This window comes from Athene noctua, unplaced genomic scaffold (genome assembly GCF_965140245.1).
Source record: "Athene noctua unplaced genomic scaffold, bAthNoc1.hap1.1 HAP1_HAP1_scaffold_252, whole genome shotgun sequence".
Lineage (NCBI taxonomy): Eukaryota > Metazoa > Chordata > Aves > Strigiformes > Strigidae > Athene > Athene noctua.
The window spans coordinates 19,256-156,262 of record NW_027437717.1 but is presented as its reverse complement, the minus strand read 5'-3'; the positions used below and the strand labels follow the sequence as shown (position 1 = coordinate 156,262).

At 50.7% G+C, this 137,007-nt stretch overlaps 1 protein-coding gene across 1 annotated transcript; it reads right to left on the bottom strand.

Moving 5' to 3' along the window:
• Positions 1-25,657: 25,657 nt before the first annotated feature.
• On the bottom strand, positions 25,658-121,981 carry LOC141955455 (hydrocephalus-inducing protein homolog). The gene is given in 50 exon segments (XM_074895223.1): positions 25,658-25,803; positions 26,024-26,208; positions 26,388-26,602; positions 27,009-27,212; positions 27,688-28,302; positions 29,053-29,212; positions 30,188-30,329; positions 30,808-30,991; positions 31,287-31,435; positions 31,882-32,097; positions 33,223-33,396; positions 34,022-34,189; positions 34,853-34,875; positions 34,877-35,027; positions 35,190-35,358; positions 35,577-35,816; positions 36,900-37,049; positions 37,442-37,633; positions 37,746-37,873; positions 38,699-38,835; positions 39,838-39,971; positions 40,635-40,765; positions 41,274-41,451; positions 43,135-43,272; positions 44,124-44,333; positions 45,027-45,143; positions 47,033-47,225; positions 48,666-48,979; positions 49,825-49,968; positions 51,698-51,841; positions 53,707-53,962; positions 56,097-56,335; positions 64,008-64,160; positions 66,417-66,581; positions 67,042-67,177; positions 68,415-68,515; positions 69,324-69,559; positions 71,511-71,578; positions 75,801-76,024; positions 77,986-78,104; positions 82,551-82,650; positions 87,112-87,283; positions 89,974-90,175; positions 99,211-99,335; positions 105,194-105,393; positions 110,621-110,755; positions 114,736-114,855; positions 115,771-115,896; positions 117,064-117,195; positions 121,844-121,981. Coding segments are annotated over 50 exon segments (8,598 nt in total).
• Positions 121,982-137,007: the final 15,026 nt, after the last annotated feature.

Sequence of the window (137,007 nt, the reverse complement as noted above, 5' to 3'; positions counted from 1 at the left end):
CTATTGTAATAATAAAGGGTCTTTGCTTTTGCACTTCATGGAGAGTCTGTGTTTCAGTTGCCACAGCTAGGAGAAGGGAGAAATGCATGTCCAGTCCCTGTTCCAATAAATAAACCACAATGAAGAAAATAAACCCGAAACCAGCATCTGGACGAGCAGCTAGATCGACTTTGCCCAAAACTTTGGATTGTAGAGCTTAGTTTTCTCAGGTGTTGGCTGCAGGGGTTGGGTAGGGGTCTCCTGATGGAGGCGGGAGCTGTGGGAAATTCAGGCCTGTTGGGATCCCACCATGTAGCAGCGGGTAGTGACGACAGGCAGGTGCCCTAAAGGGGGTGGATTTACGGAGGAGCTGGGGAGGGCCACAATAAGCTGAGAGGCTGGGAACCCCGTTTCTTCCTCCGGTTCTTACTGCTGGATGCGTGTCCCAGGTGGTGCGATGGGGAGATGATGTGCAGCCTCCTCCCCGTTCAAAGTTAAATGTGGTCCTGCAAATCCCAGGTGGATCCCTTCCCCAGTGAAGCAGAGAGCAGAAGGGAGCTTTCCTTGGGCTGCTTCTGCGTGGACCCTGATGCCCTTGGTGTAGTGTGAAACACTCACCCCGGTCCCTGGAGAGGAGCCAGGCGCCGAGCTGTTCAGCACTTTTAAAGCCGGCCTGCTCCTAGGGCAAGGCCAGGAACAAGCGTTTCCCACAGCTGAGAAGCTTTGCTGGTTGAGACAGGGATTGCCCAAGTGAGCTGGCAGACAGGGGGAGTGCTGCTTCCAAAATGCTCCCTTTGGAGCCGTGGGCCTGGCATCTGTTCATAAATCCAGCCTCCAGGCACTGCAAGGTGTACATCGCTTCCCCAAGGCGCTTGAAATGTATTGCCATCCATTTCTCTTCAAGCAGAACACACAATAGTGCCAGGTATAGGAAAAGTCTTCTGAGGTGACCCTACGTGCTTCCTTAGAAAAGATAAGTGTCTGTTCTGCGTAAGAGAAGTCTGTAGGTGGATTTACACATCAGTTTTCTAAAGCTCTTATGCAGGTTGAGTATCATGTTATACGACTATTTGTTGAATCTCCAGATTCAATGTTCCTGATGAGGTTGGTGTAGCAAAGTAGCATCTTTCCACCTCTTATTGAAAGAGCTTTTTTGTTTGAAGAGGAAGATATGTTGCCCAGACTGTTCTCTTCTACTCTGTGAACATCCGTTCCCCCAGACAAAGGTCATTTCAGGCTGAGGAGAGACAATTGATGGGAGCCAGTTTTAAGGTGGTGTTAGAACAGCTCAAACTGCGTATAGAAGCACAGAAAAATATTTAGGTTGAGCTGATTTCTGTATGAAGAATCTCCTAAAGGTCTATAAAGCAGGAAACAAAAATTCTTGTAATGCTCTTTGTCTGTTCCAGCCTCTGCCTGTGGCTGCTCTATAAATCCATGCATTGAAAACAATTAAGAAACACCCAAGCTCAGAGAATCGTGATATACAGAATCTACATGACGGCTCTCAGCCACTCTCGGGAATTAGTTTGTAGTGTCTGTGTTTAGAGAAGAGCTTGAATCGTTGATTTCAGAGAAGAGCTTGAATCGTTGATTTCAGAGAAGAGCTTGAATCGTTGATTTCACAGCAAACACAAGTCACATTCTGTATTTATTTTGGGATCTGCATATATAATTTGCATTAATGCAGTTCCCATTACTACCAAAACAGTAGTACTTAGATGGGATCAGAAAACTGCTTCATGAGCTAAATTTTGACTATTTGATAACAAACCTTCTTCCAAAGTGAGAAGAGTAAGCAAGCTAGATGAGTGAAAATCAAGAGAAAGAATTAGTTTAGATCAGACAACCAGCAGTATGAACTGAGGGGCAAGAGTAAAATCAAGTTTAGATCTAAAGGCAGGGAAGCAGGATCCACACTGCAGTTCTTCGCCGAAGTTGTCTGTCTGGTTTTGAGCTGGAAGTCTCCTCGCCCAGCAGGTTTGAACCACTGACGGAGACTCACACTGGAAGTTTTGCTCCACGTCTGCCCTGACGGCATCTTTGCCAGCTGCCCCAGTTCCCCGCTCTTACCGTGCCGTGCAACCCGCTGAGCTGTGATTAACCGCTCTGTCTGATGAGGGAGCACAGGCAGGCGGTGGGGGGGCGTCTGCCCACGAGTGGGGAGCGACGGCTTCACCGGGCAGCGCGGAGGGACGGGGAGGGGCTGCCTGTTGGTACCCTCAGGGTTGGCGATGCCGGGCATTGCTGTGCTCCGTTTCTCACCGTCATTCTGGGAGCACAGCTCCCGCCGCAGCGCTTGATGGCTGAAGATTATCGAAAATAAGAGGGGGCGGTTGGGTGCTGCAATCCGAGATCCACAGCAGAGAGCATGCCAGGCAGGAGCACAGCCTGTCCCGTCCCCAGGAGATGCAGAGGAGCGCCTGTCTCCCAGGCTGGGCACCTGCTTGTCGTCCTGGGTGTGCCCACGTGCCGCCGTCGGCTTCACTCTGAACTGGAGCCAGACCTTCTCTGTCAGTGCAGGCAACCTGCACGTCTCATTCCTTGGAAATATGGCCTCTGCTAGTGCTACCCCCTGTTTTGTGTCACAGCTGAGCAGTTAGAGCTTGGGGGAAATATCCAAGTTCAGTGCCCTCCTTAGACCCAAGGAGTTCAAATCCACCCCTCTCCTAAGAGTTCCTGAACCACAGACCCGCGGAGCATCCTCAGCTTCCTCCACTGACTGCAGACCTCATGGTACTGGAGAGTCGGAGACATGGGCAGAGGGAGAGCGTGTGGGAGCAGCTCCTGCCACCCAAGGAGCAGAGCAGTCCGTGTGGAGGAGAGGGCTGGGTCCTGTTCCTTGCTCCCGGGATTATATTCGCCTTTACCCAGTTACTGTTTGATGCAAAATAGCGACATAGCGCTGAGGGATCTGGGGTAGTTGAGATCTGTCAGTGCTAGGTTAACGGTTGGACTGGATGATCTTCAAGGGCTTTTCCAACCTAGCTGATTCTGTGAAAATATATAGTAAATCCACGTCAAGAGTCTCATGGATAGTCATAGTAAATGAGTAATAAGTCAAAGGCCAGGAACTAGAGCCCAAACCCAGCTGCGGGCATGACACTGTGGATCGAGTATGCTTCCCACTGGGAGACTTTGCCCTCAGAATGGGTAATTTTTAGGGGTATTAGCTGAAGAAAAGCCTGAAATGCTAAAGCAAGACTTCATCACTTCTTTGCAGCTGCTTTTTCTTACGTTTGTCAGTGCACGTGAGCAGCGTGGTTTTCTCTCCTAGTGTAGAAAACCCATCTTGCAGGAACAACCCCATATTAAATAGAAAAGAAGCGGCAGTAGTGATTCCTGGAAATATACGGCTTATGCTGGTAAAGACTGGAACTGGAGATGTAGCTGTGAGTTAAAGGTTTTAAGAGGAATTAAGATAAATCTCTTAAAAATACAGGTCCTTTCAATAGTGAGCATTACAAGTTACAATTACTTTGCCAGCTGCTTCTAATGGCTTTGCTGGAACATTTAGAGACCCCTGGGGTCTCTAAATAAAGCCATCTGCAGAGACAGCGTGCCACTTACTCCTCTGGTTGCTGCACTGGAGTGGAGAAGATAGATGTTCATATTTCAGTCTCTTTGCCATATGCCAGGATGCTTTTGAAGGCGAGGAAGCTCAACAAATTAAGCGCTTTATGTTTTTAGGACAAGCTGTCTGTGTCAGCACTGGTTCACTTACAGCTCTGTTTCAGTGCGTGACTCTCTGCAAAACCTAGCATCAAGACTGCCATGTAGGTCTGTCTGTATAGAAAGATGTTTGTGCACGAACAAGATGAGTAAGTTAAATTCTGTGTTTTCTGTACCTTGGTGGTTAGGAAACAATGGTGAAGTTGCAAATAAGGAAGACTTACACAAAAAAGATCAAATTTTAATAAGCTCGCATGCATCTTGAGTTTTGGGAATCCAGTTGTGCTGCTGCCGGCGCTGGGGCTGTCGGCTCCGACTGACCAACAGCCCGACCCCAGCGGACAGTGGAGGGGCCCTGGGCTGGGGGTTCTCTCCAGCATGGCCCCTCCTCTCCTGCCCTGGGGAGCCCAGCGCAGGACGGAGCGGAGGGAAGGACCCCCCCTCTCTCCACCTGCTGGCAATGCCTCTTGCCTTGGGCTTCCCCGCTGGCTCCAGCTGGACTTGGTGCCGCCACTCACCACCCCTGGGCTTGGCTCTTCAGGCACTTTCTACCCACCTCCCCCTCTCCTCAGCCAGCCCACGCTGCTTCAGCGTCTCCACAGGGCTGTTCTGGCAAACGCTGCGGAAAGCCTTCCTCACGGCGGGGTGGACAGTGGCCACCACACTCCTCTCGTCTCCCCAGCCGGTCATTTCACCACGGAAGGTTATTAGGTGGGGCGAGCAGGCTTTCTCCTGCTGGACCCCTGCTGACTCCTAGTGCCAATGACCATCGTTCCTCCGTGTTTCCAGGCCATGCTGTGGCATTCCCAGCACCTCCATGAACACAGGATCCCCTTTTCTTATCCGATATAATAATACGTTCAGGGTACCTGGTCCTATCTAAAACTGCTATGGAAATGCTTGTGTGCTCGGCCTTAACTCAGGCGTGTTTTTTTCCAAGCCTCTCCAAGAACGTGACTGTGAACATTATAGTAACTATTGAACAAGATGGGCGGGCTTTGTCCTCATCAGTCTGTACGAGAGGGGAGAAGCAGCTGTGGTAATTCCGCCCCTGCTTGCTGGGCCGCCTGGTGCTTGGTGTGATTCCAACCCCTCTCCTGGGCCACACACCAGTCGAGGGTGGTGTGGATTGTAAATGGCAGGGGACTAAAGCCTGCAGCTCATCGAGGATGAACTGGAGTTCACTGCCCATTGGCCAGGATCCTGCAGCCACTTGTCATGATGGTGCCGGGGACACACACACAGAATGTCAGAGGGGGGGGGCTTGGGAGGAACCAGGCACCTGGGGAGTCCCCAGCTGAAGTGCTAAGGCTTGGACAACCGGCCCAAGCCAGAGTCAACCTATAGATGAATCCTGTACATTTTATACCCGATAACCATTGCGCTAGTAGGTGTTGTACTCAGTTATAACAACGCACTTATGCTGATGTAAAAAGTGATAAAGCATGGAAGTACTGAAGCCTGAACAACAGGCCCCAAGCCGAAGCTGCTAACTTAGTGTGTAGTCATGAACACAGTATCTAAACTCGCTAGTGAGAGACGCAGCTTAGACAGAATATAGTCAGCAGTGAGGGGAGAATGTTTCTAATTTTCCTTTCTCAGCCTTCTGCAAGGCTGAGAACCCAGGTATCTGGCCTTGTAAAAACTCCCTTGGTTTCCCCCCCTGAGCCCTGGCCAGGCTTTGGGTGGAATCCAACAGGAGGATGAAACCAGAAATTTCCCGCTCAGAACAGAGGTGCCAGCTGTTCTGGCCTGTCGATCTCTGGTATCTAAGGCCGGGCCCGTTTGCAGCGACTCTGGCAGCCTCAGCTACGGGTGGAGGCACCGCGTAGGATTTCCCCCTTGCCGGGACAGGCTCTGCCAACCCTCGCTGTGACCGGGGCTGCCCAGCCACTGCGGGGCTGGGGGATGGGAACGTGTGCGAGGGGTGATGTGTTTTTCTTAATCTCCATTCTCTCTCTCATGTAGTAATGATTTAATGCATTACCCTGTTTTTTCCTGTTTGCTGCTTTAAGTGCACTATTCTGCTTTTTCTTACTGCGTGTTTTCTGTATTACACTGTTATCACTAGTAAAATACGCCTGCTTTTTTCACCCTGGTGTCGGAGTATAATTGGTATCCGTAATCAGCAGAACACCAGCCCCACTCTGAGGGGACCCAGGTGTCTGGGGGGGTATCCTGGTGTGTGTGGGGGTCACTGGAGTGGAGGTTGGTCACAGTGGTGGGGTATTTGAGGCTGTTGGGGTTGTGTGCCATCACCCCCATCTCAATGGAGCCTGACCATTTGTCCACCAGCTTGTCAATGCAGTCCCGGGGCAGGTCATGGGGGGGTGTAAGGGGACCCTCCCAAAACCCCCCAGGAGCCCCTGCTGGCTCCCAAGATCCGCACCCCCTGTGTGCTCTACAGCAACCCCATTATCCTGTGGGGCACCCAGTTGCCCCCAGGACAGCCAATATGTCCCCAGGGCACTCTCAGTGTCACCGAAGAGCCGGGATAGAAACTTATCGACACCAATGTGATGCAGATAAGCAGACACTTCTTTATTGACGGCCGGGTGCGCGGGTGAGTGCGCTCACCAACAACGCACACCAGTCACAAGAATCATACAGTTTATGTATTATTCACCCATACATATTCATTAAGTATTCATACATAAACACAAGAATTCCTGGAAATCATTATCATACTCCCCTCCTACTTCCGATTCTGCGCACTAAAGCTTAGAAATCTCTAGAAATGAGTCTGGGGTGTGATTTGGGTCGGTGGCCCGTGAGTCGGTGGTCGCGATCTCCCCCTGCCGGAATTACCCATTACCTAGTTTCACTGTTCCTTGGCAGAGATCTGTAAACTGTGACAGTTCATTCTCCCCAGTTCTCATTAATCTCGAGTTGTGGTACATCTGAGACATTATCCAATGTATTCTAGGTAATAAATTACTTCTGTGTCTAGACATCTCTAACGACTTCAAACAGAATTATTTTCAATTCTAAGTCTAATTCCCTAAGCAGTATCTAGGTGAACCTAGTAAATGATTACTGACCAATTCTTCGGCCTTGGTACAGGGCTATACAGAGGCGTTTGTAGTAGCATTGGTTGCTGGTTAGATGTGCAAAATGCAAGACAAATGTAAACATGTAACCCCACTAAAATATTTCTGTATTCATACTGGAATCAAACATTATTAGTTCTGATTGGTGGCAAATCAGTGACATCAGGTCCTCAGTGTTCTCCCCAAGCCCTGCCCCCAACCCTGGGTGCCTCCTAAGACCCCTATAATTCACGAAGACACCCCCAGAACCCCTGTGATACCCCTCAGGACATCTATGAAACACCAGGAGCACTCAGGACCCCCATCTGACCTCCCAGAACCACTCTAAGTTCCCCTCGGGAGCACATAACACCCCCAGGACCCTTCTAAGGCCCCCAGGACCCCCATAACACCCCCAGGATCCTTTCAAGGGCCCCCAGAACCCTTCTAAAGACCCTCCCAGCACCCCTTGACACCGTCTATGACCCGCCCAGGAACCCTGGGATGCTGCCGAAGACCCCCATAAGTGCCCACATGACCCCCCCCAAGCTTGGCTGTCTTGCGCCCATTGCTCAGCTTGGCAAGGGCCCCGCGCATCTCATGGAACAGCAGCGCCTCATTGGACAGCAGCGCCCCTGGACCCGCCCACGCCACTCCTGAATAGGCCACGCCCCCTCCTGGGCCACGCCCCCCGAAGGTGCCACACCCTCAAGAGAACTCCCTTTCTCGTCACTATGGCAAGGGAGAGTGGGGAAAGCCCCGCCCCGAGGTGGGACACACCCTGGAGAGGCCACACCCCTACAGGGGAAAGCTGCGCCCTCCTCAGAGGCCCCCTCAGCCACAGCTCAATAATAATGGGCGGGGCTCTGGGGATGGCCCCACCCACCAACAGGCCACACCCTCTGAGCCGCTCCACCCACTGGGGAGAGATCCCACAGCTGCAGGTGGAGACAGGCCACGCCCCAGCACAGCAGACCCCGCCCCGGGAAGGCTCCACCCAGGAGGCTTTAACCCATGAGGGGTTAAGGGAGAAATGGGGCAGAAATGGGGGGAACGGGGGTCCCGGGTCACTGGGGCTGTGGTCGAGCAAAGGCCGAGGGCAGCCATGGAGCCAGGGCCGGCAGGACCAGGACCCCATCACCGCGGAGGAGCTCACGGCCGGCCCCGCTCCCCCGCGTCCATGGCGTTGTGAGGGGGTGACATCATACTGGGGTGGTTCCAGAACCACCGGACAGGGTTTCCAGGGTGATGCTGGGGGGCCACAACAACGCTCCGCAGCACCACAGGGAGCAGCACCTGGCACTGCCTTGGGCTGCAGCAGGGGTGACAGCTCAGCGCCCGCCGGCTCTTCGTCCTCACGCCCGGAGAGGCAGGCGAGGGAGATGGCTTCCCCCAGCTTCAGCGATCGCTGCCTGCAGGGGAAGGGCTGTGACGTGGTCATCAGCGTGGACGGTGTCGAGTTTGAGGCTCACGAGACCATCCTATGTAGCTGCAGCGACTATTTCAGGTCGGTGCTGGACGCAGGAGGGGATGGGGACAGACGGCAGCTCCTGGCCTGGCTCACAGCGCCTGGGGGTATCTCCAGCGCTCCCACCAGCACTAAACTCTCACCCAGCAGTTCCCCTGGTCCTGGTCCCTCCCTGAGCACCAGAACTCACCCCCAGCCCAGCGCCTACCAGCAGCTCCGGGGCGGTGCCTGACGAGCCCCGAGGCAGTGCAGGGCTGGCAGTGTGGCTGGCCGGGCTCACCTGCCCTCGGTGCCAGGAGGTTTTCCTGCCCCACAGGACGTTACTCGCTGCTGCTCTTGCTGACGCGAGGGGACCCTCGCCCTGTCGCTCTCTGGCCGCAGCTCGAGGCTGTGGCTCCTTTTTACAGCCCCAGCTCCTCAAACGGGCACTAACCCACTGCCCGGCCTCCCGGCATGGCTACTGCGGGTGCCCACGCTGGTGCCCAGGGAAGGCAGCCCAGGGGATCAAGGGGTCTGGGCTTAACCCAGCAAAGCTGGTTTTCACCCCCCCTGCTGCTTTGGTTTTGCAGGGCTTTGTTCAGCAGCGGGTGGAACAGCGCCGAGAAGCCAGTATATAAAATCTCCGGCACTTCACCTGACATGATGAGCCTCATCATCAACTATGCCTACACCGGGACAGTGCCGGTCACGGTCGACAACGTGCAGAGTTTGCTCATCGCAGCAGACCAGTTCAATGTCATGGGCATCGTTGGGCTGTGCTGCGAGTTCCTCAAATCCCAGCTCTGCTTGGAAAACTGCATCGGCATCTGGAGGCTCACAGGGTATTACTTCTGTCCCGACCTGCGAGACGCAGCCGACGCGTTCATCCTCCGACACTTCGCAGAGGTGACCCGGGTGTCCACGGAGCTGCTCGACCTCTCCATCCCCGAGCTCAGTCTCCTCGTCGAGCAGGCCGAGCGCGGCGGGACACGAGACGACGCCGTCCGCGAGGCTGTCGACAGATGGGTCGCTCACAACCTGCCCAGACGCCAGCAGCACCACGCAGCCTGGCAGCAGCCACAGCGCGGCTACCCCGCGCGTGGGTGACGCAGCAGCAAGCCCAGACAACATCTTCCCTCCTGTTTCTTCTCTACTTTGATAAATTTCACCTCTTCGACCTACACTTAAACATGACATGATAAGTCCGTATGGTGGTTTCTGTTGTGTGGGTTTTTTTTCCCTTCTACAAATCAGCTAGAACACACCCCATGAGAGGAATAATTGCTTGGAGGTTTGGTAGGCTGTTCTTGTGTATGAAGCCAATTTGTGCCGTGACGAGCCGCCCCTTCCACTAACAGGTTACAGCCATTTCTCCAGGGGTGCCTCCGGTGGCAATCGCAGCAATCCTCACTGCACACAGCCTGCGCTTTCTCCTGAAAAGCCCGTGGAGTAACACAGGGAAAACACGATGATAGGGGCTTGAACGCTCCTCACTGGCTGAGAATCTGGTTGCAGTTTCAAGAGATCGCCTGTATTGCCTTTTTTCGGAGTATTTACAAACCCATGAATCTCCAGTGTCGCCGTCATTCCAACCCAGCGAGAGGCCCCACTGCCGGCCCTTGGAGAAAGCCAGAGCCGGGACCAAACCCAGCTCCAGTCAGCCCAGGAGATCACAACAGACCCAGATGCAGAATTACACGCAGACCTGGCAAACCCATCACTGCCCCTTCAGAGAACTGCAGGATGGTTTGTGTTGGAAGGGACCTTAAAGCCCATCCAGTCCCACACCCTGCCCCGGGCAGGGCCACCTTCCACTAGCCCAGGTTGCCCAAAGCCCCGTCCAACCTGGCCTTGAACCCTGCCAGGGAGGGGGCAGCCACAGCTGCTCTGGGCAGCCTGTGCCAGGGCCTCACCCCCCTCACAGGGGAGAATTTCTTCCTCAGATCTAATCTAAATCTCCCCCCTCTCAGTTTAAAACCATTACCCTTATCCTATCCCTACCCCCTGATCCAGAGTCCCTCCCCCCTTTCCTGCAGCCCCTTTCAGCCCTGGGAGGCCGCTCTACGGTCTCCCCGGAGCCTTCTCTTCTCCAGCTGAACCCCCCTTCTCTCAGCCTGTCCTCACAGGGGGGTGCTCCAGCCCCCCGAGCATCTTTGAGGCCTCCTCTGGACCTTCTTGAGCTGCGGGACCCCTTCTGGGGGCCCAGAGCTGGACACAGCACTGCAGGGGGGTCTCGCCAGAGCTGAGCAGGGGAGAGAATCCCCTCCCTTGACCTACTGGCAACAATTCTCTTGATGTAGCTCAGGACACAGTTGGCTTTCTGGGCTGCAAGTGCACCGTGCTGGCTCATAGTCACTGTCTATGACAAGCTCAGTTTCTTACATGAAATGTGTCTTTAAGTCATTTCATCTTTCTATAGTCATTTCCCCATAAAAAACCTTACTGTCCTTTATAAAGTGCTTTGAATTCTATGGATGAGAAGGACTGTATGAAAAGAGTCAGATTTTAATCACGATTGTTACTATTAACCTAACATGATGATTTGTCAAATTATGAGTTTATTATTAAAAAATAATATTTTGATAAATATTATGACATATTTATCAAAAGTAAGTAGTGATGCTGGCAGAAAAACCCTATATACTACTTTCTACAGTTGGTCATACTGACAAAAACAAGGCTTGTTTAATACAGAAATGTTCCTGATAAATTCTGGAACTTCCTGACAGAGCAAAAGCTGTGTATAATCCCTTCATGAGGAGCAGAAGAGCAACCCAGGACGGACTCTACCCAATTTAAAAGCTGATACGATTCAGGGGTCACCCATCACGAGCGTGGAAACACGTCCGACACGTTTTCCCTGCAGGAGCTCCATGAGCACAGACGGCACCAAGAACCTCTTCCACTGCTTTCAGCACGTGGAGAAAGAAACACCCAGATTCGGATAAACCCCATCAGCAGCCCGGCTGTTCAGGAAAAGCCCGGCGGCCAAACTCGGTGTCAAGAGAAACAACAGGCTGAGGCAGCCAGAGGGTGAGTGTGGACGTTAAAAACTGCTGCTATGAACCGCTCCGGTGTGAAATCCAGTCGATGGACAGCCTGGGACTGGTTTCATCATGCTGTGCTTGTGCCACGTCGAAGAAAGTAGCTGAGACTTGGTAAAACCAAGGGAGGAGGTGTTGCTGTCACAGTTAAGTTGCTGAATTTGGTAAGATACATGGACCTTCGGTCCCCTTAATACGTGAGCAGAGCAAATTTTTACCCTTACTGAATCAAACTGTACACACCACACTGCTTTATCCCTCGAGCTCAGTTTCTGACTAAGTCATGTTCACCACGAAGTGCAGCCCACTTTTTCATTCACATTTGCAGTGGGATATAGCAAATATGAATTCTGGCCACACTTGGTTGCCCTTTTCATGTCTAAAACCTCACTGAAATGCACAGCATGACTGCAAGGTGTTCTACTTTTAACAATGTATATTTTGTTGTACGAAAATTGAATCACGGAGGTAGACAATATTTGGGAAAAAAAATGGAGTACACGATCAGCGCTGTAGAAAAACATTCAGAAGAGCTGTAAAAGTCAAAAGCGACAACATCTTCCTCTTTCTGGTAAGGATATTTAATTATTAATCCACATAACAAATAACAAAAATAGTGAATGTTAAAGAACCTTCTGCTTTGGCAAACTTTAGTTTATACTTGGTTAAAATCCCTATTTCTCACTCCTGTAATATTTTCTTTGAGAGGTTTTCAAGCTACCTCATAACATGCCTGTGAAATACATCACTTCTCTCCCTTACAGATGAGAAAATCAAGCAAAGCGTAATTAATTCATCCTTCTAAAGCTGCAGTCATCCCTAACACAGAGATCAAAGATTCTGGGAGTGAGGGAGCGAAACAGAGAAGCGATGTTAACCCCGGTCTCCAAATCTCCTGGTGAATCAGGGATAAACCTCCTTGCAGGGTGCTAAGGAACCGATTTCAGATTAATCTCTCAAACACGGCCACCCCTCGCCAGGCTGCAGGCAGAAGGATGTGCCACCAAGACAGACGAGGCGCTGCCGTCCGACGGTGTCACTGGCCCTGCCACTTGCAATCCAAACAGTGACAAAATGGTACTGAACTGCTGACCTAAGTCTGCAGAGAGGGAACGGAGGTTGTATGAGGCAGAGCTGGGACTGAGAAAAAGATCGGATCACAGTGTGAAAAATCTGTTCCTTCCCAATTACTGAGCTTCTCCGATAAGCTGGAGGTTAAAAACAATCCTGCCAAATCACTGATGATTTCATCAAATATACAGAGAACTCGAGGCTGAAGTGTCTATTTTGCTTGACAAGCAAAGCAGACACACTGAGAGGGAGGGGGTAAAATACATTAACTACAGACTGAGTGAGAGGGCATCAGAAAACATTCTGATTTTTCAGAAAACCTTCTTTATGATCCCCAAAGTGTATGCAAGGCAGTTAGGGGGAATCTTTGGAATTATGGGGAATCTTTGGCCGGCTTCTCTTGCCAAAAACAACTGGAGGTTGACAAAAAGTCAGCCCTATGGTGGGCCTGCCCCATCAGCACACACACAAACGTTTATTACCCCAAGGAAACAAGTCCCCCGCCCTCAGAAACCTGAAGGATGTGGGTTTAGCAGCCACTACATCCAAAGGCTGTGGTTAGGAACTGTAAGCAAGGCATAGCCAAGACACCAACCAAATGCAATAAAATCACAGAGCAGTAAAAATTCAGCTTTGGTCTAGAAAAAAGCCCACCACTATTCTGCATGGTATCACTAAGGTTCAAAATAATGTTTGAAGGCTTCACCAGATGCCAGATTTCTTTATCATCACACACGATGTACAACACTTCCCATCTTAAAAGCCCACACCGACGTGAAGGGATGTTGCCTGCAGGAAATGCGACCAGGGACCCAGAACATTGCCTGCAGCGCCAAAAAGCAGCAGTAACACGGGATGGGAACAGCTGGCCCAGGAGCAGCCCTGAAGGAACATCAGAAGCTAGATGCACACCATGTCTCATTAAATGACAGCTAAGGTCCCCGGGGCGTCCGAGCCGGAGCAGAGCCTCCGAGGCACGAGCAGCCGCCCCTCCGCTCTGCCCAGCACCGAGGAGGCTGCTGGGCACTCGGCTCCACGGGGGCCAGCTCACGGGCTGATCCACCAGCAACCGAGAAAGTGCGATGGGCACTTAGGAGAAGTTTGGAGCCAACGGAGCCGTCCAGTCTTGGGAGGAGCTGGGGTCTGCATTTCTGCAGCAGAGGACCAAAGTGGCGGAACACAGCACAAAGCCAGGAAGCTGAGGAGCAGCAGCTCTGCTGAACGTCGGCCCTGAGCAAGGTGGGAAACAGCAGATTCCAACAGCAGCAGGGATGCTCCAGGTTAGAGCTCAGGGAAAACTGTCCAGTGTAAAGGCTGATAAAGCGCTGGCAGAGGGTGCTTACAGGAGAGGTGGGGACTTTTTAAGAAGATTGAACAAACACCTTGTAAGAAGAACACGAGCAGATCTGACCCTGCCTGAGGCCAGGAGGCCAGACGAGGCGAGAGCCCACGGCCCCGGCCGAGCCCACGGAGCTGCGTGTGGCAGCCCTGAGCCTCCCCACGGGGCCCTGCAGAGACACTGCACAAGGACAGAGCTCACCCCGCTGCCCTGGGACAGTACAGCAGACACACGCCCAGGAGACCGCCGCGTACAAGGACAAAATTCTACAGCCACTGAACAAATCTTAAAATTGAATGAATTGTTTGTCTCCCTCTCCCTTCAGAATTCCTACACACACACACACACACACAGAGTTTTAATATAACTCCAGGAATTTGAAATATGGGTAAAAATATCTTCTCACAGCTATTATCTCCATACTACAGGTTTGACAGTGAACTCTGTACAGTGCCTTAAAAGCCCAGAATAACTTGTCATCAGTTCCTTCCCCACCCTGCTCCTACTTCCTTATTTTCTTTCTTCTGCTTTTTTTTTTTTTTTTTTCCTACACTATGGAATTATCGCAAAAAGCAAGATGAACAAAGATGATTAGATGAAGGTCACAAGCTGAAGTATGCAAGATTTGGTATCAGCAGAGTTAAATACATCAGGGAGGAATGAGATATATTGACAGCTGAAAGGTTTGTTCATTTGCAAATTTTCTGCTAGATCCACTTTTGAGAAAGTCAGAATGTAATAAACAGTCATTCTCTGCAGGGTTATGGGTGAGAAAAAAGAAGAGTTCTAAGTAGTATTGATTTGGGGTGAAGTGGCAGAACGTGACAATCAATAGAGTTTAGTCAGATATAAAATAGGAATCACACCAGTCACGACAGGATTGTTACAGGAGTCAAAATCTGGTATTAGCTGGACCTGTACTGCAGTTTTGTGTTCTTAAATAATTAACCATCAAAACAGGAAGGCAACTTTAGCCGATCTGTATATCCCTAGTAATACAAATAGGTACCAAATACCGGGTACCAGTACTTCAGCTTCTTAGAAAGAACAGTGAGAGTCTAGACAGTCTGAAGTGCAAGTTTACCTAAGTGAAAACAGTCATCTGACAAAGAAATAACAAAACAGTCAGCAGCACAGTCCTTGGAATAGCTTCCTTTGTGGAAGCCCCAGCACTGTGTTCAGATATCTACCATACTTAGCCATGAAAGTACCAAAATACTCCATGTGTTACGTAGGCTATATTGAGTAAAACTAGTAGTAGAAATGTCACCTGAAAGCAGTTTCTAAGATTTTGTGTGATTTAGGAGCCCTGTGACAGAAAGAAAAAAAAAAAAAAAGAAAAAAAAAACAAAAGAAAAAGGTGTTAATTGCCAGAATTTGCTTTAAGATAATCTTGAAAATGCTGCAATATTTTAGGAAATGTTTATTACAGTTGAAAACTTGCTGAGGTTCCACATGCTCACTGAACTGTATCGGCATGCCACTCATCATGTCACGAATCAGACACGCAGCCACTGATACAGTTAACAAACAATCCATACTTCAAAGTGTCCCATGAGCAGGGGCAATTCAAAGGCGGCTGTGGAATTTATGTGCAAGTAGAAAGGCTCACGCTTCCCCCACCGCTAGAACACCACCAGCCCCGCGAACACAGCCGCTCCTGAGGGTGGGAAAGGCCAAGGAAACCCTTTAGATTACCACACAGCAATTTCTTCATCCATTTACCTCGAAGAACATACTACGAGGCGAGTTAGGCATTTTTGAAGGCCCCTCCGCTGTTACAGCACACATTCCTCATTCCCAAACATTCACCTCTCTCCCCGTTGTTTCTGCAATGTTTGCAGCTGAAGGATCAGAAAGCCAATCGGCCTGGTTCATTGTCAGTGCTGGAACAGCAGTGCCATTCCTTCTTATCCCCACATGTAGGTATTCGTTTGATCTTCGATGCTAGCAGCACCTGTCCTCTCATTTCAGGGCAGCATTACAACACGAGGAGAGGCTGCCATCCAACCAGAAACAGAGGGTGCAGTGACAAGACAGCACTAAGCAGACATATCTAAATCAACCCCCCAAACAAGGACATGCTTATAAGCACAACGCAGGGGCGTCCAGAATCTCTAGGCAGTTGCCTGAAATCTCTGCAGCAATTCCTGCAGTAATATGCCCAAAGTTTGCATGCAGAGCCACATAAATTCAGGGGGTTTGGCTTGCAAATGCTTCAGTGGGTACCAGGATGCTGCTGCACTGTTAGCTCAAGATGCTCTGTAGCTCATCGGTCTGCAGGGAGAGGCGCTCGGAAGACCTCGCGATGTGCGGGAAGAATAGGGAACCAATCAAACATGCCAAAGAAGAATGCTACCAAAACACAGCCATGCTTAAGGTGGATGCCTTTAAGGAGCATATATAAAGCAATTGCGCAGCTAATAAGTTGAACAAGTAGTCAACCCACATATTGGCGTCTGTGCTTTTGTTCCCGTGAAGGTTTTAACCTCCTGCAGGGGTTAGCGGTGATCTGAGCGCCACATGTCTGTGGATTGGCAGGTAGAAAAAGACAGCTGATGCCTTACCACAACAAATGGTGACCCCGACGTGATGGCAGTGGTGATTTCGGTGTGCGGACCGGTGGCGGTCGGCGGCACACGGCAGGAGGTGACGGAGCTCCACGCAGGACGGGAGACTCCACGGCGCGCCGTGGAGGCCACAATCAAGGTACTTAAAACATGGGGAATGCAATATAAGACTTCCATGAAGTCGAGCGCTTTAAGAGCTATGCTACAAAGATTATTAAAGCTCGGCATTTTGGCCGAGACGATGGATTGCATGAAGTCAGAGCTCTGGCCTCTGATAAAAGCTGATTTAACAGAGCAGGCAAAATTGGGAAATCCAGAGCACTTGGTGACTGGGGATAAGGCAAATGCATTGATGAAAGCCACCCAAGCCGAACAACATGCATCTAAGGATGCACACAGGGGACTGCAACGCTTCTCAGAGGAGACTACTCAGTCGGAGGAGTCCGTGGGGTCCAGCAGCGGTCGGGGTGCGCAGTATGGAGATGGCAACGGCGGCCCGGGGCCCCCCCGAGCCCCCTGCGCCGCGGAGCGGCCGCCTGTGGCTGAGCCCGGCACCGCGCGCTGGGCCCGCCCCCCCCCTCCTCGCGACAAAAGCAACGAGTTTTTCACAGAGAAGGTGCTGATGCTGTCATGCAGCACAGGCTTTATATGTTCTTAATGGAGTCTTCGTATTTGTAATGTTTGTCATTCTCTGTTGTGTCAGTAAGGAGTGTGAGGGACTTCCTGGTGTGGTTGTGTGATTGTTCTGCGTGTGTGAGACGCAGCCCAGCTGCAGCTGCGGAGTCATCGGTGCTGCTGTCTGTTCGGGCTCAGTGTTCTCAGTGTTACAGGTGAAATACCTCCTCTAGCAGGAGGCAGTCATTCTGTGTTGATTGTTGTCTTGAATTTAGGTGTGTGCTCTGCGGGGAGAGTGCACCTCTGAACCATCTGCCTAATGGAAATATTCTTGAAAGATCATCTACCACCTGACAGGGGTTGTTTTTTTTACCAGGGGTCGTAGATGCTGGTTATAAAGAGAAAAATCAAAACTATGGTCTGTACCCCTGTGCTCTGTAACAAAACGGTCAAAAATTGTTCAGCTTGTTAATTTTACTGTGGCTCCCCCTACTACTATGCTGAGAAGCCGCGATGACTCGGGATTTGGAACAGCAGGTACCCCTTAAATATTTCTGGACTCAGACAGTGACACAAGGTTGACTTCTGGTAAAATGTACTCTCGTTAAAGCTAAAAAATCTGTCGAGCTGACAGACATTTTAGATACTGGCGCAGATGTGACCGTAATATCTGTGAGCAGACTGGCTGTTGGCTCCGGTAACTCAAATGCTTTTCAGGGTTGGTGTCATGCTGTAACAATTCAAAGCAAGGATCTCATTCATGTAAGAGGCCCAGAAAGCTGGGTAGCAAATATTCATCCATTTATATTGGAAACCCCTATTACGTTTTGGGGTTGTGACTGTATGACTCAATGGGGAACTCCAACTGGATCAAATTTGTCTTAATCACCACTGCAGCACAACTCACCCTGAAACCCACCCTGACACTCACCTGGAAAATGGAATCACCGGTGTGGGTGGGTCAGTGGCCCTTGCCAAGGAAAAAGTCATGCCACCTTAATGACTTAATTCAGGGATGATTAAGTTTCTTATTTTAAAGAAAAGTGGTAAATAGTGACTTTTACATGATCTCCAGCATATTAATGATACCACACAGGATAAAAATACTTTACAACCATGAATGCCCTCCTCAACGATGATTACCTGAAACTGGCATCTTGTAGTAATTGATCTAAAGGATTGATTTCTTTTATCATTCCCTTGCATCCGAACGATGCACCTACAATTACCTTTTCTATTCCCACTATTGATGTTAGTGAACCTGCAAAACAATACCACTGCATTATTTTACCATAAGACATAAAAGTCCCACCAGGTCCCCCAAGCTGTTACATATCATTATATGGATGACATCCTTACAGCAGCAGTAACACAGGAGATCATGGAAAAGGCTCTGGCTTTAACCAAGCACTCACTATCTCAAATGGTGTTGCAAATAGCGCTTGAAAAGGTACAGATATCATCACCAGGCAGTACCTGGGCTGAAGGATTTGTGAACAGACTATTGTCCTGCAACAGCTTAAACTTAAAACTGATGTTAAGACTTTAAAAAAGACTTACAGAAACTGTTAGGAACCATAAATTGGATACAGCCGTGTGGGCCTAACTCATGATGATCTGCATAGCTTGTTTGATATTTTATGAAAAGATCCTTCACTGACATCACCCAGAGTACTTACAGAGAAAGCAAAACAAGATCTCCACCGTATAGCTAACGCCATCTCAAACAGACAAGCATCGCAGGTACACTGCATTCCCCCACGGGACAAGCCACCGTAGAAAGAGCACGCCAAACTTTGAAAGCACTTTTGCAAAAACAAAAAGGGAGAGAGATCTTGGCTCCAGGTCAGCCATATGCTCCGCTGTTTCAGTGGGATGAAAAACACATGCCTTTTTTCCACCAGAATGCCAGAGCAAAATCAAAACCAGTTTTCTTTGTCAAGGCATCAGGCTAAAGACATCACTGCAACTTGCCCTAAATACCAGACAGACTCCATCTCCTCAACAGGGAAGTGGTGTCGACCCTTGGGGACTCACCTCCTCAGAATTATGCCAATCTGATGTCACTCACTCCGCTGCATTTGAAATGTTAAAATATGTACATGTGTCTGCTGATGCCTGTTCTGGAGCACTGTTTGCATCCTGCCATACAGTGGGGGGTCAAGCACCTGACCAGCATTCCCCACTCACCGACCGGTCAGGCCATGGTGGAGCATACATCTAGCAAGCTAAAGAGTCTGTTACAACAACAACAAAAGGGGGAAGATGCAAGATACCAGATCAACAAGAGGTCCAGAGCAAGTCTCAAGTGTTAACAAAAAACTTAGAAAGTAGTAACTGAGGAGGACCATATCTTTTAATAACCTGGGGAAGAGGTTATGCTTGTGTCTCCACAGGTCTCAGTCTCCAATGGTCACCAGCAAGGTGTGTGCAACCACACCTGAGGGTGAGAGGCAGCCAGCACGCAGGATCCAGCTGTGGGTGCTGTGGGTGCCCCTGTGCAGACAGTTTGTGGTCTCTTCGACTGATCATTTAAGCAGAATGTCTGAGTAATGTTTGCTACTGCAACAGAACAAACTACACTACAGTTGCCAATTCTTTTAAGAGAAAATGCTAACAGTAATTGCAGCTCCTTAATGAAGTATCTAGGCTTACTAGTCACTACTGAAAGATGTAGTTTAGATGAAATGCAGTTATTAATAAGGATGAAATGCTGTAAGAATGTGTGTATTCAACTTTCTTTGTTCAGCAATATTAAGAATTAAGAGCTCAAGTGTTTAACCTTATTAGAAACTCCCTTGGTTTTCCTCCTGGAGTGCTGGCCAGGCTCTGGGTGGAACCCAACAGGAGGATGAAATCACATGTTTCTGCTCAAAGAAAACTGCCAGTTATTTGGCCTGTTGATTTAGAGGCCGGATCTGCTTGCAGCGACGTTGGATGCCTCACCTACAGATGGATGCATCATGTAGGGTTTCCAGTTTGTGAGGAAGGGCACTCTGAATTCTCGCTGCATCCAGGGTTCCCCAGCGATTGCAGATCTGAATGTTAGTACTTCTATTAAGTGTGCTATTCCGTACTTTCCTTACTGTTTATTTTGTAGTATTTAGTCATATCTCTTATTTACCAGTACTGAAATTAGCCTACTCTTTTAACTAGTAATTGTAACTGCTGTACTGTTTCAGCCTTCTGTGGAACTATTGTAAGTATGCTGTGTTTTTGAAGTTTGTCTAACCTTTAATTGATACAGCTCTCAAACAAGTCTTGCAGGTGCCGTTGCAAAAACCGAGAAAGGGGAGATCTGGGAGGCATCGGCCTTACACAGCCTCTGACAAACAGCTAAGCTTTGATGAAGAACAGGCCTCAGAAGATAGATAAGAAACTGCTGAGCTGTGCCAAGGTGGCAGGGAAAAATCAATCAGGACAGTAGGCATTTTGCCTGGGCTTAGCAACTGCTGCCGACCCATCTCAGACCTGTTTGATTGGAGTTAGAGCTGAGAGGCTCTCTTCCCCCAGTAGCTGGGAATAGCATGCGAGGTCAGGCCTGGGGATGTATATAGTTTGGTGGACAAAAAGCCTATCTGACACATGGTTGGTATCATCAGACAGTCTGGCTGGGATGGCAAACCCGTGCCTTTAGCCTGGGCTTGTCAAAATACCAACAAGGCCGCCTTTGTTACCACAGTCGCTGTTGTAGCGGACCTCATAGGACGCAACATGACCCTTCAACACTTTGGAAAGGAACCTGACACAATACTCATCCCCTGGAAGCAGCAAGTGTGGGACGACATGGTTACACGTTCGGAAGACTTACAACGTGCCATCTTTGACTTTCCAGGGTCCATGACAACTGGAAAGGGTCTACAATGGGTTTCACACTTGAAAACACTTCAGCTACAACTTACACTACCTCTAGTCATGTGCCCTCTTAACGGCACAACATACCTTACAGATGCCTCATCGCAATCACAAACAGCTGCAGTCGTATGGAAAGCTGAAGGACATTGGGAAAAGAGGTTGTGGACTCAGACTGACAGATCAGTACAATGGTTGGAAGCCAAAGCGGTCCAGACGGCACTCCAGCAGGAAACAGAGAATCCAATTAATATTGTTCCAGACTCTCTCTATGTGTATAAACTTGTAAACAAAATGGTAACCGTAGGATTTGTGCAGACGGAAGTATCGACTTTGCTTTATGACGCTCTACAACAACACGTAGGACAGGCCTTTCTTACACATGTGAACAGTCACCAATCCCTACTTGGTCCAATTACAGAAGGCAATCATAAGGCTGACCAGGCGGCACGGGGTGTATGGTCACTAGATGCTGCAAAGCATTTACACGCCTTTCTACACCTCGGAGCAAAAGCCTTAGCAAAAACATGTCATATTTCTCTGTCACAGGCAAAAAACATAGTGGCACTTTGTCCCTACTGTCAAAAGGGCCCACTGTGGGAAGCAGGGGTCAATCCAAGGGGTATCTCCCCCAATCAGATATGGCAAACTGACATAACAGAATTTGACCTATTAAAACCAAATAAATACCTCATAGTAACCATTCACACCTTGAGTTCTACAATATTAGCCACGATGGCTTGCAAACAAACAGCCAGACACATTATTGCTCATTGGGAAGGCATCATCGCCTTATTAGGGAAGCCACAAGAGATTAAAACAGATAACGGCCCTTGTTTCATCGCGAGACGTACAAAAGAATGGTGTGCATTATGGGACGTCAAGTTAGTACACGGCCTTCCTTACAGCAGTCAAGAGCAAGCAATAGTGGAACGTGCGCATCGCACCCTAAAATCCAAACTACAACAGCTTGGGGAGGGGGAAGGTCATAAGGGGACAATACCCATAGACCGGCAACAGACTTTATTGTCCCACGCCCTTTATGCTTTAAATCATTTTGTAGAGGCGACGAGTCCACACCTCCCCTGTGGAAACACTTTATGCCAACCCAGGAGACAAAAAATTATCCTTTGGTTCAGGTCAAGGAACCGGGAGCGATAGAGTGGGAATCAGGCTGGTCACTGAGAGTGTTTGGGCGTGGGTATGCAGCAGTGGAAAAAGATGGTTTAATTAAATGGATACCTGCCCGATGTATAAAACCTGAAATAACCATTTCTTCTTAAAGTTTTTGCAGATTTTCTGTGGCTTTTGGCTACTTGGATCTTCTGCTAGACGAACCATCTCGCCCAGACCCAACATATGGGCAAGCACTACAGAGAAGCATACAGCAGCTGTGGTTAATACAGAGAAAGAATGGAAGAAAAACCCAACACCAAAAAAACCAACACCAAAAAACCCACCCTTGCACATGAAGAAATAGAACAACAAGTCTTCAATTATTACAAATATAGCTATATAGCATGGGGAGGGGGAAGTGTAGGGAGAGGCGCTCGGAAGATCTCACGATGTACAGAAAGAATAGGGAAGTAAAGATCTCGCGATGTACGGGAAGGCATATATAAAGCAATTGTGCAGTTAATAAATCGAACAAGAAGCAACCACCATATTGGCATCTGTGCTTTTGTTCCCGCGAAGGTCATAATCTCCTGCATGGATTAGCTGTGATCTGAGCGCCACACCTCTGCGGATTGGCAGATAGAAAAAGACAGCTAATACCCCTACCTCAACACAGGACTACTGCAGCTGGAATATTTTTGGATTGCAGAGAGACAAAGCTCCTGCTTAAGGAAAAAGATTAAAAAAAAAAAAAAAAGAAAAAAAAAGGCAGGGTGTCATGGAATGCTGTTTTGACTGAATATCACCTAAGGTCCAAGCCCTCTACTCATGTTGTTGGATAAATGAGATTGTCTTTGTTATTTGATTTCTCTATCTCGATACTGAATTTCACACCTCCTATCTTATTTTATTGAATCTGACGGAGAACCAAAACTTGCTGGTTTTAACTTTGCTGGTATAGCTGCTGCTACGATTTGGGAATAATTTTTTGAGGGGTGATATTAATGCATATTAAAAGACAAACCTGTGCTGGATATTAGATGACTGAACTCCAGTAAGATTTAATTCCCATTTCTACCATTCTGTTACTTCTTATTAAACTTGAAATAGTTCTCAGATTTTATTTGCTATTGAGTCTACCAACAGGAGAGTACAATCAGTACTATAAAAGTGTGTTCTGGAATGTAAGCATTCAGTTTCTGCCCGAACTACCACGACAGGTGATTTACCATTCCACTGAGAACATTCTTGTCTCACTACAGACAGGGCAGTTTGCAGAAACCTAGGCAGGAACAAGGGAGGCACAATCTTTCGTGGCAATATCCTGGGCTTAATTTAAATTACTTCAGCAGATAATGGTCAGTGCTGGCAGTTTTTTCTCAACTAAGTAATCCGACATCACCTCCGTGAATGGGAGGAGTGGGGCGTAGCCAATGCACAGCAGCCCTTTCATTTACCGAGGTATGACTTTGTTTGCAGAGAATATGCCCTGGGGCGGTGGCAGGAGGGAGGAAGAGGAGCCACTTCTAGGAGCTTGGGTCTTCTGCTTTGATTAGGTCACAGCTACAAATAGATTTAGGACTCAGCCATGCTCAGCATTTTGCTCCTACTCGTACACAATGCTTTTAGAAATAAAAAATTAAAAAATGGAATGTGGAATTAAGGCGGTTGATTTAAATGACAGCAGAAACCAAAAAATTACAGATCTCATAGTCCAGCAGCTCCTTAAAGGAGTCTTAAACATCAAAAAGCAAGAAAAACCCTTGCGGGACAACATCCCACCCAAGAGGAGGAAGATGGTGGAGCAACGGGTGGGAAAACACTCCAAAACCCCGCGGGAGGCGAAGCCGGACAGGCACAGCGTGGCGGCAGGCAGCAGCAGGCAGCAGCAAGCGGAGAGCATCCGATGCCGACCACGTGCCCGGCAAGCGAGCCAGAACCTGAGGGACACCACGGACAGAGTGCCGCCGCCCCCCGACCCCTTCCGACAGGCGGGCAGAGAAGACGTGGAGCCGGATCCCCGCCGCACGCAGCCTGCGCCCGCCCGCCCCAGCCCCAGCCCTCTCCCATCTCTCTGTTTCTCACTTCATTAAAGGTTCGATGTGCGTTTCACAGCGCCTCTGCCTGGGCTCATCCCTGCAGCGGGAGGCGGGGGGCCAATGCAGCCCCTGACCCGTGTGTAGATCTGACCCTCCACCGCTTCACCCACTGCATGAGGAACCCCCCATGACTCTGGGTGGAGATGCTGAATCAGAACATTAGTTCCCAGACTCACAGTTAACGAACTAGAAAGAGCTCTCAAAAATCCATCTGCTCCCATGGAAGCAGGAAAATTCTTCTTTAGCTTTGAGAGCAGGACAAAACCTTCTGGGACTCGATACGCTCACGCTGCACAAACCCCCTGTTACACCAGTGTTACAAATCTCGACAAATTGAACACCATGTCCCGGGCCATTTCCAACCATTTAAAAACGCTACATCAAATCGCCATAGCTCCTGGGGGATTTTCACTTTCTGGCCTGTTTAGGTGGACACCATCCTTAAATTTTGCCCTGGTTTGAGCCCAGAGGGCAACTGCGCACCACGCAGCCGCTCACTCACCCCTTCCCCGCAGAGCTGGGAAGGAGAAATGAAGCAAAGAGCTCAGGAAGGGAGATAATGACAGAGAGGGGTGGCTCGAGCACCCATGAGTCAGGGCAAAAGACAGACTTGTTAGGGGAAGAAAACAGGAATAGCACCTGAATTCAAACACTAACAATGCTTAACAGACACAGTGGGACAGTGAAAAGCGTTATGTTACCACAGTTAAAAACCCCTCGCCCCACCCCCCCCTCCCTGGATAACGTCCTTGGCTCCATGCCATGCAGCTGCCGCCACAGCCCGATCAGTTTTTAACTGTTTCAGGAATTCCTGTACCAGTCGCCATGCAGTTGAAGATGACACAGCGATGGTGTTCTTCCTTACGGCCGCCTCGAATAAGGCGATCCCTGCCCCTTTCCATATTTCCAGATCAAGAGCAGACCGTGCATCAGCAGGGACCCCATTCCTTTTGCACCAGATAAGCAAAGTGCGCAGGGCTTTCCCCTCGTCAGAGGGAGGTGGCAGCAGAGGGCTCCACAATGGGAGGTGGAGGGGGCACTGCCTGAGGGGCTTTCTGCTCATTCCGTCTTTGTGGAGGAAACAACTCATCTTGTGCTTCCTCATCGGAGTCCTCACACAATCCCCTCGCCCTCAACCGCGTCTACGTTTGGGACGGGCTCCCCCCGCTAGGTCCATATCTTGACCTCTCGCCACCAGGACCCGGCCCGAGGACACCCCTGGATTATAAGGTGTTTCCCCTGAGCTTGCTTTCTCCACCTTAAAGTCTTTTAAAGTCTCTTTTAAAAACCTCCAGGTTGTAAGGAGGTTGGTTGCATTCTTATTACCGCGAGAGGCACACTCCAGCAGTTTCTGTCCCAGTTCTTCCCATTTGCTCACACTAAATGCAGTGGCAGTGCCAGCTTCATACCCTTGCGCTTTGATTCACGACAACATTTTTTGGAGCGCTACATCATCCAATTTGACTCCCCTGCGCTGAAGCACCAACTTCCACATTGTCAGAATCATACCCTCCTCCTTAGAGAGGATGGCACCCATCACTTTGTTCCCAGCCGCTCACCTGGACGGTGTCAAATTCCAAAAGGTTGTCGGGACTGTGCAGCTCTCCCCGCCGCTGCGCTTGGCTGGGCTCCATCTCCGCAGCTCTTCCTGCCGCCGTTATTTATTTCCTCGGTGTTGGGATCACATCGGGGTCACCATTTGTCGTTGTTGAGATGGACACGACAAACACTGAATTGTGCAAAATGGCTACTTTATTGTTCCAACAAGCCTTTTAATGACTTTATGCAGCGTTTGTGTCCATGTACGACTGGTTTTGGTGGAGACTAACAGTTCACGGCTGGATGCCCTCTTCTCTGTTGCAGCCTCGATGACCTTCCTCTCCTTGCGGTCAGGCAGTTCTGGTCTGGCAGTTCCTTGATCTTCTCAGCTCTTCTCGGGACTTTCACGTCTCTTAAGGGTACGTGGTTATCTGCTCAAAGTCAGTATCAAACTTACATTCTGATCCCTCAGACCAGCCCAGGTCTCCCATAGTACCAGTACTGGTTCCCAGCTCCAAGCACGGGAAGAGACACTGGGCGGCTCAGGCAGCATGCTCTGCCCGAGCCAGAAGGTCGCTGGGGCACAAGGGGCAGCCCTGGCTCTGAGTTCAGGGAGGAGCAGTGTGGGAGGCTCCCATGCCCCAGCCTTACCGTGGGGGTCCTGGCTGATGGTGGGATACAGGCAGGTACCCCTGCAGTGCACCTGGTACTGTCGGTTTGTCCCCAGCACCTCAAAATGCAGCGTCTGATCAAACTGCCCCGGCACCGTGGAGCTGAACTGGACCTTCAGTTCCACCTCGCCGTGGGCAGGCACTATCCACCGGCAGCTGCTCAGCCTGGCAATGAAAGAGGAGGCTTCAGACATTGCTAACGAGCAAACGAGAGAAGGAGGCGGCTCACGGACTCGCCATCCCGTGGAGGCCCCGGCAGAGGGTCCCTGCGGGGCTGGGGACGATGGACCCCGCTGGCAAGATGGACGTGAAGCAGAAGGATCACCTCCTCCCTCACGGCTCACCTGACGGATCTCCCCGGGGATGGGGCCGTGTCCATGTCGCTTTGGTGTGCCCCGGGGCGCTGCGTGGGTGCTCCCGTGCCCGGTGCCTGGAGACCTCTCCTGCCTGGAGACCTCGCCCGGCTGGAGCTCCGCTTCCTCCTCACAGCCTCCGGCCTGCCCGCGGCTTTCTCCTTCCCCGACTGGCCCCTGCTTGGCGTGACCTGCTCCTCTGACACCTTCACACCAAGGCAGAGAGGAAAGGGAGAGAGGTGAGACCTGCCCTGAGACACCCCCATCCCAGAGAGAAAGCTGCAGGTTTGTTAACAGACGGGAGAGAGAATAAACCACCAACCACCTCTGCCCATGGATTTGGTCTTCCTTATGGGACTTTGTTTTGCCTACAACACCCCTCCTTGCCCAGGACCCTCTCCTCAAGGGAAGTTGAAGGGTTTAGCTGATTTTTTTTTCCTCTCATCTTACAGAACTGCCCCATGTTTCAAGCAGAGCTGTCTCTTTCAGACAGACAGGAGGGATGCCTGCAGACATGGGGCCCTGTCATGTCTTCACTGCCCTTCCACAGTGATCCTTTTCCATTCCACCCGCCCCCCATGCCCCCACCCAGCCTGGACCCTGCCCTGGCACCTCCACTGCAGGCACATCCAAGAGACTTCTGGTGTTCTTCTTTTCTTCTTCTGCAGTGGCACCTTCAGGCACGACAAAGGCGAAGTGCTCGAGGGCTTCTCCTGCTGCAGGGACCATCCGCTTCTCCGGGTAGCGGATCACGGAGTAGAAAGCCGTAGGTGGAATGGGAGGCCCCGAGGGACCCAGTCCCAAGTCATCCAGGATCTAAAGCATAAGAGAAAACCCTGTTTATGCTCCCGTCGCCTTCATCCTCACACTCCCTGAAAGACACTGAGCTTTTGGCAATGTTTTTTTTTATGTAGATGGAGTACAGTGATTTTTTATGCCCAGCAGGGTGGGCAGGCTCCAGAGCAGTGCCAGGACCTACAAGTGGGACCTAGAGAGAAATCTGAGTGACTCGGCTGAAGGAAACAATGACCAGGAGCTGCCCTGCCCTGGGACCATTTTAAGTGATTTCCAGACTGGGAAACTCTCTGAACAGAGAGGATGAGAGCCCCCCGCTCTTCTGCCCGACCTGAGGGATGGCAAGAACTTCCCCAGCCACGTGGCTGCTGTGAAGCCATCGTGGAACATCATCAGTGGCCTGGACAAGGCTCTGTGCTGTTGTCACCTGGCGGGACACAATGCACCAGGGCCTAGACCATGGCAGGCTCAGCATCTGAGCCTCACAGGGCTTTACCTGCTCTGCCGCTGGCAGCTTGCCACTCTCCAGGATCGCCCTCGTCACATCTGCAGAGCTCAGCACCTGGATGTCCAGGCAGGGCACCCCAACGTCCTGGCCTCTGGATGACCCTTCTGCACCTTCCCCTTCCAGCCCAGATAACTTGGAGTCCTCAAGAGCCTTCAGTTTTTCCAGACGCTCCTTCTCCAGCCTCTCCTGGTGCTCCTTCTCTCTGTCCTTTCGGCTCCTGCAACGGCGCTGGCCTTGGACTTGCTGCTGTACCACCTCCTGGTTCAGAGGGGACAGCAGGATACCCTGAGCCCTGTCCCAGGATGACAAAATATGTGTGACATCCTTCTGCGATGCCTCGTAGATCTTGAACCTCAGGGCCAAGTTCTCGCTGTCACTCTGCGCCTCGGTTTTAGTTTCTCCCTGTTCCGGGTCCGCAGGTTGTACAACCTCTGCTGAGCAGACATCTGCCAGGGGAGCCTCGCTCTGCTTTTTCTTATCTTCCTTGTCACTTGCAAGAGAGTCCGGGTGCTCCTTTGCAGATCCCTTCCTCTCTCCCCCCTCGGTGACTTCGGACAGGTTGCCAAGGGATGCTCTGGTGTTTCTGGTGGATGCGTTCGTATTCTGGGCAGGAGGAGCAGGAAAAAGCGGTGAGCATTTCCAAGCACCAACTCAAATGCTGTAGGACAGCGGCGATCTTTGCAATAGCACCCCATGTCTCATCTGAGGCTTGTGCTAGGTGCTCTACAAATCCCAATTCAGAGCGCAGCTGGTACCCAGTTGAGCTCAACTGAAACTAAACTCCCCAGCGTCAGACTGATGACGAGTCCTGCAAACCAGCTGAGAAACAGAACAGCTTCCCCGACCCAAACTTAAGACACCTCCTTACTCCTGTGCAGTCCTCCGGGCACGTTTCTGGTGTGCTGAGCATCCATCCCTATGTCTGGCTGACACTTTGGGAAGTCTGGCTGCTAATGAATACCTAGAGGGCCTGGTGGTATCTCCTGCCAGACAGGTAGCAAAAGACACCACATCCCTGGCGGGTCAGGGCTCAGAGGTGTAAGTCACATGCAGAACGGGGAGAAATGCTGGACTAAAACTATCTAGGGCTCGGAGTTATGTGAAGCCATGACTCAAAGGCAGCATGACCCTAGAAGAGCAGCTCTACCCAACAAACCCAGCCAAAAATAGCCCTGGCGAAGCAGCAGCAGGATCAAACACTGGCTGCTGTTTCCCAGCACAGCCCCGTGTGTTACCGACGGCCAGGTGCTCATCCCCAGCACTGCGGGTGGCTGCTGGCTGCGCCAGGAATGGTTCGGCTCAGCAGGAGGGGCCCCAGGGCTTTTACTCATCTCTATAAACACAACCACCCACCTGCCCAACTCCAGGCTGGCTTTTCTTCCTTGCAGCATTATCTTTCCCAGGCTTTCTCTTGGCCCACTTAGATGACTTCTTCAGATCTTCTTCCTCCCTCAAGTGTTCTAGCTCCCACCGGTGCTTTTCCTCAAGCTCTTGAGCCAGCCGCTCCATCTCCCTTCAGCAAGACAAACAAAACATCCCCAAGAGTCACTGCCAGAAATCTGGGCTCGTTGCAATCCCAGCTGGTCCCACACTTCATTCACTGACCCTGAGGCCAGGCACAACCGTTAGACCAGCTCTGTGGACTTCCCTCAACCTGGGGAGGCTGGGACATCCAAAGTGAGGGAAGGCGGGAGGGGACCTCCAGGGCCAGCCAAATCTAGGCTTTGCTGTCACAAGGTCTAAATTGCATTACTTCTCCAGTAAGGTCCACCTGGACACCTCCAGCAATGCTGCCAAAGACTGGCTGATCCAGGGAAACAAACTTCAGCTGGGGCTGAAAGAAGTGCTGACACACAGGCTCGCTTTAAGCAAGTCCCTCCCCAAGTTTCAGGCAGGAGTTAAGAGAGCCATAAGCTTATCCTGTGTATCCTCCTGAACAGGGCTGCTTTGCGGGATCAGAGCTTCCCCCAGGCTCACCTGCTGCTGCAGCTGAAGCTGAGCCTAGGAGAAACCAGCTTTATGGCTGGTGTCACTCAGTAAAGGAAAACCCTGGGAGCTCAGCAGTGCAAGGGCCTCACCTACACCAGGACTGGGATCTAAACCAAGCCAGCACAGCTGTGCCTCACACCAACCCACACCACAACCCCTCTGGTTTGGAGAAGAAGGGCGATGAAGAAGATGAGAATGAACATCATTAACTAGAGACACCTGTAAGCACAGTGGCAAGGCAAGCACAGAGCCCAGCTCCCTGCAGCCTGTGTCCAAGCCGAAGGGCTCACCACTAAAGCGGAGAGAGGATGTTCTCATCTCACCGGAGGAAGGTGCCTCCTCTGCTGGGAACCAGGGAGGTGGAACTGGCAGTCCTTGTGCTGCTGGTAATTAATGCTTTTGGCCTTGGTAACCCCTCTGAGCTCAACCAAGGTCTCCGGAGCAGGGAAACCCTTTGGGGACGCTATCCTGGGGAGGCACCCATAGAAGGCTTACAGACCTCTTCTTCCTCTCACGCTTGACTTGCAGTATACTGTTATCAAACTGAATTTTCTCCTCCTCGGTGAGGGCATCATACTCGTCCTCGTCCATCTCCCAGAGGCGGGCTTTCTCCCTCCTGGCAGCTTCTTCCCGCTCCCGTCCTTCAGCACAGACCAGAGGAGAAACCGTCAGTGCCTGCAAGCAGAGCTTGCTGCTCTGGGTGAGCTGCCAGGATTCACAACTCTGTCCCGACCCAGCCTATCATCCTGCCAGGAGATACTGGCGAGCTCACATCCCCGCTTCAAAATTCAGACAAGCCCCCAAACTATCGCTGCTCAGTGAGTTCCCGTGCCTTGCCTGGCTCACACGCCCCAGCGCCGTGGACGGCTGGCCGGTGGTTAGTTATTGAGCCACAGCAGCTTACACTTGTGCCCAAGCTTTAATGTTAGAGACTGAGGTCAGCCTCAGCATTGCTGTATTTTAAGCAACTGTGAGCTGAGTGCTGGCTACACCGAGGCAGAAGGTGGAAGGATTAATAAAAACCCCTCTTACAAGTTCTGCTGGTAACCCAGATACACACGGGTAAGGTTGAAGGCTTGAGAGAGAACATGTCAGAGTTACGGAGACGAAGAGTCTCACCTTCCTGCTCTTTTGCGGCCATCTCCCTGGCTTTCCAAGAAGCATAATCCTGGAACAGGTTCACAAAATAGATGTAAGGCCGATTTCTGACAGCTTTGAGCAGGCAGAGGAGAGCAGACGCCGTGTTGCGTGCAAAGAGGGTCTCCAGGCCATCAAACACCACTCCCTGGTAGCAGTCGCTCAGCTGCAGATAAAGCCAAAAAGGAAGAGAAAGTCAGCTGTCGCACGCATTGGGCTCTCAGCCAGTCACTAAAGCCTGTCGTCAGAGATCACCAGCCATCCCAGTTCCAAGTGCAGCAGCTCAGACAAGCTCTGATCTTCCCCCGCGCTCTGCCAGCTCATGGCATCTGCAGCTTCACCCACGGATCCCTGCACGCAGCCCAGGACTCCTCCAAGAGCAGGCACAGCCCTCCTCCTCCTCTCTGAATTGTACCTCGCTGCCTGTCTCTCCCTAGCAAGAACACCCCCACCCCACGTACCTGCAGCCTGTCAGAGAGGATGGCCACCAGCAGGTCCTCAGGCAGCACGCAGCTCCTAAAGCCCAGCTCTTCTGATGTGCTGCTACCGATGCTCAGCGATCGCTGCGCAGGAAAGCAGGGACGGGGAGAGAGGTGAGAACTTGATGAGCCTTGCAATGTTGAACGCCACCAGAAAAATCAACCGCTTTGGAAACCCCCAAACAATTCCAACTGCTGGGCTTGGAGCTGGGGTTTCTCACTAGCAGGAGACTAGAACAAAACTGCAGGCCAGCAGCTCCGGGGGAGCACGCTGGAGGGTGCGTGCGTGGCCAGCAGAGACCCAAGCTCGCAAGCCCCCAGCGCAGCATCCAGCAGCTTTGCCCATGGCTGCAGCCACATTAGCCAGGACTGCACTTTGCCAACAAACGGCTGAGATGCCGTAGAGTGTTTCTGCCAGGGTTTCATTCCCAGCCCGAGCCATGCCCAGCCTGCCCAGCTGGCTCTCTGCACTACAGACCCCCGCACCAGGCTCTGGGTGACGCAGAGCCTCCACTGGAAGCGGCCCCTTCACTTCTCAGAGGCAACAGAAAGGTCCCAGGCATCAACCAGTGCAGGCCGTGCTTCACCTGGGAGCCTGTCAGATCCACCAGATGCTGCTTCTGGGATCGGGCTGTGGGGCCATCCCTCTTCTCACCTGCCGCAGCGCTCACCTGGCCTTGGGAGCTGACGGACTGCCGGCTGACTTTGTCCACAGAGCTGGACCGGCTCGTCTCTAGGCTGCGCTTGGCCTTGGCGTGGAACTGCTCGCCGAGGGGCTCATCTGCGTTGTGACCTGCGGAGGGGACAGACGCTCAGTGGGGAGCAAGCAGGCACCTTCCACCCCAACGGACACAGCCCTGAACCCTGGCAGGGACACGGCCCTCGTCCCCCAGCCTGCCGGGCACTAGCAGCACCCATCTCCAGAAGCAGCTCCTGCCCTGCTTCTCTTTTTAGCATGGTAAAGCACACCACCTGATACTGGATTTTAAAGCCAAAGAGTTTTTAAGGCACAGCTCCGCATCCCTCCTCACAAATGTGCACGCAGGTGACGCTGCACAGTAGCTCTCCTACGGATCAAGCCAAGGCTCCATCCTCCAGGAGCATCATTTCTGTACCTTGCGCCCATCCTGCACTCTCACGTGGAGACGGTAACATGCAGCCCTGCCCCAGCTGCATCCCCATCTCCACTGGAGCCAAATCCTCCGCATGGGCTAACCCCACCTGGGGCCCAGACCCTTCTTCCTTCCGCCAGCTCCCAACCCAACCAGGTTCAAAGCTGAGCAATGCAAAACTTCCCCCACCAGAACCAGGGTCTGGCCTCACCCTGCAGAGCTCGGGGCACCAACTGCCCAACCAGGTTTTCTAAAAGTCTCTGGTCTCAGGTGCAGAACAGCACCACATGCACGAGCTGTGTGACCTGACAGCGTGTATAGGGAAACCTCTGGAGAAAAAAAGTCTCATCTGAAACTCTGGGAGGTTATTCTTCCCTTCCTCTCATGTTTCTGAAGCCACACTCAAAGTCAGTTTTCTAGTGCTTCACGAGCAGCTTCAGAGGGCTTCTTCCTTGTTCAAGTGGGCATCAGTTCTGCCTGATGGCCACGAGGAGTCAGCTGGATTCAGCTTTGAGGAAATGTAAAAAAACCCTGAGAAAAATTCAGGTGTGCCTCACCACTCCTAGGAAAAGGAGTATGTGCTGAGAAGCCCAGAGGCAGTAAAAGTGCCCCTGTCTGAGCCCTTAAAACAGATTATTTTCTTTAATAACATGAATGTTTTATGAAATGGCTTTGCATTTCTGCACGCTGCACCCATGTTCCCTAAGAGACCCAAGGGCTGTCAGACTCCCTCTCTGGAGCAAGCAGAAGTGGACGGTCAGGGTGGGTTTCTGAAGCGCTGCTCTGGGTCCAGCGTGTCTCCTTACCGGCACCCTCTGCCTCCTTGCAGCTCTGCTCGATGGCAGCCCCGGTGCACAGCTCCTGGGCGCGCAGCCCTGCCGAGCTGCTCCTGTCCGAGATGGCTTCTGTCACCACGGCGTCGATGGACAAGCAGGCAGCGCCGTAGTATTTGGACAGGGCAACCGCTGCCGCTGTCTTTCCTTGAGAGAGAGGAAGACTGCTTGGTGACACTTGCACGTGAAGCGTTTTCAGGGACAGGCTCTAGAAAGTCCCCAGACAGGATTTCAAAGTTTCAAGGACAGTGGGAAATCAAGTGCCCCTTTAGGGGAGACCACGAGGGAGGGAGCTGAGCACGGCTGGAAGCGTTGTCCTCTAGAGCCAGGCGGATCACCTCCACCTCACACCCAGCTGAGCGCTTTGTCCCTCGTGGGGACCTCAACCCTGGGCCAGGACGTTGTTTCGAGCCCGGTCCCGCCACCCCTGCGCTGGCCGGCGCTGCCTCAGGCAACGTCTGGGCATGGGCTGGGGTTCAGTGTGGGCGAGGGACCGCGCCCATGAGGCAACCTGGGCACTAGGCACCGTGCTCCCACCAAGCAACGGGGACACGGCCACCCTGTGTGGGGGGAGGATAGCCTGGCTCTGTGGACACGGGGTGAGCCACAGCACTTGCCCCAGCTGGTGAAGGCCTGGGACCATTTCATGTACCAGCAGGGCTGTGGCTTACCTCGCTTCGCTTCAAGTGGTCAATCAAGCAGCACGGCCCACCAGGACGTGTCTCTCCTGCTCCCCCCGCCCTCCTTGCAGCCACGGGCTCGGCTCACCTACCTGTCAGGGGTGCCCCATGGACGATGAGGACGATCCCTCTGCGGTCTCGGGCCGCGCGCCCCTCTGCAGAGATATCGATGCCAAGGTGGCGGGCGATGGCCCTATGCACAGGGCTGTCGGTCACTTCTCCCGAGGCCGCCCTGCTGCTGGTGACGCTCTGCCCATGCTCTGCTGTGCGGAACCAGATAGAAAAGTCAGCCTCCTGCCTACCTATGACCCTGATCATCCTCCCCATCCCCTCAGATCCTGGGAGAGAAGACTCTGCTGAAACCAACACCACACCGAGGTCTCACCATGCCCCTCCTTTAGGCTTGTGCAGATCAGGGTCTGCCCTAGATGGTGGTCAAGGTGCCTCTTCAGAGTATAGGAAATGGGCTGGCAGAAAGAGGAAAGAACAAGCCTTTGGCAATACCTAACAGGACTGGGCCAAATGTCCTGTCACCTGTCAACGTGGTCCCAGGTCCTGCTGAGTAAGGGGCGGACAGGCAGAACCAGGCATTTTACACTGTCCCAAGGGAGAGGCTCCATTTGCACATTGAGCGATTATCCAAAAGCTGGATGCTTTAGGAATATTACTCCAGGAGATGTAGCTGGGCTCTGAATTCATCATAACACATTTGCAAAGAGCTCCCACCTTTGCCCTTAGGAGGTCACCAAAAGCCATCTCGGCTTGCAGTGTCACGCAGGACAGAGAGCGCGCTGCCCTGCCTAGGAAAGGGAACAGCATCACCCTGATCCCAGCAGCTCCTGGGGCAAAAAGGTGCTCATTTGGCAAAACTGGGGAGAACCTCTCTGGCCTCTCACTTGTCCCTGTCCCGTCTGCAACAATACCCATCCCCTGTCTTTTCTCAACACCTTCCCTCTCCTCTGTGTTCAGATTTAGAGTCCACCTCGTTGGACTGGCTTTCATCAAACACGGAGGAGAAAACGAATGAGCTCTGGGATGAGACAGCGTGAATGATCCCAGCAGAGGACTTTCTTCCTTGATCTGACAGAGACTGGACATCTTCAAAGTTTGCGTGTTACAAGGCACAGACTTTCACGCTGGAATTCCTCCACCAAGCTGGGGAATGGGTGGCTGCTGAAAGCCTGGGCTTCCCGTGGAGAGCTCAGGGTGTGCGGGCTGGACTCCCCGCTGTGTCCACACTCAGGACAGCCAATGCCAAACCCTCACCGTTGTCCTGGCCTGCTGGTTCCCCAGTCTTGGACTCCTCATCCTGCAGCCTCTTCTGCTCCTGATAGTACTCCAGCACCTCTGGGGGCAGCTTCTCACCCGGGGCACGTGGAGGCAGCAATAAGGTGTTACGGCAGTCATAATCTTTAAGCATCTGCAGGGCCTGTGCATGTAGGGAAGAGAAGACATATGCAGGACGTGTTTCTAACAACACGGACTATCCAGGCCCCTCCACAGTCTGCCAGCAGAGCTGGCTAACCCTGAAATGCCACCAGGCTTTGCCCTGGGAACTGTCTCCATCTCCCTGGCACGAACCCGGGAACGCTGGAGCACTGTGAAGCTACGGGAGCGTGCACATGGGGACCAGAGCTTCCCTCTCACCTGCTCCTCAGCAAGGTACTGCTGGTCGAACTCCAGCGAGTAAAACTCGATGGGGAACTCGCATGGGTTCTTCACCACCACCGTCCCCTCTGCTCCACGGCTGTGCGGCAGCAACGGTCCCAGCTCGAGCACTGGGGGGCTGAACTCCAGCTGTGGCTCCAGCCCACGCCCCGAGACCTGCAGCTGGAGGTTCTGGCTGCTCTGGCAAACAGTAATCTTCATCTCACTTCTGTAGGACTTCTGAAAAGAGAGAGGCACAGAAAGCTCCTCCATGAAGTCCCAAGTGACAGGGCCTCAAATTCAACTCTTTCCCCAGGGCAGGGGTGTCACCAGTACCTCTAAGGGAATGGAAAACAGATGTTTACTTCCAGCAGGGGCTACAGCATCTGCATGCTGGCTCTGAGGAACTGGGATGAATCCTAATGTGAAGTCTAACTGGCTATTTTGGTGTCAGATGAATCTAAAACGCACTATCAGATGTTTTCACCTAGTCACAAGGGAGTGTGATGCTCATGAGAAAGGTCCTGAGGGTTATGTTGCCCAGACACAGTCCTGGCACTGCTGCATCAGGCAAACATCAGCTCGATGAATGAGGCAGGTGAGCTCTCACTGGCTAGAAATAAGGGTCGACTTCTCTGCTCAGTGTTTGGCTCTGGTCAATGCCAGACACAAGATGGTTACACCTCTACAGCAATTAAAACATCCCTGGGACTGTTCCCAGGCACGGAAGCACCTGTGTCCATCCTGTTACCCACTGCCAGTTTCCAAGCCACGGTGGCCACAGGCAAACTGCCTTTGGGAACGCCCCGTCATTGCAGCTGACTCCCAGAGTGCCTGGGAACGCGCAGGCAGGCTGAGCCAGAGCCACAGGGACTGCTGGCAGCAACCACTCCAGGCGACTGTCCTGCCGTGCCCAGGAAGGTGCCCGGTGGCTGTTTTGCCTGCTGGTACCAGCAGCAGGACTTGCCTAGACTGGCCCTTGCAGGGTTATCCCCTGTGAGCGTGCCAGCTGCTCTGCACCAGGGCGCTGCAGCCTCAAACAGGCGCCTGCAAGGGGGAGACGAGGGCAAACAGGCAGATTTCCCCCCATGCACCAAGAGGCAGCCAGCCCAGCGTGCCCTGATGCTCTCTGAGCAAGCTCCCCAGGGGGATTTCAAAGCCCCTCTCAGAAGAGTGTGCTGCAGGGGAAACTGAGGCACAGTGGGTACAGGGCTTGCAGAAAGCTCTCTGTGGAGGCAGACGCCGTCTCCTCCTCCCCGTGCTGGGCTCTCGTTACCACACTGTCCTGCCAGACCTCCTGGGGGTGACACTCGCCCATCTTACCTCTTCGGTGGGCGAAAACCTCACTCGGACGTGGCATCGCTGTCCCGGAGCGAGGGTTCCAGCTGAGGGCAGCGCCTCGAAGACACACGGCTGGGCTTTCAACTTCTGGGGCACCTTCTGACGCAGCCCCGCTGGCCAATGCTTGTCCACCTGAGCCAGAAAACAATTGTGTGAGGTCTCCTCGGTCTGCGAGGACAGACCCTCGGTCCCCGCAGTGCTCTGAGACACCGTCACGGTGCTGAGGGCACCCACAGCCAAACCAGCCGAGGCCACCCCTGGCCTGAACTGGAGGGAAAACACGTCGGCAGGGCAGGCAGATGGGGAGGCACCGTCCTCAGAAGAGGAGGAGCAGGGGAAGGTGGCAGAGAAGTGAAGCACCAGCTAATGCCCAGGTCCAGGTGAGCCAGCCTTGCTCTGTACCTCCAAAGCTTCCTCAGACGAGCTGCAGCCCAAGTGCTCACGCAGCCACAGGGCAGAAAGGGCAAGAGAGGCAAAGAAAACCCAACCGAGAAGGTACGTGTTACACATGGTCTGTGCTTTACCTTCTTAACAGGCTCATTTATAGTGATGAGCCAGTTACAGGGGACCTGGACCTGATTGTGGAGCTGGATGGTTTCCTCCTGGCACTGCCCACACTGCAGAGTGGAGAACTCCAGCCTGTCCCTGGAGACGCAGACGGCTGGCATGGCCACGCTGGCACGGAGGCGGACGTGGAACGTGGGGCCTCCTGCTACCTAGGGAAGGACAGAGCATCCAGCTGAGAGCCACGGTGACATCTGCTGCTGTCCCCGACCTGCCCCGAGAGGTGCACGGGCACAGCGGGGCAAGGAAGCACGCCGCAGGTACCTTGATGGGCAGGAGCACGTCCACCTCTCCCAGCGGCAGGTTGGCACTCTGTGGGTCAAAGCACACTTCAAATGTCTTGCTCTCGCAGCAGGGCAGGTGCTTCACGTGGTCCAGCTCCACACTGAAACCTTGAACAGACGAAAATAAAGCAGCTGAGATACACAATCGACATGAACGTGTCACAAGCACGTTAAGGCCGTATGTCCTGGCTGGCAGCTCTGTGAAGTTCCCCTTTGTACCTGTGGAGAAGACTGCCACTCCTTCTCCCTTGTCACCGCACAAGGAGAAAGGGTTTTCACAGCCAGAATCCAAGACCCACATGGTAAAAAGGAAACATCTCAGTTGAGGAGCTCCAGCCATTCCTTCACTAGGGATCCCAGGGAAGGATGCACAGACCTCTCCAGAGGAGAATTTCCAACTAAGATTCCCCCATGCCATGGTGCTCTCTGAAAAACGATTTAGAGGAGGCACCTGATCACCCTTCAGACACGGCCAGGCACCATCACGGCCTGTTTCGGAAGCCTGTTTTGATACAACAGAGGACCTCACAGGCTGTCTCCTCACTAAAGGCTGAACAGAAGTGCTATGACATGATGAACTTTAAACAAAGCACTTCCAAACCACAAAGGGTCCATCTGTTTGCAACACAAGCTCACGGAGTGCCCATCAGACGATGCTCATGGTAGCCAAGAGCAGAAGATGCTGAGAGGTGACCAAGGTGATCAGCCCACCCAGCCCCTGCAGGGAAGCGTTAGGGCAGGCCCAGGCGGGCCGGGTCTCTGAGTGCTGCTGGCCTGGAGAACTCAGGCTCTAAAGCACCAGGCAGCGGGTCCCAAGGAGGAAAAAGTTATACATACAAGCACTCATAAAACCTCCCCATATCCAGTGGCTTAAGCTAAACTGTCAGAGACAGCTCCTTCGAGCCCACGTGAAGGCTCTCCAGCACTGGTTACCTGTGTCACGCAGGACCTGTCTGTCAGCGCAGAAGGACACAGGGAACTGCCCGGTGTTGGTGATCCTCACGACGTGCGTGGGGGTGTTACCGAGAATCACGTACCCAAAGTCCAGGAGGTACTCGGGCAGCTCAGCTCTGAAAGGAGGAGTAAGGACAATCCTTAAACCACAGCCTGGCTGCATTTCCAAGAGCATGAAAGATGCAAATAAAATATTTCTGGATTCACTGTTGTAAAAACTCAACTCAAGACCATGAAATCCAAGGCCTGACCACCTGGTAATAAGACTTTGGTAAGTCACGAGGAGCATAGGACCTAGGTTTTATCAGCTACCAGTGGGGCCTTAAAATAAAATTAGTTTAAAATGAATATCATTTATCACAGCTCCTCTGCTGCGGGAAGCCACTGTAGGTAAGTCCAGTGGACCTCCACCGGTCTCAGTGAAACTGCTATGCCCCATGTGCAGCCCCAGCCTGAAAGTGCTTCAGGACCTTGTCATGGGATTCGCCTGCACAGGAAATCTTCACTGCTCTGCAACCAGATCTGTCCCCAAAGCAGCACGGACAAATGCGGCAATCAACACCTGCAAGATTCACGGGAGGGGCCTTTCCCAGAGCAATCTCACTCGGGAAAGCACCTACGTGATCTGTTTTGCAGAGCATCTTCCCGAACTGGAGCCTACCGTGCCCGTGCCTCCTCATGGAGGAGCAGAGGGAAGATACCGAGGTAAGCCCTGCAGTCCCACCAGCATGCGAGCCACCGGATTTGTCAAGGGTGTGTCAGCCTCTGCGGTTCCCTACTCTTTTTGCTCAGTGTGGTCTGTTAGCCGGAACAAAGATTTGAGTTGCCTCTTTCAGATCTGGTCAGCAGGGACGGTGCTGGTGCTCTCTGGAAGGGCCTGATGCTCTGCACTTGCCCCCTCAGCCCTAAGAGCAGGACCCAGCGCCTGTGGGGAGCTGAGCACCTCCAAAGCTCAGGGTGGCTCTGTGGCAGTGAGCTGCTCACAGGGAGCACGGCAAAGCCACCAGGATCAGACCCTTTCTGGAGTCCCCACTACCCCCAGCTCTCAGGAGCAGGGGTGCACTGCTGGGTGCTACCCTCGGGGCACCTGGAGACAGGGTACGGGAGCCCCTACTAACTTGAGAAGCCTCTGACGAGCGCGCTGGTCAAAGGCAGTGGCCTCTGGGGGACCAGAGGTGAGAGCTTTCTGCTGCTCCAGGGCGTGTTCTTCCATCAGCAGCTGCTCCATCTGCATCTGCAGCCCAGGGTCCAGCTGAGGGAAGGAAAGGCAGCGGCTGGTTAGCAACGGTCCTTCCCAAGGCTCCCCCCTGCTCGTGTTGGAGGGGTGATGGGGTCCTTCTGTCTCGCTGCTCAGTGTCTGTGACACCTCCTGCTCTCTCAGTCAGGGCCTCATCTCAAGGGCAACGAACTCCAGCAACTTCGCCTGCCCAGTCACTGTTACAAAAGCTGATCTGGCCAGACAGACAAGCCAGGAACCTTACAGAGCTCCAAGTCTTTGCCTGCCCCCAGCCAGTGTCAAAGCAGCTCGGACAAGAGCTCTCTTGTAAAGGGAGTCATGATAAGGCTGCTGTCTCTGAGAGATCAGCACTGGCAGCACAGTCCCAGAGCACAGTCAGGCTGCTGCTATTAAGCTCTGTAAACCTGGCAGGGCTTGGGTTGTGAGCAGCAAATCCCCCAGTGATGACCTACATCCCATCACGAAGTGCCATAAATTTCATCACTTGAGCAGGGTCTTCAGGATCTCTCCCTGGGGCAGCCCCGGGGGCACTGCTGAGCTGTGCAGGATCATGGGCAGGTGTGGGCAGGGAGGTCCCAAGTGCCAGCAGGGCCCCGGGAAGCCTGCTGCGGGCTGCCAGGGACCCAGTGACACCGGGGGAGGGTGGCACGCGTCAAACGGGGCAGCAGCCATTCTCACCACGGCGTCCAAGGGATCTGGGGGTGGCTCCGCAGCCACAGCCGCCCCCAGAACTGCTGCTTCCTCTCTCTGGCCATCTTCCTCCATCTTTTCTATCACCTCCTTGAGGACCTTCTCATATTTTTCATTTCCTGAAGGAAGAAAACATCCACAAATAGAAGCGGGGCACAGAGCCATTCCCCTCAAAGCTGGGAAGCCCCACTCCCCTGACTCTGGCCTCTCCCAGAAACACCCTTCCCAAGCAATGTATGGAAAGTAGATGCTTCTCCTCTATCAACCCTGATGTTCATTCCCACCCATCTTCCTCCCCACATGGGAGCATCTCATCCCCTGCAATGTGCTGCAAATCCAACCCTGACAAAATCCCTGCCAGCCTGTGCTCAGCTTTCCAGAGCATTTCTGTCTAGCCATCACCTTCCCAGGACTCCGACCTGCTGGCAAGCTCTGCAGGATGGTTCCTGGGGCAAAGCCCACACGGGCTCATCTGCCAGAGCTTCAGGAAGCAACCGGGGTGTTGAGTGTTGGTCTGACAGCCCTGAAACCTCCAGGCTTGGTGGAGGCAGTTTGAGCTGCCCTACGGGCATCTGACATGGGGGAGAAACAGGGGCCCCTCCTGGGGAGCAGACAGGCCGTGCTCACCTTTGATGTTCCTGGGCAGGTCCAAGTAGATCCTGGGAAAGCTCCCCTCTCCCTTCAGGGAGATTTCTTCGGGCTCCAGGTGACCCACTTGGATCTGGAAAGTCCTGCGGAAGGCTCCAGGCACTCCTGGCAGGTAGTAGACTTTCAGGACTTGCTCCTTGCCAGGTCCAACGTAACCCTGCAGGGTGTGGGAGAAGAGGGAGGGAATGCACCAGAGAGGGTTTGGCGGAGGGACGGCTCAGACGACAGACATGCCGAGAAGAGAAGGCAGGTTCTCGTACATAACAAAGTATCAGACAGCATCGCCTTCTCGCTTTCATAGAATCACAGAAGCTGAGGTCTCCTACACCAGGTCCTTCGGAGGGCCCGTAGGGATGCATTCCCCCAGGACAGACCCACAGACCACCCCCTGCTCAGCATGAGCACAGCTCTGCCCCTAATGGTGTTTACCCTCTGCTAGCAAGAGCCAGACTGAAGAAATAAAAGATCTTTTAGCAGCCACTATACAAAATAAGGGAAGTGCCCACACTCTCATCATGGCCAGCAGCTCCTGCCACAGCACACCAGCGGTTCCCAGGCTGGTGTTGAAGGGCCTGACCCCTTACAATGATCCCAACCAAACACCTCCTGCCTGTGCGGTTACACCGGGGTGCGTGAGCCTATCCAGACTCACGGTGACCTGCAAACATGCATCTCCGGAAAGGCAGGAGCAGAGACTAGGATGACATCTAGGGAAGGTGTTGCCAGGCAGGGCACCTCCTCTCCGGGCTTCCAGAAAGGCTGCCCCAGCCCCAGGCTAGGCTCACGCCAGCCAGGCTGAGAGCAAATGCAAGCGGACAGCAACACAGCCCTGGGTGACGGGACACAGCCGCAGCTTCCCTCGGCTCGCCCTCTGCACGCTGGGCTGGACCCTCGGCTCCCCGCTCCCCTTCACGCTGCAGGGAGAAGCTGCTGAGCGGGACAGATCCTGCCACTTGGTGCCCTGAGCCCCTGGTGCAGCGCAGAACACAGCTGCAGCGAAAGCCAGCCCTGCCAAGCTGCCAGCGCCGGCGGGGCTGTTAAAGCGACCGACTGTGCGGGGACAAGCAGAGCTGGGTCTTGGGAAGCTGGCAGGAAGAGGGCGTCAGTGTGCCACCCCTTGTAGGAGACAGGCATGAGGAAATGTGAATGCCGTTTGGCTTCCTCTTCCCACTGCAAAAAGGGACTAGACAGGAATGCTGCTCCAGCCCAAAGACAGCCACGCAGGACTGAGAAGTTCGGACGGTGGGATGCTGCAAACTCCTCTCCTCGCTGTTCCAGCCCTGCTCCTGCCTGGCTCCCTCACTGCCCCACAGAGCTCCTGCAGAGCAGCAAAGATGGGGGAGTGGGGGACCGGCACAGGGGCTGCTACAATTCTGCCAAAGCAGCTTCATGCCCAAGTGAGAGAGGATTTAAGTCCCGCTCAGTGCTGGCAGGGGCCTGGCAGGGTGTGCTACAGGCAGGGACAAGGGCTAAGCCCTGTCCGATCACACAGCCTGGGCACGGTGACCCCCAGGAGAGCCGGCACAGCGCGGCCCCGGTGCCCGCACAGCCGGAGCGCTCAGCAGTTGGGGTCCCCAGAGCCACCGAAGCGCTGGTGCCTCCGGCCAGTGGCTGCTGTGTGACGGCAGGGTCACCCGCCGGCAAAGGCCGTGAAGGGGGGCCGTTAGGACCGTGCTTGCTGGACCACCCCTGCCCCCCAGCAGCAGATGCTTACAGCCCTGTCTCTCCTGTCTGCTTTTGTGGGTTGCTTTCTTTTTTTTAATTTTGTGTTTTTCCCCCACAACCCCCTCCTGGGCAGCCTGACCCACAGCCAGGGTCCAGGCGCCACCTCCGTACTCACCGTGCTGGGCAGGACCAGGGGCACGCCGGGCAGGGGGCTCTCTGCGGTCCCCACGCCGGGACTTAGCACCACGTAGTTGAAGCCCATCTTCCCTCTGTTCTGCAGGGTGACCTCTGCTTCGGTGACTTTGTTAAACAGCTGGAGAGAGGACAGAGGAGTGGCAAGATGAAGGCACAGGCCTGATACTGGGAACCTCCTTCTGCATTCACTGGGGTGTGAGCAAATGAACTCAACGCAGGAGAAAAGCAGAGGCAGAGGAGATACGGGCACTTGAGTCTCCCTGGTTAACCTGGGTAAGCCACCGCCACAGGGCACCCCTTAGCCCTACGCAGGAACAGACACTGATGGTGGCACGCAGAGGGGCAATGCCAACCACAGAGATCAGTCATAAGGAAAGCAAAGAGGAGACAAGCTCTCTGCACCTCATGGTGTGTCATCTCACACCCAGCTGGGACAAAGGAGGTGCCATCAAGACACTGCAGAAGAAAAAGCACCTGCAGTGACAGCAAAATGGGAGACAGGGCCAACAGCTGGAAATATCTGTGGGGTTTTTGACCGAAAGGAAGTGGGGATTATTCTAGGACATTCTCTCCAGCTACTGGGAAGCCCAAGTTAACTTCCTCCCTGGTTTATTTTGCTGATTAATCAAGAACATTAAAAGAGAGCACCTCCTGGGACCTCAGGCTTTAGGAGCGGATCAGCAGATGGACGTCTTGGGGCACGTCCCTCTGGAGATCACCACTGGGACCCTGCCTGCCCCAGGAGGCGGCGTTAGTTACCTTGAGGAGGAGGAATTACCAGATGGAGGGGGGCGGACATGGTTATTAAAAACCAGATTGGATGCAGAACATATCACTCCAAGGTTGTACTTCCAAGCCATAGAGCCAACAAAGTAGTTGGGAAGGGGAGAGAGCCCCAGCCCTAGGTGGCAGCAACACGCCGGTGATGGTTTCACGGCAAGGACCTCTGCCAAGAGAAGCGTGCGGTACCTGCAGCCCGCAGTTGATCTCCGTGACGTCTAGGAGGTAGTTGATGAGCGAAGCCTCCCCGCTCAGCGCGATCTCATAGGTCGGGCCTCCTTCCACCCTGCACAGCGCCGTGACGTGGGCGACGATATTTGTGTGGCCAAAGAAGGTGAACATGACCCGCTGGCTCTTGCCTGGCTGCAGCACACCGCAAAGCGGCAGGACATCGAAAACCTGGAGGTAGGCGAGGAGAGATCAAGATGTCAAGCATGGAAATTGATGCAGAAGAGCAGCCATGGCTTGGAGCGAAGTACAGACGTGGCTGGAGGGGGCTCTTCCTCAAACACAGGCAAAATCATCCTAATCTCATCCTGTACCCATTCCACTTACCAGTGGAGGGGCCACGGGGAAAACCTTCTCCCATGCTCCCTCATTAATTAATACACTACATATTAAAAGTAATTTGGGATGTCGCCTGGCAGCAAGAAATTCTCTCCACTGCAGAACTTGCCTTTAAAAGCACCTTTTACTGCCCTAAGCAAAACACCGTATTCAGAGGTGAAAGCTCTCAGAGCTGGGGGGAGGACTCCAGCCCAGCTCATCTGACTCCTGATGCTTTCCACTCTCTCCAATTCGCATGCTGCGCGCTCTCAAGATGCTACAGCAAAAGCTACCGCAGAAATTTCCTGTTGACCACTTGATTAGCAACAAGATGAAGAATGCCCTCCATAGCTGCTGCACAGGTCAGCCCTACGACACGTCCTGCGTGGCCTCTCCAGTGACCGGTTGCTTCAGCAGCGCTGTGCGATGGGCTTGGAGGGACGCGAGGCCACTCTGCGAGCAGCATCGAGGGCCACCAGTGGGGAGGGGGGGCTACAGAACTGCTTGCCACACCGGAAACGTGGCACAAGATGGATTCCCACTTACCTCCTCCATTCCCAAGCTGACGGGCTCTGCCTCCACAGACTGCATCAGTCTGTTGATCCCCACCAGGCCCTGTGTCTCCACAGCCCCTTCCAGCTCCTCAGCAGGGGATGGCAGCACCTGCAAAACAAGCACCATGGGCTGCAGCGAGCACCTGGCTGGTCTGGGCGAGAGCACTCTGCTGCAGGCTCCGCCACCTCACCCAGCCAGGAGCAGCTGAGATGGGACCGGGGTGCAAATCAAGTACGGGTATGTCCGTGCCATCCGTTGAGTGGGTCCAAGCCCACCCACAGGTGAGACACGGGCTCCGCCTGCGCTTCCTACGCGCAAGCGTGCATGGGGAAGCTGAGCGCACCCAGCCCTCAGTCCTGGCAGAGACCTCAAGGGCATTTTGCACCCTTGTGCCAGACCAGCTTCGCTCACTCCTGCCCAGGGAACGTGCCCAGAACCCCATGCCTCGACAGGTTAGGTTCTTCAGGACAAAAGCAGGAGCACAGCTGCAAGCGAGAAGTATCAAACCAGGAAAATAAGGGCTTGGCACAAGTATCCCATTTCAGAGAGTGCTTAGGTTTCATCTCGCGCACCCATCAGTGCTGGAGAGCTGAGGATCTCCACCAAGTCACTCTCTTGAATGACACCTTCCTGAAGAAGGCGGCAGAGATGTTCTTCTGTCTCCCAGCAGCTGAGAGCTGGTGTTTGACCTCAGCGGTGCCATCTTTCAAAAGGAACCTCATCCCCTATTTAATAAGCGAGGGCTTTGTGAGTGCTTTTGAAGTGTGGCAATACCTGCTTCTTCAGTAACGTGAAGAAGGGCTTTGTGCTGGGGCCTTGGCATCAGCAGAATCTGCAAGAATTTTTATGGGACATCTTTACACCTAATCAGAGGCTACATCTCCCCGGTAGATGAAGCTCAGAATCAGAAGATTCAATGCTCTTTCTCTCATCTCCACATTTTCAAGCCTAGCAAAGCTTTGCCAAGTGCCTATTCCCAAAGATTCTAACCCGCACCTTTCCTAGGCCTATGGTCTCCCGCCTCCCCAGGGAGGTTATGTGGGTATTGCCTTGACACAGTCACACAAGCAGAAGGGGAAGCTGCAATCCAGGCGTATCCTTTGAAGCCTTTTGGATCCTACTTAGCCACACCTACTGGATTTTCTCTGGTTTGTTTCTGCATACATGGCAACAAAGCAGGAAATAAAGAAGATTCCACGCTTCTATCCAAAAACATTCAGCCACGCCATTCTTTACGTCTACGGGGTATCATTTCTCCTGATCCAGAAAAAATGTGCCGTTATAATGTTAAAATGACCGAAGTTTGGATGTGAGCAGGTGCAACCCCTCTCCTTGACCTTAATGTCAACGCCAGTGCTTTCAGAACTTCCCATGCTTTCTTGCATCCTCTTTTATTGCCCCAGGAGCAGCCTCTGTCCCACACGATGCAGAACAAGGCGCCAGTTCCCACTAGCACGGACATCAAGCTCCAAAGCACCGAGGTTCACCAGGAAGGTCAGCAGACCAAAGGCCATTTTTCATGCCAGGAGGAAGAGACAATGACCTTGAAAAGTCTCATTTTATCAAAGATGGCTCTGTGGCCATCCCTGCGATACTGCAGGTCTCGGGTGAAGGCAGAGACATAAAAACATGCAGCTCCAGCTGGGGGTGAGAAGGTGGTACCTGGAGATCACAGTACTTGGCACAGCTTGATACAGGAAGGAAACTGGAAGCCTTCACATCATGATGCAGATAAAAGGCTCAGTTTACAGTGTAAAAACAAGCTAAAAAACCCCAAACTCAGCATAGGTCTGTAGGATCTCAGTGGGCTTCTCCAAGCAAAACTACCCGATTTCTCCCTCCCCAGAAGTCCCATGTCCAGCCGCTGGCCCTGCTGCCCAGCCCACCCTCAGGGCACATGACAGCAGGGCAGCAAAAAGGGGGACTGGCACAAGTACGGCTTTTCAGTGGCAAGATGGGGGAGGCAACGCAAGCGGTAGGTGTACAAGAAAATCTACCTTTGCTTCCAGGGAGTCATCTGCACCTGCTGGCTCTTGGGCAGGATCCCCCGCGGCTCCCAGGGCTTCAGCTGGCTCCTCCACACCTCCACCCCTGCAGCTGCTCCCTGCAGACACCGAGCGCTCCAACCAGGCTCCCTCCTTTTTTGGTGGTTGGGGTTTGGTGAAAAATTTCGGTACCAGAGGGCTGAACCTGGAAAATAACATGACTTTGATTGTGGACCTGCAGTGGGAGGGAGGGAAGCCTGCACGAGCAGCTCCTCGGCAGGATGCGGCCCCCGGCTGGGCACTGCGGGTGTGAATTCAGTAACGGGTCTGAGCCAGCAGCTCCCAAACCAGGATGGAGCAGGTCAGCATACGGGGCTGCCTAGGGATGACGCTGCTGTAGCGGCGGCACAGGCAGCTGGCAACTGGTTGCAAGGAGAAATGGAAGAGGACACGGGTGAAAACCTTGTAGGGAGGTAAAAATCACAGCAGGAAAGGAAGACACACACAGACTGTGCAAAAAGGTGAGCCTGAGACACAAAGGGGCAGATCCGGAGAGCAACAAGCCAGTGCAGAGCCGCCAGTGCCCTCCTGAAAGCACCCACAGCTGCAGACTGGGCCTCCCCCACCCAGAGGGCCAAGGCGAGAACTTCTGCAGCTCCACCAGGTGCTAACCCGGAATATTTCCCCTGACACCACCCGCAGCTGCAGGTCAGCACAAGCAAGCAGCAACGCCCGAGGCTTTCTCCAAGCACGTAAGGCAGGAGCAGGGATAGAGCCCGGAGCCTGCTGCGCCCTAACCCCGACAGAGCCCAGCGCCGTGCGGGGCACCCACGGAGCCCGGCACGGGACACCCCACACACGCGGGGCAGCGTGGAAAGACCCGCTGAGAAACTCCGGCAGAGACACGGCTGAACAGCCCGTTGATCCCTGAGGAGCGCCGAAGCAGCAGCGATCGGTGCTCCGGGGAAGGGAGCTTGTAAACCACAGCCCAGCGCGGGCTGGCCCTGCTTCCCAGGACGTTCAGACAAGTGCTCCCACCAACGCCTACAGCTGCACCCACAGCTGCAGCAGAACCTGCCCTTTCCCTGTAAGACACTAAATGGCTGTTTGGGGAATGTGATGTGCAGTTCAACAGATGAAAACTCACTGCACCAGTGTGGTGTTCGCCTCAGGCCACAAAGGTCTGAGAAAGCAGCTTTCCAACCCCAGCCTTCCTTCCCAGGGGAACCAGTATGGGGGCTACAGTAAAGCAGCAGCAAGAGACTGTGTAGGTTCTTAGTGTAAAATGACAACACATAGGGTTGGCAGGGAAGAAAAATCATATATCTGCTTGTCCCAGTGCCTAGGTATGGGTTTGTAGCTCCAGAAATAAAGCAGGACTCTAGGTTATGGACAATGCAGGAAGTGTTGGTAGCATCTCACAGCCCCAGCTTGGCTGGAGAACGTTGTTTCCTTCCCAGCGTCAAACTGGTGATCACTTATTCCCTGAGCACCTAAGCCCGACCACGGCTGGGAGGTGTTACTCCCCCAGGGAAAGTTGAAAGCAATTTGTCAGATCACAGGCAAACAGCCTTGGTCTTTGCAAAGCACAAACAGGACACGAGGAAGGAGAAGAGCTTCAAGGAGAGAGCAAAGGGGCACATACCTCATCTGGCTCACGCAGCTGTCCATCAGGAAGGACCAGTGGTACTGGACAAGAAGCGGGCTGCAGTTGGTCAGCTCGATGTAACGCACATCTTTGGTGTCGTTCAAGATGCAGCCGAAGTCCAGGGCCGTGGGCTGGATACGGAGATTTGGGAAGTAGACTTCTCCCCGAATGGTGACCTGCTCCTCATGAGGATGCTCCAGAAACTGTATCTTTAGAACCTTCTCCACTACCCGGCTACACAAATCCTCTTTATAAGCAGGGTTAAATCTGATGGAGAGAAGAAGTTCCTCCCCTATCTCCAGCTTCATGGGCTGCAAGGAAATGAAGAGTATTAATCACCAGTGTGATGAAGTCCCAAGGTCTGGCAGCACGAAACGTGGAAATGTTCAACGTCTGACCCCAGCATAGGCTTCTCAGTTCATCCTGTGTTTTCTTCACAGTGTGTGCCTGACTGCAAGCCCCACCACGCTCTGTCTGAGACTATCTCAGGCTCATCTCACTGTGCTCTGCATCAATACACGAGGAAAATAAATATTCTACTGCTGAATTCGGGACCCCCAGGAGCGATGTGCTAAATACACAACTAAATCAGCATTTGGCACACCAGGGCCTTTTGCCCCAGCTCTAGAGGAACTGCTTTGCCCTCCCAGCACAAGCAGCATGGCACTGCAGCCTCGCCCTTGCAGGGGCTAGTCACTGGCACAGCACAGAAGCGGTGGCCGTGCCTACAACGTTTAGCAGAGCCCATGTCCAACCCCTTCCTCCAACAACAGGGCAGGGGCCAGGCAGCGGCTGGAGGAGCCTCCTCAGCCTTCCTGGAGGCAGGGCTGCCCCTGAGGAAAGCCAGCTGCTCTGGAGGGTATCTGAGAATGGCTGCTGGAGAGCTCAGTGACTTCCAAGAGACACCGTTATACACGGCTTGCCCAGGCCTAGCTGCCTGCTCCCCTCTCCTCACGTCTTAGAGCCAGGATGTATTTCCCCAGTTCAGATGATATTTCGTTTCCTTCAGCAGCTTGCTTCAAATCTGACTTAGTTCAGGCCAGTCTACTGCTGAGTCTAAAGAATAAACTTCTCTGCTAGAGGACCTCCTAACAGAAACGTACCACCACACCCCCCCTCTTCAAACCCCACAGCGGGAGGGCCCACGGCTGCTCACCTGAGCGTCTGCAGAGAGGGGCTGCCGCTCCGCGTCACAGATTAAGAAGGGCTGCTCTAAGGCCAGGACGACGCTGAGTGGCAGGGCCGAGGCGTTTCTTAAAGACAGAGACTGGTGCTGCAGAGTTAGGACATCACCAGGTTGCTACAGAAACAGGACACAAGGGGAAAAAACAACATGAAGTAGCCACGGAAGTCCTTCCCTTTCTGATGCATTTCAAGTTTTCCAACCCCAGAAGTGCATACACCTCTATTTACTATTTTTGTTAGTTTCTATCCTTCTAGGTGGTTTTTCTCTAAGTATATCAGATCCTTCCGTGTTTAGAAACCACAGCATCCCCCGGGGACAGGGAAACACTGGCACACAGAGGAGGGAATAGGACCCTGAGAGGAGGCAGCTGCATGAACAAGACCAATAGCAGAAAGTGAACCCAGAGCACTTGTCTCCATTTTCTATCCTCTCGAGAAGAACGGCACAAGATGATTTTCACTCACATAGTCATTTCTTACAACCTTGTCAGCTCTAGTAGCCTCATAAGAGCAGTGATGCTGGTCAGAGGAGAAAAGCGAGCAGGATTTGGCCCATAGCAGAGAGCCTGCAGCAGCCTAAGGTTGGCTTTGAGCATCTACAGGCACATACAGCCAGGAGAAACCTCAACAGTCGGGCTGCAACGGGTGTCCTGCTGCCCCTGCTCCAGTGACAAGCTGTCTGTAGCCTCAAAGCTCGGCTCTGCCTAAGCTATTTCTTCCTGTTTATGCATTGCTCTGGGCTTCCTGCATGGTTTATATAAACTAGACAGTGTTTGGGCAACTTGTTCTGGATGTACTGATATCAAACAGCTGCAGTGTCATAACACTCAATAAATCCGAGCACATGGCATCAAGCAGACCACAGGCAGACATCAGGGATAGCTGAAAAGCTTCTAATTAAACCTGAACTGCCTGCTCACAGGATTTTGTGCTTCTCTGGAAGCCTGGGAACCAGAGGAGAGGCCTGAAAACACAGAAACTAAATAATGAAGTATCTTCTCTTTTTCAGACACCTCAAGGGAGAGGGAAGGTGATGCAGGAGTCAGGATCCAGAGGCTAAGGGGCACCTGCTTTGCGCTGGCGTTATCATCACTGCAGCTGAAGGATGTCTGCGGGTCCTTTGAAGAAGGTGAAGCTTGGGGAATTGCAAAGAGCTACCATCCATGCCAAGAGCAGAGAAGGCAAACAGACAAAATGACAGGTTTTTCTCATCAGCCTGAAGAGCTGACAGGAATCTCAGTTCTTCTCAGCTTCCCTACAGGATCGGTGTTCAGACATCACCGTGCCTTGGAGGATCCCCAGAAGCCTCCCTTCACCCCGAGTACAGGAACTGGTGTCTCTCTAGAAGTAGCCATGATCCCCCTCGGCAGAGCAGCTGTTCTCTCTGTTTTACTTGGGTGAAGTTAAAAACCAGTCCCATCCCTGAAAACACCCTCGCTTACTTTACGAAGCCCCTCAGGAAGGGTGAGGAGGGGGTTTAGCATCGCTCAGCTGCAGCACTCTGCTCGCCCACCTCAGCCCCAGCACACGAGGTGGCTGTGCAAAGCCCACGCTGTTCTCGTGGGTCCCACACATCTCGCCCTGTGCCCTTGGCTCAGCAGCTCAACTCTGTCTCCACATCAAAAAGGCAGAATACAGCTGGTGGGACTGCTCCCGATCCCAGAGGGGCGAAATATTGATCTCAGTGTTAATGGCAAAATCTTGGTCCCGCTCAGCTCAATAGTCAAAGCCCCAGGGACTTGGAGAAGCCATTTAACTTCCTCCTTCGAACACAAGCACACCCCCACCAGGCTTTCAGTCACCAGCCATGCTCTTCAGTGCCAGGATGAAATCCAGAGACTTACCTTCTCCACCCGGAAAGTGATTTCCCTGGAGGACATTTTCAGGATGGGAGCGATGAACTCGCAGGTGACATCCACTTCCATTATCGGAGCCTTCTCTGCCTTGCTCCCCACGACGGCGTGGCACAGCAGCCGCTCCTTCACCACCTGCACGGAGGAGTCACCCGTCACCCAGCGGGGCCCAGCAGGGCGTCCCCAAAACGCACTGTATTTGCTGCCCACCCAACCACAGACCCTGTTACCGCCATCAAGTTACAGCCACTGGGCTCCTCAACAGCCCCCTTTTCTTTTTATGCTGCATCCCATTTATTCTGCTCTCAAACGTCCGTAATGCCACACCCCACTATCCACAAAAAGCCCTTGTGAGTCATGTGCTGCCTACAATTGTAATAGTCCCTGCCCCAAATTATTACTGTTTTGATTTGTCCCACTGCCAGGCATAATACTTACAGAAAGCTGTAGGAACTTATTAAAAAAAAATTTTTAAAAATGCAACTATATTAAGGGAAACAGGTGACAGAAGGGCCAATGCTAGCAAACCCTCCCTTGGAAGCTTAGAGGACAGGATCCATGGGAAAAACCCAAACAGGCAGACTGCCTTCAGGTAAAGAGGGGGCCACCCATTCCTAGCAGGTACTGTGCCCTCCTAGAGCTGGTTTTAAAAGAAACCTCCCCAGGAAAGAGAGGTCTTGCAGTTTACATGAAAACCCTCTGCTTAAGCTGGATGCTCTTAAGACTTTTTCCTGATTTCTCATGGTTTCAGTTCCCCAAAATCCTCCCTTCATTTCTCACTCTTCCCTCTGCTACAACACCACAGCTCCTCCTCAGAGCCTACAGACTCAAAACCATCTGTGCTGCATGTGTGATGCAGGGAGTTGGGCTTCTGACCGACATCAAGAGTATTAAGTTCTCAAGACCCGAGGAAGGTGGAAAGCCCACTCCCAGGGTCTTGGCTTTGACTGCAGGAGCCAGGTAGCCACAGCTCAGCTCACAGATCCTCTTTCAGCTTTCGCGGCAGGACAGCCTCTCCAGCACCCTGATCACTTTATTTCCTTTCTTTTCCCTGCTTCAACAAAACCTTTGGGCTCCGAACTGCACAGGGACAGTCCCATCGCAGTCAACTAGGTGAGTAATCAAGTATTCCTCAAGCTACCTACCAAGGCAGCCCTTTAAAACACCTTTCAAAACACAAGTATCAGCAAGAGCTTGATGCAGATTTATTCCACATTTGCCTAAACATCTGTGCCCAGCAGTCTTGGAGAGAGGGAATGCACACCAGGGTTAGCTGGAAGTTTCTCTGCAGAGTAGGATTTCCCCTGGAAATAAAGAGTCCAGGGAGGAGAACACCCCGTGACCCTGCTGAAATCTCCCCCTGAGCTGCCATCCAAGGCTGCTGCGAGACCTGGCTGCCCTTGGGACCCTGGGACTGGCTGAGAGACTGAGGTGAGCTGTTATGGAAATACTGACAAAGTCAAGCTGTCAATTGTAACGATCCCTGCAAACAGTTTCCCACGTGGATGAACATCACCCGATCGCTACAGCTGACACACTGTGTTCATTTTTCTGCTTCAGGACTCAGTGCTAGACGAGCCCTCTGCCCATGCTTGTCTACGGAGGAAAAATGATGCTACTCCCAGACACTCCCTCCCTTCACAGGTGTTTTGTTTTACTCACTGCTTCCCCCAAATACATTACTTTGCACTTTGTTATTTACTTTCTGCCTGTGCTCCTAGTCTAAGTGTAACTTATTTTCTCTGCCCTTCCTTTCTGCCTCAGCACATGACACCTTGTAACCTGCCATTTGCCCCTGAAGTAGCAATATCTCCTTCAGTCCGTGTTTTGCTATCAGCAGGTTGGGTTTACAGTAGCCATGGAAACATGAAAAAGCCTTAGGAACTGACAGTGGCCAGCAAGGAAAGCTGGTGCTGCCATGGTAGCTCGTGCTGTTAGAACAGTTTCTTGAAAGCACTTGCTCCTGATGGGGAAGGCTCAGCCCTCGGGGGGGACCTCACCTGAGGAGTGCTGGAGAAGCATTCCAGCACCATCTCCGTAGTCTTGCCCGGCATCAGCTCCACCCTCAGTGGCTGAACCTTAAACCCAGGGCAGGCAGGTCTGGGGCTCTGGGAGGAACCTTGGCCCTCGGTGGTGCTGACAGCAGGGACACGATGACGCCGGCGGAACGAGCCAGAACCTGCTGTTGACCAGTAGAGCCAACGGGTGCGCCGTCCTTTGTTTGTTATCTTGAAGCGGTAACAGCAGGGATCCAGGCTGGAAGGGAAAAGAGATGGAAAAAGTCATGGGAGCTGCTATCTCCCAGTGGTCACCCGGCTTCAGCACCCTGATGGCATTACCCGACTGCACACGCAGCAATAAAAACACCTCCAAAAAGGCTGACCTAGCTCAAAGCTTCAGCAAAAGCCAGACCTTGGTTGCCCCAAAGTTTATCAGCATCCAGCAGCTGCTCTGTTTGCGTACAGCAAGGAAGAGCTGCATGAAGATCATCATCTCAGCTGCTGCAGACAGAGCATCACCAGCCTAGAGACCCTCCGGTGACCTGGGCACCCCCTGCCTCGCTGGCAGGGCCCCTGCCCTGGCACCCCCAGCCCCTTAGGGAGCATCCAACCTCATCACCCCCAACACATCATCCTTTGCCTGAACAGTGCAGCTGCTGTTGTGGTTTAGGAAGATAATGCACTGTGAGAACACAGGATCAACAGAAGTTTCCCCAAATCAAACATGGCAGCAAGACCAGGTCTGGCTGCTGAGGGGATGGAGCAACGATGAGAGATGAATAACTAGAGCTAGATATAAACCAAAATGAATACTCAAGGGAAATTGATTTCTTCATGTAAGGAAACACTAACTGCAGGCTCATCTGGAGTGATTATTTTACCCTCTATAAATCTGAGCATGACCAGGACGTGAATTGTTCCTGGAACAGTTACTGGTTTTTTGAAAAGGACAGAATACACGGCTTACAAAATGCATGCCTGCCCCAGGCAGCTAAATGCACAGACCTGAGCCAAGAATAGAACAAACCAGCCGCTGAAACAGACTGTTAAAACATGATGCGTACAAGCTTAGTGTGAAATGGTTTCTGTGGTGGACAGCACAGACGAAAGCTTGGAGAAGCTCTGCGTGGATGCAGAATTTGTGGCTCTGGGAAAGCCCAGCTCATCTGAGATGTTACCTGGGTCCCGTCTCAGCTCACCTGGGGCAGCTCTGCAGCTGACAGCAAAGGCAACAACTCCAGAGTCTGCAGAGCAAGACGTGAAGGGGGGCAGAGGACCATGACACAAATCACACTGACATCGCCCACTCCGTTGGGTAGCCAGTCTGTGGCTGCACAGAGCACAGGACACGCTGGACAAGCACCAACCCCCTGCAATGTCCCTGCGTATGTGGGTGGCTTGTGCATGCATATTTAACCCCCCAAAATCTATCCTACAGAGTAGGATCAACCTGCTTTTTCTACCCCCAAATTTAGGGATTGGACCGCTGTGGACACTCTGCAGCCAGGGAAAGGAACAGGCACCTCAAAAAGACTGTTCTTCTCATCCTAAGAGGTGTCCAACACAAAGCAGGCAGCACTTTGAAAAGGCTTATTTTTCTCCCATTTACAGGAACAGGCCTGGTCAGATAGACGCGTTAGGACCAGTGAACCCCCTCCTTTGAGCCAAGCTCTTTAATTAACACCTTCCATTTATCCTGCCCAAACTCAGTGGACTTCTCCTCCTCTCCCTTCCAGAGCTGGTCCAGTGCCACCCTCGCCTGCCCGCACCTCAGGCTCCGCTGCGGCGGTGACGCCGAGGAAAGCCGGTGGGAGAGACGAGGGAAGAGCGACTATATCTGATGAAGAGCAGCCCGGCAGGGGAGACGGGGAAGGCGAGCAAATGAGGGATGACACGGGGCAAAGAAATTCTGCTGCTCCTCAGGACCGCTGGGCAGAGGGCAAACAAAACAGCACCATTCATTTAGTCAGGGACCTGCTAACAAGCTACCACAAAGGTGTTCCGCTGTTGCGAGATGATACTCCACAGGGAAGGGAAAAACAATCAACATGATTGCAAAGGGAAATGTGTTTATACTTGTAATGTAGCATCTTCCACCCAGAGGCTTCCAGGACCTGCTGTTTTCCTCCAAATCTCTTTTTGTTCAAGTGAGGAAATAGATGTATTATAACTAAAGACAAGTCAGTGACAATTTAACAACTGGTTTCCATTTTGGTGGCTTTTGAGGGTATCTAACAACTTTCAAATGGCCACAGAAGGTTTCTAAAGGAAGCCCTGGGGCTTCAGGAAAACAGAGCCAGGACCTTGAGCGCTGAAGAACAACCAGCCTGAAGGACTACAGCAAAACTGCCCCTTGCTGAGCCCACGGCAGAAGCTGAGAGATACCCTACCTGAAGTGGGGTCCCAAGTTGAGCTCCGGCGCAAAGAGTTTGTCAGTGACAATCGTGGTGCCAGTGCCAACAGCCTGGACGGGGATCACGTAGGTGTGGCTGTTCTCGATGAACAGGTTCACCTCGTCCTTGAATTTCTCCGTGTCATCCAAGCTTGCTATGACAGCTACTGACACCTCTGTCTCAGGAGGAATCACTCCTTCACTGGGTTCAATCCTCCAGCACGAGCATTCACGAGCCTGTAAGACAAGCCGAACACTAACTTAGCATGGAAACCACGGACCCTGGGCTCTTGTGGGGTGCAGGAAAAGGAAGGGCTGAAGATATGAGGATAAAAACCAGAGAGGGTCCATTTCCCTAAATCCAAGCTGGAAACAACAACTATGCAGGAGCTTCTACAACCTGTATTTTACCTTCCTTTAACAGACTCACTTCATTAACCCAGTGTTGCCCAACCCAAGGGATGCTCATCCTCAGGAGGAGGTTATTCCTCCTCCAGTCTCTCTTTCGGAGCGCACGCCAAGGGAAGCTACTTCACCTCTCCTGGCTTCCTGACAATGGGCGCTGGGTTAGCATAAAGGCTCAAGGCTAGAGGAAGCCAGGACTGCTCAAATCCCACTGCAGCAGCCACACGGCTGGGGGATACTGCTGAGAGCCTGAAGAGTAACTCTGCAAAACCGGCTGATCAAAACCCTGACACCAACGTCTTCTTTCCCAAGAGTTACTCAGTGCTTCTCAACAGCCCCCGAAGAACTGAAGCACTCGGTTCCCACTGATCACCAGCTGCAGTGAGGTGCCCCAGTGCCTTCTGCTTTGGAAAATTCAGCTATAAATGTTCATAGCAGGGCACTAAAGCAATAAGCAGAAAGCAAACTGGAAGGCACGTGCCCTGTAGGCATGGCCCGGGCTTCCAAGCACTCTCTTCCCTCTGGTTTCTCATGGACCTCCCTCCACAGCTGCGGCAGTGAAGGTGCTGGACCCCAGCCCCTCTAAAACCACGTTCCCAGGGAGCAAGCCTGCAGAGAGGAAACACACACCGTGCTCCCTGGCCAGCGGGAAATGCACAGGGAGGCAGATGTACAGCTTCCAAGTGTCCATCACGGTGGTGGTGGTGCCTGCACCCCACACTTCAGTGCTGTGTTTGGGGTGACAGGCACTACTCACCCAAAACCCTGCAGTATTGTAAGAGAAGAGGTTTCCCCCCGCCTTTTTTATTTTTTAATGGAAAGCAACAGTGTGCTTGGAGGCCTGACACGATCCAAGCAAATGCTCGATCCAGATGAGGTTAGCTCGAGTTCCCATCCATCAGGCTGGCAGCACTCAGCTCTAACAGGACACCAGCCAGCCCAAGGGAGAAGAGTGTCAGAAAACCAAGCAGCACTTTGAAGTCTTGGGAAGCATTTTAAATAACCCCCCAAAGCGACCTCTGCTAGCAAGGGTAAGACTTTCTGCGGCCAGGGAAGCAAAAACTTGCTGACAGGCAGCGTCCCAGCAGCGTGTGTAGGATGCCCCAGCTAGGATAGCTCCTTAGGCTGGCTGTGCCCTGCATGGAGAGCAGGTCGGGTCTGCACGCCTGCGTCCCAGGTGGAGCATGCCAAAGGCATCAACATTATTCCAAGTGCTGGCAAAATCAATCAACTCTGCTCCATTTAATTTGTCCTCTAGAGCTGCAAAAGAAAGTCTTTAAAAAAGCAAGATGAGAATGGGATGAAGGAAGGTTGTTGGCACAGGGTAAACTCTGGGGCCTCACACAGGATCCCACCACCCCTCCTCTGCTGCCCCTGCATCCCGTGCGCAGCCCATCACTAGCCTCAGAGGATCCACTGCGCTGCCACCAGCCGAGGGCTACCCAGCCAAGGCGTTCACACCAAGCCGGTGGCTGTTAGCTTTTCTTTGCCCTCTGATTCATGGTAGCTCACTGGAAAAGGAGACCTGATAGCTCCACCCCAGAGGTGAATCTGCATGTCTGCTATCTGGCAAAGCTCATTTATCAAAGCTTGGCAACAAGCCAGGCAGTAAATTGTACCCAAGAAACTATGACTGAGGAATAATGACAGGCTGTCTCGATGGAGCCAGACTTTGAATTTCCCAGGGTGAGCCAGGGCCAACAGCCCACTCCAGAGGAGCAGGAATGGCATCGGGTCCTCATTCTTTCCGTTAGCATTTGGTGTGGGTCCAAGGGGCAGCACGGGGCAGCACAGTGCACCACTGAACAGGAGACCTGCCGGGACCAAAAGGCTCTGCCGGGCCAGACTCACTCAGGCTTCCAGGTCAGCTTCTGCCTGCGTGGATCCAGGCTGCGTCCCAGAGACAAGGAATCTCTTGGAGCCACGCTAAAAATTCCCCCCACTTTGAAGACCACGATCTAACTTCTGATAACGTCCCTGCTACTCGCTTATCCTTGAATGCTCCAGAACACAACCCAGCAGCCCTGTGCACTGGATAGACAAAAACAGTGGCTATTTCTGTCCCTGCAGGAGCTTGCACAGAGTCCCTGAGTGCTGGGCAAGGGTGGGGATCAATCACTTATTCAAGAAGCTCAATGCTGAGATCATTAGCTTCTCCCAGGACAGATTTCCACTGCGAATAAGAGCTGCCAGAATTTGGATATAAGACACCACTGTGCATCTAAGAGATGGATGGATGGATGGATGGATGGATGGATGGATGGATGGATGGAATGGCATTGATGGCTGGGATGGGATGGATGCCCTAAGGGACGACTGAGGAGCCACCACACTCAGTTCTCTTGAAGCTGCATAAAGCTAGTTAATTAAGTGATCTGGTCATTCTGGCCTTGCACAAGTGAAAGAGGAAGCAGAACTCAGTATTAAAATGCAGCTGTACTTTACCAAGCCACAGCCCTAGCAAGGGAGCATTCACACCTTTGTCAGCCGACCCATCGCTCCTCACGGAGGCTGCACATGAAGGGGAAATAAAACCCCGTCCCACATCAGTTGTGCACAGAGCCTCCTCCCGGGTGTTTCAGCAGTCCTGAGGTGGGGGACCCCGCGTTCTTCATTTCAAAGCTACTCTTTATCCGCACAAACTGCCAGTGGCAGAAGAGAGCCCCAGACGGCCCCGAGCCCCAGCAGGAGGTGGAGGTCAGGGCACGAGGCTGGCTGGATGCTCCCACCAACCACCAGCCGCCTCCTGGCACCTCAGCACCAGCATCTCCTCGGCGAAAGCATGGATGGGGACCACTTTGGTTTAGCCTCTGCCCCAGAGCACCATCAAGGGGATGTTTTATGAAATCAAAAGGCAGAGCCTCTAAAAAAAAAAAGTAGCGTGGCACTCACTGCCACTGACAACAGAGCCTAACTTGTCAAGCTTGGTTCAGCCAATAGCAGACTGCTGAGCGAGCTAACTAAACTTGTCTCCATTTGTGTCCCTGGTCCAGAGCTCACCCCTCCAGAACCCATCTGCGCTTCCTCGCTGGGCTGGGGAGATCAGGGCCACCTGGTTTGATAACCAAACTCCTCCTGCTTTTCCTTTGGGAAAAGCACCCTCCTGAGTCACTCTTGCTTCTCGGAGCATAACTGCCTTGAAGATTCTACCCTTCTTTAATTCATTTAGCCAACAGGTACAGCATGATACGACAAGTTTAATTTCCCTAGACAAGCAGGATAATAATTTCTTCCATTACTAAAAAACAGCAATTCTGAAAGGGCATGAACTCATATAAGATACCTTACGTGATAAAAACCAAACTCCCCCCTGTGGCCAGGTTTCAGGCACCTTTTCCAAGGTCTCCTCCACACCTCTGCTCCCCTTTCTAAGAGCCACATGCTCTGGACTTAAGCCTGCTGGACCTAAGCCTGTGCGACACTGGGAGGGACGCAGCCTTCCACCTTCCTCGGGTTTTGGTACAACCTGTCACCAGGGCAAGACTGACGCTCCTGGCCATGACCCCTGCTCATGACTGATGCCGTGTGTTTCCAGGCACAGGTGGCTACAATGAATGGTTCCCTCCAGCTCTGGCAAGACCAAACTGGCTGGAAATCAGCAAATTGGTACTGCTGTATTAGCAAAACATGGCCTTTAAAACCTAAACTAAAAGGTGAGCTTTTGGAGCACCATGAGGCTCTGGTGAGACAGCTCTGCAAAGAGTTAAGCCTGTGCATCTGTTCCCGTGCTGGGCCTGGCTCATCCCCATCCCTCACTTTGCCAGCTGACATTCTGGTATATTTTGTTTTCTGTATCGGGGCGACTGACACTGGCACTGCCTGGCTCTCTGGCCCAGTCGCTGTGCTGGTGGAGGCGACTGACACTGGTTCTGCCTGTTCCCCCGGCCCGGATACTGTACCAGTAACTTCACTCTCAGGTTCTGTAGCCTTTTCTCCCCCCTGAGGGCAGTGGGTGGTATTAAAGAGGACACGGTAGGCATGGGCAAGTCCCCAACACATTGCAGCGATTTGTGTCTCCTGGGTTTTGCCAGTTTGGTAACACACCCTTTCTAAGCACTCCATCAGCTTCTCAGGGCTCTGCATTTGTTCAGGAGTGAAGTTCCGAAGCATTGGGGGTGCCCACCGACTCAGGCCTTCGCCCATCTTTTCCCACACCCCTTGCCACTCACTATTATCTGACCTCGGGGCAGGTTTCCGGGCACTGCTATTGTTAGAGAAGCGCCGCATGGCCAAAACAAGATCTGGCAGGCATTCAGAAAGCATTGTGCTGCAATCACAGTGGCCTGCAGGCTCCAAGGATAATTGAAACTCTCAAAAACTGAGAGGATCTCTTCCCCTGGCTCACCCACAGAGGGGGTGAGACCCCTAACAAAAGCCCAAACGGCAAACAGGTACCGGCCCGCCCCCCCCCAGCGATACAAACACATTATAAGCAGTCAGGAGCCAGTACAGCAAAATAAGACCCTTTACACATTTTCCACTGATAACAAACACCAGCACTGGGAACACACAGTGGATATAAGGAATAATCCAGCTCCACCACGCAAGCAAGTGGGCCAGCATTGAAAACATTGTCTTATCAAACCGTACAAATACAAACAGAAAAATTGCACCCAACAGATTGCTCTAGCACACTCTGGTCAGGGTCTGTCCCTTTTTGATTCTTATTTCAACCCTCTTGTGCCCCACGTTGGTGCGCCAAAAAGGCTGTGATGGTTTAGGCCCTGCCGGGACCGGAGACCACGTTGCTGTTGTCACTCCCCCACCCTCGGATACAAGTAGGGCACAAACCCCGGGTTGAGATAAGAAGAAATTTAATACAGCAGTGTAATAAACAATCTGAACAACAACAGTAGCTATGATAACAACAATAAACAGTAATAACAGTAAACAAGACAAAAGATATACAGAGAAATACCGCAATGGTTACAGACAGCCCCGTGCTCCCCGTCACCAAAGCCACAAAGGAAAAAGAATTCCCACGCTCCCGCGCCTGGACCTGAGGTCAGCATGGTATGAATAACCTGGCTGGAGATTCCTTCCCCCTCTCTGCTGGGGAAAACTTAACCCTATCCTAGCTGAACCAGGACAGCATCTTATCTTCAAAAGTTCTGCTCACCTTGGAAGAGACCCCATATTCAGGGCCAGTGTTGCCCATATCCTGGAAAGTTAATTCAACACTCATTTCTAAATAGCATTACAGATATCATTTGAAGGGCACAGCACTGTTACCCACAAAAAAAGCATCTTGCCTTGCTCAGATAATGCTCTTTTCTCCCATAGAGCAAGAAGAAATCTTGACTTGACAGGAACAGCAATTTGCAGGTGATGGTTAATACCACCACCAAGGTGGCACCATGGCCATCTGCATTACAGCATTTTCCTTTCCTGTTTCGAACAAGATACTAAACTTATACTTGCCCTGTTGCTGTCCCTTTATTAATCTTGTTCGGTTTGTTGAGCTGCCAGTCAGCGTGCTGTAACATTGCTGATGCAATGCTGCTGTGAAAATTTCAATCATAGCTCCTTCCTTTGATCAGGGACCGTGATCTCTAAGCCTGACTGCAAACAGCCACGGTTTTGAGATCAGCCATCAAACAGGAGACAGGGAAATCACAGCTCACCGACCTGCAGCAATCTCCAGGCAGGAAATCAAAGCAGCAGCTTTTCTGTCTTAGAGAACACAAGACTTGGGCTCAGGGGCACAACTGGATGCAGGATGCCCAAGTCACCCACCAGCAAGGCTAAGGGACTGCCTCTGCTCTCAGAGGTACGTGTGCAGTTCACCCTGGCACCTGACTGCATCTCAGATCTTATCTCCAAAATTATTCAGTCCTCTCTTCTTCCCCTCAATAAACGGTCAGGCAGCCTAAGGCAGCAGCAAAGGGCAAAACTTCAACTGAGGCAGCAAAGCAGCACCAAAGGAGGCAGCTGCTGGGGGCAGGGAGCAGCTGGAGCACACCTCACCTGCCGCAGTGCTGCTCCCCTGGAGCTCAGCATCGGGGGGATGAAGAGTCTGAAGAGCCCTTGCTGAAACGACTGATCGAGCAGGTTCTCAGGACCTGCTCCCTTGAACACCTCCGTGATAGCAGCAGCTGTCCTGAGAAGCCGAGATGCTCACGGTGGGGTAAGTCAAGCCTGTGGGGTCAGCAGGGGGGACTACGGAGCAGCAGAGCCCACCCTTACTGCAGGGCAAGAAACCATCCCTGACCCCCCTGCTATTATTGTTCTATTTATTGATTAGCCACAATATTTGCAGAGATGGCAGTGAAGCAGGATAGGACTCATTGCCCAGCCCCACGCCTTAGGGCCCTGAGGCAATGCAGAGGCAGAGACACCCTGCGAGCCCCCCGGGACACACAGGCTGCCCGGGGAGGGAGGGCAGGCGTGAGGCCGGACAGCAGTGCCGGAGCAGCTCTGCGCGTCAGGGCCTGCTATGAGCACGCAAACCCCGTCCTTCACACACCAGCACCACCCACCCCAGGTGGCTTGCTCTCTGCAGAGATGGAAAGCAGGTTTTCATTGTGGAATCAAAGCAAGCTGCCCTGGGAATCCCCCACTTTGAGGTTACGTTTATCCCCCAAACAGCTGGAAAAGCCGCGTGAGGGAAATTCAGCCCCGTCCTCGGCCCAGGAGGCTGAGCCTGTACTCTCACACACTGCCTGATGCTCCATCCACAACACCCAGTCCACACTGCCAGGCCTGGGCTAACCAGCCCCAGGAGTCTGACCCACCGGACATGGAGAAGAACAAACCCCCTCCGAACCCTGCTTTCAAGCCCCTCACAGATCCCCCCTCCAGTGGGGAGCACACCCCACCTGGCCTCAGCGCACGAGCCCGTGCTGGCTGCATCAGCCCTGCTCCCCCTGCCAGGAGCAACCCACCCTCCCTGGGCCGTGCAGCTTCTCACCCTACGCAGCCTCCAGGATTAAAGAGCCTTTCTCTGCAGCCAGTCTCCAGAGGTGCTCTGCAACGCGACGGACTCCACCGTAGGTACACCACCCTTACACGTATGTTCTTGTGCAACAACCCAGCTGGTTTGACACCCAGCAGGTGTGAAACTCACCTCACTGCGAGCAGTTTGAGGCCAGACCTCACACCCTAGTCTCTGTCATTACCAGCAGTTCGGCACAAAGCAAATGCAGATCTAACAGGGAAACCGTGTGGAAACCCATGCCCTTTCAGGAGCAAAGGGCCACGGCGTTCTCTTGGTCTCAGAGCTCCAAACACATGAGTCTTAGAGCTAAATACCTTCCACAAAATAAAGGGAGAACTTGCAACACTGATCCAGACTCATTTCTGCTCAAGCATCTACGCAAATTTTCTGTTTTACTCAGGGGTCCCCCAGCTAAAACTGCCCCCAGACCAGGCTCCTCTTGCTGCATTGTGATGGAATACATTGCTTTCTCAATCATCTAGTGATATGCAAATGTTGCATACAATAATTAAGTCACAGGTTGCTCGTCAGTCATTTTTGTTGGAAAATAGCTCCACAGACACTTACCATTGTTGCCCTGAAGGATGCAGGGATGACACTCTGATTGGAGAGGTGGAGAGTTTGGGAGGCATCTTGCAGAACTTGGATACTGCCAAAATTTATTTTGCTTGGATGCACGTAGACAACTGGTCCTTCTCCAGTGCTCACTAGATGGATTTTCTGCTCCAGAAAGCAGGTAGGAAAGATCAAAAAAAAGAAGAGAGAAAGTTTAAAATGATTAAACGGCTCTAAGGGTACTCCTAGACTGGGGGATAATTACGGCTGTTTGAAGTTTTCAGTGTTGTAAAACTGAAACCAAAGGCCTGGAGCCAGTGTGGGACCTGGACTGATCCCATCTGAAAGGCACAAGCTCCCGTTATCAGGGGATAAAGAAACCCTGTTTCCCATGCTTGCTTTTTCACACCTCCTCCGCACTGGTAACTCTCCTTCCTCTACCTTGTGCCTGCTCCCACTCCTTCTACTGCTCAGTCTTGCCCCAGAGCACCCTCCCTGACTCCTGCTGCTGCACAGCACACTGGGACAGTGGCTTTAGTCCCAAAGCTACGCCTGTGAAAGCCAGCACCAGCCAGAGGCAAAGCAGGCCCTTCAGAGTAGAGATCACACAAGTTAGTTGCTCTGATTTGCACTTACGTCTATTCCTGGTATTATACGGATAATGGGCATTAATTATTAATTACATCATTCAAGCAGTATTTTTTCCTTTTGACAGTCTGAGACCCAAAAGTTCTGTTCTTGAAGAACTGTCACAGACTACTGGGGAAGGAATGTGGATCCCTTTGCTAAACCACCTCCTCACATCAGTAAAAACATTCAGGAGGCATTCAGGAGATTTAGCAGCATCATTTCCACTTGTTTCATTAAAAGTTTAAATCCCTGTAACTACTTCCAAAATGTCAGCCTTTCTTTCTGTTACAGAAAGCTTAAGGCTCACAGGAGCCCTCCGACATCCTCTTTCATGCTCAGAGATGAGAAGACATTTTAAAACAGCTGCTTCAAAAGTTGATATCCTTTTAAATTAAAGCTTAATTAACTGTATTTGATCTTGATTTCAGCTAGATGAAGCCAGGACACTACAGACAACATTCTCTTGCCTACATTTTGTGGTCATTGCTGCTGTTGTGTATGCCTGACTGTGAACATCAGCCTTCAGGAAGCTTTAGTCCAGGAATGCTTTGCCTCATCCATTTCCAAGCTTGGCAGAAAAAAAAGTGTCTCTGTGCTCCAGGTGCAAGCGGCGTGGAGACTCATGAGTCTTTGGCTGGGGCTCTCGGCAAAGAGCTATGATGGGTGTTTCTCAGACGCGATGGGCCTGACTTTCAGCACGGCCTCTTACACAGCGCTTGCGTTAGCAGGATTCAGGGATGTCCCTGTGTGCTCCTGAACAAAAGGCCTAACGAAGCACCAGAGCTCTTCATCTAATCGCACAGCAGAGTACGAGACCCAGGGGTTGTTCTGGGCTTCAGACTGGCCTTCTTATCCTGTCTGACCTAGCTGTAATTAAATGCTGTGTCAGACACTTAGATTACCACCTGGGATGATACCATCCTTCCTCTTCTCTAGGTGAAGGGGAGTGGCTGCAAGTATACTTGAGATTACAAGACCTCCTGACCTTGTTAATGGATAGGAACCAGTAAAGTAGGATGCTTAGTTTTGTTAACCATCACTTGTGTTTCACTAGCTTTTATTTTTCCTGTATTGTACTGCAATGTATACTATTTCATTTATACTCTTTTCCTAACTACCCTCTGACATCTCACCCACTTGTAAAACATCTTGAAACCTGTAAACCCTTGCCTAGTGGAGACAAAACAGGCCTTAGACAGCCTGGTAAACTCCCTGAGTACATCCCTGATAACAGGGACCTAAGAACGCAAGACAAGCGCCTGAGAAGACGCCAGTGTCACGAAAAGCGACTGGGAGCGGGTTTACACCAACCCCCTCGGAACAAACAGGAGCTGAAGGATGGTGAGGTCACTCCATGACCATGCATGGACACGGGAAACCTCAAGTTCAGCCAGCGGGCAGTGTGAGGAAGACGATGTGGACCACCAGGGGGGAGAAGACCCTCAGTCTATTTTTACAATGCACGCTCATTTACTACGTAAATGAATTCTGTATATTAGTCAGAGAGCTTTGCTAGTAGCTGTGGCACTTGTGGTGGAGCGATCCCCAGCGCTGCCCAGCGCTGCGAATAAAGAATCCCTGCTGAACCGTCATAATTCTGACTGTGAAGCTCTTTGTTTCACAGACATTAGCTGTTGCGTGTGCCACAAACCCCTTCTTTCCTTGTCCGCACCAGCATATATTACAAGTTCTTGTTTTCCCGGGAAGGATCCCCGGAGTTAGCAACCCTGCCTGAGGCTTCACACCCCACCAAGAGGAGTCGCACCAAGGCCCACGTCCCCCAGAACTCACCAGAGGGGATCTGTCACTCCCAAACACTGCAACATGAGCAACAGTGTCCTGCTCTCCCGTCACCTGGGCCTCCAGCGTCAACGGGACCTCCACGGAGCTGCGAGGCTGGACAATCCCCCACGGCACGGGGCTGGAGTACCACACAGAAGCGTCCTCCTTGTGCTCCTGTAAGGGACAGAGTCAAACGCAACACACAGGAGTGACCTTGGGGGAAACTTTGAACTCCTCAACATCTACCACAATGGCAATTCACACACATTTTCAAAAACCCCTAGGAGAAAGCAGAAAAGTACAAAGCAAGATACAAGACTTGTATGGGCTTAGCATCCTCAGAGGGTCCAAAACCTGCTGCACCCACAAACACCCACTCCTGTGCTGGCAGCCTCCTTGCAGAAGCTTTTCACAACCCTCTAAGTTCTCCTGCATGAAAGCACCCCAAAGACTAGAATATAAACTGCTTCCTAAAAAGTTTAAACTGCTTCCTGAAGTTTATATTCAGGTAGCTTCCTTTTCTCAGCAACCTTTAGGTTTCAATATAAACCAGCAAGGCCTTATCCAAAACCCTTTTTTTCCCTAATAAACCCTTGGTAACGTCTGAGGGCAGGAGGCGGATGCAATGCCAAACCTGAGGAAGAACCCTGTAGCAGCCTGGGAGATCGCTGTCATTCACAAGGGTCAGCATCTGCTGGTAAGGGTATTTTAGAGAGCACCGTCCGAACATCATGACAGGGTTGAGCACTCGCAGCGCAGGAACCACGCATCTAGGCAAAGAGAGGACCAAAAGGGAATTACAGATACGAGAGAATGTGGAGTTCGTTTACTCCCCAAGTAGCATGAAACAGAGCATAGCACATTTGTCAAATAGACACTTAATACCCCTACAGCGATAAATGGCCTTTAACTGCTTCTGACTCCACCACCGCCTGTAAAGCTGGGGCAAACCCCGGCACTCGGCCTCGCAGAGGCTGCCAGGTGCCCGGGCAGCGCACGGTGCCCTGTGCCAGAGCTCCCTGATCAGCTCTGCCCGCTCTTTGCCCCAGGAGGCTTGCAAGGACCCTCCCAACAGTCCCGGCAAGGCGTGAGCTCTGGGGCAGCCTTCCCCCCGAGTGCTCACCAAGGCTCAAAGGGCACAAGACCCCAGTGTCTCAGTGAGAACGACTGCCTCCTCTCCCACACCGCTGTTGCCCTGCCTGAGAATTCAGCCCTTTGCCCGGCGATGGAGGGCACAAGCCACCCCCTGCCTCAGGCAGTGGGGGATCACCCTCTCCCAGCTCCTGCACCCCACGGCTCCGTGCACTCTCTGTCCCCATTTGCACTTGTTTTACAAAACTGCAGCCCAGGCACTGACTGGGAGAGGGAACAGCACAGTGAACTCATCCCTCTTGGAATTAAACCGACACCCACCGCAGCACAACAGGGCTGAATCTGCCTGCAGCAAGAACAACTTTTGGCTTAAGTCTGAGAACATTAATGCTCAAAAGAACCAGAGGGAAGCAGAGAAACCTGAGCTCACCTTTCACATCAAGGACTATTTTCCCCTTCATAAGATCTTGCTTTGAGCTTCCCCTCACCAGTCCTGCCATAAGCCCCTTTCCCCTTCCCACGCGCCTTTGTTAAGTGACCCAGACACCAGCTCTCAGCAGGCTGCTCACTGCGGCCCAAATGGATGTTGTATTTTGGCTGCAACCCAGCACAAGTCCGCCACTTGCAGGAAGGAGGAAAGATGGCCCTTTGGAAATTTGTTACACCTCAAGCACCAAAACCCAGGCCAATAATGAATAGAATTACTGTTCCCTTTAGAAAAAGGCTCAGGGCCACGCCTGTCCGTGGAGCACAGGTGCTGCTTTCAGAACACTGCCCATCTCACATCTGGCTGGGCAGAACTACGTCATTAAGCAACACTTGTCACTGGGAGATGGAGCCAGCAAACCACGTGCAAGGCAGCGTGGTGCTGGATGCACGAGGAGAGACGACGAGCTGCAAGGAAAGCGCCGATACCTGGCTGTGAGGAGCAGCGCCGACACCGCCCTGCCAACACCGCACACGTCCACCACCAGAGCCAGCTCGTAGCTCTGCAGAGTGTTGGAGCACAGGGTGACCTGGTGGAAGAGAAGAGCATCGAACACTTCATCACTCCCAAAAGCCATCGTGCACCTGTGCTGTCCTCCGGTTCTCGTTCCACGGGCAGGAAAGGGAGGATTTTGCCCTAACTCTTCTGCTGGTCCACAGACAGAGCACAGTTGCTGGGAGTAACAAAAGTCTTCTGACATATCTGCGTTGTTAAATACACCTTGCGCTTACCAGGGCACATGTAACCACGATTAGATTAATGCTCTACTCCCCACTGTATTAAAATTAAAGGACTAATTTTTAATCTCAACTACAACAGCATAAATGCAGAGGCAATCTGTTGAATTCAACAGATTCAGCTTTACACTGGGAAGCTGAGGGCAAAATGCAGCCCAGCAGGTGCTGTCAGTTCATGGCTGCCAGAGATTTTTCAGTCCCCACTGGAGATCACGGCAGTGAATACAACTCATTCTGCTCATCAGGAGGGGACAAATAAGACTGGGAAGAAAAGCAAAGTGCTTTATACAATGACATCTCTCTTTTTAACAGCCACCTTCTGTCCTCACCCTTCCTTCGCCCACTTTAAATCAAAGAAACTGCTCCAAGCAGCTCTCAGAAACAGATGAATGGCTTCTGCACTTGACCATATGGGACATGATCTTCAGCTGACCATTCTGGGAACAAAGCAGTGGTCCTCCAGAAAAGCCCCAGAGTAACCCAGCTAACAAAAGCCCAACACCAGTGCAGATATCCTCCCCGCGTTACGCTCAGAGCTAGCGGTGCTAAAGCCCTCCCATCCCTCAGTGAAGCTCCAGCTCCACCCGCTTCTTCCCATACCTGGATATCCAGGAATCCCAGGGGGCGGATGGTCCCTCTGCGGGGCTTTATGCTGAATTCTCTTGGCCTGAGTTGACGCTGGGCTCCCTTTCTCTGGAGTAGGCGAGTGTTTTCTGTGATCTGAGCAAGACTGCTGACACTGGGCTCTCCCAAGCCGTCCCCAGGAATGCGAAGGTTGAAGGTGAGGGGCACCAAGGAGTTGTTGGTGAGGCGACATGACAAGGTGTGAGGAAAGCCTAGGAAAATAACACAAATATGAATTTATGCACCAACTGTCCCATGATTCCTGGTGTGAATAGCCTGTTACGATAAAACTGGGCTTGGAGTTTAGCTCTTTTCAATCTGAAGTACAGCTAACTGAGAAGTTACGCCAGGAATTAATTGTCACTTAAGCTCCCTTTTACGCTGATCGCAGAGATTCCTTCCTTGGAAATGGCCACTCTTGGCGATGCTGAACCCCAGAAGTTTCTCTCTCTCTAGCTGTGAGGAGCTCTCTCGCCTGCCCCCAAACCTGCACCAATTAGTTCTCACTTACAAGTGTCCATCCAGATAGACCATTTATTCTCAAAATTCAATGCCCTGTTGACTCTGGGAACACTCCCACAGTTTTCAGTATATAAAAGCAGGGTATTGTCATCGAGGAGAAGCTGCAGTAAAAGGAGGGAAGGATGAAACTGGGAACAACAGCATGACGCAAAGCACTCTAACGCAGTTTCTCAAGGCAGGACCCTTAAGGCATCTCCTGCCTGGGGCTACCAGACTGAGCACGTGACAACTCATGGCCCCACACTGGAGGCAAACCTGATGCTTGCTCAGAAATCAGCAGGAGCCATGTTCCACCCCACCTAACAAACAGGACACGGCTTCCACACTGCACACTGCCCCGCACAGGTCGGCATCACTTGAGCTGTGATACTCGCCTTCCCTCATGGAAAAGCAGTGACACAGCCACACCTGGGGGGTGTTCTGCAGAGACAGGACATCAGCCCACAGCCTGCTCTGGCCTGGACATCTGGCTCAGCTGGCCAGCTCTGCGAGAAGGAGACATCTCCCGTGGCCTGCTCACCAAGCGTCGTTTGAATACAGACGGGGAGGAAAACCAACTGCAGCCACAGCGGGGGGGTTCTCCATGTCCAACCACAGTGACCACTGCCCACCTCCAGCAGTTACTCCAGCAGGGAGGCAGGAGGGGCACAAAAAGGACAAACAGACTTCACAATCCCAAACGAGACCAAAGTCACCAGATGCAGGTCAACAGTCAGCAGCACAACACAATAGCTGCCTTCAGCTGAAAAGCCCTTATTAATGAAATTACATTAGGGAGGATGAATCTCCTGTTACATCTCCACATTTCTGTCTGGTGTGTTTCTTCTTGTTTTATTCAAAAGGAAGTAAAGAAGTAGCAGAGTGGTGATGGAGGGAGGGGAGAAGCAGCTCAGGAAAGGCAATGAGTCTTCTTAAAAAGTCCATGAACAGCATGAAAACACAGAGGCATCCTGGGCACAGAATGATAATGGCCCTTCAATCAATCCACAATGGATTTCACATTTAAACTGTCGATCGTGTCAGTCAAAAGCCTTTTGTGAGACTGAGATGGAGAACCAGAAGCTGCATTTCAACGGGGACGCTCTGGATGCTCAGCCCCAGGCTCTGTCAGCAGAGCTGGGCCTGTGGTGGGGAAGGAGGAGCCCGTGGTCCGAGGACATCAGTGCCTGATTCAGAGCTACTGCTTGGGCATGTTACCTGGTGGGTGACAACGAGGGGCCCTCACAGCGCTAATTAACATCTGGCACTAAAGGTCAGGGGGGTAAATGGTATCCCTGCCTTGCAACAGGAACATTGACCCAGAGCAGCTACAGGCCAGTATGTGCCTTAAACTCCCTTCTGCTGCAGTCCCGTCCCCTGGGCCCTCTGGGACAAGGACTTTCACAGTCATTCTGCTGTCAAGGATTGAGAGGTTGGGGCTGAACAGACTACAAGGACACCAAAAAATACTGACTTTCTATCCCTTTGGTCCTACTGATCTCACGATGGCACAGGACTGCCTCAGCAACCAGCAGCCCTGGCTTTAACACCCTGAAGGCTGCTATGGAGGAGCACAAGTGACAGATGGTCTTATGTTAAAATGCTCCATTTTGGTAATTCCCAGAGCTCTCAACCCGTGGACCAAGCCCAGGGCACACTCACCGAAGGAGACATCACCGAAGTGGAGGGCAGGGACGTCGAAATGAAAAGTCGGTCCAATGACGCAGCCCCTGCAAGGACAAAGACAGGCAGAGGAGATGTTGGCTCGGTTAGAGAGAATGGCAAAGCGCTCAGCTTTCCGTACCGCTCGGGTGGGTAAAAGCTGCTCTCAGAACCACGGTGGGTTTCAAATCAACCTGTCACCCCCGTGCTCAGCACAGCACCCATGTGGACAGCACGCAGCCAAAGCAAAGTGGTCAGCACCCGACAGCTGCTGCTGAGGCTCAGGGCACCGCGGCAGGGTGTGCCCCCAGGCTGCCGCTGGCCCCAGGAAGGTCCCGGAACAAGTGATGGCTCTGTGCCTCGGTTTCCCCACCCGGCATGTGATGGACAGAGGTGTCCACACAAAAGGGGACTCACTGTAACGAGCCTTCCCAGCCACGGGTTCCCTGCTTTGGTATTTCTTAGCTGGAACTGGTGTTTCCATGGAGTATATGAACACCTTTCTCAGAAGACCTGATGCACACAATCATTACACATGCAGGACACATGAATCCAGGGGAGCCCCAAACATCCACTGAGAAGAGCAGCAACAGTTCTACGCAGAGGACAGTTCGATCTTGGAGAAGTATCAGCTTGTCACCAGTGCACCAGCTGACACACCCAAGGGCACCACCTCGCCCGTCCCTCAACTCAGCAGACAGGCTCCAAACTCCAAAACTCACTCACATCCACTGAAATCCGTACTCGAAGCTGCACAACAAACATTAATTGACTTCATGGTTGATGACAATCAATGCCAGCTCTGCCTCAGTTAAAAATCAAGGGCCACAGTGAACAGTGCCTTCTCATTTTACTCACAGGACTGCCACTGTCATTATCCACAGGTTCTGCACATGAACAGACCCCAGCAGCCCGCGGGAGGGACCTGCGTCCATCCCTGCTGTCCCATTTCCAGCATCCCTTTCCAAACACCAAGGAAACAAGCATCCAGCACCTCCTAAGGTTGGTTTCCATGTAACGAGTAATCACCTATGGTCTTGACACCTTCTGACCGCATAGTCAAAGAGCACTCAAAAACTGACTTTCAGGAGTTTCAATCCAACGCTACTTCTAGATTCTTGCAGTTGAATCAGCTCCTAAGAATAAGCCTGGTACCAAACCCCTGCTGATGGCGAAGTTCCCTCTCCAGGGACCTCACATAACCAGACTTGACCTCCCAAGCCCTAACAGCTTACTCCAGACGGAGCAAAGGGAGCAGATATGCTTTCCATCACAGCATTTGCCAGGAGATGATGGAAAAATACCTCCAAACCAGCCACGACTGGGGATGACATAAGGAAACTGCCAAGGATGAGCCTTGCCAAGCAAGTGGGGAAATGACTGCCCCTTCTCCTGAGTGCACCGAATCTGTGCTCTGGGAAGTTAAACTGGAATGACTGCCCAGAAGGCTCAGGCAAGGAGCCAACCCAGAGCTGGTAACAGTACAGCTTGCAAAAGAAGGGGGGAATAGGCAGTGGTTTTGACAACTGTGTTTTACAGTAGCATTAAGTAATGCATGTGTGAAGGGAGATCAGGATCCTGGCAGAGCAGGAAGAATAACAACACAAGGTGGGAATGGAACTGCTTGAACTCTCATCCCCGTTCCTTCCTTTGCATCCCAGTGTCCCACCAGCCAGCTTTCCTCTGTTCGAAAGAACCAGAAGCTTTTCTCCATGGAGGATGAAATCCAGTGCACAAAACCTTCCGAAGAGGGAGGCTCAGCTGGACCTGGTGGGTGGACATCTCAAGGGCATTTGAAAACAAACAGTTTGAGCTGTGGGGCTGGAGAATGACAGAAGGGCTGAAGAGGGATCCTTGAAAAGCAAGACATTGCTCAAGGAGGCAGATGCCATCTCAGGGAGGAGAGGACTGCAATGGGAATTGCTGCTGAGAGACAGCTGCATGGGAGCAGGCGGGTGTGCTGGGCTGCCATCAGATGGGCTGCATGGGAGCCACCATCCAGGGAGGAGGAGTACAAGGATGGGGAAGAAATAAATAAAAAAGGACCAGCAATCCTCTTTCACTGAGACAGAAGGTCTACACTGAGCCCAGGGGAGTGCTGGCCAAACAGGGCAGAGAGTGGCCACAGAGAAGGGGAGGGCATGATGGGCACTGAGAATCAGGGCATCACTGGGCAAAAAAGGACCACTTCATTTGGCTGTGGGGAAGCCAAAACACAACCGTCCCTCTGACAGCTCCTTCCTTCCTTCCCCAGGAGCAAGGCCACTGTGAGGCAGAGGCAGCGGGCACTGTCCAAGCAGTATCCAAGGAATAAATGCATCCTTACCAGCAAAACCTGCCCTTGCTCAAGGAGAAAGCTGCTCATGCAATAACACCCTGTGACCAGTTTGGGGGAGGAACAGAGGAGAACAAATTATTTGATTGTGAAATGTTCCCTTTTGATTTCCAAAAAAAAGCAGCACTTTCCCTCCAAACACAAAGCCAATGTAATTCTTTCTCTACTGAGCTCAACAGACCTATTCACCACTCTTCTCTTGCAAAGTAATAACCTTTCTGTTCTTTTTTATCCATTTCCCTCATTTTATTGGTAAAGTCGACCGCAGAGTCCTCCCATTGCTTTACTGCCTTTGTCTAGAGCCTCCCAGCAGCAGCAGCCCAGGAGGCTGGTTGCCGAGGAGGCACAGCCAGCCCCACAGCTCCAGGGCTCCCAGCACCAGCTTTCCTGCCTACACCACGTCATCCCACCAGCCCGCGGTTAAAGACCAGCTGGGACAAGTCTGCATGCTGCTGCGGTCCTGACAAGTGAGCTTTGCCTCTCCTATCATCAGATTTTTACCCCCTTCTCCCTTTTGCTTGGTGAGGATTATCTCTTGCCGTGGCACCAGCCGCAGAGCTCCCCGTCTGCCCCGTCAGCACTGCTCTGGCTGCAGAGAGGAGGCACCACCACAGCGCTGGCTGCACAAGAGGACTGCCTGTCCCAACCCATGAGCATGAGAGGTGATGCTGAGGCTGCTGCTGCCCATTTGGGATGGATTATTAACAGAGGATTTTAAAAACACTGCCTCTGGCTGCAGCCACCCAGGCTGGCCCATCCCCAAAGCCCTGCTGGCCGTGCTGTGTGTTCAGGGGGGTGGCCCAGACCAGCTACTGCCCAAAGCTGATGCCATCCCGCTGTCTGACGTTGCCCAAGGGGGAATGAGCTACGTGTAGGAAGGAGTCACTCCAGCTCCTGGGTACCCGGACTGGGCAGCAGGCATCTCCACACCTTTCCTGTACAGCCTCCAGGCAAATTGTTTTCCAGCACAGGTAGTCACTTAAAGCCCCGGGGCTCTCACACAGACACGTGTTGGAACCTGCTGCTGCCAAATTCTGTGCAAACAGCGTCCTGCAAAGTCACAGAGCCACTCGCCCAAACCATGAAGGCAAAGCTGCTTCCCAGAGGAACCCAAGACTTTGAAAGATAAACGGGCACAGGAGGCATGGTCACAGGTGGCAGCAGCTCGAGGGAGCTGATCCTGCCCCTCTGCTCCACTCTGGTGAGACCCCCCTGCAGGGCTGTGTCCAGCTCTGGGCTCCTCAGCACACGGAAGACATGGACCTGTTGGAGCGGGCCCAGAGGAAGCCACCAGAGTGATCAGAGGGATGGCACGCCTTTCCTGCGAGGACAGGCCCAGAGAGTTGGGGTTGTTCAGCCTGAAGAAGGCTCCGGGGAGACCTTACTGTGGCCTTCCAGTACTTCAGGGGGGCTGGTAAGAAAGATTTTGACTGGGTTTTTAGTAGGGCCTGTCACGATAGGACAAGGGGTAATGGTTTCAAACTTAAAGAGGGAAGATTCAGACTAGATATAAAGGAAAAAATTTTTACAGTGAGGGTGGTGAGACACTGGCACAGGGTGCCCAGAGCAGTGGTAGATGCCCCATCCCTGGAAACATCCAAGGTCAGCCTGGACGGGGCTCTGAACAACCTGATCGAGATGATGATGTCCCTGCGCATTGCAGAGGCGTTGGACTAAATGATCTTTAAAGGTCCCTTCCAACACAAACTATTCTACAATTCTATGATTTCCTCTTGCAGATAATTACGCTTCATTTGCTGCTGCAACTGCAATGTTCAGACTGGAGTCAAGGTTAAAAAGCCTTGACTCTTAGCGTGAGGATGCTAGGATCCAAGCCAAGACTAAGACCTTAGATAACACCTTTTTTTCTCTGTTTCATCCTAAAATGAGGTAGGTGGGAGATGATTACCCAACAGCTACAGATGCATACACCAAGCTCCTATAACCCTCCTCACCTGATCGTCAAGGTCACAGGCTCAGGGGATCCAGTCACACTGAAGCTGAATTCTTCTGTGAACTTCCCCAGGACGGTGGAACTGAAGGAGATCCGGACGACCTGGAGCCCGTCTGGAGAAATGATGCCCTCCTGGGGGAGGAAGGTGAAGCAGGAGCCCAGAGCTGTAGCTGGAGGGACCAAGTTGAAAGCAGCGTCGATGGCTCCTTTGTTAAACAGGACCACCTGCAGCAGCAAGAAAGCATAAGGGAAATACATAAGGAATCTTCCTTTCTTACAGAAGGCTGATTTGTTTTCTGATTAACCAATTAACATCTGTAAAATGCAGAAGATGCTGTGTCCTGCTGCTTGGCAGAAGCCAAACAAAATGCAACAGGACAAGCTCTGCCTTTGGGTTTTTCATGCAAAGCAGTGACAGCTTCACAGACACAGTCACTCGAGATTTATTCCACTGACACAGAGCAACCCACTTCGACTTGCAGCGCAGAGGAGCCGCTCAGCATCACCAAGGCGATTCAGACCTGTCCCTAAGAGCAATGAAGGGCACTTGCAGCTTTACTAGTGAATCATCACACAGCTGATTCTGCTCCCGACGAGTTCGATCCTGCCAAGGGCACAACACATTGCAGCCAACAAGTTTACTGCATGGAGAAGACACCTCAGGGCAGCACTATCACCAACTTCAGAAGCACTCCCCAGCTCTCCTACGGTATGTCATTTAGGATTCTTATTTTGTCTTTAATGGGAGACTTTCTTAGTCTTTGCTCAGACAGACGTGTCAGGAAAGGATGAGCGTGCGGTGCACAGCAGCTCCGTCTACTCCAAAGAATTTCTCTTTCCTAAACATTCACAGCCACCACCTAAGACTTTACCATTATCAGAATAAACTACAAATTTAAAACTAAGCCGTATTTTGTTGAACACTCGAGAGATCTACTGCCTCAAACAAGTGACATAATCCCGCAGCACTTGTTGAGATTCAGCTCTTCTCACGTTGGGCGAGCAATGCCCACAGGTGCTGCCAGTCACCAACACACCCACCCAAAGCAAAGCAGTAAAGTTTCTGATTGCTGCAGGGTCAAATCCTGCCATTTCCATGGAATTAACTATCTGCTTTGGATTTCTTTTCCCTAAGTTTTGTCCTTGTAAAACCTGGTAGAAAAATTGAGACAGAAGCATTTTTTAATTTTGCAGCTGCTGTTAAAGATATTCACGTATTCAAGCTCTGCAAGGCTAACCTGGAAACTACTCTCTCCTCTCACGTCTTTTACACCTCAGTTACAAATTGCACTCAGGGATCCTGTGCTGAGCTGAGGTTTACCTTCAGTCAGCACAGCACTAGCAGTATCATCTACTTAGTCACATTTTCTCAAGTAATGAAAATAATAAAAAGATAATCAATAAAGTATCACCATTAAAAATGCATAGAGAGCACAATATTTTGGTAAGAAAACACCTTAATGCATCCTTCCCTGCCCAGTCAAGCTTTTGAAAGTATTGCCTCATTTCCTACCTCTTTCAGTTGCCCTATCTCATTTTTTTGCAGAAGACACCATTGGCAGGGGGAGGCAAATACGTAGAAAGTTCCTTTGCCTCATCTCCAGAAATGCTTTGCTCTTCATAGAGATGCAGCAAATCTGAAGAGCGGCGAGAGACTGGTCAGCAAGGGGAAGCACTCCCAGTTCCGCGGCCAGACCCAGCTCTGAGCCAGAGGCTGGACAGATTTCCTCCAGCTCCCAGGACCGGCAGCACGCACTGACCCGAAAGCTGGCTGCAATGGCCTGGAACTCAAACTCAGTTCATTTGTTCCAGCTGCTTTTTAACAGCCCGAGTACAAAGGTGCATTGCATCCAGGGCTGAAACAAAAGCCTCTGAATATTTATCTTTTTGTCCCAGTGTTGCTTTCATCTGTCAAGGGGGTATTTTTTCACATGAAGCCTCCCAGCTGATCCCCAAGGAAGGTTGCCAAAAAGCACGGATTAAGACTTCACAAACAACATAGGCACCTTTCAGATCCCATCAGAAGTATCCAGATTCTGGGAAAGCCCCCAGACTTGACTAGTATGTCAAACAGTCCCTGCTGACAATGACCCGAGTTGCCAGAAATCCCACAGACCCACGAGGCTCACTGCTGCCCCGGGAGCCATCACGATCCCCCCCAGCCCCTCAGAATCCCGACTACTCACCTCATAGCTGTGGTTTAATCCAACAAACACCTTCCCAATGTCCAGCTGCTCACAGCTGAAGCGGAGCCGAGGCCCTACGCCTTCCCCTTTGATGCGCAGGGGCAGCCTGGTCTCACGGCCTGCGGAGAGATTTCCACTTCAGTACAGTAATTGCCTCTGTTATCCCGGACTGTCCAGGCTGCCTCAGTGCTCCTCCCTGACTCTGGCCTGGATGGGAACAGCTCTAGGTGCTCCAGGAGGAGACACAGGACTCTTCCCTGCCCTCAGGAGATATGCCTTGGGGCTGGCTTCTAATTTCTAACCAACGCCACGGGCTGGTTTCTCATTTAGCCATCAGTTAGCGATGCTGAGTTTAAAACACAATCTGAATTTCTTCCCGTGTTCTTAGATGAGCTCTGAAATCCATTCAGTGAAGGCACAAAGCTCATGAAACAGAACTGAAGATCTAAATATGCCATCTGTACTGATGCAATCAGAGACAAGAGCACAGGAGCCGACAAGTACGAGCCCAGGCAAGGCGAAGCTCCCTGCTAACGGCGCTGTGCACGTCTGAGAGCTGCCTAGAGCAGGCAGAGCATCTCAGCACTGACACACAGCTCCATGCCTGGGGCTCCAGGGCTCACCTCCTGCAGCGGCACCTAAATACGACAGGGCTTTGTGATCTCCAGAGAGCAGCACTTGCCTGTGCCCACCATGATACCGAGAGCTCAGCTTTGTAAAGACACCTTACCTGAGGCATGCTGAACAGGTATGGAAAACCTCACTGCTGAGGTCAGAGAAGCCATGAACATACTGCTAATACACACAGCCCTTGCTGCAAAGGGAACCGAGACGGCAAGGCTTATAGCTAAACTCTAAGATGATCACTTTCTTCCATAAGAAGATGCTAAGATGACAGGGTGGGATCCTGCAGTCCGAAGGCTGTTCTGAACCACTGCAGCAGCCTCAAGTGCCTGAACCCTGGCTCCAATTTGGGCTTGGGTCTCCCTGCCATCCCATCCTACTCTGCACAGAAAGCAAGTAGCACAAGGGGAAAAGAAAGGCCCAGAAGTTGTATCTAACCTTCAGTGTAGCTTTTGTGCAGAAATATTCCTCTCTCCTTTTGTGTAATGCTCACCATTCATTAAAAATTAGGGATTGAAGGTGGATTTTTTTTTTTGATTTTTTTTTTTTTTTTAATCTGCTGCATAGTTGTTCCAGAATGTCCAAAACTACTTCCTATTGCAAAGAGCAGCCCAGGTGGGACAACACAGTGACTCGATCACAACTTGAAAAAACTCTCCCTGGGAACAGCCCTTTCAGTGATTGCTGACTTTCTGATCTTGCAACCGTGGAATGAGGACCTTTGATAATGTCCAAGCCAGAAAGGAAGAGCGTGGGAGCTTTTGTCGAATTCAACATTTTTCAAGTGGTTCCAGACAAAGCCCAGCTGACAGCAGAGATGACAGGTTGCACAGCTCAGGCATTAATTGGAAGGCTGTGTATTTCTATTTCCCAGACACCATAAGAGAGGCAGTACTGGGTGCTACCTGTCAGAAGATCACTCCACCTTGCATCACATGTGGCTTAATTTTCATTAAAAACTCGAGGTCTAAATAATCAAAGCTCTTAGGTAATGGCAAAGATTTCCAAGTGACAAGCTTTTGTCCATGATCATGCTGAGACACACATTCCCTGGCCACTGCAATCAAAAAATCAGTGGCGGTTCTTCCCCTTCTGCAGCAGGCCCTCACCCTCTCCAGGTGGTCTCTGGAAACCATCCTTTCTTCTACCCCTACGCTGAACTTAAAACTTCAGGAAATACCAGAAATGTTGCTCTTCCTCCTTCCAGGTGAACCACAGAGCGGGCTTTTCCCAAAGGAGGAGGAGCAGACTCAACTGCAGGCAGCATTCAGGAGAGCTGAGAGGGAAAAAGAGAGAGTATGTCCTCCTGCTCGCTGCGGCTTCCAGGAGCATCCAGCCTTTGCCCAAGGCCTGGCTACAGCTGGGCTGTGGCCCTGGGACGCTCCCACCGGAACACGTCCCCGAGCACACAGGCCAAGGGCATGGAGGGGCTACAGCCTTGTCCTCAGTCCCAAACCCACCCCTGGTGCTGTGGAGCGAGCACTGGGATCTCAGCAGGAATAACACAGCGGCGGGTCACAAGGTGCACAGGGTGGCGCTGCTGCCTCGCTTCCAAATAAATAGGGGTCTAGGTGGCCCAACAGCACGGGGCTCTGCTGCCAAAGGCCTTAACTTCTGCTGTTTTCTGACACTCAGTTGCTTGCTCACAGACTGTCCCCGTCCCTTGTGACTGGTTTTGAACATGATTCTCATCTGACCACATCAATAGTGTTACATGATGCAGGACAGTTCTGTCACAAGCTAAGGGACTGATCATCACGTGGGATTCTGCTGCTCCCTGCAGGAGTGGCTTAAGAAAGGGTCTTGCAAGGTGTAACCCAGTTCAGTTCTGTGTGCAGACAAACCTAAAACTGAATTTTAGGTGTCAGAGCACCCCCCTATATGCTTCCTTCCAGCACTCAAGAGCCACAGCTTTATTTGCATGAATAACTAAGAAAGTTCATTTTGAGATTCAATATTTGACGAGGGCAAATTTCAAACCACTTCTTAACTGCCAGCTTGGCAAGTTGCACAGTGCTGATTAGTTCTGTAAATCACTGCATGCAGAAGCATCTGCTTGGCAATTCAAGGAGGCACCTGCAAAAAAGTGGAGGCCAGCAAAGCCCCTTTCCAGAGGGGCATGAGATCCAGCTGCACAACTCATGGGGCTGCACTGGGAAAAGCTCCCAAGCGTTCCCAGCAAGGGACACACACCCTCTGCAAACCATCCTCCAAAGGCGTTGTGACTGGCATGCCAGTGCATGAGGAAGGCAGTCACGCTTCTTAGAGGAATCAAGAAGCAAAGGTAACTGACTCTCTAGTTAAAGATCACTGTTCTCTTCTTTAAACTCTTCTTGCACTCAGGGACCTTGACTCTGGGACAGTTTCCACCCTGATAATACAGGGGGTCAGCTCTGGTTTGTAAGGGAGGGGGCTAGGTGCATCATTTCAATGACCTCCTTGAGGTTCTCTTCCAAGGAGCCAGTGGGGGAGTTCAGTTCTCCCAAGGGTCCATCAGGACCTTTTCAAGAGCAGGCTTCTCTTTCTAAACAGATCATTTGCTCATCTCTGTTTCCTGTAACTCTCAGACCAGCTCAAGGGTTGCATGTAAGTAGTCTTCCTATTTCTCTGCAACAAAAACGCTCTCCTGGCACAACCCCTGGAGATGCCTGCAGCAAAATGATGGACACCCCCATCACAAGAGCAAAAATCCCAGAGCCAGAAGCACAGCACTGAGCGAGGAATCCCTGAGGCGCAACTTTTTAAATCGATCCTTTCCTTCCACAGCTCTAGCAGCTGCAGCTGGGAGGCAGGAAGACACTTTGTGAACACAAGCCCTGGGTAATGACTGTAGGGGGCATTTGCCAAGTAAACCCTGCACAATTACAGTATAAATAAAAAGCTGTTTTGTGACATTTGTATCCCCCAGCTTAGGGCAGTAAGTAAAGCGACAAAGCAGCTGGGTTAGTGACTTCAGCACACTCCAGAACAGGCGCCTGGCTGCTGGAGGACCACGGGCCTCACACCTCTTCCTCTCAGACAGGGAAAAACCATCACATTCCCTGGATGGAAGCCTGACAGCGCTCTCCCAGTCTTGAAAAACACCTTAAGCAGCACCACGCAGAGACAGAGAGGAAGGATGAGGTGACCCGAACCCCGCAGCCTGCTGCAGGCACTCCCTGCCCCGTGCTAGCACAGCAAAGCCATCACCTCTCCCAGGGCACAGAAGGTGCAGCTCACGTGGGCCAGAGATAACTGCTCCCAGCAAAAGACGCGACGGCACTTCTGTCAGACAGGATGAGCATAAAGCTTGCCTAGCAGACTGCTCGGACTCTGATTTCCAGGGAGGGCGCTCACCCCGCTGAGCACAGCAAGCCCTGCGCAGCGTACCCGGAGGCACCACAGACTCAGAGCCACAAGGTGACAATTCTCACGTGCTGGCCAGAGGTGTCCTTCTGCAGACAGCCCGTGCTCAGCAGGGCTCAGCCACCCAAGGTCTGGCAGTGTCGGGGTAGTGAGAGGGGATCCAGGCTCTGGAAGCACATTTGTAACTCAGCTCCTACCGCCTCAGGAGTCTGATGATGCATCCGTGTAATAAAGACTCCTCCTGGAGGCAAATGGTCTACAGGGACGTGGTGCTCGCCCACTGAAGCTGTTTAGCTCTGGAGCTCTTTGGCCTCTACAGGCACCTGGCAGCAGAGCAAATGCTGGCAAACTCACGGTATGAGAACTTATCCCTTCACTGCCTTGGTTGTTCTGGGATCAGTGACCCAGGCTTGTAGCCACACATCCTGAGGGCTGGCCTTGGACAGGAGACCGCCTGGAAACCGCAGGGGCAGTGGGCACGTGCCAGCACCCTGCTGACCACTGACCCTTCCTACCAACTAGACGAGAACCGAGGGGGCTGCAAGACTACTTGCGCCTCCACGGTGGGGAACAGAAGCAGGAGAAAGGAGCCGTACCTGAGATGTCGCAGTAGACCGTTTGTTGATAGACTCTGGCTTCTCGGGGTCTAAAGATCACGTTAACTTCAGCTGAAGAATTTGGCCAGATATCTCCCTCCTGAAACAGAAGAAGACAGCAAACCACTTAGGTTCAAATGTCACATTTCTTGTTTTCAACCACAGCCCTGTAGCCTTTATGTAGAGCATCAGTGAAGAGCAGGGAACAAGCAACACTTATCAACAAAATTTAGGGGGGTTTGGAAGCAGCTTCAAAAGAACTTTCTAAGTCTCTTACCTTTACTGGCATCTGGTAGAGGCATTTTGTTAAATTAGGGCTATAATGAAGCCACCAAACTGGCTCACGTTCCAGTGAATCCAGTAGGATTTCTCCAGAGGTGCCAGCCAGTTTAAGAAAAAGGTCCCTCTCACCTCCAAACCTTCCCATGTATCTCTGTAGCACTATGGCTACATGACGACTTTTACTCAGGTCAGGAGAGATTTAACAAATCAAAGAGAATTTCCCATTCTTAGTTACAAAGGTGCTGCCTCTTATACCCTTCACCTGTACATGCCCCTAAGTATTTAACGTACTGCGGTGAGTGGGGCACGCAGCACGAAGCAGAACGAGCCCTCCTGCCTGGGGATAGAAGAAGAACAGGCTCCTGCCCGCTGGCGGCTGCTTCTGCCCCGAGCCGTGAGCAGCCAGCCAGCACGCAGGCTCCTCCAGCTGACGGATGATCTGGGAAAGGAGTTGAGAGACAGATGCACCCTGTTTCTCTCTGCGAGGTGCACACGCTCCTGTGTCCCTGAACACAGGCTCAGAGAAGAAGAGATGGGATTTGCTTACAGCTCCACACCTCTTTCAACCAACAGGCTCTTTTCCGTGTCATGCTCTTGCTCAGGGATTTAAGTCTGGGCCATGCTACCAGTGTGTCTGCAGCTCTCTGCTGCTTCCTCGGGGTCTTCTCTCTCTGCTTCTCGCCCAGAGAGTCCTGGCACTGGCGCTCAGTCCCAGGGAGCCTTGTCGCACAGTTTCGGAGGCATGCCTGGGTTCTAAAGGCTCTCACTTCTTGCAAGTGAGACACCACTTACATCCCCTGAACCCCTAGCATTACCAATGTTCCTTGTGTGTTTGTTGACATAAATAGAGGCACCTCTGACAACTGTGATAACACTCGACAAAGGAAGGAAAATATCAGCTTATAGAAGGAGACGAACAGAGTTCTTTTTCTATCAGCAAAGCGAGGCTTTGATTCTGCATGCTGCTGGGTATCCTCGCTGCTTTGTCCAGAAGAGCCTTGAACGGAGTGGAGCCTCTGGCACTCCTGCAGCATAAATATTAAGTAACTATAATACTTCCCATCGAATTAGCCCTTATAGCTCAAAGGACAGCCCCCACAACAATGGAAGAGCTATGACATGGTGAGTTATTGGGCTGCAGCTGCAAAGAATTCCCTAAGGCACAGCCTGCTCAGAGTCAACAGAACAGAGGGAAGAACTGTGAAATAACTCACAGAAAATACTGTGAGTTATTTCTCCTGGGAAATGAAAATGGGCTGTTGAAGAGGTTCCTTGCATTCCTGCTACCCCACAGGGGAAAAAAGAACTGCTGCTTGGAAGGAAATGCTTCATTACCCACCCTTGCAGGCTACTGCTACACGCGTCCGAGCCTCGGGGCACCTCAGGAGCGAGCCCCGTGCCTGGGCGACGTGTTCTCTATAGGAGGGCAGCGGAGTCAGAGCATGGAGAGCCACCGTGGATGGTAACCAGGACAGATGTAAAACTATGCAGTGCTGTGAACATGGTATTGCAACACTTCTGGCTGAAACACTTCTGGCCTCAGACAGGCTGCAACCGGCAGGTGGCATAAAATACAGACGGTGGATGTACGATGGTACAGCACCACCACTCCTGCTGTCCTACCCTGGCTTTGCTACAGCATAAAGCACGGTGATACAGGAGGGGATGGCACACCGGGACTCACAGCTACACAAGTGATCTCTCTGCAAGAGCCCAACCGTAAATACATGGCAGATCCTATCTCTCCTCCCTCAGCCCCTAAATAATGAGGATCTGCTAGATCTCCACCAGTCGGAGTCAGAAAAAGCTGGTCTTGAAAAGCCAGGCACCAACTGCTGGTCAAATCACCTGCTTTGCTTTGCAGAGGGGGAAGGCAATCCATGGAAGGAAATCACACTCAAAGCAGTCAAAGAAAACAAGACAGAGCTGGCAACAGAAGTACTAAAATGACACTCAAAGTGCATCCTCTCAGCTCAGGGCACTTAGGAGAAAGGCAGTGCCACAGCTAACATCTGCCTCTTTCCATAAATAACAGAGCCCACAGGGAACTGTGGGATGGACCACAGCTCCCACTGGAGATGGTGCCTTCCGCCAAAAAACAAAGTGCTCTGCAGTAGCTTCTCATGTGGATGGGGACCAGCTTGGTTCCCCAGCTGAGGTGCAGGTTTGCAGCAACAAACACCACTGTCACCTCCTGGCCCAACCTCTGGATCAACAACAGTAGCACCTTCGTAACCTGGACATGTTGTCGACCACCTCCATCAGCTCAGAGTTCACACGTGGCACTGAGGAGTCACTACCAGGCAAGGACAGGACAGTGAGGACTTGTCAAGGTCAGTGTAGCAGTAAGTCCTCGTCCTCCCTCTCCTCTGGTTGCCATTTCCAAGGAGTCAGCTCCCACAGGTCTCCAATGGGACTTACAGACAAGCTGGGGCAGGGAGGATGCAGCAAACAGCAAGGACTTTGTCCCTTGGGAGCCACCTGGGCCTCTACCACAGCTGCCCCTGCTGACACATCATGTGTAGATGCAAAAATAAACCAAATTTGAGATGTGCTCAGAAAGTCAGAGCTGCGTATCAGCTTGTTTCCCACAAGCTTGGGCAACTGCTCAGAATGTTCTCATCCACATGGTAATTCCAAAATCACACCTCCTCTTTTCTGTTATTTCCATCAGCGAGTAAACCCTATACAGACTGAAGTGACCTGCTGCAGCTTCTACAGACTGCAGCACCTGAAAATACTGGCAGCTAACGGTCCACTGACATAAGGTCCCATCTCTGGGGGGCCTCTCCAGCAGATTTTACATGGCAGTGCACGAAGGGTGTCTGTCCAGGCTAAAAGTTACAGGGCTGTCACCGCAAAGAAGGTTGTGGAAGCCAGCAGCAGTAGAGTTTTAGATTCTACATTTAATAAAAGTAGAAAATGCTTACTACCATTTGATGTAAAGACACCCATATGCCAGGGGGAAAGACAGGCATGAGCAAAAGTGAATGTGAAATTGATTGTTCCATCAATAATGGAATTCATGGAAATCAAAAGGTTGATAATGCTGGACAAAACAGAAGGGGAGAGACTCATGTGGTAGCCCACTTATAGTCAGTCCTAGAGCAACCTGTGTAACATTCCATTCAGGAAAGGTTTCCCCTCGAGACTTGAGGCCAGGCTACACTTTATGTCTGTATGTCACTACATGGAGCGCCAGGACTCGGCGCTGTGGGCAGCCAGACTTCTGGACCTCACCTCAAAGCATTCAGGAGCTTAAGAGCAGGTTAAGCTACTTGTAGAGACAGTCTGACTGTAAAGCAGCAGGAGCCCTGCGGCACACTCCAAAATCAGCTCTGACACACCACAGGCTGGTCTTAATGCTCAGCTGATCAGCTCCCTCTCTCTACAACATTCCCACTGCTCTGACACAATCTCTTGGTCACATCATGCTGCTGTCAGCTACAGTGGTGTGAAACTGCCGCTGTGCCAACATTGGTGGCTCTCAGCCTTATATGGGATATAGGAACAACTAAGAAGAGGAGATGATCCCCTTCCTTGAAAAAAAAAATTAAAAAATTAGTTTCACCTATTTTAAAAGGAAGAAGAGGTTGAGATTATCCTAGGTTTTACTCCAAGATGAAAAGGGATTTTACATTGCTCGGACAGTGGGCATTCTTCATCTCAGACCATGCAAATACTCAGAACCAGGGATCTGGCCGATTGCAGGATATGGGGTTTTGCTTGCATAAACAGAAGAGGCAATAAAATGTCTGTACCTATGCGCCATGAAACTCAGGAAGTCCGTTTAAACCTGCCAGCCTTGTGTCCAGGCTCACAGATGACACTGGAAGGGAGATTGAGCCGTGGTATCCATCCAGGTTATATGAAGAGATTGGTATCTCTCTGATCAAACTTGGGTTGAACTTGGCCTCCTTTCCACAGAGGATCATTTCATTCCTCAGGTCAATATGTGAACTGAGAGCGCTCTAATGTCCTTTGTTAATCCCCACACACTATGTGTAAGCTGTGCCCTCACTCATCGTTATTGATGGCTCTCAACAGTGTAAGGACACTTACCAAGCGCCCTTAATTTATAGCCCTTGCAGCAGAGCTCAGCTTTAGGCAGCCTCTCGCTCTGCCAGGAGCCCACAGAGATGCTTTTTCCAACAAGCTCTCGCAGCCTCCCTAGAAACCTGGTGTTATCTCTTGGCCCATCAAGCCAGCTGACACAGGGACCTGCCAAGTGACCTCAGCCAGGGAGGAGAAGGAAGGGAGGTTCTCAGCTATCACTTACCATTGGCTCAAGGCTGAACACATCGTCGGAGAAAAGCATGGAGTCTCCTTGCACTTTTGCCCGCTGGTTCTGGAAGGGGCGGGAGAGAAGGGGAAGGTGTTCTCCAAGAGCAGAGTCCACCCTGCACTCCCTCAGACAACGGTCCATCTTGCCCCCTTTCCACCTCTGCAGCCTGCAGCCACGGGGAGAGACAAACCAAGCAGATAATTTAATGAGCAACATATTTGCAGAGACTCGTGTGAGCGCAGGGGCAGCAAAGCGCTCGGGGAGGATCAGCAGCAGCTCAGCGAGGGGCTGACCCCAAGCCACGGGGTCCCCCATGGGTCAGATTATCACTTGCTGGCCGCCACCACGGCACGCAGGTTTACTCCACGCTTACAAGCTCAGAAGAGGTTTCTGAAAGCCAGCAGCCCTCGAGAGCCTCCTGGCTCAAAGCCTCTGCCACAACTGATGGAGAATCCACCGACCACCCCAACTGGCTTTTCCTACCACAGAGCTGCCTGGGGGAGCCAGATCAAGACGAAGGAGCACCCACTGCAGGGCTTCACTGGCAGAGGGAGACACAGCTGGGTTTCAGCTGCAGGCTACTGGCATCACTCCTTTTTCCTTCCCCTTTGGACCTGCAGGGGTAAGCAAGCTAAATGTGCTCTCTGTGCCCTATACCACTTCTCACCAGAGGATCCCAGAGCACTGTAAAAGCAAACCAATGAATTCAGGCATTGCATCACTTCGGTGACACCAATGTCTATATGTGCATGGAAACAGAGGCCCTGAGAGGGGAAGGCACTTTTCCTGGCATCACCCACTAAAGAAGTCTGGACCAGCATCTCTGAATCCAAACCCTTGCGTCTGGCCTTGAACCACCTTATCTTTTTCCTCTTTTTGGCCATCTCTGTAGGGCTATGACGCAGTTCATCTCTCCCTTACTTGGCAGCTGTAGCAGAAATCATTCTAGAGTTTAAAGATCACAACCAAGAGATAAGGGAGCACTGCTACAGAGCAGTTGCTTCCTAGCTGGCATATCGCTGTCCCCTCTGCACACTCCAGTCCCCGGCCATGAAGAACCAGCAGGTGACAACTCTGGGGGGATGAGTGGAAGGCTCCATGTGTAGCAGCAGATCAAGGCAATGTAGTAAAACCAGGATAGCAATCATCACCCAGCTAAATTCAAATACAGTTCCAACGGAAATACGGTCACGGATGTTACTAGCTGTACACAGACAGAGCCTGGGGCAAAGGCTGGCACCAGCACCAAAAGCACTTGCTTTGGCTCGCCCCCCCTGGAGTGCAGTGGGGAATGTTTCTCCACGGCTGACCTACAGCTCTGCGCGTGAGGAGGGCTTCCCGCCTCCGATAAGCAACCCCCAGCTCAACCTCCATCAGCGGACAATAATTCCACCATTACATCCCAGAAAGTCCTACAGGAGGGAGACACAGCAAACCCCTGGATACACCACCTAAGGATCCAGGTCTTCTGGGGTCACAGCCCAGAGCAGGGTCCTGCACTGCCTCCTCTCATGGAAAAAGTCCTCTCTGCTCTGAGATCTCTAAAGCTTCTCTAGCAGCAGGACAGTGGCCCTGGAGCTATGACCATCCCTGGGATTGCAAGGAGGAAGAACAGAACGTCCTGGTCAGACTCAGGACATAAACTGGCATGAGATCAAATGTAATTGGAAATGAATCAGGTTGAAGTGAACTGTGGGGAAGCCCGGTTGCTTCTGAGGGGAAAGAGGATCACTCAGGGTCCAATCTGAGACAGGCAGGTGAGGAGAGAGCGGTAAAGGAAGGGTCCAGGCAAGTGCCCAGAGAAGGCAATGAGGTTTTCTTTTAACACATTCAGCTTGCATGGAAGTCACACACTGTGTAATTAAAAATAGAGAACAGTGAAAAACTAGTTTTGGCCTTCAAGGCATTTCTGACCTAATTATGTTGAACTTTATTGGCTCAGAAGCCTTTAAAAAGTGCTCCAGTTTAAGGCACTTTCCTGATCAGCTGTGAGCTAACTCCTATACACCTACATCCACGCAAGTCTGGAAAGTCCCACAAGGATTCCCTTAATCACCCAAACTTTTAAGTGTCATTTCCAGTTCATCCCCCCGGGCTATAAGTGTGTCTCTGCTGCCTGAAAGGGGAATGTCAAAGCTTCACCACAGACACCCTTGGAAGAACCTGCCCCATCTCTCAGCACCATGAAGACACAGGCTGCTGCAGCCCAAACGCGCTCTGTCCCGTGCTGCCCTGCCTTCCCTGCAGAACCCTTCACCTCCAAATTCTCCCCAGTCTCTGAGGAAGGGTAGAAACACCTCGTTGTGCTGGAAACCGGGACAGTGCAAGGCAATTCAACATCCTACAGCAGGACGGCCTCAACTTGCTGGGCCAACACAGCACCTGACCCTGCACATTCCTGGAGAAGGAGCCTGCCACCTTATCAAAGCTGGAGTGGAAGAAGCTGCAGTGAATATCACAACAGTTATGCTACCTGCAGCTATGTTAAGTGCTGCTACTCAGTGCAGTCCCAGGGAACGAGTGCTGACACTTTCCTCAGCCTCATGGACCCCCCATAACCCAGGGGTCTCTGGATATCAGTGGTTTGGGGCTCCCTAAAATGCAAATTTGCTCTCTGAGGGAATCCAGTCACTGCAATCAACCTTTCCTCCACAAAACACCATCCTCAGCTGGACCATGGATGGAGCTGGAATGCGAGGCACTGAGCTCCATTACCCTAAAGCCCAGGGACACCTAACCTGATGCCATAGATGGTTTACTTGCCCTAAACCATTCAATGCACCACACCTCTTGAGGCCACATGTTAGTTTTACCCTTGGGCAGTGTATCTTACTGAAATGAATCTTTCAAACGAACCTCAGCCTCTGATGATCCTCCTCTTCCTGAGTTGAAAAAGCCTTCCACTGGAAGTGAACCTTGATTTCACTCCGATTGTGAATGACTACAGATCTGTGGTTTGACAGTGTGAGGTAAGTCTTCTCAACTGTCAGGGAGCTCCTGGCCAGACCGATGTTGACATCTACAGCTGCCCCAGAGAGGCTTGTGTGAATATCTTCACCTGGAAAAAAGCACAGGGGAGTCTTTGCTCATCTCACTTGCTGATGGAAGTACGAGGAACAAAGCAAACCACCAGTAACAGAATAAACTCTTACAGCTTTTAGCTGTATTGGCAGTTCCACAGATCAGCACACTCATCACATCCTGACAGTTGCCCATGTACAGAATGAGGATGGCACCACCGTCAGCACCTTATTTCTGGGTGCATTTGTAGAGATCTATCCCCAAGGTGACAGTATTTACAGTGAGATTTTTCCGATGTGCCCAGGTGGCCTTTGGGTTGCCATCCCACTCGAGTCATAGAGAATTCTGCATCCAAGTCATTCAGGTGACTCTGAGGAGTCCCACCTCAGTCAGGGCTTGCCCAGCGTTGTGTCTCTCCTGATCCCTTGTTGCTGACACCCAAAGATGTCTGGGGGCACGCAGGCAGGAAAGGGAGGTTCAGAGGAACAAGTGACAGCCCAGGGCAGGATGGGACACAGAAGAGAGCTTCACTGTGTTGCAGAAGCAGCGCCCTCACTTGCTGTGGGTTTGTGAACACGTGTCAAGAAGAGACTGGTGGGGCACGGCCCACCCCGACCTGCCCATTACAGCCCTGCAAGCCCATTTCCTCAGCCAGGACCCTGCTGCTTATGCCCGAGTCTGCAAGTCTACGCTGCGTCTTCCCAAGCCGTTCAACGACCAGAGCGAGGGCATCTTTGCTTTCCACCTCAGAGCCCGCTGAAGAGGAGAGTGTCCCTGGCTGTGCACATCAACTGACCAACGACTGGGGCCTTGCTGGAGGACCTGCCAGCACGTCACCCTCCCAAACAGACTCCCAAAGGCTCCCTCCTTTCCAGAGTTTTCAAACCTTCCTTCTTCCCAGCCAAGTAACTCCGGGCAGTCAACTGAGATCAAACTTCAGTACCAAGCTCACTCTTCCTCTTGCAGGCAAGTGTTTCCCAGGTGAGACTCAAACAGCCAACATCAGACATGCTCTCTAGAAACGGCATTTCTGTGGAGTGGCGCTTAAAGCCTCAGAGCCAGCCCCAACGGACAAGTGCAGCAGCCTGGCCGTAGCCTGGAGAGCATCCCTCTGCAAAGGCAGAGCCTCCTCCTCTCTGCACAGGTCACAGCAAGGCAGCCAGCCAATGGACCTGCCTTTAAAGCGCTACCGTGCAACAACACAGGGAGAGCGCTGGATGTGTGCTGGGTGCACTCCTGAAATCCGAAGCCAGACACAACACAGCAGAATCACATTCATTCCAGGGAAAAAAAAAAAAAAAAAAAAGGAGCCCCCTCTTTTGGGGGGGCACTGGGGATTGACTCACCCTTAACCACTAGTTCTCCAGAGTCATTCACTCATCTCCACACACAAAGAACCCAGCCTTCATGCCTGTATAGCCTCAATTTCTCCGCTCTTAAGGGAGTATGGAGTGGTAGGGATTTGTGGTCAGAGATGAGAGTTATGCTGCAAGGACAGCAGCAATGTTTACAGTGACTTGACAATCTGCTTTCTATAATGGACAACTTGGCATACAGAAATGACTGATGTTCAGGAGAGTTACAGAGGCGGGTATGCTTTATGAGCACTGCCTCTCCCTCCACTGAATCCTTGGCATATATTGGCAAGCAAAGGAGCCAGGAGCCAAGAAATGGGAGACATGCACAGTGCCTCGAGCTTGGGTTTATGGAAACACGAGCCAGCGCTCTACAACGATCAAGATGACAAACTACTGCAAAATAAACACCATGAAAATTATCATCGTCTCCCTGCCTAAACCCATGGCCACGTGCGTCTCGAAATACTGGGTATAGTTCTGATCTCAAAAAAACAAGCTGAAGCATCTCAAGCTAAATAGAGAAGGACAGAAAGAACAATTTAAAGTATGAAGCAGCTTTTATAAGAAGATTGACTATGACTCCTCATCCTAGAAATCATACGGGCAATAGATGGGAGAGGTTTGTAAAAGCATGGATGGCCTGGGAAATGTGAATAAGGAAAAAATTGTCACTATTTGTCATAAAACAGGAACCTGAGGGCCTGAAATAATGTTATTAGACAGAAATTACACAAAAGTGGCAGTACTTTTCCAGGGAGTATTCCTTCCTTTGGAACACACTGCCACAGGAGGCTGTAGAGGCTAACAGCTGCAAATCCAGGGAGAAACCGGACAAATTCTTAGAAGATAAAGGCATCAGAAGCTATTCAACAGAGATGAGAATAAAGCCTCCAGCACAGAAAAATGCTAACTCCGGAGCCCGCGAGGGAGAAAGCATGTGCACCGCCTGTTTCTACACAATTTGCTAAACATCCCCTACTGCTGCTCTCGCGGGGAGTTGCTGGGGATGCAGTCACCCTTGCGCTCCTGGCTGCAGGCACTGAGGACTCTTCTGAAGGCTGGAGGGTTTGCCGGAGCACCTTCTACCACCGAGAGCATTTGGCATCGTGCTGAATATAGACACCCACAAATCGCCGGGTCCAGGAGAGTGCGCACAGCTGCCAGCGAGCCAGGAGGAAGCCACGGATCTGTCTGCCAGGCCCATGAGCTGACACGGAGAGCGGACCGGCCAGGGTCGGCCACGGGCGGCTGCAGGCTTCATGTCTTGGGTGTCAAATCAGATATGACGTTTCATTTAAGACTCTTGGCTGTTTTTCAATAAACCCCTCTGTACTGTAACAGCGACATAGCACTAGGCATTTCACTTGGCAGGGCAGTGTCCATGGCGTGTGGTTTGGGATGCTTGGCTGCCATGAAAGCGCATCTACTGAATCTAGATGTGTCTGCCCTATCATTATTTACACAACGTGATCTTATTGCAGACTGTCAACTCTCTCATTCTTACATGCTTTTGATACATTTCCTACAGGTGGCAGGACACAGCTTTCACTCTGCAACCTGAACAAAGCAATGCCTGAACTTGAAATTAAACGCTAGACTTTTTACAGAGCAGCAGAACAGATGCTTCGGGTTGTGCACTCCTGAGTGGTGCTCTTTGACACAGCAGAAACACCTCTGTGTTTTATCCCAGCATCCATCCACATGGCTACAGACACAGGTATCAGCACACCACGATAACTTTTCACTATCTTGAAGTGAGAAATCTGTGGGACTCCTGTTGTGCAGGAAAACAGACAAAGAGAGAATTTACAGAAGAGCTAAAGCATCTTTCTGAATTCTTCTAATACTACACAAGCATCCTGGTACAAGAGGGAGTAATTTTCAGAGCAGTACAAACTGATCTTGAACAGAAAGGATAGATGAGCAAGCCCTTGAACAAGATTTCAAAACAAATTTCAGGTTTGATGAAGAACACGTTCCTAGTGTCCAAGAGCTGGTACTTTCCTTCATTGATTACTGCTCTAAACATTGGGAAGCTGGTAGCCAGATCGATTAGACTGAAGAGAAACAAAACAGCACCCTGATGCATTTTGTCTTCGCCACGACATATTCTTCCTCTATCCCTGGGTTTCTCTCTGAGATTCTCTCTCTGAATTTGGATTGAAAATCTTTTAGGAGTGAATGACAGTCACATTTGGAATATTTAGGTAGCATGGAAAGCAAGTGTAATTTCATTTGCCCAGTCTGTCAGAAGACAGTGCCTTCCTGCTGCTGCTTTTTCACTGAAAATACAAGCAAGCAATGAAAGGAGAGCTCTTCACTCAAAAGGATGTGACTGTACCCCCATATCGACCTATGAGAAGTAATTCTTTTGCTCCTGCTATCATACCCAGCTGCCTCCACTGCCGGCATATTCTTGTTTTTCAAGCAGTGTGCAGAGGTCTCCGTTACCGCTTCACCGCCGGAGAAGCGAGTCACCTCACCAGGCCGAGCGATCTCTGGAAAGCTGGAGAAGTCACCTACAGCCTGATCCAGCCGCCCCACCATGTGCCTTTTGCTGCGTCTCCCACAGAGCTACCACCAGATCAGAGTCAGGAGCGCTCCTCTGAGCTGTTTCGCTCTTGGGAAGCTGATGGCTTCACCTACAGGATGCGCCGAGTCTCCGCCGGCCTGAGAAAGGCGTCTGTCCGTCCCCACGCCTGTATCTCCAGCCCCAGAGCGAAGCATGGAGCAGCGACAGTCATTTGCAAGTGCTTCTCCGAGGCGGTGTTCAGGAGCTGCCTTCAGACATCATTAAACCATCACGTTATTTACTCCAGACCTCCTTTATAAACCTCACCACTAAAAAACTGCTGCTGGCAACACAGGTGTCTCTAAAGAACCACTCCCAGGCTACAACGAAGCTCAGAGCATCCTCCTCATGACCGTGCCCACAGTTGTTGCTGTAACGGCCAGAGTCCCCAGTGTGGCCCCGGCCTCAGCAAAGCACCCACTGAGCCCACGCAGCACAGTGAAAGCAGAGGGTCTCTACCCCAGAGGCCCTGCAAGGAGCCATAAGACAACAGATGGGGATGAAAAGGGAGGTGGAAAGCAGTGACCAGGCAGCAGTGCTCCACAGGACAGGCTGCAGGCTCTTCAGACAGCTCTCCTGCACGCTGAGCCATCTCCCTGCAGTCAGGCTCCCGCTGTGCATCCTTCTGTGACCGAGCACCCACCGCATTCCCCAGCACCCCTCTGCACTGTGCTTAGCAAGAACTGTTTGCCTGGTTCCAGGATGAAATACTCCGGCACAGGAATATCCAGAAGCCAGCACGGAGGCTTTGTCCTGCCCAGCATGAAGGAGCTTTGCAGAATGTTTTGAAAAGGACGATGAAACCGTCAGAGGATGGAAGACCACTGCCGCGTACCCAGGATGCCGCAGGCTATTTTTAATCGTTATTGCTACCACAGTAACGACACGCTGGGGTACCCGACTGGCTGAAACATTGCTTTTGGCCATGGAGAAAATGGTGCAGGAACTTTCATTCTGATTGCCTGGCAAAGACATGCTCAATAGACCACCTAATAAATCAGTCACCCTTCAAGCTGTGCTTCTGCTTCTCAGCAGATGCTGATCGATCCACAAGGAAAGGAGGCTAATGAATGTTCAGTTCTGTCCTGAAACACCTCCACCGGTAATGACACTTAGAACACGTCAGTGATTTCCACTGATGATAAGAGTAGACAAGCTGTGGTCAAGGATGACCTGCAGAGAGATGAAAACCACATTCTTCCAGAAATCTTTCACGTGCTAAAAATGGGGGATGCAGCGTCACGCAGATGTCTGTTTCTGTGCATGCCTGAGGATGAACAAAACAGCCAGAAGGAGATTTCTAACTTCCAAGCCACCCTCCTAGTACATACATCCCAGTCTGTGCTCACGCAGTCAGCTCCATGGGTTGCTGGAGCAGGGGTTTTCTTCAGAGGGGTGTTATGTAGTTGTGGAGCTACAAAGCTGTGCAAAGAAACCTCAAGCAAATGAAGCACAAACTTCATTCCCCTTCATCTACCCTCAAAGTGACAAATCAGCTCTCCTGAAACACAAGGCCCTGGAGAGGGGCCATACTCTGCAAGGAGCAGAACAACCTTACCAAAAACAGCATGAGAAAAATTCATTATTACAAGCAGCTCTAGGAAAGGGGAAACAAAGACAGGAAACAGTTGTTACCTATTACCTGTTTTGATAGAGACAAACACTCTGGAGACCAACTAGACTCACCCATCAATCTAAGTGATTTGAACTATAAGAGCATATAACCAATCGGCTGTATAAAGTATTAGTTACCAACCCTCCGTCTGTTGCAGTGCTGCTACTGTTAGGATGCAAAGTCAACATATAATTGCACAAACTCCTATTTACACCTTTTTTGCCTACAATATACGACTCCCTCCACTCACTTTGAAGCAGATGTACGAGAACATAAAAGTCTGACAGAAACCAGCCATACTGCTGGGAATTCTCACAAGAGAAGGAAAAAAAAGCACAACATGCACTCACCACCTACAACAGGCGGAAAGAAAAATCCCCTTGCAAAGTTTTTTAATGCCTCATAGCCCAAGGAAAATCTAGAGAAGCCTCTTGTACAGCATCAGTCTGGCTTACACCTTAGGATCTAACATGGGAAACAAGATCTTCTTTAAAAACTCACAGAATAATGTCAGTTTCTAACCATCTGCCAGCACTAAACACAAAATAAAAAATAATTGCAGCAGTTAGAGCACTATAGGGAAGCTTTGGATTCAAAAGGGGCTGTTGCTTAGGAAGCGGAAGATTTCCCCACCTCTTAGCACCTGTAAGCAGCTACCGTAAATCTTCCTGGTGTGGAAGGAACGGAGAAGTGCATGAAGATGAACAGCTGCAGACTGGAGTGGCAGTGGCACACAGCGGTGGGCGTCAGAAGCTCACGGTCTGTTGCCATGAATTTAGCTCAACAGTAGCTTAACGCTACTCACAGAAGCACCAGAGCCCCTGTAAACACTGGCACAAGACTAAGATTAAAGCCAGAAACTGGTTTTAGTATTCCCACCCTGGTATCCTGCACAATACAGGGACGAGTCAAGGATGTACTGAGGTAGGGAGTTTGCTCAGACAAGTACTGAGCCTCCTCCATTCCGGCTGCAGTCAGTTCAAATTGAGAACACTCAGCAACTTGTCTGAGCGATCTCAGGAACAGAAAATGCAGCACAACAAGGGCTAAACCTCAGTTAAACCCTGCTGCCTGTCCACATGCATCAGTGAATTTACAAAGGAGAAAAAAGAGGAAGGAAAAGACTTGGTCTACAGACTAAATCAATAGGATTTTCATTTCATTTTCAAACGAGTTCCTAGAACTCAGTGACTGCAATGCCAGCCTTGCAAGACAGATGACAAGACCCTTGGTCGAAAGGGGGTTCTTAGAGGAAAGAGAACAGAGCTCTGCAAAGGTGGTTGCTTTCTCCAAAGCCAAACCACAGATGACTATCACAACAAGGCAGTGTTTTCTCAGATGCTTTATCCTCGTGGTAGCTGAGATGTTCAGAGGTGCTGGCACGTCCACGCTACCATTACTTGTTCAGCCTCAAACAGCAATAAACAGCCAGGGCTGGGATTTCGTGAGTGTCCTGCATGTGTACAGTGACCACTAACACAGCGCCAAGCCCCTGCATGGGTGGCCTCGTTACCGAAGTAAGCCTGCTCAGCCAAGGAAAAGGATTCAGCATCCCAACACGTTTACGTTCCCAGATGGAGTATGAGCTGGACTTTTTCACACCCAGACCCATGTACATGGGGGAAATGGAGGAGTTGGGACATGTAAAGCAGTGAAGATCAAATTTTCACTGTAAATCATTATGCTCTTAGCAGCAAAGACATTTTCTTCACACTCACCTGTAAAGTTTGTAGCAACACAATTACCACCACGCGGACAGCCTGTCCAGGGGACAGCACCTGCACTCCTAACCAGGACAGTGTAAAGGAGGCACAATTCTAATCAGCCAAATAGCAGGCAAAGGGAAGAGCTTCGTGTCTCCTTAAGCAATGCTAGGGACAGATTTGAATTAAAATTAAAGCCAGGCAACACGCACCTGATCCTGCATCAGTCACACTAAAACCAGTGGGATTCACTGAGAACTACTGCCACTTGTGAGCAAGTCCATACAGACACACAGTAAGGCAAGGAAAACGCCTCCCAACACCCTACACTGATATTTTGCTCTTAGTGCCTCCGCTTCATAAGAAACAGTCTGTTGGCAACTCTGAAAGAGCAGCCCAGCTGCTTTTTGTATGCGAGTCGCAGGGAGTCTGACAGCGCAGGACAAAGCAGCCAGGGCTCTCCCCGCCAGGCTGGGTAACACGGTCTGGTGCTCTGCACTACGCCTAAAACAAGCGGCTTTTAAGACCGATTGATTAAATGCTTTGGTTTCACTTCAGCAATTAATCTCAGCAGCCTTTTACTTCTTTGTATGCTGCAAAGTGTGAGAAATAATCCCTTAATTATTCCTTGCTCTCCTTCTCAGTCTGTGGTTTATTAAAAAATAACTGCAGCGCCGTATTGACAGGCAGGAACAAATCCTGCCTTCATCTCCCAGGCAGCTGCACCATGTTACGGGGAGGTTGCCCACCCCAGAGCCAGCAGATAGTTTGGTCCCCGTGGCCTGTCCATGAAAATCACTTTGGCAAAGATTACCCATGGAGGGATCAGGTGTTAAGAACAAGGCTCAGGTTTTCCAAGCAAGCTGTGAAGATCCCGGCCCTGGATTCTTCAATTGCACTTTCCATTTCACATGGTATAAACCCCACCGCCCTGTTAGCCCTCATCCAACCCAGGAAAAGATCTATCCCTCTGAAGTTTATCCTATAGGTTCCCTAAACGCATACAAATGAGGCACCTTTTGTCGTTCTCTGAAATGTCAGTTGTTCTGTCAAGAAAGTGTTACCCAAACCAATGAGCTTCTCTGAGTGAGCATAAATTTTCTGTGAATGTGTCATTGACTGAAAAATATTAAACAAAGCTGTGATAACTCAGAAGGCTGCAAAGAGCATTTGGAAGACATAAGAGAATTTACAGAACTTCTACAAACTCAAGACAATAAAACGCTCATTGCTGGGCTAAAGCATCGCAGTCGCACCTAGGTGAGGACATCACACTTCCCAGGAATGAAGTTCAGGAACAGGGACAAAACAAACCTCTCTTTCAGGCAAGAGAAAATGCACACCAAATGCGTTCAGGCAACTGAAGAAGTGTTTTGAACAGCATCACGAGATACCTCTGCTGAACCAAGGCAGACAGAAGCCTTTTAACATCACACCTTTTCTTGAGTTTTTCCCACCTACTCTTAAAGTGACACTATTTGTCACTTTTTCCCCGAGGTAAAGGACAGGGGAGGTACACCTGGAGAGGGAATTAAGGTGGCTGCAACATCGGGCAATGATGGTAGATGACTGTCATGGGGCGTGCTGGGGGGAGAACACCGTGCTGACAGCAGGGATGGACCAGCACACAGCCACACAGGACACACAGAACAGGCTCAGCCTTTGCCCTTTAACTGCTCCCTTCTAAGCACTGAGACGTGCAGAGGTTTTGAAAGAAAAACTTTTAGAAGTAGTTTGCAAAGCAAGTTTAACGTTATTCTGCCTAGAAGGGGCTCTGTTCTGAAGGATGCAGAGAGCGTGCACCACGCAGTGCCCAGCACTTACCTGTGTCATAGTGAACTACCAGGGAACCGGAATGATCCCCGGTCTTCAGCGGGTGAAACTCCACTGTCACTTGCACGGCATCACCAATCCCAAGAGTCCCGATGGAGGGATCCACAGAGAAGGGGCTGCAACACAGAGAAAGAGACACATCAGGGCTATTGTGGGCGATCCGGGGACTACACTCCTTTTGCAGCCTACTCCACTTCAGCTCATTGGGCAAGCAGGAAGCAAACAAACCACAGCCAGCAGAAAAAACAGAACATAGAGGATCAGAAATGGCGCTACAGACTCTCACTTCTGAAGAGATCCGGCTCTCCGAACATCCTGTGGTGTCAAACGACCTCACCTCCCCCATACTCTGCATCCCCATCTCTGCAGGGAGGCTCAGGAGTCCGACTGCTGGCAGCACAGCCAGAGGATGGGTTCTGAGGAGCACAGAGAGGGTGAGAGCGATCTGCCTGCACAACCTGACACTGACTTCCGCAGGAATCTCTCTTTTCCTGCCACCTATAAACTCCACCTCAGGAGATGCAAATGTCAGGGCACTACCTGTCCCAGTGAGACTGCAGCCTAGCAATCAGACAGGAGGGAGAATAAGTGTCTTTCTGAAGACCACAGAATAAATATGATTTAATTTGCAGAATTCAATTTTTTACCTTGAAAACATCCTAGTTTAGCCTAAGAAAGGGTGCATTTCGTCAGCATTACAGTGAAAGCTGCTCTAAGAAAAGGAACAATCAGAAAAGGCTGAATAAGTGCAAACGCGGATTAGAGCGATACAAGGACGTGGAAACAAGACACGGCAGGAGGATCCCTTGTACAGCCTGAACCGTTAAACCCCCGGCTACATGAAGTGCCATTACCAGGAGCACATCAAGGCGGGTTTAACAGGGGTTTTTCTGTGTATTCACAAGCACTGCAATCTGGGACTCGGGGTTGTCATCCAAGCTCGGTAACTGTTTGCTTGGCCCACCAGGCAAGTTCTGTGCAATGCATTGGAAAGAATTATGAAAATGTGTTGGGGTACTTTGGATTTAATATGAGCAATTATGATTTGTCACCAGATAAACGGCTCTTGGCTGACAGACACAAAACTCAGTGCTTTAATGCAAAGGGACAAGCCAGGTGTAACATGCTTCTGCAGCTGGGCTTCATGGCTCTTCTACAGCCCCACTTAGAAAACAAAAGTTATTGCTTTTAGTGCTTTGCTGGTGGTCAATTTGTCACCTTAAAAACATGCTCTGGAGAGTTTTACCATCATTAGAGAATGCAACACACACAAAAATACTGAGAACAACTGGAGCCATGCGCAAGCTGAACTTTGTTCATGTAAGTAGTGACAGCTGATGAAATTGCTGGAGTTTCTGCTCATTAAGGAGATGTCACTGCAATTAGGGGCCTGACCTGCTCCCATTACAACCACGGGAGCATTGCCACCGAAGCACGGGGCCTGCAATGTTTGTGTGCTGGGCCTGAGACTCTGGAGAGAGGAGGAAAGACAAGGCACCACCAGCCTCAGAACCGGGCTGTTCTACACGGTCCTGCACCCGCACTGATGGTCACTGACAGGACTGCTGCAGGTCTCTGCCAGGGCTTGGGTGGGATCATTGCCTGGTGTGAGAAAGGCAGAGATTTTGGAGTTTCTTTGGTTTTGTTTTTTGTTTCTTTTTCTTTCAGAAATATTGCCAGAACAGAAAAGCTGCCAGTTAAGGGGGATCCTGGGCAACACTTCAGCACTACCTCCCATCCTATCACCTTCCTGCTCCTTCCCCATGTCTACATACTCCTGCCCTCAGATGGATGGGAATAACCCTCCCGAAGATACCTTCATCTTTTCAAATTGTGAAAGGAGGATCCAGCCAAGTTCAGGACTCAGTTCTCAGGGCTGAGAAATGGAGCACAAATCAGATACTGCCTGTCCTACATCCTACCCCACGCCGTACCCATGAGACAACTCTTCCTGCTGTAGTGGGAGCTCATTACCCCTCACATGGACCTGGTTCTCCAAGACTCAAAGATGTAAGCTCCATGGTTTAACTTAACTTAACTCCCCTGAATTTCAGTCACCATCACTAAGCTGTTGTCTGCAGCCTACAGACGAGATGCTAAGGAGACATCCCTGACACACTGTCACAGCCAAATGAAAACCACTGCTGAGAGATGGCACTAGCGGGATAGACACTGGCTTTTTACCCATTAAATGTGAGCTGTTCTTTGGGATAATTTGCATCCTGTTAGATCTACCCTTTTAATGAATCACTACTGCTCCTGAAAGACAGAAAAGGTAAGGTTTGGAGGCTTTTTAATAGCTCGTTTTCTTCTGACATGCTTTGTAACTATGTCCATTTGTAGGTTTGCTTTGTTGTACGACATCTAGACTTTCACATGTCCAGATCTCCCAATGGCACCTTGCAGTCCCTTATGCAGCTTGTATAAACACATCTAGCCACACCAACTTAGGAGAGACCTGCCCATCAGTACTTGCCGAGATCTTGCCTGTTATTGCCCTTCAGAAAGAAAGCAACACTAGATTCGTAAGCAATTTCATCATGATATGTTTTGGCATTTACATCTTGCTTACTTTCACCAGGCAACAGCTCCCCATCTTGACAGCTGGGCATCCCGTGATGATACCAAAGGCCAAATACTCCTGACAGAACTGAGAAATACGACTGACAAGTGAATAAAGCTGGCAGTTCTGTGGCCCAGGCTCTCAAACTACCATGCTGCCTGTTCTCCTGAACCACACCTTTGGCACACGCAGTGTGCAAGGAGGCCGCAATATACTTCAAGTGCCGTGGCATGTTTATCTCCTGCAGCCAACCTTTCTTTGGTCTACTGGGGCCTTATAAAATCATTTGAGTTTGGGAAAATAGATTTCATTACAAGCTACCTCCAAACCCAAGGAAGACAGTAAAATTACTGGTGATTGAATTGCCTCTTCTGTCTACTAAGATCTATTGCAGGGGAAAAAAAAAAAAAAAAAAAAAAAGGTAGTTTGGTAGTTTCATCTTGGCATATATTATTTTACAGTAACGGTATAACAACCAAACTCAAGCAATGTATCTTTTCCAGTAAACCCAGTCTGCTACAGTCAAAGCATCCAAGACTCCATCTCTGTGCTAAAAAATCCTGTCAGCATCACGCAAGGTCTGTATTTCCCTCTTTCACTGCACCTAGGCTCAATTTTCATGTCCTTGGATGGTCTTTGCACGTCCTACGGGAACTCGCCAGTCTCACGCCTCCATGTAGCGTATGGGTACTACAGGGAGGGATACAACGGGGCTCGAGGCACTGTGCCTCGCAGGATAATTTCCTGAGCCTTCAGAGCTTGGTGGGGACATTCCTAAATGGATCTTATCTCAGACTGATCCCCTCTAGCCCCATAGCATGGCACAGCACAACGTCAGCAATGTCAGGAGAAGGCAGTGCTGCACTGAGATCTGCTTCCAGACACCCTTTTCAACTCGGATGTACTGGAATGACATTTATCTCTGTGAATGTCATGAAGCAGAAACTGGTTATCCTGCCTTAACAATGAGACAACAGGAAGAGACTTTCTCTATTTATACTATTATTACTTTCTATTACCATGCTATGCAGCTAAGAGCTGGGTATGGACATGCAGAGGGAGGAGAGGCACGAAGCCAGACTGCATAACAGGGAGTGCTTTGGTGGTTTTCTCCCTCCATGAAAAGTGATCAAATATGCGGCCATGCTTCTGGTAGAAACCATGGCAAGGGAGAGCTCCAAACGGGAACAGCAGAAGGATGCTGAATTGGCCCCATGGCTTCACTTAAGAGCTCTTCCCTGGAGGGAAATGCACAACAGAAAACATCAAAGCCTTTAGATAAATGAGTAACAGGCAGGGAAAGTCATCATGAAGTGACCAGATGCAAGAGCTGAGGGGAAAGGTTAGGACTGGAGATGGGCTGAAAAATGCACTGAAGGTGAAGGCAGACAGATTATGCTTGATGCCACAGAGAAGGAAATCCAGAGAAAAGCTGCGAGGAAACGTGATATGAGCAGCACGATGGACTAGGAAATGGTGGCATCTGCAAATGACTTGTGAATGGGCAAGAGCCTGAATATGCTCAGGCCAGAAAACACAAGTTTAAATTGTTTAGATAGAGAATAAAGGACACAGAGGTCACTTGATGGATCTATAAGCTTAGACAGATCTCTCACTCCCTTCTACTCCACTAATCCTCCTCCTCCTCCTCTCACATGCAAGCATGTATTTTTAAATACTCTTTTAAGAGTATTTAAAAAGAAATCTGAATGAAAGTCAGGGCAACTTAATTAGAATAAAATGCTACTTATATTCAAAGATTTAAATCATCTGTTTGAAATTTCAAAGCAGCTTTCAAAAGTTTATCATGAAATGGAAGAGATGGCAGATGCCCTCAGCTGACAAGGGAAATCATATCAGCTTCCCATCCCTGTACACATGCAGTCCAGTTGTTCAGAACTTTTTTGTGTGTAGTTTGAAATAAAACATTTGCAATGCCTCCCATTTCTTTATTGCAAATCTGGGCGGAAATATTTGCTCAAGCTCAGAAACTCTTAAAATCCGTATCAAGGAGGACTCGACGTGCTGTATCACTCAATAGGAGAGTTGGAGAGTCCATTGCAAAAAGATGATTACTGAGATTTTACTGAGTATTTATTTTGGTGGCAACAGCTAGATCTGGAAATCCCAGAGGAAAACTGTGCAGTGATTTACAAGTTCCTGCCTACGTGTTTCCACAGGGAAAAGAAGCAGCCTCCTTAAATAGCATCCTAGAAGCCTGCTTAAATAGCCTTGCCAGGGTTTGGTGGAAGCTCCTCTTGAACCCTCATGTTTCACAAGAGAAAAGTAAAGACTGGCCTTTTGAGCCCTGTTTTCCTGGAGAAGAAGTTGAAGCAGCTCAGGTGCACCAAGTCAGACCGCTGGTCTTTGCTGCATTCTTGACCTCAGCTCCTACACCAAGACCTCCGGAACCAAGCAACTCACCACGAATTACCAGCCAACTCAACCAGTTTCCCTGCAGCTGCATCACCCTCTCCCATTCAGCCAACTGGGAAACCAGTGACTGTCTTCTGAGACCAGAAGGAGCAGGACAGGCTGTCCATAACACAACTCATGTCAGGCATTTGATTCGGGACCACCGGAACACCACGCGCTTGCAGCCTCCCAGAGCATGGCTGTCTTTGGCCGACACTGGTATGGAACCACTTCAGAAGGCACTCGGGATCAGGAGGTTGCAAGCTGGATACTTACAGATTGGAGCACTCTCCAGGAAATCTGGGAGAGATAAAGCTCTAAAAGAAAAGGCCCCCAACCCATGCACCAGACACTTGCTGCATCTTTTGCCTGTGCCCTCATTAGCATGCTGCTTTGGGGCTGTGGTGCAGTTTTTAAGCCAGTGTCTGCTCATCTCCACCTAAAAGCTCATTCTACTTAATATTTGGTCTCACGGACCAGACCAAACCCACTGGAAAACAAAGTTCCTGGCCTTTGTCAGGGCCTCAATACCAATTGCTTTGATCTACGATTTCTAATGGCACTTGCATATAAAGACACAGCTGCTGGTAAATTCGTAAATGTCTCTCTCACCAGCTGACAGCTTGCCCATCTCTTAACACTGTGTTCGGTCTACAGGAACCGAGCTCCTAGAGCTGTTGCCTGCCACGCAGCACCTTACACAGCCCAAGGGCAGCCAGGTTGCCTTCTGTCATGTGCTCTTTCAGTCTAATGGAATCGGTCTTGCGAGATGCTCTGTTGGAGACACCACTGCAGTACAAAACCTCGCTGCAGCACGCAGAGTTTTATCACAGGTTCCATCATACTTAAAACACTACAAGCAACAGCAAAACCCACATGTCCTGCCCGTTTGCAGCTACAGCCGCAATACAGCAGCTCAGATGCTCTGGTTCCTTGTTGTTACCAACCGTGTTATCATGCAACAGTGTTTTGCACAAAGAAGATGAGCTCCTTTACCTCTCAGTGCTGATGCGGTAGCGAGCCTCCCGGTTACCCACGTTGCGAACCAGCAGAGTTTTCTGGGAGCTGTACTTGACTGGACAGACGGAGAAGTTCAGCTGGTCAGGGAAGTCCAGGATAGCTCGGGCACCTACAGCTCGGATTGGCACAATAAACTTTTCCCTTTCTGTGATGCAGGTGAGCTGGTGGAAATAATCCTGCAGGGAAAGAAACAATCTCAGCACAGTGCATTTTGTACCATCCCATGGCAGAAGAAAAACTGCTGGTTTCTATGACTCTAACAGTAGCATACAGTAACGTCAAAGGGCTTTTTACCTTAGGGACATTTCATTCCTGTAGTGTGAACAAGGCTGCTAACTTGCAAAGAAGAAACAATCCCATTGATTCGCCTGCTTTCACAGCAAGCTGGCAGAACCTGACGAAATTTTCTGATACTTTGATTCATGTGAGGCACCAACATAGAGCAATTTCATGGAAGGGATTACAGCAGTAACAAGAACCCGTGATCATCCCCACCGCAGATGATCAAAGGCTCCACTAAGCACCCACTGTGCCACAGTACTAACTCCAATCCCAGCAACACAGTGACCTCACTGATGCTGGCCAGGGAGGGGATGCTCAGGTGCCTTTTCAAAAGGACTTTGCCACGTGCACGACCAACACTCAGTCTTTGGTGAAATATTTAACAAGCTGGACATGGGAATTGTTTTAATGTCAGGTGAGTTTAGGGTAAGTGTGTAATTCCTACCCTTTCCCAGAGCAATATAGGGACAAGGCTGGGGTCACACACCCTTAAAAAGCTAGCTGATCCATCTCCCAACCGCAGAACTGGCTCAGCTCTACACCCAATCTACTCCTGCAAGATGCCTGACAAGTACTTAAAAGCACTAACAATTCCACCCCTGCCCTCAGCAGCCTATTCCAGCTCTACACTAGACTTAAAGAGTTCTTCCTGTGACTAATCTCAGGTACATGAAGGCAAGGCTAAAGCAACAAGGATTTGGCCTCAGAGACAACCATGACCTTGAGAGAGCAAACTGCCTCTCGCCATTCATGCACAGGCACGTTGCGTGCCGAGCCCCCTCTCCAGGGACGCCCTGGGACGCTGCATCCCGTACAAGGCTGGACTCAGCTCTTCAGAGTGCCCTGACCTTCAGCCACGCTCCGTGACCCACCAGAATGGGACCTTGCACCAAGCTGAACAAAGCCTCAGGCCAAACCGGGGGAAAGCCAAGGGAAGAGGGGTGCCAGGCAGAAGCTGGCTGTGCAGGCTGCTGTGAACCCACAGTCCTGTGAGCATCTACAAGCTGAATAACCCTCCCGTGGGAGGAGATGGGGGCTGCAGATCTCCACTGCAGCACTGCCCTGCCTTACCAGCTCTGCTAGGCATTTACTTACAGTCTACGGGTACAGCTGGAACCAATTCACAGCCTTGTTTTACTTTGCAACTGCAAACCCTTAGACGGTTTCAACCCAGGTTTCTAAACAAACATGCCTGGGTGAGAGAGGGGTTGCATCGCTTCCACACTTTAAAGTTTCTTTTTAGACCCACCAGCTTCAGTCTACAGATTTTCATGAAAATACAACTTCATCCTTCATACAACTCCTCTCCCAGTTTCAAGGAAAACACCTGTCACTGTGCAATGGTTCCTCTTCTCCTATTCACCTTCGAGAAGCAATAAGTTATAAGCTCTGGCCTGCGAAGTATCACCACTGGCATTTGAATTTCACCCAATGAAATTAAAGAACTGCTTGTGTCTCAGAGGTGTCAGTTCAGGCTCTTTGCAAGCTCAGGTTAACATTAATTACTGTCACAGTGACAGCAACCTTCACTGCCCAGCACACCAGCAAACGCAGGGGGCGGTTTTGCTGTGAAACCAACCCTAAATACCTCACTGAACCCATTGCATCAGACAACTGCAAAGAAGAGATCCTTGTAGCACAAAGTAACGTAGCAAGTCGAGCAGGGAAAGCTCCCTGCTGAAACCAGGATATCATGAAGGCTGGAAAAGAAGGGCCATTAAGAGAGGAGAGACTGGAGGATGAAGACAGCTTCCCATGAGAAGGGGTGGCCCTTCTCCTGCCTTCCTCAGCCACCAATTCACAGCAGGCTTTGAAATCGGTCACTTGGCTCCAGGTTCATTTTGCACAGGGCCATTTGCCTTGATTTTCTGCCCCTTTCCTCCCCTCAAAAGTCATCTTAAAAGGATACTTGGAATAGCTTCAGTGTGCTACCAAACATCTAACAGCGCCCGACTGAATTCTAATTTCAGTAATGCAATAACTCATCAGCCTGTCATAATTCACATTAACGAGCATTAATTCAGTCTCCACTGAGCAACAGTAGTGAATTTGGCAAACCTTACAGACTGAACGTGTATTGCTTGAATATATTGTATTGCTACAGCAAAAAGAGCGAGAGGACAAAACAGAATAAGCTGTGCTATGTATTCATATGCTTCTTGCTTCCTTCTTCCTTTAAGATAACCTATTAATAAGCCAAAGGACACACACAAAGGTAGGTATTCCTGTCTATTGCCAGTCAGTTCCACGATGGTTTCCAATTAGGCAGAGACTGTCAGACCATAACGCAGCTGAAGCCCTAAACCCGAAATGTGTACGACAGAAGCAGCAAGAGTAACTACCTGGAAACGCTGACCCACAGAAAAATTAGCATTTCTTATTTCTAAGGAGAGTGCCAATAAACAGAGACATGTCAGCTCTTTATTTACCTTCTGACAGTCCCATCCTGTGGCACATTCCCAAATGACTGCAAGACAATAGGAAATTGCTCATTTTTCAAGCAAGCGCTATATGGCACGTGGCATTTCAGCCACTAACAACTCACGTGGTCCTTTTATTTAGGGCTTAGCTGCAATTTTACTCCCTTGAATCAGGAGTGACTTTGCTGAAGTCAGACTTACCCCGGGGAAGAACAGATTCAAACCAGCTCCACAGCAGGAGTGCCCAGCCCTGGCAGAGGGGTTTGTACCTGCGTCCCAGCTCACGGGGTTATCCACCCTCCCTGCAGGTGATGGAGCAGCAGAGGGGCAGAGCCTCTTCAAAGGCAGCGCTCGTCAGCCTTCCACAACTAACACACAGGTGTTCTGCGTGCAAGCCACTGCCAGCCCAACGCAGGCGGCTCTGCAGAACCATTTCCCAAAGCCTCTTTGCTGAGGGGTTTTCAAGGCGCCGTGCACCTCCTGGCTGCGCTGTTGATGCGTTTCTAGCTGAGCTACGGCACTCTGGTGCTTCGCTGGCCCCACACTCCATCAAGTATGAGACAAAATGCTCAATTCGTACAAAATTCTGATTCAGCTGTATAAATCCCCACGTGCTCCTCGCTGAGCAGCAGGCATCCCTCTCCCCATGCCCTGCACAACCCCCAGTGCACCAGAAACCACCGGAGTGTCGCTGAAGCTCTGCTGGCAGAGCTCCCTGCTCCATACACTCGCCAGTTCAAGGGCAAGACAAGGGACAAAGTATTGGACATGGGGGTTCTTGAGGGCTCTCTCACCCCACTTGTATTTGTGGTGATGTTCACGTGTTGCTCTGCTGCCTCTCTAAACTCGAAGAGCAGCACTTTGCCCTTCACGGGCACCAATATACCTCTGCCACCCCCCAAAAGTAAGCTAATTAATATGAATAAATCAGAGTTTGAAGACACCGGTGTACTTTGCAAAGCCTACCTCAATGAGATTAAGCTCTTGTGTCACTTGAGTAGTTTGGAGAACTGCCCTAGGACAACAGAATTTTAACCCTAAATATTAACGATGTGAAATAATTTCTCATCCCTCCAAAGGAACAGATTATTTCACAAGCATGGGGAGCTAGGGACCACAGGGCATTTTCTCTTCAGTTTTCTATATCCGTGCTGTTTGAGGATAGGACAAAGTGTTAAATTATATCTAAGTAGCAAGTGAAAGATGAAGAAGCAGGTACGCCCAAAGAGATCTTGCACCGCTGGCCCGGTGCAGAAACATCTGCTGGCTCAAAGCTGTCCCCTGGCCTCGTCTCTCCAAAAAAGCCATGCGAAGGACAGTGCTAAGAGGTAGCAGGATGGTGGTGAAAGGACTCAGCATGCCTGTCCTTGTTTCCCTGCAGTGCTTCCTCCTGTCCATGCCAGGTATTAAATTCTTCTGCACTAACAAGCCTCCAGATAACAGCATTGACCCTTCACATCACAGCACTGAGAATCAGACCTGCCAGGGCCACAGCACTGATGTGCAAACCTCTAAGCAAAGGCACGGCGTGTTTGGCATGGAAGAGGTGCCAGCTGACAGAGCAGCCACAGTAACACGCGTGACGGCCACAGCGCAGGCTCTGGGTAACGTGTCTGCCTGCAGCTTGTACCTGCCCGTTTATTCCCCTGTGTGCTCGTTCAGGCAGATGTCTCAAAGCCACCTGCAGCCCAACAGCCTCCTGCCGAGTTAGGGACATCTAGAGCTCAGTGTGCCTGTGCCAGGCTGGCTCCCTGCCACCTGCACAGCGGTCCCTCTGCCCCAGCGTCCCAGCTGCATCGCAGACAGACAAGTGTCCTCAGGGACAGCCCAGCTGCAAGGCTTGAAAACAGAGGGGATGGAAAAGCACCATCTTTGCTCCAGTCCAGGGTGAGGCAGGGAAGTGGCTGCCCGATGGGAAACAGAAAAGCTCTCTGGATCTATTTGTTCCTCTAGTATTTTCCACAATAATTAAACCCCTACTGTTGGGATGAGATGGTCAAACATCAATACCCCACCCTGCCATTTTCCTATAGTTCCACATGCATCTTCCCTCAGGAACACTCAAGGAAGCGCAGGGAGGGAAAGCACAGCCCGTCAGTCCCTGCTGCAGCAGCTAACAGCATCCTAACAGACCAGCTGCAGACTGCCCGACCACAGCCTGGAGCAGACCCCACAGCAGGCTGTGGGCTATAACCAGTGCGTAAAATCCGCCATGACTTCAGACATAATGTTCTGCTGTCTCGCTACCATGGCCAACACGCGAGGCATTAAGGTGACTCCAGTTTCCACGGGTGGCAGTCCTCACTCTGATCAGGCTCACTTTAGGTCCTCCAAGTAACAAGTCACTTTTAAACACACCTCTGTATCTACCGTTAGTGGAGCAAACCCATAATCACACAGCAGTGGACAGATACCAGAAACCAACACCTCGGGAGGCCGCCCCACTACAGACGGCACTCTCTTTTCTCTCAAACCAGCAGACATGACATTAAATGTTCCATCACTGAAGGACAAAAGTGATCTGAAACACGTAAGAGCCTCCAGCCTATGAGAGCATAATCTTCCCCATGGGGAAGGAGTTTCCCCTGGTTCTAGATCCAGGACAGTCCTCAAAACCCACAGCAGATGCCCTGTTCTGAATCCAGCCCAGCAGGTTCAGCTTACACTGAAGGCACCGACCTCTCTGGACCTCCAGTCTCACCTTGTTCTCCTCCGGGGTGAACAGGACGCGGAAAGTTGAGCACATGCCAGGTGCTACTTTACAGCACACACCACTGGGGCTGGTCAACTTGAAGTAAGGCGACGGCTCCAAGACAACCTTCACCAGCCGAGGAACCTGCAGGGAAGACAGGAAACTATGATTTTGCCACTCATACGGACACATGAGGAGAAAATACCTGGCCGTGCCCTGGGGACATCCCTCCTTAACCACTTTTCCAAAGCACTTCTAACTCTTAAGGTTGTCACAACCCAGACTGGAAGCCCAGAGAGTCGCAACAGTTCTGTGATCCCCTTGGGTTAAATTAAGGTGAAACGACACCAAGCGACCGGTTAAAATGTTTTACTTGCGGTAGAAAACAATTTAAACTTGGAAAAGGATAATAAACAATGTGGTGTCTTACAAAGGGAGAGGGAGAGGGAGAGGGAGAGGAATGCGGATCAGCACCCCTGGATCCAGCACTGTCTCAGGTCCGACCGTCTTGGCTGGTGGGTGCAGACGCAACAAAGTTTCTGTCCCCTTTTCAGTTCATCTTACCAGCTGGTTAGCACACTTCTGCTTCTGGGGCAGAAATGCTCACCTCTTGTCAGGCCTTGCCGCCTCTTCAATGGCGACGGCACGAGGCCGTTAGCAAGGCCAGCATGGTGTCTGGCTGACACAATGGAGCCACACAGTACCGGGCTTACACAGTGCGGCCAGTGATGAGCGGTCTTGGTGCTCGAGGGGAAACTTTTGGTTTCACTCAGTTTCCCCCCTCTGAGGTCCACATAAGGCATTTGTCAACACAACTACAAGGGAGTGGGGGGGTGCGGCCTTCCATACATTCCCGCTCCCTCAGGTGACATTCCTTAGACTAATCCAAAGGCCACAGCTGGTCCTGGAGGTTTTCTGTGTCGATGAATGTTTGAGGCATCAATGCCTTCAGTTCCTTACAGAGGAATACACCGGGATGGAATCCATTCTGCCAGGGCACAATAGCATATCAACCAGCCCAAAGAACCTGCGGGCTTCTGCCTGCACACACCCAAGCAGTCACGCCTCTGGAGGGGGATGAAATACCCGAAGGCAAAACAGCACCTGCTATACTGGGGGGAGGAAGAAATTCACTTCTAACATACTGGGTTTGAGTGGGGCAGTCAAGCTGCACTGCTACAGTCACGCAGGCAGACCAGCAAGAGGAGACCACAGACACTGTGGCCTTACTGGGAATAAAAGGAAACCTGGAGAGCAAAAGGAGGAACATAGGAAGACAACGAGACAAGAAACAAGGAGATGGCTTAAGGGAACTTAGAGTGGGCTGTAAAGAAGCAAGGGAGAAGCCAAATACACTACAAGGAAAGGCTGATGCAGAAGAAGAGAGCGGTCAACTTGCCAAAAATGATGGAAAGCCGCACAGCCCCCCAGGCTGGGCCTATCAATTATGGCCTTCAGAGGCATTTTCTGCCTTGAGATACGTGACCAGCACTGACTCACGGTGTGGTTTCTTTGTTAAAAGCCACTCTTGGCTCTCTGGAGGCTCTTGCTGCCTGGTGCCTGTAGCCAGGCAGCTGCCAGTGCAGGCAAGGCAGATTTCTGGGCACTCCTCCCCACAGCCAGGAGTCCAGGCAGGTACCCTGCTGCAGGTTTCTGCCCTCTGGGATACCACAAGCACAGACACAGCAAAGAGGTGTTTTCTAGCACACTGATGACAACGCCTGAGCACCAAATCTCATCTCAGGAAGTCTAAAACAGGCAATTTTGACTGACAAGCAGCTTCACTGATAAATAACCCATGTGAGGCCTGGGCAAAATGGAGGTTCTTTCTTCACCACCTGCTCGAGCCCGATAACCCACGGCCAAGGCAGTCCTGACATCTCCAAACACCCTTTGCTCCCAGCAGTGCCCTGGGACAGCAAGACCCAGGAGAACATTTTACACTGCAGACAAACATTTTGGTCACCAAGACCCTTGGGAGATGAGCTAAGACCTTCAGCAAAAGCCACCGAGAACATTGCTGAGAGTGGTGAGGAGCAGCCTGAAGACAGAAAAGCAATTTTACAACACACAGGGAAGAGCAGTCACTATACAGCAGAGCACTTCTCTATTTGAATGACTACAGAGCCTCTATCTGGAATATACACTTTGCTGTTAGCTGGATTTTTATGGATCAGACAACCTCAGGCGACCATGCAGTACAGGTCAGCGTGATTTGGAGGGATCTGTGAAACTGGTGAGAAAACTTTGAGACAGAGTACACTGTTGCTGGACATCACCAAAAGCCAACAAAATTAGAATATAAGCACCTCTCTTGGGATTATCATCTCTATGTTTGTGTACTTCAATACGCCAAGGATTTCCCTTAAAGCTGATCTTGCTTTTCCACCAGAGCTGTCCAATGGCTGAGGACTTACTAGCTTCAAAACTAATTCCTTTTGGAAAAAATCAACAGCTCACACATTGCCTCCCCTTTACACAGCATACAAATCACAAGGTACAGCTGCACAAGTTTATTATTTTTTACTGGGAATAGCAGAAATGCGGATGCAGATGTTGTTTTCCACTTGAGGAAGCATGAACAGAGCAAACTGACTGTTTGCCTGTTGGCTGGTACTTGGCAACGACAAATATTTTGAAGTGCCTCTGGATAACGGAGCAGCTGAAGCCCAAAAACTTAATGGGAACAAAGCAGAGCCATAGGAACCAAGAGAAACTGAGGCACATTTAAACTAGGAAAGAGGATACCTACAGCAAAGAGTGCCCAGAATCAGTGTGGCCCCCATGAAGGGTGTCCCTTGGACAGGGGCACCCACGCTGCTCTTTCCAGTACTCCCAAGCTAAACCAGGCCAGGAACGGGGCAGGACTCTCCAGGAATAACTGACGGACCACCCTGAAACTGTCTTTGCCAAAGGGTCTTCCATTTTCAACCATGTCCCTGTCAAAACCCGTTACCTCGGAATATACTTTGACTTCTCTTGCTGTTCCCCCACCTGCAACATGCCCTGACAGATTTTTTTGTCCCCTTGTTTGTTTTCACACAAGACTGGTAGATTTGGAGGGGGATTAATTCACGTGCTCTCAAGTACACGTCCATCTGCCCATCCTGCCCTCCTCTCACATACACATCTTCTTCTTCATTACAGAACAGTATCTTTAATTACACCTTTCTTTTTCGGAACTTTCTCTGCTTCCAGCACACTCACTCTTACGTGTCAAGAGAAACCCTTGTGTGTACGATGCTCTCTCCCAGAGCACTTTCCCACTCAGCTCCTTTCCTCTCTCCTGTCTTTTCCCACTAGCTGCTCTTGGAACGTGCCTCATTCAAGCAAACATTTCCCCTGCTGAAATTCAAATTTTCCTCCTTATAGTGCAACAACATGGCTGACATTTTTCAACTTCTCCCTTCTCAACTTTTCTGGGAAATCTCAAAATGATCACAACTTTTTCAAGTAAAGGTGGAGACCTTCAAGAGAATATTACTCTGGATGTGCTGCGGTTCTCCAAAGGGAAAGCAGAGAGCCACGCTGCTAAGAGAAAACTGAGCAGAACTGCATGAAGCTTAGCAGGAGCCTAAAGTGACGCCGAAGGCCTCCCACCGCTTCTGCTAGATCAGTCCGTTTCCCGTGCTGCTTCAAAACACCCTTCCTGGAGTGCTAATGCCACTAACCATAACCTCCTCCAGCATGAAGTGGAGAAGGCTCAAGCCCTGGGCTTTGACAGCGAGCTGCACAGAGGCAGCTGAACAGGCTGCGAGAGGCAGAGGTGCCCTGCCAGAAACCGAGACTAACCAGGGAGCCACCAGCACATGGTGCACACTCGAGAGAAAGCAGGAGAGAAGGTAACAACTGTACAACCCCCAACATCCCCATCAATGCAGGGCTTTCAAGGGGAAGGACGCTGACTAGAAAAGCTCCTTTGCGTTAGATACCACCAATGCGTGGCCAAAATCAGGGGGAGGATTCCCAGCATGGGAAGACTTCCACCGTCTTGCAAAATAAAGGTGGTGAGACATGTTATTCTGGGTGTGCTGTGCTGCAGCAGATAACTTGTTATGCTGTAAACCACAGGAATTACACGGCTCTCCCAGCACAGTGTTAAACCTCTGCATCCCAGCACTTACCTTGTCAGTGTTCCTCAGAATCACTGGCACTTCATAGACCTCGAAGGGGACGTAGTTCTGAAATACCACCTCTGAAGGAAAAGGCTGAAACAAGCTCTGGTCCAGGTCAACTGCTGAGAACTGGAGAGGCAAGACAGAGCGGTGAGAGGAGGGTCAGCTGCTGGCAGAAAGATTCACGACAGAATCCTACACCGATCTCCAGTGGAGTACAGTCTCTCGGTGAGTACATCCGCACAGCTCACGCTAGGGAAACAGCCCCCCACCTCTGTTCTGAGCTGATCAAAAGTTTCTGGACCACACTAAGCAGGCTCAAGCTAAGAAGCTCTTTTGGCAGGTGTTCCTCCAGGTTTCCTTCTCCAGAAGGCAAGGCAGCGCTTACTGCCAGCAGAGCCCTGTGCTGACGTGGTCACACAGCTCCTGAGCCCTTCCTGAAGAGCCACCAGCACTCATGGAGCAAGCGAAACCCAAGAATTTACAGGAGATATCTGTATATCTGGCAGCCTGCAAAATCTCACACCCTGTAAAGGTCCCACGCATTGTTCCAACCCAAAACATTCATGCACTTGGTTTTGTTAAATCTTTTTACAAAGCAAAACAAGTAATCACTATAGGCCCTCAGCCTTCAAAGGCCAATGCTGCCACCGTCAAAGGAGTCCCATGACCCCAAGCATTTGACAGTGACTACACCAAAGCACGAGGTGGCTATTTCACCAGGAGGATGGAAAATGGGAAGCTCGGGCCCTTGTGGCCTGCCCCTGCCTTCCCCCAGTATCAGCTAAACTCCAGCAAAACCCACCAACTTCAGCAGAGGTTATTTATATTGATTTAGCACAGATCAGGACTTCCAACCTCTCACCAGGGAAAAACGTTCTACCTTTCCCCAGCAGAAGGAACTCCACCACCACCAGCAGTTTGAAAAGACAACAGGCCCTAGGCGCTGAGGTATTCAGATGAGCCAGAGGCACGCCTGTCACAAACACACACCCTCTTCAAATGTCACATCAAACAGCACGGAAAAGGGCAGGAAAAGGCTACCTTGTGATGGGAGGCTTCTCCCATGTCTAGAAGCTGGGTAATCCGGGGCCGCCTCATCTCCCGGGTGCTGGCCAGCCTCTGCTGGGTGGTCAGAGACATCTCCTTCAGGAAGGCAGAGGGAGTCAGCTGAAATGCAAAACACCAGCAGAAAGGATTTACTTTTTTTTCTTTTCTGCAGGAAGGATTTTTGTGTTCAAGTACCACTGATCAATAATTTGTGATCACAGCCACTAGGATAGTCCTGGAAGTCCTGTAAACTACCTGCTGAAATATTTAACATCAGTAAGTTAATGATATAGAGCTGAATACACACGCTCCAAGCAAGTGGCTCTGTCCCTTTAGCATCTCCTTCATGAGGTGATGTGACATGTTCGGGGATTTCTGCTTTTTGGGTATTTGTCCCCTCTTGAGTTTTGCTGGATTGAGCCAGAGACCTTTGAAGAGAGCGGGGAGGAGTTATCAGAAATCCCCTAACTCCACCCTTGCACAGTGCTCACACCAACTCGCAGGTGGAGATGGCACTGCTGGGTGAGTCAGAGGAAAGCAGAAGAGCAGTGTTGTGCCAAGACAGAGGTGGAGAGGAATGGGTCCAAGTTTTCGTTATTTCTTTTCCATCAGCACTTGCTTCCTCTCTGTTCTGGCCTCACAGACCCCTCCACAGGAGGATACAGAGATGTCTCCTTGACAGAGCCTCAGCACTGGGTCACCTCCAGTGAAGGGAGCTCCAGCCAGCAAATGGGACAGTTGTGGGTGGCAAGGAGGAATCGCCCTGAATCCCCACTGCTGTTTGCAGGGCTGCATCTGTGCTCCACACAGGACACGGGATGCCATAAAACAACTCTTTTGGAAGCTATTCTATCTGGGACAGCCGTGTCCTCTCAAGGCTCCAGGAGGTTTGAGCAGCCCACCACATGCCCAGCAGCCCAGCGGTGTGGCCAGGGCAGCACTGGCAGGTATGCCCCTGTGACAGGAGATGTTACTGCCCACACAGCAAAGAGGAGGGAAGGCAGCACATTTGTGCTTCAGCTGTTCCCGTGCAAGGCCCAGTACATTCCTTTATCTCGGCTCCACTGGCACCTTCAGGCAAGACCCTGGACTTCCCCTGAAGCAACACAGCCCACCCCCCCGCACCATGACAGCCCCCTCCAACAGAAGCACGGCAGCAAAGAGGTGGGGAGTGGTGCCTGGCTCCACAGCGCCCTGACAACGGGAGGGGAAGGCAGAGGAGGGGCAGGGGCAGCTTCCCTAAGGAGCCTTAGCCCAGCTCCTACCCGGCCCCCAGCAGGTACTTACAGGCACACGCCGCTCTGCCTCTCTGACCAGCTTCGGATAACAGCGTACTGCCACCTTTCTCTGGAGTCCATCAGCCATTTTGGGGGATCCCATGGACTGATGAATCTTGCCAGTGGCCACGACTAGGAAAATCTGGAAGGAGTAACAGTGAGACTTTAAAAATCCAGAATCCCATTCACGGCAGACCCAAAGGATACACCTGTGTCTCCAGGCTGTGGCATCCTTCCTAAGTGGAGAACGTAAGGCTGCCTCACACTGTTTCGTGATTAGACCATAGGTAAGTGGCAGAGTTAAGATTCATAGAAGTCAAACTCCATAAAAAAACTCCCTGAGCCAAAACAGACTTTAGCTGTGGGTGCAGTCCCAAGAGCCACAACTATTTGTTTTCATGAACTTCAGCTGTCAGCTGACAGTGAGATGCACCAAGGGTCCCTTCCAGGAGCCTGATGGAGAGTCCCCAGCTCCACATACTATCATTTACTGCTGTGGCTCCTGCCTTAAGTCATTACAGTACCATTTTCCCCTTCCCAGCATCCGATCTCTGCTATTCTGGCTTGGCAACTTTGCATCTCCCTTTTTATTTACTCTTTTTCTGGCATCCGGACCACAGTTCAAAGAACCATTTAAGCTGGAAAAGACCTTTAAGATCATCGAGGGCAGCTGTAGACCCAGCACTGCCAAGCCCACCGGTCCTTTCCCTGGATGTACGCAGGAGCTGCTGCTCAGAAAATCACCTACAGGTTTCAAATGCAGGACCGAGGGCCCCTGCCCCAGGCACTCCCCTGCCCCAGGTACCTCCCTCTCGCACAAGGGATGCCCCCAGCCCCGTGGCGTGGGGCAGGGGGTGTCAGTGCCTCCCCGAGCTCCCCCGCAGCCCCGGTCCCTGCTCCACCAAGCTCCCAAGCCGCCCCGCCCGCAGCTGAGCCACCCGGGCAGCACCGGCACCCAGAGCCACCCTCCGGCTTTTGGCCGTGGAGGGGACGCAGACACCGCCCCGCAGCATCCCTCACCTCTCTCACTCCGCGGGGGCTGTGGGGACACACTCACGGGAGGATCCCCACTGCCAGACTGGCTGGTATCCCCACTGCCAGACTGGCTGTTGCCCCCGTTGCCAGGGCAACTGGGCATCACAGCCAGCCCCAACACCACCATGGCAACGGCAGGGATGGGGGCTGGGGGGGCAGCTCTGTGACATGGGGGCAGAGGGCACAGGGATGCTCAGTGCCCAAAGCCCCCAGTGAGCACAGCCAAGGCCCTGAGACCGCCTCCAGCACACCGCCCGGCTCCAGCACAGCCACAGCCCCGGATGCGTCACCCCGGCTCGCAGCAGCGGCTACAGACAGTCCCGGCAGAACCCAAAGGGCTTCTCCCAGCCTGAAGAGAGTGAGCCCACGGGCAGTGTAGGGTTAATTAACTCTGCTGCGGAGAGAGCCACATACCACTGGGGAACGCTCAGGGGGGCAAAAGTGCCTGCAAAGCCACTCACACACAACCCACAGCAGTGCCAGCACCCCCCTCCGTAGGGAGGAGCTGCTTCCCTCTCCCCACGCTTGCTCCTAACCTGGATCCCAGTTCCATCAGCTCAGCTGCTTTGCTGCCACCTCACAGCTCCCAGCCTGCCCCTAGCCCTGCCACAGGCAAACACCGATGCACAAACCAGCACAACCACCCCTGTCCCTCTCGGGGACGCCGTGTCATAAATTAACCCTGCGAAGCGCAGCCCGACAGGCACAGCACTAACTCCTGACTGGACCCCGGCTCCCCCCACGCCCTCACCCAGCAGCTCCAGCCCCCTGGGCTCTGCTCAGGCAGATGCACTGCACCCCAGTGCCTCTGCCCAGTGCCCTTGTGCAGGGGCTGGCTCGGGGATAAGAGGAGGTCAGGCCTTGCTGAGCTTGGCTCAAATCCCTTGTGTTCATTTCAAGGCCAGAGATGCTTCTGCAACCAGGCAAACAGGACGGCTTGGCTGCCTGGCAAGAGCACAGAGGAAAATGAGCCACGGTCGGGCCACAAACACACACCAGGGCCTGCTGGCACTTCTCACCTTCCCCCCGCTTCCATGACTTTTGGAACCCCATTTACAGGGATGATGAACTAAATCGCTATTAATAGCCAAACTCTCCTTTGTTACTCTTGACATTTTTTTGGTGGGAACAGAAGGAAGATAAACGTCACTCAGCTGCTTCACTTCACGAGAGCAGCTGACCCGACGTGACTTTGTGCCGGACTTTACGAAGTGCTCAGAATATTATGAACAGCCTTAAACCCAGGGATCGCTGCTGTGCCCAGTGTTAACAAAATCAGACCACTTTCCTACTTTGCAAACCAACAAAAATCAGAGATAAACACGTACCACATTTAGTAAACACTACTCTGGACTAGAAATCATTTTCCCTCCCTTTCTGGCTAACTGGATCAAGGAACAGATGGATTTTCCCACTTATTTTCTGGGACGTGAAAGTCCAGCACTCTCAAACACAGCTCTACAATTTTTTACATCCTGACATTGAGTAGAATCACAGATCATATTCCCTCCTGCTTCCTTCTGTTCCACACCACCTATGCAATGATTAACATTCCCTTGCCCTCGAGTTTTACACACACCCTGCAAGCAAGGCAGTAACTTCACTCCTTTACTCCAGAACAGCTGCAGTGTTGCACATGTCCGAAGGACTGGGACCTTTACAGTTCCAGGAAAGGACAAGGCTGCCAGTTCCTTTTGTGTTTGCAAGAAACCCCAGAGCACAGCCCTGTCCTATGGACACAAGGCCATGCTGCAGCAAGAGCTGGGATTAAAGGCCTTCAGGGCCCCCAGGAGCTTGGCAAAAAGCTGTGCTGAGGATGCAGCTGATGTGAGCACTTTGATATGGCCCTAAGGCACCCAAATCCTTTGTGCATGTGTCTGACAGCTTCCCTTAGTACAATAAAACTGAACAGAGCTCTGATGAGACTGTGCTGACAGGGACGGGAAATTAAGAATAAACAGCAAAGTGCTTAAAGGACATGAAGAACAAAAAGGCCAGTTCCATGCGGAGGCACAGCTCCAGGCCTGGACAGACCCTGTGCCTCTCACTGTGCCACGTGCCAGAGCTCTCGTTTCAAGGGACCCCACGTCACTCGTGCCGGAGCAGCAGCGCCAGCCTCAGAGCTGTCTGGTACCAACTGATCGCCCTCCAAACTTAAAGGCTGGGGATAGATGGGCACACTCTGCCCTACAATACACTACACCCAGCTGCTCTTGTGGGATCACAGACTGGGTGTGTCTGAATCTTGCTTCAGTATGCACAATCAATCCTCTGTCTTCTTCCTTCCACAAAGATCAACCATCTCCCTCTGGAGTAGTTGGTTAATTTGCCTTTCTACTACACTTTGCTGGAAGAGGAAGACACGAGATCTGTTACAAGTGAGACTCAGGATGCTGTTGAACAATTTTGTTCAGTTACATCATCTTGCCCTGTTCAGGATTAAGCAGAAAGGTCACGTTTCTTGCCTAGGAATCCCCTGCTTAGCTATAATTACCATATAAACAGCATCTCAAGGGAGCCAGGAAAGGAGGAGGATTTCCAGGATGAATCTCTTGGCCCTCCAGCCCACTACTAAGTGGCTGAGTGCTTTCTAAATCAAATCTCGCTACCCAGGAAGCCTCACCTGTCACCTTGATATTCCAGACCCTCTAAATTTTATCACTTTGGTACTGTCATCCTGCAATTTATTACAAAAGCTCTGCCATAGTTGAGAGGATGAATAGGAACCCAGTGTTACACCTTCCTGTCATTTAATGAACTTCAGCTGTCATCTGACAGTGAGATGCACCAAGGGTCCCTTCCAGGATCCTGATGGAGAGTCCCCAGCTCCACATACTATCATTTACTGCTGTGGCTCCTGCCTTAAGTCATTACAGTACCATTTTCCCCTTCCCAGCATCCGATCTCTGCTTTTCTGGCTTGGCAACTTTGCATCTCCCTTTTTATTTACTCTTTTTCTGGCATCCGGACCACAGTTCAAAGAACCGTTTAAGCTGGAAAAGACCTTTAAGATCATCGAGGGCAGCTGTAGACCCAGCACTGCCAAGCCCACCGGTCCTTTCCCTGGATGTACGCAGGAGCTGCTGCTCAGAAAATCACCTACAGATTTCAAATGCAGGACCGAGGGCCCCTGCCCCGGGCACTCCCCTGCCCCAGGTACCCCCCTCTCGCACAAGGGATGCCCCCAGCCCCGTGGCGTGGGGCAGGGGGTGTCAGTGCCTCCCTGAGCTCCCCCGCAGCCCCGGTCCCTGCTCCGCCAAGCTCCCAAGCCGCCCCGCCCGCAGCTGAGCCACCCGGGCAGCACCGGCACCCAGAGCCACCCTCCGGCTTTTGGCCGTGGAGGGGACGCAGACACCGCCCCGCAGCATCCCTCACCTCTCTCACTCCGCGGGGGCTGTGGGGACACACTCACGGGAGGATCCCCACTGCCAGACTGGCTGGTATCCCCACTGCCAGACTGGCTGTTGCCCCCGTTGCCAGGGCAACTGGGCATCACAGCCAGCCCCAACACCACCATGGCAACGGCAGGGATGGGGGCTGGGGGGGCAGCTCTGTGACATGGGGGCAGAGGGCACAGGGATGCTCAGTGCCCAAAGCCCCCAGTGAGCACAGCCAAGGCCCTGAGACCGCCTCCAGCACACCGCCCGGCTCCAGCACAGCCGCAGCCCCGGGTACGTCACCCCGGCTCGCAGCAGCGGCTACAGACAGTCCCTCGCTGACCCCGTTCCACTCTCTGACCCACTCCTGGGCCTCACCATGCCTGGAGATGGAAAAGTCCTCAGATAGACCCCTCTCTCATGGAGCTCCCTGCCCAGGTACACAGGTGCAGCTGAGACAGGGAAGTGCAGGAGGACCAAGTCTCCTACAGGCTCCTTCGCAGTGACCGGCCTCATCGGTTCCAAGAAGACTTTCAAGCCAGCCACAAAATGAAGCATCAGCCATCGCCCCCAGGGAACACCCACGCTTTCAAAAAGAGAGCCCAGAAGCTGAAATTTCACCACTGTGGATGCTCAGGACCATGGAGTCAGAGGAGCTATGGGGTTTATATCGCTGCCCCCTCTCCATTCCTGGGCTGGGACATACCCACCTCTCCTCCCTCAGGGACCCACAAGCCCCTCTTCCCTTGCCAACACTCTCCCTGCCCCATGACATCCCTCTGCTTTCCTGCACAATATCCAGCTGTCACCAGTAAGCTCAGCTTGGAGCCATCATTCCCAGCTCACACTTGGCTCTCTGCTGGCTGCCTGCGTTTCTGACTCCAAGAGGACACATGTGGGGCAGCCCAGGGCATGGAGAGGAGATCACAAAGCCCCAGCACAGGCACTGCCAGCTTCTGGACACCAGGACCAGAGCCCTGGGGGTGACACAGGCACATCAGAAACATCGGTCCTGGCATCAAGCGCTGCACTCACCAGATCAAACCCACAGAGTAACTGGGCACAGCTGGTGTCTTGCAGGGGACACGGAGCTGCAGCAAAGGCAAAGACAAGGGCTGCAGTGAGGCCCCAGGGCGAGGAGGGCAGTGCTGGCACAGACACCTTACACCGTCCATGGGAGCGTTCCCTTCCCCCGTTTTAACCCATGAAGGAAGAACTCCAGCGTTCAGCGACGGGACTGACTGCAACACTCAAAGCCTTTTAGATGCTGTCAAAAGGTTTCCTACCAAATAACTGCAGTGAGATCACTTACCCAGCTGCATCATCATGAAGTCCCAATCATGAATTCCCGAATAGGCAGCTCATAATCCTCTCTAATCCAAGCAGGGTTTGTACTTGTTTTCTTCTGAGAAAGAAGGGAATAAAGTTGGCTCAATGGATACAGAGAAATGATTACTTGCTTTGAGACTTATTTACTTATAGCACAATGCTTAGCAGTTTATTTATTTACTTATAGCAAGTTATAGTATTACTTATAGTATTTTTGAATATTACTAAGAATCCTGCTTGCCCTGACTGTTCTGTGGAATTTTCCCAAGGACTACTGCGTCCATCAAAACTGTGAAAATCTACCAAGAACTGCAGTGTTCAGCAAAATATTATGGTTTTGTCCTTGGGGAACAGGAGTGCTCTAACTTGTCGGGTCCTGGTAATGAGTAAAGATAGCCAGGTACGGACGACAGAAGTCCCACTGGTTCTCTTAGTTAAGACAGAATGAATAAACCAGCTGGAAAACACTAATTATTCAAGAAAATGGTCAAGAGAATCTGCGCATGCTCCGGGGAAAAGTACAAGGTGAGAAGGACTGTGAGCCTTCCTCCAACAGACCCCCAGAGACGCCCACCAGGAGGCAACGGGCAGGTGCAAAGAGAACATCAGCTGCTGACACCAGCCTCTAGACCTCACCCAGCCTCACTCATGCATATGGATGTGTGTGTTATGTAACCCAATGAATATGGATATCCACACTCCATAAGTTTTAGGTAAAATGTGCTGTTATGGTGCAAGCTTTGTGGAGAAATCCCCTTGCACCCCGGCGGCAGACTGGTGCTTTATGAATCTCTCTGAGTTGTAGTCTGTTTCCGCGAATCAGGTCAAACAGAAATTCTGGCGTAAAACTGGGGAATTCGGTGGTCAAACATAGATCTGGAGACCAAGGGCCATTTTGGGGTGAAAAGCGGGGGTTTGGGATTGGGGGAACTCACCCTGCAGCACCCAGGTGAGGGTGGCCCCAGTGATGTGGAGGCACCGTCCCCCACCCCCACGGCGTCCCAGCACTGGTACTGGAGGGGGTCGGGGCTGAGGCTCTCGGGGTACCCCTGGGGCAGCAGCACCTGCAGGGGGAGGACAGGTACCCCTGGGACCCCCAGGAATCTCAGATCCCCCCTGCAACCCCTGCACTTCAGGCTGGGAAACCTAGGAGAAGCAAAGGTATGTAACTACTCAAAGTCTGAACTGAGTTTCTCGATCACCTAGAAGGTTGCCTTTAAGAATATTCTGGAGTGCTTTATTCCTTTTTTCTTTTTATACTTTAGAAATACTTTTTGGCATTGCCGGATCGTGCAAAAGCAGAAGCTGAACATGATGAGCATTATTACAACGCTATCACTGTAACAGCGAACTATAACCTTGCCAGAATCTATGAGGTGATGTCTGAATTTCATGAAGCAGAAAATCTCTATAAAAACATTTTAAGAGACCATCCCAATTACACTGATTGTAAGAAACATTTGGTACTTTAGTTTCACAGTCCTCCTTTTAATATCAAAAATTCTTCCCATTTACAGTGTCTTCAGGTCACCTTCTATCTGTCTTCGCTTCTTTTCAGAGTAGTTTTGGGGCTTACCTACATGCTATTTCCCTACCTTTTCCTTTTTTGAAGGCCTGCATCATCCTTATAGTCTAATATTCAGCTTTAAGCCTTCTAATTCTTGGTAAATCATACTGTACTCCAAAACTCTAGCAAAATTAGCTTATCTACACTTGCATGCCTTTGCTTACTTGCGCCCCACCCCTAACAAAGCCTTAGTACCTCAGCCCTCGTGTGCAATCAAGGCCATCCACTTGATACACCCAGGCTTTGCAACCCTGCCTGTGTGGGTGGAAGTAGAGACCCTCTGGGAGAATCATTTTATCTTGGACCTTGGCCCTCCTCCAGGGAAGAAGAGCTGTTGAGGGTGTTAGCACAGCTTCTATGGCACATCCTGGTTTTCTTCCTCATTCTGCTGAGACAGGGAGTCTAAACAATCTTAAACTGATGGTGCAAGGCCTGCACAAAAACAAGGGGAGGTGTATGGGACTGTTCACAAAAGACATACCAGGTGCTGATAATGTTGCTAGGCGACTATCCCCTAGCCCAAAGAGAAGTTTCTTATGGTCCTTGAAGTTTTATGTTCCAGCAACAAATCATCCTAGATTCTAGCACAAACGGGCCTGGCGGTTTGGCCAGGGCCCAGGGAAACAACTGAGACTGCGCAGAACGACGAGGTGAAAAGTTCATCAGCGAGGAAGAGGAGATACTTCATCTATGTGACCCTCGCCCGTAAATCTGCGACCACCGAACAAGGCCAAAGGAGCTCACTGCGCAGGCGCAAGGGGAGGAGACCTGATTGCCATGAGGAGCGAGGGGGGGCGGGGTAGACTCTGTGTATGTACAGGCGTTCTATGAACATGCACTGTTCTGTAACATATAAGCCGGACGGGAGCTGCAAACGATGCGCATGCTGGTGGTGGAGCGATCCCCCATGCACCCAGCGCTGAATAAACATACCCACTTTATAACTCCAAAAGTTATAGAGTGATTTCTCCGCAAAACATTGCTTTTCCTCTTGCCCTCAAGTAGCTGACCTGTGGTATTTGCTGCAAAGGCAGGGTGGTAGCCCTTGCTCAGCAAGCTGCAGCACACAGCATGCCCCAGCCTCATCTACAGCCTTTTCCCTGTTTGTTTTCTGTTGTTGCCTGCTAACTGATACTCTTCCTAAAGACTGTGGAGATGGGAGAGCCGTTTAAAGTGATAAGAGAGAGTTCCTCCATTCTTTGAGGTTTCTCAGTCGTCTTTAAGTTATGAAACTAATGAAAAACATTCACATTACTTTAACTGTCAGAAATCTACGATTTCTGTATCAACACTGTGGATGGACATTCCTCTTCACAGGGTGTGTCTCACGGTGAATAGGGTATGAATGGTGTCTCGATGTTTGCTGTCCTTGGCACACCAAGAAAAAGACTGCTTTTGAAATTCATGCATGGCCAATATTTTCTTTGTTTGAGATAACTTTAACCTGTTTCCTGATTCTTATTTTCTTTTCCCTTTCTATTTTTAGGCTACTTGCGCTTGGGAGCTATGGCTAGGGATAAAGGGAATTTTTATGAGGCTTCTGAGTGGTTTAAAGAAGTACTTTGGATAAATCTGGTTTGTAACCCTTTAAGTGTTTACAGTTAAAACACTTGAAATACTACCTTCAAATTTTGTTTTCCTTTTGTTACGTTTTGATTTTGTTCACATAAACTAGGGGAAGAAGAAAAAACCACTGCAATCTGCTGTCTGTGTGTTTTGTTGTTCTTTTCTAAAATTCTAGTTAAGAAAACAGCATTTTATTCTTGAAAAAGTAACCTTGCAAGGGAAAATAATACTTTTGCAAATTGCATTTTTATTTAGGACCATCCAGATGCTTGGTCTCTCATTGGCAATCTTCATCTGGCTAAACAAGAATGGAGTCCAGTACAGAAGGAATTTGAAATGATATTGAAACAGCCCTCCACACAAAATGATACTTACGCCATGCTGGCTCTTGGCAACATCTGGTTCCAGACGCTACATCAACCCACAAGGGACAGAGAAAAGGTAATGGGCGTCTGTCTGCCCTGTGTGTGGTTTTATTTATTTAACTTTTGCAGGCTCTTAGCTACTCAGAGCCTTTCCTTGATGCCTGTTTGGCATCTTGTAGGCTGTCAAACTTCTGGGTAGATCTTTTAATACCCCATTATAGACATGAGGGATCAACTGAGGTACTTCATTCTGCAGGAGAAGCGTCATCAAGATGGTGCATTAGAGATCTACACACAAGTACTCAGAAGTGATCCAACGAATGTGTATGCTGCTGATGGCATACGTGAATATTAGACTAATTTTCCTTCAGAGGTGATGATATTCTTATGTTTCATGCTTTAGTACAGAATTGTTTTTGCAGGGCCTGAATGCTATGTAGTGGAGCACAGGAAAAAATGGCTTTCATGTGCAACTTATGCCACTTAGTTTTTAATGGGGAACCTCATTCAGTCAATATTTTGTTTTCTTTGGTAAGAGTACATAGTACATGAACCTGGAAGCTTACACTGTAAATATTACCCTCCCCTTAGGAGCTGTCTTGGCACATAAAGGATATTTCTGTGAAGCTCATGAAGTTTTTGCCCAAGTGAGAGAGGCAACAGCAGATACCAGTGACGTGTGGCTGAATTTGGCACATATCTATGTAGAACAGAAACAGTGCTGTGCAGATGGTAACATCTCTAAATTGAACTAAATAATATGTTGGGTTAGATGACTTCTGGGTGTTTCTCTGTTGTCATAGCAGCTGTGAAAGTTTCTGAATAATATTTTAACGAGTTAGGTCTGTTTCTAGCATGCTGTTAGCTGTCAAGTCTAGATTTAAAACCAAACTGCCAAATGTGGGTAAGGGGTAACAAAGCAACTACCATTTGTACACTTTTTTTTTTTTTTTTTGTTAGCAGAGTTAAAACATAACTGGGTTAGAATTTTGGTCTCAGAATTAATTTTCAGTGAGAGAGGTTTCAGTCAGCATAGTTAACTGTATGTGATTTACATTCAGATGTTACTGAAGAAAGTAAATGCAATTTGTTGCTGGGATTTTTTTTAATAGCAACAGTTCCTATTTTTGTTCTTGCAAATGACTGCATAAGTAATAATCGGAGCTGTCTGAAAAGATGACTGGGCCATGATTTCTTTCACCAAAGTTAGTATCACAAGGTAATTCATGTTGGAAGAAATTGGTTGAGGTCATCTAGTTCAACCTGCTCAAGCAAACTAACTTCCAAGTATCAACCTATTCTAACTAGATTCCCTCAATTAGTTGATGAAAGGCATACAAGTAAGCTGAAACAAAAGCGTACGCTGAACAGGACAGAAGCTAAGAACAAAATGCTTTCACTGAGAGTGGGTCCACACTGAGGCTCAGAAATACTTTTATCAAAGGAATCTTGAAGCTTTTTGTGATGGTCATAAGGAGAGATACGGGGCCTTTCTTGTCTGATCAAGACCTCAGTAGTCCCTGTCCTCCAGTGAACTCCTGTTAAAAAGCGTTGGTCACACAATCACATTTATTCTGTTGTGTTTGAATTACAGTGAGAAACTGGGTATCATTTTCACCTTTTGATTTGTCAGAAAAACGTTGTACTCATTTGCCTGTATATTTAACTACAGCTGTTAGTAGAAATGTGTTTATTTCCTGCGGTGTTTTATTGATCCCTGGGTTGCGCTATGCAGTCAGCACAAGCCACAGTCTGAGACACATGGCACTGGACTCAAAGGGAGATGAACTGAATAGTCTAGCTTACTACAGACACAACAGTTATTCTACTGTATCTATCACAAAGCATACCCACCCAAGGCAGACGTAAGATAAATACAAAAACTTTGACTCTAAAGATGAGTGAAAATTGGGCGCTCACAACAGTGTGATCCAAGAGTAGTGGATCCAAGCATTACAGTTAGGGCAGTTCCTGTACTGAGCTGGAAATAAAAATGACTTTGTATTTCTTACTATTTTGGAGATTTAGAAAGGGTGAATGATTCCTTGAGAAAAGAGTATGTCAAACAAAAGGCGCTTGTTACTGAAAAGGATACAAGTTTCGTAACTGAAGCTTTGATTCTAGACCCGCAAAACCTATAGTAACGAGTCTTCCTTTACACTCCAGAACAACTAGATAGCCCTTGGCATGCCAAGTTATTCAGCTAGGTGGACAAAACAAGTATGTTGCTGAGTTATCTGAAAGGTGTGGATTTTTTTTTAATTAATTGCATCAGATACATGGAATTACTACATTAAATATGTTTCAATTTATAAAATATCTTGTATGAATAAAGAAAATAGATTTCATACCATCCAGCGGAGAATAGAGTGCACTTAAAAGAAGTCATGTTTGTTGGACTTACTTTGCAAGTACCACCTATTGTAACAATTCTATTCTAAGACCTAGAGAGCCTCCTGGACTGCTGTCAGTTTCCAGGAAAATCAGGTACTGTTGGGATTCTAGAGGACTTTCTGCGAGAGAATGGCCATGTGAGCAATCCTGCGTGAGAACAAGATCGATAAGAGCCTCAGCCGAGCAAGAATGCGATAAGGATGTGACCCTGAATGAGGGGGGAGAAACTCGATGAGACAAACAACTCCCGGCAGGGGTTGGGATGGAAGAGGAGGTTCCACAAGGCAGGCAGCCTGGCAAGGCTGATGTGGCACTTTTTATCCAATCGTAAGAAGGTTTAAAGCGCGGGCTAAGTTACCTGTCCAGTCTTGAGGACTTGTACTGCATGTTACTCACGTGTGCGGGAGAACATTATAAAAGGGCTTTCTGAGTTGTAATAAACGGGCATTGCTTGATCACACTGGTCGTGTGCGTGCTCAGCTCTCCCGCAAGTGGCGTCCCTGGGTGGGGGCCTCAAGATTGGCACAAAGTCTTCACTGAGGAGGACTCGTCGGAGTGCAGTCTGAGGGGGAGAAAGCCGGTTGACATATCCAGACACTGCCCCGGTGTCTGAAGGTGAGAAGCAGCACACTCTAACTTTAAAAGGGAGAGATAGAGGGAGAGATTGAAGATAACAGACCCGCGAAAGGCGGCGGCCGGGGAGCAATGGGGCTACCTTGCCAAGGACAAACAGGCAGTGGTGAAACTCCTCCAGTGTGTCCTCTCTATGAGGGGGAAAATATTCACTCTGGAAGGTTTAAGGTGGAGCCTAGAAAAGGGACTTGTATCTACTTGGGAATCTATAGGGAAACAGCTTTGGGATTCGATCCGTGATGGAGGAAGGTCAGCAAAAGAAGTGAGCAGCTACAGCACACTCTGGAAACAAATCCATGAGACTTTAGGGATCGCAGCGGCATCTCATTCTGACAATCCGCCTCCGATGCCTGCGCCCCTAGCGGCTCCCGTCGCGTTAGCTCAGGAAAAACCTGTTTACTTTGCCAGTCACGCCGCCGGATCCGTGGCGGGCAGCGGGGGCGAAACCAAAAGCTGCGCGGCCAGAGCTGAGCACACCAGAAGGGCACCTGATGCCGTCAGAAGGGGAATGAGGCGGCATCAGAGGAGTCCGCGGGGGTCTGGCAGTGGTTGGGGTGCGCAGTATGGAGCTGGTGGCGGCAGCCCGAGGCTCCCCCGGGCCCCCCCGCCGCGGAGTGACCGCCTGCGGCCCAGCCCGGCACCGCGCACTCGGCCCCCCCACCCCCGACTAAAGCGGCAGTTTTTCCACAGAGAAGGTGCTGACGCTGTCATGCAGCAACGGCTTTAAATATTCTTAAGGATGTTCTCAAGATTGTAGTACTTGTCATTTTATGTTGTGTCAGTAATAAGTGTCAGGGGCCTCTTGGTGTGGGGGTGTGATTGTTCCGTGTGTGTGAGACGCGACCCAGCTGCAGAGAGTCATCGGTGCTGCTGTCTGTTCGGGCTCAGTGTTCTCAGTGTTACAGGTGAAATACCTCCTCTAGCAGGAGGCAGTCATTCCGTGTTAACTGTTGTCTTGAATTCAGGTGCGTGCTCTGCGGGGAGAGTGCACCTCTGAACCATCTGCCTGATGGAAATATTGTCAAAAGTTCATCTACAATCTTACATGGGTCGTAGATGCTGGTTATGAAGAGGGAAATGAGAATTATGGGCTGAACCCCTGTGTTCTGTAACAAAAGGGTCAAAAATTGTTCAGCTTGCTTACTTTACTGCAGCTCCCCCTAATAGTATGCCGAAAAGCCGCAATTACTCAGGATTTGGATCAGCAGCTATTCCTTAAATATTTTGGGCTCAGAAAGTGACACGATTGACTACTAGTAAAATGTACTCTCACTAAAGCTAAAGCATCTGTTAGAACAACAAAAAAGGGGAGATGCACAGTATCAATCTACACCTCACGAAAGGCTAAATAAGGCATTATATGTCATGAACCTTTTAAACATTCCTCTGTCTCACAGGTGCCACCAATATTGCGTCATTTCTCATCACAGATACCAGATCAACAAGAAGTCCAAAGCAAAGCTCAAGTGGTAACAAAAAAGTAGAAAGGGGTAACTGGGAAGGACCATTTCCTTTAATAACCTGGGGAAGAGGTTATGCTTGTGTCTCCACAGGTCTCAGTCTCCAATGGTCACCAGCAAGGTGTGTGCAACCACACCTGAGGGTGAGAGGCAGCCAGCACTCAGGATCCAGCTGTGGGTGCTGTGGGTGCCCCTGTACCAACTGTTTGTAATCTCCTCGACTGATTATTTAAGCAGAATGTCTGGGTAATGTTTGCTACGGCAACAGGACAAACTACACTACAGTTGCCAATTCTTTTAAGAGAAAATGCTAACAGTAATTGTAACTCCTTAATGAAATATCTAGGCTTACTAGTCACTAGTGAAAGATGTAGTTTAGATGAAATGTAGTTATTAATAAGGATGAAATGCTGTAAGAATGTGTGTATTCAACTTTCTTTGTTTAGCAATATTAAGAACTCAGGTGTTTAACCTTATTAGAAACTCCCTTGGTTTTCCCCCTGGAGTGCTGGCCAGGCTCTGGGTGGAACCCAACAGGAGGATGAAATCAGATGTTTCCACTCAAAGAAAGTTGCCAGTTATTTTGGCCTGTTGATTTAGAGGCTGGACCTGCTTGCAGCCATGTTGGATGCCTCACCTACGGATGGACGCATCGTGTAGGGTTTCCAGTTTGTGAGGAAGGGCACTCTGAATTCTCACTGCATTTGGGGTTCCCTAGCAATTGCAGATCTGAATGTTAGTACTCCTAATAATTAAGTGTGCTACTCTGTATTTTCCTTACTGTTTATTTTTTGTAGTATTTAGTCATAACCCTTAATTATGGGTAGTGAAATTAGCCTACTCTTTTTAACTAGTAATTGTAACTGCTGTATTGTTTTAGCCTTCTGTGGAACTATTCTAAGTACGCTATGTTTTGAAGTTTGTCTAAGCCCTGATTGATACAGCTCTCAAACAAGCCTTGCAGGTGCCACCACAAAACCAAGAAAGGGGAGATCTGGGAGGCATTGGCCTTATACAACTCTGACACATGGCTGGTATAATCAGACAGTCTAGCTAGGATGGCAAAATGTGACTCCTTCAGCAGTACCAGTAAATGACACTTTGTAAAGTAATCACTTGTAGTGATGCTTACACAATGAGTTTACATCTTGAAGAAGGAAGAGTATTTAATAATGATTTGTCTAAAAGGTTACCAATTACTAGATGGTTAAACGGTTGGGTTTTATATGGAATCACAGTTTTGATTGTCATTGTAATCTTTTAATGATGTTAAGCTCTGTGTGGATGTGTTTTGTGAAAACGATGGACCGAACAATAAAAGGGGTCTGGATCGCTCAAAAACAAACAGAGGGATGCGTGGTGTTGGAGAACGGCTTGCAGAGAGCAAGGCCATGGGTCTGTGCAGGAGCTGACTGCAGCCACCTGAGGTAAACAAAGGAAAAAACTCAGGGTACAGTTACACTAACAAGGACTGTTATGTTAACAAAGAGAGAAACTGAGGTACACAACAGCCTTGAATATGATGGTAAACAACCTTGGGAAAGAAAGCAAGTTAGAAGAAGGAGGATGTTGTGACATACCTGAAATGCCACAAAGCGTTGGGATATTATAATGTAACCTTTTACATGTATCCAATAGATTTGCGAGTAGTATGCACGATTATTGTAGAGTGCTTATATAAGTGTGATTTCTTTTAATAAAGTTGAAGCTTGCTCTATCATTCACATTGAATCGGCTGCTTGCTTCCTCCGCAAGTGGCACACCGAACACGGAACCCGGGAAGCGGCGGACGGACTCGGAGCAGGAAGGCGACAAGATCGCTGAGAAAGAGCAGCAGATGTGTGCCATCTCCAAAGCGCCAGGGTCATAAGACTGACATCGGAGCAGCTGATCCAAATTATTGCTTCAGGAGATATTGCCACCCGAGAAGGGCTACCCCGGAAAGGCCGCAGTGGGATAACCAGGAAAGGCCACAAGGAATTACAGGAATAAGGCTGAATTTGGGGAAACCTAGGAAAAGCCAGCACTGGTCGGTAGCTACTTGATCGGATATTAAAGAAGGTCGTCAAGCTACACAATTCAGGACAGGAAATTAAGGAAATTTGCCCAGGCAGGAATATTACACGTGAGGTAGCCCAAAAACTTTTTGCTTTTTAGAAAAGCGAGGAATAGGTCTGATAAAAGACTTAGCTGCGCTGATTAGTCTAGGCAAGGCTAAGGGACACTTTAAAGAGCCAAATTTATTGTTTGAAGAAGCAGAATGGTGTGATAATCTTTTAGACCCTGACACTGTAAATCCTGAAAAAGAATCTGTCCTCTGTCCTCCCTTAACTGAGGATGATCCGTAGGTAAAAGTGAGGCGAAAAAACCTTGGCACAACGGAATATGGACATGGCAAGAAAGATTCTTACTCCTGTGAGCTATGAGCTGGGTCATCAGCCACATCGGGAAAAACGGAATTTTTCTGTTATTAAAGATTTAGAGAAAAGCATTAATAAGAACGGGCTGCAAAAACTCAGACTACAACAGCTGTACTGGAGGCGATGGCTCAGGGATATCGATTGGCCCCATAAGAATTGGCTAACACTTTTAAGAAAAAAACGGCATTCACGCTGGCACAGTACTCTATCTGAAAAACCAAATGTGTACATTTCCGTGCTCGGCGTTCGGAGCTGGCGGCGGCGGCCCGGGGCCTCCCCGACCCCCCCGCGGAGCGGCCGCCTGCGGCTGAGCCCGGCACTGCGCGCTCGGCACCCCCCGCCAAAAGCGGCAGGGGGATGCGGCACAGGCTTTAGTGTTCTTAACGGAGTCCTCGTATTGGTAATAGCTGTCACTTTATGCTGTGAGTGATGAGTGTCAGGAGCTCCTTTGTGCAGTTGTGTGATTGTGAGCGAGTGTGATTGTGAGCGAGTGTGATTGTGAGCGAGTGTGATTGTGAGCGAGTGTGATTGTGAGCGAGTGTGATTGTGAGTGAGAGAGAGAGAGAGAGAGAGAAGAGAGAGCGCGCCGGCCGCTGCAGCCGCGGAGTTCTCCGGCCAGGGAAGCGGCCGGCCAGGAACTGCAGGGTCCTAGTGCCCGCCCGCTGGGGCATCGGTGCGGCGGTTGGTTTGGGCTCAGTGTTCTCAGAGTTACAGGTGAAATACCTCCTCTAACGGGAGGCAGTAATTCTGTGTTGATTGTTGTTTTGAATTTAGGTGCATACTCTGCGGGGAGAGTGCACCTCTGAACCATCTGCCCAATGGAAATATTGTTAAAAAATCATCTGCAACCTTACAGGGGTTGTTTGTTTTACCAGGGGTCGTAGATGCTGATTATGAAGAGAAAAATCAAAATTATGGTCTGTACTTGTTAATTTTACTGTGGCTCCCCCTAACAGTATACCAAGAAGCCGCAGTTACTCAGGATTTGGATCAGCAGGTACCCCTTAAATATTTTTTGGGCTTATATGTGACACAAGGTTAACTTCTGGTAAAATGCACTCTCATTAAAACTAAAAAATCTGTCGAGCTGACAGGCATTTTAGATACTGGTGCAGATGTGACCATAATATCTGTGAGCAGACTGGCTGTTAGCTCCGGTAACTCAAATGCTTTTCAGGGTTGGTGTCATGCTGTAACAATTTAAAGCAAGGATCTCATTCATGTAAGAGGCCCAGAAAGCTGGGTAGCAAATATTCACCCATTTATATTGGAAACCCCTATTGCATTTTTGGGTCATGACTGTATGACTCAATGGGGAACTCAAATTGGATCAAATTTGTCTCAATCACCACTGTAGCACAACCCACCCTGAAACCCACCCTGACACTCACCTTGTGAACCGAATCACCTGTGTGTATTGTCCTGCAACAACTTAAAACTGTTATTAAGACTTTAAAAGATTTACAGGCACTGTTAGGAACCATAAATTAGATACAGCCGTTGTGGGCCTAACTCATGATGATCTGCATAGCTTATTTGATATTTTGTGAAAAGATCCTTCACTGACATCACCCAGAGTACTTACAGAGAAAGCAAAACAAGATCTTCACCGCATAGCTAACAAGCATCACAAGTACACTGCATTCCCCCACAGGACAAGCCATTGTAGAAAGAGCACAAGTGCTTTTGCAAAAACAAAAAGGGGGGAGAGATCTTGGCTCCAGGTCAGCCATATGCTCTGCTGTTTCAGTGGGATGAAAAACACATGCCTTTTTTCCACCAGAATGACAGGGCAATACAAAACCAATTTTCTTTAAAACTTGCCCTGAATACCAGACAGACTCCATCTCTTCAAACGTTTTAAACATCTCCCCTGTGTTACAGGTGTCACCAATATTGTGTTGTCTTTCATCACAGATACCAGATCAACAAGAAGTCCAAAGTAAAGCTCAAGTGAACAAAAACCTAGAAAGGGGTAACTGGGAAGGACCATTTCCTTTAATAACCTGGGGAAGAGGTTATGCTTGTGTCTCCACAGGTCTCAGTCTCCAATGGTCACCAGCAAGGTGTGTGCAACCACACCTGAGGGTGAGAGGCAGCCAGCACTCAGGATCCAGCTGTGGGTGCTGTGGGTGCCCCTGTACCAACTGTTTGTGATCTCTTCGACTGATCATTTAAGCAGAATGTCTGGGTAATGTTTGCTACTGCAACAGAACAAACTACACTACAGTTGCCAATTCTTTTAAGAGAAAATGCTAACAGTAATTGCAACTCCTTAATGAAATATCTAGGCTTACTAGTCACTAGTGAAAGATGTAGTTTAGATGAAATATAGTTATTAATAAGGATGAAATGCTGTAAGAATGTGTGTATTCAACTTTCTTTGTTTAGCAATATTAAGAATTAAGAGCTCAAGTATTTAACCTTATTTAGAAACTCCCTTGGTTTTCCCCCTGGAGTGCTGGCCAGGCTCTGGGTGGAACCCAACAGGAGGATGAAATCAGATGTTTCCGCTCAAAGAAAAGTGCCAGTTATTTTGGCCTGTTGATTTAGAGGCCGGACCTGCTTGCAGCCATGTTGGATGCCTCACCTACGGATGGACCCATCGCGTAGGACTTCCAGTTTGTGAGGAAGGGCACTCTGAATTCTCACTGCATTCGGGGTTCCCTAGCAATTGCGGATCTGAATGTTAGTACCGTATTTTCCTTACTGTTTATTTTGTAGTATTTAGTCATATCCCTTGCATGTGGATAGTATGGGATGCTTTGTACTTCATAGGGTACCTTTGACAATTTATTGCAGTGACTAGGAATAGTATTATTGATTGTAGTAATTATTAAAATAGCATATAGTTGTATAATGAGAAATATTAGTAAATTTATGCTTGTGCAGCCTGCACAAAAAGAAGAAGGGAGAATTGTTGGAGAATGGCTTGCAGAACAAGGCCATGGGTCTGTGCAGGAGCTGACTGCAGCCATCTGAGGTAAACAAAGGAAAAACCCAGGGTACAGTTATGCTAACAAAGGACTGTTATGTTAACAAAGGGAGAAACTGAGGTACAGAACGGCCTTGATTACGATGGTAAACAGCTTTGGGAAGGAAATAGGCCAGAAGAAGGAGGATGTTGTGACATACCTGAAATGTCACAAGGGGCTGGGATATTATAATGTAACCTTTTAGAGGTATCCAATAGATTTATGATTAGTGTGTATAATTATAGTTAGTGCTTATATAAGGTGTGATTTCTTTCAATAGAATTGAAGCTTGCTCTATCATTCACATTGAATTGACTGCTTGCTTCCTCCGCCCACCACAGCAGGCGGCATCGGCAGCATGGCCACTGTGCCAGGCTTCCAAGAGAAAATCCTGCTGCCCTGCGATAGCAGCAGTGCATCAGACAGATCTGGGGTGTGAGACACACAGCTATGGACAGAACGGTCCTAACACTGCCAGCTTGCAAAACGCTGTGCAAGGATCACATGCTGGGTTTTATCAGATAATAAATAACTGCGGAAGAGCCCACACTGACAAACATTGAGTTTTACCCATCCAGTTTACTGGCAAACTGGGAGAGGGAGTTTATACAGGTGTGATCTACACCTCTAATTCTTTTGCCAGCTCCGCAGATGGACCAGATGATACCAAAGGGATCTTTCCTCCTTCCCTTTGCCAATATAATTATGTCCGTTCAAGAACTTCTACCAACACAGCTCTCTTCATTCATGATGTGGGAGGTTGTTTTGGTTTTTAGCATATTTCTAGCTGACAGCTAATCTACAAAACATTTTAAGCCCAGACCAAATCACAA